The sequence below is a fragment of the Mytilus californianus genome, unplaced genomic scaffold, assembly GCF_021869535.1.
Source record: "Mytilus californianus isolate M0D057914Y unplaced genomic scaffold, xbMytCali1.0.p SCAF_4, whole genome shotgun sequence".
In the NCBI taxonomy this organism is placed as follows: Eukaryota; Metazoa; Mollusca; class Bivalvia; order Mytilida; family Mytilidae; genus Mytilus; species Mytilus californianus.
In genome coordinates, this window is record NW_026262690.1 from 32657337 (window position 1) to 32793527 (window position 136191).

The following is a 136191-nucleotide window of genomic DNA, read 5'->3' on the forward strand; positions in this document are numbered from 1 at the left end:
TAAACTTAATTTCAGCACTAAAAGGGAGATAATCAAAATCAAGACATATTATTCTGTGTCATTTGTTCTCTTGTGGAATGATGTCTCATTGGCAATCATACCACATCTTTTTTTTTATATCTCCCCTTAATTGTAGGATTGCAGAACATTTGTTTCAAACAGTATAGCAATTGTACATATGATTAATGTGACATTCTAGGTAGTATAGATTGAAACTTATAAAATGTGTTAGTTTTGTTTTGTTCAATATTTTGCAGTCCAATTTGTCATACTGAGGTTCTTTCAGTGTTTATTCTTATCATTTTGCTTATTTTTATTGTACAAATAAATTGGGCAAATACAAGTTTACCTTATATTTTCTCCTTTCCTCTATGTTTTACTATTTAGGTACTTCGAATTCACAGATCTAACATTGTTGAGATGTTATTTAGACGAATTATGTATACAGAATGTGTTTTCAGCCTTGGATAAAATCTGTCGTAGAGTTGTCACTGGTTTAGACGTACTTATAATATAATTATTTCTGTGACTACATCCCTTATTAATTTGTAAGATCCTCTAATATAGATAATTCAGCTGATCTGTAATATTCCATCTTCATGCCTTATATATACTGTACTGTGTTACGACACTAGATAAAAACTGACGAGAAAAGGTAACACCCGGTCACCGAAAGCTTGATTTTTGTCGAGCCTAGGTGGTCGAGTGGTCTAGCGGGTCAGGCATAGTGCAAGGCGATTTGGTGCCACGCTATATCAGTAGTATGAGTTTGAATCCCGGCCAGGGAAGAACAAAAAATGTGCTTCCGCAAATTTACAGATCTAACATTGTTGGGCTGTTATTTAGACGAATTATATATACAGAATGAATTTTCAGCCTTGTATCACCATCACTGCTGGTGATCCGATGGATAAAAATCTGTTGTAGATTCGTCACTGGTTCATACGTTCTTATATTTTAGACCCCTTTACAAAGAAATTGTTTTGCATGCACACGTATAAAAATTGCGGTTTTTATCCAACGCAATCATAGGTTTGAATGTTGTTTTCAATTTAGACTTGTTTATATTTTTTCGTTTGGGCTTGTATTATATTTGCCTTCGGTGTTATATGATCCGTTCCTCCTATTTCGACTCTTCAAAATTCAAGAGTCTATCCTAAATTGAGGTAAATTATATGGCCTTTCAAATACCGTTTCGATTTCTAACATCACTGAAGACAGTAATTGTCGAAATCCGGATATGGTGTACTAATTTTTGCACCTTTTGTTTGCGGTATACCATCTTTTCCGCAAGTTTATTGTTTTCTGTTTGATATTAAATTAATATTTAAGATCCATTTTGTTACATCTGGTGATCATTTTATTTGGCAGGGTTTAAGAACATCCGTTGTTCGACCTGCTAGTCAAATGCGTTTTGTTAAAATACACTTTGTCACTTTTTTGGTCTTTTGGAAAATGTTATTTGTGCTGTATTTAGACCCCTTTACCAATAAATTTGTTTTGCATGCACACGTAAACAAATTGCGGTTTTTATCCAACGCAATCATAGGTTTGAACGCTGTTTTCAATTTAGACTTGTTTATACTAGATATATACTATATACATATATATATAAGCAAACATGTCTCAACAGTAAAGCGTTCTAAGACTAAAGAAAATAAAATGACAATAAGGAATAAATACATCTTGGGGTTCTACCCAAAACTATCCTCTTTTAGTAATTTATCAATTAAACAGTAACATTTCAGCGTGTGAGAATATTACACTAAAATATTTATATATATATACATGTTTATACGGTAAGTTGACTACAAATCATGAACAACAATACACCATATCTAGGATTTAAAAAAAAAACCCACAATAACCATCTATTAAGTCTTTTTTATATTTTAAACATTCTTGGCTTTCAAATATTCAACTTTGAGCGTTCCTGATGAAGGTAAATCCAGAAAAGCGCTTCGGACGCATGTAATTTATAAAGAGTTGTTTTCATTTTTTTACATCACAGGGACGATATCGCTGCTGGTGGACTATCAGTGCCCGAGGGTATCATCAGCTCAGTAGTCAGTACTTCGGTACCACCATGATTTATAACAAACCTGTCTTAAATTGCCAGTTAATACATTTAAAAACTAGTAAGAAACTAAGATTTCAACTCTCTCAGGCAAAGTTGACCTTAAATCCATTTGGCTATCATTTTTAGGTCCTGTTTGGTCTTATAATTTTTCAACTGTTTCGGTTCTTATAAATCCTTGGTTTTCAAATATTCGGCTTTCAGCGTTCCTGATGAAGGTTAATCAAGAAAAGCGGTTCGGACGAATGCAATTTATAAAGTGTTGTTATGTTTTACAGCAATGGTCGATTCCGCTGCTGGTAGACTATCAGTCCACGAGGGTACCATCAGCTCAGTAGCTAGCACTTCGGTACTGACATGATTTATAACAAACCTTTCTTAAATTGTCCGTTTATGAATTAAAAAATATTAAGAAACTAAGGTTTCAACTCCCTCAAGCAAAGATGACCTTAGATGGATTTGGCTATCATTTGTAGGTCCTATTTGGTCATATATATAGCTCTCAAACTGTTTCGGTTCTAACATATCATTGGCTTTCAAATATTCAATGTTGAGCGTTCCTGGTGAAAGTAAATTAAAAAAAAAACGCGCTTAGGACGCATGCTATTTATAAAGTGCTGCATACAAGTAAGAGGTTTAGCTAGCTATAAAACAAGGTTTAAACCACCATTTTCTACATAAGGAAAGACCTGTAATAAGTCAGGAATATGACAGTTGTTTTCCATTCGTTTGATGTGTTTGAGCTTTTGTTTTTGCCATTTGATAATGAACTTTCCGTTTTGAATTCGGTGTTTTTGTTATTTTACTTTTTACATTTTTTTTCATTGTCTATACGTTCATGTATAAACCCCCTTTGTATATTCATGAATAACACAATGACTCAAGGTCATTCCCATTTTTTCCTTTTTTTATACTCATTCTTTACTATGGGAAATGACCATAACCAGCTGCAAATGTCACCCCTTTGTTTACCATGTACATGACGAATTTTACAAGATGATGTATAGTTGTTTAGGATGAGTATAATACAATGACATGAGGTCATCTCCTCTTGTAAACTATTGTAAAATGTAATGACCGGAGTTCATTTCCCTTTGTCTATGACAAATGAAACATAATGACCATATATCGTCTTTCGTTGTTAATGATCAGTTCATGTATAAACTCTCTTTGTGTTTAAATGAAAACACAACTCAAGGTCACCATACTTTGTATTATTTTTTATAATCATTCTTTACTAGAGAGACTGAGGGTCGTTTTATGAAATCCATCCTAAATTACCTCTGTATATGAATGTGCATCACTGACCAGAGGTCACCCCTTTGTTTACCATGGACAGGACGAAGTTTACAAAATAACTTTAGTTCATACATTTATGTAGTACTGTTGTATAGGATGTGTAAAACAAAATGATCTCTGGTCGTTTTGCCTTTTATAAAGTTTATAAACTAAAGAAAAAGACAATCCCCCGAGGTCATCCCTCTTTGTGTATGATAATTGACGCACAATGACCGTTGGTCGTCTTCGTTTGTATATGATAAGTTCATGTAAAAATGAAGAAAGTAGCTTTGGTAAAGTAATGAATAACATAACTCAAGGTCATCCTTCTTTGCCTTATTTTTATAACCATTCTTCACTAGAGGATATGGCCTTGGGTCATTCTATAAAATTTATCATATCTGACCTCTGTGTATGCATGTAGAACACACTGACCAGAGGAAGCTCCTTTGTTTATGAATAAAACCGCTAATTCATAGCCCAATTGCTTTCTATGACTTCTGTAGTTCCATGCACCCATAGTTATTTTGTCTTAAGTTTCAATAACGTGACAGTCATTGTATGTCAAAGATATACCTCATCTAGATTGAACATACCTTTAACTGCATAATAGAACGCACTGGTTCCCGAAACTTTCGTAGTACAAAACAATGTATTCTGATCTGAGCAATATGGCAAATATGCCCTACTATTTTAATTTCATTTTTTGTATTATCAAAAATAATCTTTCAATAAGGGTCCTAGAGTAATTTCAATTCCTAAAGCTTTTATTTTATACCGAAATCGCTCAAATAGTTTTCTTATTTACATACTACTTGTTACAGCTATTAATATGAACTACTAGTATTTTGTTCAAAATAAATTATGTCCTTTCTTGTATGTCTCTTCTGACCAGGCCCGAACTTTTACATTGTAGAGGACTAAATATTGAACAGTTGTATAGGATGAGAATAAAACAAGAAGCTGAAGTCGTCTCTCACTCCCGTTTTGAAACTAATGCAAAAGACAAAGACTTGAGGTCTTGTCCCTTTGTATATGATAAACAAAAACACATTAAATGTGACTCATCTTTTCGGGTCTTCATAAATCCTTGTACTATGCACAGGTTAATATATTGTCTGGTAGAGAGTTCCAATTAGACAGTTTTCGGAAAGAACACATTTTTGTAAATGTCAATACTATTTCTATATAGCTTATTGGTTTAGATGTTCTTAAAGAGCGTCCTTGATTGAATTCTATGTTTCAGCTGGAACGTTAACGCTTACCAGGTCATTTTGATCTTGAAGAGTAGAATAAGGCGTTGAAAACTCCTCCCTCTGTTTTGTTCCGATCCTTCCTGTAAACATGCCTGGAATCCATCTGGGAATATTGTAGTTTTGTGTTCTGGCGATAGCAATAATTCGAAATATATGATGAAACTTAGCCTTGTTTCTGATCCTTTGATAAATTACACCGTAAATTTTGCTATTTCTTGTTAGTAATTAAGGTCTTGAATTATACAAGTTCTAATATCTCTGGGGTTGATAAATATAGAAATGTTGGATTTAATGATCAGTCAATTAAAGGTTTTGATGTTAAGTATTACGGTATGGTGTTGCCCATGCAATTGGTAGGTGAAACAGTATACGTTATAGTCTTACATGTACAATGGATTCATCGGACATTGTGGGATAGTGTGTATTAATTTTTTTTAACAAAATTTTTTGGCTTCTACCACCAGTTAAGAGACACTAATGATTGAAGCTTGCATCCGGTGCAGTTAAATTGGCACCTTCAATGTCATTTCAATACAGAATGGCTGGTAAAAAAAATACTCCGTTGATGTTCCTTTGTAACAGCTCTTTCGTATTAACTATTATGGAAAGATTGATATAGTGTCAGCATTGGTGTGAAAATTTCTAAGTATATATATAATGTATACGTCTAAACATGTGACAACTTTATGACAGACGTTATCTATCGGATGAGGTTATAACAGGGCTAACACCCTATTATATATATATATAATTCGTCTCAAATTTAGCCCAATAAGTGTTATATCTGCAATTTTGCGAAGGCAATGTTTTTTTCTTCTCTTAGCGGGATTCGAACCCTTGCTTCTGTGATATCGTGGCAACACCGCCTGCACTGTGCCCAGCGCTCTAGACCACTCGACCAACTAGGCTATATAAAAATATAGCGTTCTTTAGTAAGAGTAATGATTGTTCACGCATCGTTGTCAATATAATGGAATTTGATGCAACTGTCGTACAAGTGAGAGGTTTAGCGCTATAAAACCAGGTTCAATCCACCATTTTCTACATTTGAAAATGCCTGTACCAAGTCAGGGATATGACAGTTGTTGTCCATTCGTTTGATGTGTTTTATCATTTGATTTTGCCATTTGATTAGGGACTTTCCGTTTTGAATTTTCCTCGGAGTTCAGTATTTTTGTGATTTTACTTTTTCCTTGTCGGCTTTATCTAGGGTTGTAACACATAACATGATGCATAGTGGCTAGCAGATAATGTTACTTTCAGATACGCTATGGTTTATATATATACGCCTAAAAAGTGTACAAAACAACACCAATATTAAAAACAGAAAACAGTAAATATAAGCATCAATAAATGTTTCGGATAACATATATACTTGTTCAGTATGATCACGATGTTGTAAAATGAATCATATCAATCTATTCTGATATTACTAAAGCAATCTTTAACGTATAATATAAGAAAAAAAGATTCATGCTTGTATAATTCTTGAATTTTAAAGTTATATATATACTTCGTCTCAAATTTAGCCCATTAATGTTTAATGTTAGCAAATTATTGTTGTTTCTTCAGCGGAATTGGAACCCCTGCTTATGTGAAATCTATGTTTTGTCTGTCGTAAAGGATGATAATTTTATTTACCATGCCGTCACATCAAATTATAAAAAATATATATGTTTGGTAAGTATCATAATGCATGTAGCTTTGAGCTATGGTATACAGGTATTCAACGTATCCATTGGATTTCAGTGAGTGACACCAAAGGTTTTAAGGCACCGAAATCTTTGGGAACGTTGCAATTCTCTTAAAATAAATTAGTGGCATCTAAATTTCTTGGAAAAAATATTTGTTGTAGAACGGAAGTAAACAAATGGTCTGTTTTTATTCTGTACAAACTTATGTCATCTGTCATCTTTAAAGACTCTGAATTAATATTGTCTTCGTGCTTTATTGGCCCGCTATGACATCGACCAGTGATACAGAAGATGCTTTCACACATAGAGTCTTTGTGAATTCGCAAAGCATATATCTTGTAAAGTCTTCAATGCAGCTTTCAACTGCAGAGTTAATCCGTCGGTTGGATAGCCCTGCAATGATTTACACTGACCTGGGGCAGTAGTTTAAGTCGGTGTTATTAATTACAGAAACATATTGTCTTTTAGTTGTTACTAAGTCACATGTTACTAGTACTTGATATCGACCCGAATCAGACAATATAGTTGAAATGTATAACCAGTTTTGATAATGTAAGCCACTGAATAAGTGGGCGAAAATGGCACTTATGGGATAATCAGTTCCCATACGTGACGATGGGTCACAAACAGCAGTTCAGGGAAGTAAAAGTAGCACCGTAAATAGAGTTATGCTAGGGTGTATTGTCTTATCTCTCTGCTGTTTGAAATTACCTAGACACCCCATGATGGTTGTATCCAGCTACCACTTTCTCGAACGGCATGATGTTAACTTACAGAAAAGTATATATTGCATCATAAACAATATGACCTTCATCGTCAGTTGTCCAAGATGCATAAGAATGCTGCATACATGTATAAACTTATTGCTATATTGTTATTATTTTTTCAGAAAAGGCTGGAGATGCCCCTGAACACGGACGTGTATGTCAACAAACTCAAATAACCTGTTTCAAAGAAGATGAGGCAAATCAAAAATTAGATTTCCAATTTGCTTCAAAGACAATATTTTACATTTTTGCAACAAGTTTGCGACCTGGTCAACTTTAAATGAAAAATATTTTGTTAATGGAATTGACATCTGCTAATAGACCATTCTATGAATGAATGGATGGATGGTCAACATTCTGAACACATGGACATTTTTTTGGGGGTGTATTTCGCTCATTTTGCGATTATGTAAATTGCCGAAAATATCCCACATGCAAACGGTTTTTACAGAAGAACAACTTTGGTGCCCAGGGTAAATGCTTAGTTGATGGGTGAATTTAACCCTGGCATGACTATTTAAAGTATTGAAATCGATAAAATATCTACGTTTACGGTATATAAATATATAAGATATTTACAGAAGTTATCTTTCAAACATGATATTATTCTCAATGAGAACAAATTGATATGATATGATAGCATTCAGATCTGATAATCATCCTTTCTGATTCACCATAAAAATTAATCAGCCTTCAAGTTTTTAAGTCTGGAGTAACATTAACGGTACCATTTTTATGCACCAGAAGCGAATTTCGACAATTAATGTCTCCAATATTGCTCGAGGCCGAAGAATCTGAAAATCCAAGACCTAACAAAAACGAATGAAGAGCTGATCAGAACAATAAACTGTTAACACAGAGATATGTCTCGCCTTTTTGTAATCTTGATAATACAAATGTTGAAATTAAAATAGTATTGACTTTAACATGTATGTTATGCATATATTCAAAGTATATGAACCATGACTGAAGGTACATGGCTTAACAATCTCCATGGAAATGAGATGTGCCAATGCTAAAACAACTGCATACCAAATACCATTGACTTATCACAAGTCGTTCCCTTTAAACAAACCTAAACACAAACATTAACATTAACTTGTAAACTAAGTAAAAGTTTCAAAGTCAATGAACCATGATGAGGGGGTGGGACTATATAATCTCCATGGAAACGAGACTTGCAAATGCCAATAAATTTGCATACCAAATATCATTGATTTAACATTAGCGGTTCATCTTAAACTGATCTAATCACAAACTAATACATGTAAACTAAGCAAAAGTTTCAAAGTCAATAGACCATGACTGAGGGCCGGAGCCAAATAATCTCTATGGAAATGAGATATACCAATGCTTATACAACTGCATACTAAATATCATTGACCTATCACTTGTTGTTCCCCATAGTCAATAGACCATGAATCTTGTTATCATCATTCCTGTAATGTTTTAAATATTTGGCCTCATTATTTTAGAAAACTTCATCAATCCAAATCAAGAACTGCTTAATTAGTCAATTCCACACCTTAATGAGAGGATTTCATAAATGACCTTCAAAGCCTAGCAGAGATAACCAAGAGAAAAGGGGAAACATTTTGTTCAACAAGGCTTAATGGGCATGTATGGGACAACATTGGTGAATGTTAAGAGTTAGTTGTTAGTTGCTTCATTGCCAATCATACAACATCTCTTTATTCCTAAATTAATACTTGTAAAACTTGGCGTGTACATGTACAGAAGTTTCAAAACATAAGAAATAAGGAAGTTTAAAAGTCAGAACTAAGAATTGCCTCTAATGGCATTTCGGTATTCTGATTGGAAGAAATTCAGATATTTACATAAAGCACCTTCCATTCATTATCTTTGCCTAATTTAGTTCCAAACTAATTTCTTTCATCCATCTATATACAAATAATAAATTATAAATTTTAAATAAGAAAAATAATATTTTTCTGTTCAACACATCTTTTTTAAATATACAAATAAAAGTGATTATCGCTTTTTTACGAATTTTTCCTTTGATCTTGCTGACTGATACCGTATAGCGGGTTATTTTCGCGGGGTGTTTATTTTCGCTTATATTGGCGGGTCAGGAGAAATCGCGAAAAATAAATTCCGCGAACAATATAAATGCCAAATGCCATTGTTCACTGGCTATCAGGTGTTAATTAGTTTTTTGGTTATATTATAAAATAAATAATAATATAAGAGTGTAAGGTACGATTGTCAGGTATTTTATCCTTATAAATTAGTGTCAAATTATATAAGAGTTGCAAGTCATTCATGCTAATTTTATAATCTAATTAGTACATCAAAGGTCCTGTCAATTTCGTAACTAATAAACCGTAACATTTACAAGAAGTTTGTACACCTGTGACAAATAACCATGTACCGGTATTCTAATTTTTTTTATCTTTATCAAAATATAATCAATAAATAAGACGACATGCAGGTAAAACAATCATTTAACCCGTGTTTGTCAATTTTTAAAACTTTTTAACTGCAACCATTTCAGTATCCGCCAAAATATTTAATTGGAATTAAAGAATCCACCAAAATAAAAACCGCCAAAATTTTTCGAATACTTTGTTGCCCCTAAATCGCGAAATTTTACACCCGCGAAAATAACCCGCTATACGGTAATTTCCGTTCTCAGCGGAGTCGAGTGATATGAAAGTTATTGCTAGAAACTAAGGGAACACGTGCCGTTGTCAAGGAAATTAACAACGTTTTCATAGGTAAAATAGCGATAAACAGATTATCATTAGTCATCTCAACTCGATTGCTTTTCTCTCTTTCGCCGTACCGGCTCAAGCGAGAAAATCAATCTCGTTGAGATAACCAACGATAATCTATAAATATCACATCAAAATATGCTAAAAATATTTCAAATTTCAACAAATGCTTTACCATACTGAACACATAACTATAACATATAAAAGTAAGGTAATTTTCTTGACAAGTATGGTTATACACAAAAATCATTTTTGTAACTTCATTATCTGAGCATATATTTCATTAATAAATTCTTGTAATGTTCATAGATAAATAAGTTTTCATTTTTTAATGAAATATTTGGATTTGGACAACTGCCATCTCTGTTGAAATGTTAGCAATTAATCTTATTGTCTTTAGCCATTCATAGGTTGCTAAATTGAATATTTATAGATTCTAAATCTTTGTTGACAATAAATGATGTTATCTTTACCCCAATTATGCTTCCTACAAAGTCTTGATATTTTTTTGGGTCCTCCTTTTTTAAGCCAGGGATTTTTTTTTTTCAGTATTATTGGATAAAAAAATTTAAAAAGAGGAGTGGTAAAAGGACGAAATCAGCTTTGCCTAGTACTAGTAGTGGAGTCATTTTGCAAAATCGTAAATTTTTAAGTTTTTCATTCATCACAGAAACTTAAATGATTACAATAGCAATTAACAATCGGGTTACCCCCTTTTATGTTCATATCATTAAAATATTAATGTTAACAGCAATAACATATGATTTTGAAACAAAAATCTATCCATAAATAGCACTGTAAAGTGAAAAAAAAGTATTTTGTTAGCTGCTTTTTATTAACATTTATGCATCTATATCATGAGTTTTTAATTGGTATATTTCTCTATCTCTTCAGATTGTGCATACAAAATTTTATAAAAATTACAATGACAAATGACAAAAACAAGTGTGCACTGGCTAAAATGTGTCACCAACTTTAATGATCATTTACTTTTACATTGAAAGTCCTAAAGTTAAAAGTTTTTTACTTAACAAAAGGCCAGGTTTTTTCTAATTTGTTGGTTTACAGATTCTTTATGTGAAAGATTCAGGTCGGTTGTTTGGGAAAAAAATGTGGATAGTGTCCACATGTGGACACAGATGATGCCCCCGCTTGCACATCATATAGTTATAAAGGGATATAACTGGAGAACGGCAAAAGTGACCCTACCCAAATTTGAACTTGATCTGATTTTTGTGGTAATTAGCATTGTGTGTAAGTCTCATAACATTTGGTTGAGGCTAACTTCAGTAGAGAACAGAAACTAAAAATTCAGCAATTTTTCTATTTGTAAACACGCATAACTTTAGAACGGTTGTGTATAAGTTTTATAACATTTGGTTGAGACAAACTAAAGTTAGAGAACGGAAACGAAAAATTCAGAATTTTTTATGTTTATAACGGGACATAACTCAAGAATGGTAAAAGGGTCGCCACCAAAATTTCGTGCTTAATCTGTATTATGTAGTAATAAGCATTGTGTATAACATTTGGTTGAGGCAAACTAAAGTTAAAAAACGGAAACAAATTAATTTATCAGTAGGAAGTAAAATTTAATATTGCATTGTATAAAGCATTAGTTGTAGTTGATTCAACTACCATTATGCACAAAGAAAGATAACTCCAATTTTCAAAGAAGACTCTAAAATATTTTTAGAAATGAAGGGTAAAAATTGCTTTAATTTATCAGTGGATGGCAAAATTAAACATTGCATTGTATAAAGCATTGATTGTAGTTGATTCAACTATAATGATGGACAAAGGAAGATAACTCCAATTTTAAAAATGACTTGATATTTAGAAAAAAAAAGAAATATTTAACAATTTTTCCATTTGTAAAGGCATAACTCTAGAACAGTAAAAGTGACGGCACCAAAATTCAAACTTGATCTGTATATTGTGGTAATAAACATTGTGCATAAGTTTCATAACATTTGGTTGAGGCAAACTTAAGTTAGAGAACGGAAACAAAAAAATTAGCAATTTTTCCATTTGTAAAGGAGCATAACTCTAGAACGGTAAAAGTGACGCCACCAAATTTCAAACTTGATCTGTATTTAGTGGTAATAAGCATAGTGTATAAGTTTCATAACATTTGGTTGAGGCAAACTTAAGTTAGAGAACGGAAACCAACTTTGGGACGTACGGAAGGACGGACGGACGGACGTACAGACGGACAAGGGTAAAACTTAATGCCCCCCTCCGCTACGGCGGGGGCATAAAAATAAAATTGATAAGACATAAATATGTATAGAATTACTGTGTAAAAATGAGGAGATGTGGTATGATAATGCCAATGAGACAACTATCCACCAGAGTTAAAATGAAGTGGTAGTAAGCAATTATAGCTAACCGTATGGCCTTCAACAATGAGAAAAATCCATACCATATAGTCGGCTATAGAAGGCCCCTACATATAAAATGTGAAACAAATCAAACTAGAAAAACGGCCTAATTTATAACAAAAATAATTTAAAAAAAACAAATATAACAGACGTGAACCAACGACAACCACTGTACTACAAGCTCCTGAATTGGGACATCATCATAAACAATGTGGCGTGTTGAAACACGTTTGTGAGCGCTCAAACCCTCCCATAACTTGGGACAGTGGTGCAACAGCACAACATAAGAACAAACTGTAACAAGATGCACATGCTGAAATGTCTCGCCTGAACTGAACATTATCAATGTTCTATGTAAATGAGGTCATGGTCTGATGAACCATGCCAGATAGACATGTACACCTTTCAAGCATTCCATACCTCAAATATAGTGGTCCTTTCGGTAATAGTAACTGAGAAACAGATCAAACCATAAAATCTTAACATTGACCAATGAATCATGAAAATTAGGTCAATGTCAAATGAACCCTGCCAGACAGACATGTACACCTGACAATCATTCCATGCACCAAATATAGTCGACATATTGCTTATAGTATCTGATAAACTAACAAAATAACAAAATCTATCGTTGACCAATGAACCATGAAAATGAGGTCAAGGTAATATGAACACTGCTAGACAGACATGTACACCCAACAATCATTCCCTACACCAAATATAACTGACCTATTGCTTATAATATCTGAGAAATAGACCAAACCACAAAAACAAAACACTGTCCAATGAACCATGAACATGAGGTCATGGTCAGTTGACACCTGCCAGTTGGACATGTACACCTTACAATCATTACATACATCAAATATAGTTGGCCTATTGCTTATAGTATCTGAGATATGACCTTGATCAGGGAAACTTAACCTTGTTCACTGATCCATGAATGTGTTGAGGTCAAGTGAAAACTGTCCGACAGGCATGAAGACCTTGCAAGGTATGCACATACCAAATATAGTTATCCTATTACTCATAATAAATTAACATTATAAAACATCTTAACTTTTTTTTCAAGTAGTCACTGAACCATGAAAATGAGGTCAAGGACAATGTACATATGACAGAATGAAACTTCATAACATAAGGCATCTATATACAAAGTATGAAGCATCCAGGTCTTGTACCTTTTAATATATTAAGCTTTTAAGAAATTAGTTTATACCGTTCCCACCAGATCATTATCCCTAAGGCCAGACAAAAACCAGTTGCAATTGACTTAACTCAAAATCAGTACGAGACACAAAAAACACTATCATATAAACAATGAACACAAAGCACCGAAATAAGAGAACTCACAATTACTGCAAGCAAGCCAATCACAACTAAAAAATAAATGGCACTGGCTACGATTACCCACAAAAAGTAACAATAAGATATAATTATTGTTACTTTAAAGACTTTTTCCAGACAGGGACACGATTTCATACAGAAATTGCAGGCAACAATAATATCAGTTTTTATTCTTACCTGCAGATTTTTCATTTTGAATTTATGTCTTTTGGAACTGTTTAGCGTGTGGTATAGACATGCATATATATGGATCTATAGCCTGTGATCGGTGTCTGAAATGGTACCACTTGAAATGTGTTGGCTTACAAATGCCACCTTATGCTACATACTGGATGTGCAGGAAGTGCCACCAAAATAAATAGCTTAAAGAATGCAATGTTCAAGGATTTATATAGTAAGACTTACTATATAAATCCTTGCTATGTTGAATAAATAATTTTCTATCCATATTAATTTGTTCAAATATGTAAAACAACATATACAGGGCAATGACACAAAGAAAGTACAAGTCATTGTCATATAAGATCGTAAAAAGGTTATATGCATTTACAAACGAGGCATAAATGGTCATTTCAACAAAAATTTTGGGACGTACGTACAGACAGACAAGGATAACACTCAATGCCCCCTCCAATGAAGGCGGGGGCATAGAAATAGCTATATTTTCTTTTCTGTCAATTTATGCATACATATCTCCCAATTGATACAATATTCCCGGGCTTGTATTTCCTATCATGATTTCCTTGATAGAGGATTGCTGCTCACGAGGAAGTTATTAAACCAAGAGTTCCAAATGGTGAAGTTGAAATCATCCCTTCGTAAATTTTACGGACGCCATCACGAGTTTGTTGACCGTTATGGAATAACTGTTTCACAGATGATATCGGATATGTTCCTTATGTCGTAACTACAATACCCTTCCTTTTTCACGAATATGACCTACCGAATTAGACTATTTATCGGATTTGTAATAACATCAGCAACACGATGGATGCCACATGTGGAGCAGGATCTGCTTACCCTTCCGGAGCACATGAGATCACCCCCAGTCTTTGGTGGGGTTCGTGTTGCTTAGTATTTAGTTTTCTATGTTGTGTCATCTGTACTATTATTTGTCTGTTTGTCTTTTAACTTTTGGCCATGGCGTTGTCAGTTTGTTTTCGATCTATGAATTTGACTGTCCCTCTGGTATCTTTCGTCCCTCTTTTATGATATTTGATTTGTTTTTTTGTGTTTTTTACGCCACTTTTAAGCACCGCTTTTGGGCTATTTCGTGGCGGCCAGTTTTTATTGGTGGAGGAAGCCGGAGTGCCCGGAGAAAACCACCGACCTTCGATAGGAAAACTGACAATCCTAGTCAATTAAGATTGGAGTCGAGAGCACCCGCAAGAGCGGGGTTCGAACTCACAAACTCAGTGTTGACTGGCTAGTGATTACAGTAGTAACTACTTAGACCACTCGGCCACCGAGGCCCCTCTTTTATGAGAAACACAGTGATTATCTAGCTGTAAGAAGGAAAGCATGTGAAAAAAATTGCAAACATGTAGCTTTAATATAACGGTTTATCACCAGCAAAGTAGACCTGACCAATGTTGAAGACGGGGATATTAGTTTCGTCCTTTTTGCCAGGTAACCCTGCTTTTGATATCCAAATGGACGAAAAAAAATTCTTACAACCTATGAAACAAGAAAATTCCAAATTGTTTGTGGTCATCTTCTGTTTCTTTTTTATTAATATCAGGTTACCAACGCGGAGTCACAAAGAATGAAACCAATATCCCCGTCTATCTCATTTGACTGGTTTATTTTGCGGGTGGTAATTAATCTGTAATTTTCGTGCAACGTGTGCATTTTTTTCCCATGTTTTCCTTCTTGAAGTTCATTAATCACTGTGTATCGTAAAAATTGACAAAAACAAAGTATAGGTATTTTTTATTTTTTGTTTATTGGGAAATGACCATTGGTGTCCCGTTTCATAAATACACATACCCCTCTTTTTACAAACTTACATAGAGATGACATGCATTGCATGTTTGAAACTGTTGAGAAGAAAGATTTGGCACTAATGTTTAAGAAATGATGAAAATGAAAAAAATAGAACACAAATATTGTAATATAACAGGAGTATACATATTTATGCCTTGTAAAATATCTTTATAATTTTGTTCTGACCGACCAACCGACTGACCCGAATCTTTCAGAAATCTGTAAACCAACAAATTATAAAGCCCTGGCCTAATAAAAAAAAGCATTGCTGCAAACTGTCAGGGGAGCTGATCCCATATACAGGTGTTGAGAGTTTATTTTGTAAATAATTTATGTTTGTTCAAATTTACTAATTAGAACATAATAGTATTTAAGAAAAACTCCTAAATACGAAAAGCTATTACTGACCAAATGAGCCATGAAAATGAAGATTGACATACATGTAGACCTTGCATTGGTTCTACAACAAATATATTTGTCATAAATTTCATGTCAGAAAATCAAGTGGTAAATGCTTTACAAAAATTTAAGCAGTCACTGATCCATGAAAAAAGAGTTCAAAGACAATATACATACGACAGACTATAAGGCATCTGTATACAAGATATGCAATGTCCTGGTCTTTTGCCTTCTGGAATATAGAGCTTTATATAAAAAAAAAATACACTATTATTGAATTCGCTGCTGAAAAACATCCTTATGTCTTGCATTCTTTGACATCCATGTGATGCATGTGAGACAAAAACCATAAAAAATACCTTCTTGTCTCCTTTTTGTTTTATTTCATAAATCTTTAACTAAGACCACTGACATATGTCTCCCTCTTCTCCAGACTTTGGTGATGAAAGTTTTCAAAATCATTTAAATACAAAAACAATCTGTTATGTTTCTTTCTACATTAATATATATTATTTTCAGGTTCCTGTCCTGTAAAGATGACTGACTATCTCCTTTATATCAATTTATATGATAATGTTCAAACTTATGTAACTATCTTCCTAACATAAGCTATATCATAATTAGTGCAGCAATGGAAATCATACAATTACAAAAATCCATCCAGCATGTATGGTGTTATCATTCTTTAAACGAGTACATGCTAACAGGAATAATTTATTAAATTCATACCATTACAAAGGTTTATATATAATGAAACTCATACAATTCCAAAATGTATAACTTTCACAGATTTTGGTTTATCTTCTTCTTCCTGCAAAATAAGACAAAAAAAAGTTTTTACCTTTCCTTCTTTTACCTCTGATATCACCTGAATTCTTACACATCAAATGTTTAAATATAAAAAAAGTAGATATGGTATTATTGCCAATGAGACAACTCTCCACAAGAGACCAAATAACACAGAAATTAACAGCTATAGGTCACCGTACGGCTCTCAACAATGAGCAAAGCCCATACCACAGACTGCTATAAAAGGTCCCGAAATTACAATGTAAAACAATTCAAACGAGAAAACTAACGGCCTAATTTATGTACAAAACTAGAGGCTCTAAAGAGCCTGTGTCGCTCACCTTGGTCTATGTGCATATTAAACAAAGGACACTGATGGATTCATGACAAAATTGTGTTTTGGTGATGGTGATGTGTTTGTAGATCTTACTTTACTGAACATTCTTGCTCCTTACTATTATCTCTATCTAAAATGAACTTGGCCCGGTAGTTACAGTGGAAAATACTTTGTAAAAATTTACAAATATTTACAAAATTTATGAAAATTGTAAAAAATTGACTATAAAGGGCAATAACTCCTTAATGGGGTCAATTGACAATTTTGGTCATGTTGCCTTATTTGTAGATCTAACTTTGCTGTACATTATTGCTGTTTACAGTTTATCTCTATCTATAATAATATTCAAGATAATAACCAAAAGCTGCAAAATTTTCTTAAAATTACCAATTCAGGGGCAGCAACCCAACAACGTGTTGCCTGATTGGTCTGAAAATTTCAGGGCAGATAGATCTTGACCTAATAAACAATTTTATACTCATCAGATTTGCTCTAAATGCTTTGGTTTCAGAGATATGAGCCAAAAACTGCATTTTACCCTATGTACTTTTTTTTAGCCATGTCGGCCATCTTGGTTCGCGGGCGGGGTCATCGGACACATTTTTTAAACTAGATACCCTAATGATGATTGTGGACAAGTTTGGATAAATTTGTCTTAGTAGTTTCAGAGGAGAAGATTTTTGTAAAAAATTACAAAAATTTACGAAAAATGGTTAAAAATTGACTATAAAGGGCAATAACTCCTTAAGGGGTCAACTGACCATTTTGGTCAAGTTGACTTATTTGTAGATCTTACTTTGCTGAACATTATTGCTGTTTACAGTTTATCTCTATCTATAATAATATTCAAGATAATAACCAAAAACGGCAAAATTTCCTTAAAATTACCAATTCAGGGGCAGCAACCCAACAACGGGTTGCCTGATTGGTCTGAAAATTTCAGGGCAGATAGATCTTGACCTAATGAACAATTTTATACCATCAGATTTGCTCTAAATGCTTTATTTTCAGAGATATGAGCCAAAAACTGCATTTTACCCTATGTACTTTTTTTTAGCCATGTCGGCCATCTTGGTTCGCGGGAGGGGTTATCGGACACATTTTTTAAACTAGATACCCTAATGGTGATTGCAGACAAGTTTGGTTAAATTTGTCTTAGTAGTTTCAGAGGAAAAGATTTTTGTAAAAGATTACAAAAATTTACGAAAAATTGTTAAAAATTGACTATAAAGGGCAATAACTCCTAAAGGGGTCGACTGACAAATTTGGTCATGACAACTTATTTGTAGATCTTACTTTGCTGAACATTATTACTGTTTACAGTTTATCTCTATCTATAATAATATTCAAGATAATAACCAAAAACTGCAAAATTTCCTTAACATTACCAATTCAGGGGCAGCAACCCAACAACGGGTTGTCTGATTCATCTGAAAATAGAGATAGATCTTGACCTGATAAACAATTTTACCCCATGTCAGATTTGCTCTAAATGCTTTGGTTTCAGAGATATAAGCCAAAATCTACATTTTACCCCTATGTTCTATTTTGAGCCATGGCGGCCATCTTGGTTGGTTGGCCGGGTCACCGGACACATTTTTTAAACTAGATACCCCAATGATGATTGTGACCCAGTTTGGTTAAATTTGGCCCAGTAGTTTCAGAGGAGAAGATTTTTGTAAAAGTTAACAGACGACGCCGGACGACGACGGACGCAAAGTGATGAGAAAAGCTCACTTGGCCCTTCGGGCCAGGTGAGCTAAAAATGAACGAAAAAAAAATATGTAACACATAAACAAACGACAACCACTGAATTACAGGCTTCTGACTAGGGACAGGCACATACATACAGAATGTGGCGGGGTTAAACATGTTAGCGGGATCCCAACCCTCCCCCTAACCTGGGACAGTTGTGTAACAGTATAACATAAGAACGAACTATAAAAATCAGTTGAAAGAGGCTTAACTCATCAGATGGATAAAAATACAAATACTACAAATACAAGTGGATGTGGCCGGGTACTTGTACATCCAAACAACAAAAAGACACTAAGTACAGATCTGAGAGTACTCGCAGTTACTGACAGCTAGTTCAAAGCAACTAATAAAAAAAAATCATGCATCTAAGACTAAATTATCAATCCGTACACATCCAACATCCAATGGATTTAGTGTAAAGACGTCATAAACAGTCAGAGAAAAACATGACCCTGTGCAATGCCAAGATACAGGTATTGACAGATTGTAGATCAATGAATGTGTATATGTATATAACAATAATATTTAGTTTCCTTTTAATTTACTGATAACAAAATCAATATTAGTACCAATAAAAACAATATTTAATGATATAATTACAGTGTTGAATTGGTAACCTTTCAGAATAAATTTATTTAAAGGATCGATAATTTTACCAGGATCGTTTCTAAATTTCCGGGCACGGTAAACAATATTGCCGTAAAAATGAAGATGTGCAATCCCGTTTGAAATAAGTTTTCTACAGGTACAACCAAACTTCAAAACCAAATCTTTATATCTGTGGAAGAATTTAATAAAGGTTTTAATTAATTTGTGGTAACGAAATCCCTGGATTAATAACTTACCAGTAATACATAGATTACGTTCGTTAAAAACAAAAACGTCACAACAGACATGGGCATAGCGAACGAGTTGTGAAATATAAACACCGTAAGATGGTGCCAAAGGAACATCACCATCCAAAAAGGGAAAATTAACAATAGGGAACGAAAAATCGTCCCTTTTGTCGTAAATTTTAGTGTGGAGTTTCCCGTGTAAAACCGAAATATCTAAATCTAGGAAAGGACAGTTGTTACCGTTTAAATTTGATTTATTTAAAGTAAGTTCCTTTGGGTAAATTTCTGAGTTTGGTCATAAACTGTGATTCATAACAGTACAAAAACAAGTCTGCCATTATAGGGGCGCAATTAGTGCCCATAGGAATACCTACAACCTGTCGATAAACTTTGCTGCCGAAACGTACATAAATATTATCAAGGAGAAAATTAACAGCTTCAATCATCTCATCACACCTCCTGTCAGTATATCTAGCATATTTACCTTTCTCATTAGAGAAGAAGGCTTTAAATGAGTTGCAGCAAATATATTTGCATTCAGATTTACCAAACGACCATTTAATTAAATAGTCAAATTTTTGTTTGATAAGATTGTGTGGAAGTGTAGTGTAAAGAGTAGAAAAGTCAAAACTGTCAACAGAATCAAAAGGACCATCAAAAGCACGTAATTTATCTAAAACATCCAAAGATTTTTTTACACTCCAAAAATAGTTAATGCAACTATTTTCATATATTTTATTACAATAGTTTATGATAAGCTCTTTGATAGTAATTAAGAAACTTGTTAAAAGCACTGAAAGATTAGTTGTAGAACACTTACTAGAGGCCGAGATGAAACGATATTTTACTGGTTTTTTGTGTAGTCTAGGTAACCAATACATAGTAGGGACCTTCAAATGTTCAGAAGAAGCCTTAAGCTGTGATGTGGTTATGATATGTTTGTTAACTATATGACTCTCTGTGGGGCGCATGGACTTGAATGTAGTTGAATTTAAAATTTCATTCTTAAGAACGTCCGTGTAGTATTTACGGCATACCACCACCACATTGTTGGCTGCTTTGTCGGCCGGTACAAACACAAACCGCTTTGAAAGTTCTTGAAGTTTATTTCTTATTCTGGAAATAGGCGTATTATGTACTCTATTATTTACTTCTAAATTATTTTCAAAATGTGATATTCTATTATCTACCACATTCATACATTTTTTTAAATAAGAATCAAGAGATTTTTTATCAGATTTTTCCCGTTTACACCAATTTTTACAAAACGACGAAAGAGCATCTTTGGTGACATGACGACACTGTTTCCAATCTATTTTAGATGGAGGACGATATTTTGGTCCTTTTTTCAAAAAGTGTTTAACATCTCTGTCCTGGACGATATTGAGGTCCCCCTTAATAACATGGCCATAGGGAACATATCTAAACTTCGACGATTCACAGTTTCAAGTTAAAGGAGTATTATTTTCTACATTGACGTCTGATGTTACCGGCGTATAATCAAAAATTAAACTTCTGCTGTTTTTTTTGTATGTGTATGAAATAATAGGTGTTTCTGTGTTATCAAAATAGGGAGGTATGATGTTTTGAACTGTAGAGTCATAAAATATACTAGATAAGTTGATAAAATCAATACCCCTGCTAATATATTTAAGTTTTAGAAAATGACGTTTATGATCTTCAGGTTTGTCGATTCGCGGGAACAGCCTATGGTGGCAAAAAGCTGTAATTATACGCAAATATTCATACAGCAGGCTGAAGAAAGATATGGTGTCATACTCCTTGAAAATATCATGTAATTTACTAATTGGTATTTGACCCAGTTTACATAATAATTGATGCCTACCATTGTTTTTAAATAAAGATAGGAGATTACCAAGTGTATAATTTATACGATTTTTAATTCGTTAATTTCGATTGATACGTTTGCCATGAGACCTATTATTTCGTTGTCTTTTATTCATAATATTCATGATATCAATAGAAGAAGTTGTCGATATGTTCCCTTGTCCAAGTATATTGTCATTCAGACCCAGGGGATAAGCTGTTTGAAGTCGTTTAATCCAAGACAGTTCGATAATTTTACGGGAATCTTCAAATTGTTTATGCGATTGCCCTTGTTGGATCGTTTTGAGCTGTTGAAATCTAATAAATTTAATATTGTGGTTGTGTTTACCTAAATGATGATAAATTATACTTTTGAATTTCTTAGGTTTTCGGAAGCGGTATAGATGTTCCTGTGTTCGTTTAAAAAACTCCCGTCCTGTTTGTCCTACATATTGTATAGCACACTTAAGCTTTGTTCATGTAACCAGATAAATGAGGCTTTGGGTTTTTTATGTAATGTCACAGGAAAAGGAAAGCGAAAAAGCTATCCCGTTCACTGTTGACCTTACAGCATTATCAGAAGATAATCTAGAACAGGTTTGTCATTTTCTGGCATTGCACGGAAATATTTGTGGATATCCACGTGCATTTTTATTGAATAATGTGGCTGCAGCAGCATTGCCACCTTTGACACAATTATAAAAAGTGCTAAATTTACATGGGGAATTTCGATTGACGGCGGTTGAATTAATATTTGGAATGAGGTTTTTACAGCTCGTGAATATCCTTGAAGGATTATTGTATAATGTTTTCTTTCCATTTCGTAAAATCATGATTAATTAAAGTGTAATGAGAAGAATAAATGAGACCGAAAGTCATAACATTGAATAAGAGTTACAATAACAGAATATATAAACAATTTATAAACCAGTCGAAGAATTCTTATAAAAACTATATTGAACAGCCCGACAAAATGACGTCAGTAAAACAAGACAGACATATAACAAACATTGGTCCGAGAAAACAGTTATGACGTAGTGAATTTATCTAAAACAGAAAACAACAAAAATATTTTAACAAAAATTAGCACCTGCTCTATCCAAAATATATTTTTACAGTGTAGTGTATTAATTTTGGGACACATTATATATCAAAATTATAGAAAAGTAAAAAAGCTGTCACTCAATTTAAGGACAATTTTAGGTTATATAGTCTACCAGATTCAGATCTAGACATACTAATTTTTGACCTTTTCAAACTGAATCAGATCACTAATTTACCTACACGTACAAATTATTATAAACTGTTTATCCGTGTAATTTAAACTCCATATTACTATATTATAAATATTACTATAAAATATAAGGAAATCAAATTGAAATGTGTATGAACAAAATGTAAAACACTGTCCGCATTAGGGACTATATTGTTCAGTTGTAAAAAGAAATCAAAAACCTGATTGCTCTGAGGTGGAAGAAGATGCATAAAAGGTAACTTGAATTACAATAAAAGCAGCCCCCACCAACCCAGCCTGCTTTGTCCCATTATTGCTTTCGACGTATTTTTTTTCTTCCAAAAATAATAATACTCATAACTCAACCAAATCTCACTAAACTTAACATAAAAATCTGCAAATACTGTTGATTCAAATTGAATTTTCTATAACTAAATTCCATACATTCGTCTCAGCATGGTCAACTTGATGCAATACAATTTCGCCAAGCAATTATAACAGTAATTGATTTGGTTTCACTTGAAAGTTTTCTGTCAAAGGCAGATAGTTAACTTTAAAAAAAACTGGCCACCAAGATTTTAGTCAACTTTGCTTAAACTAAGGTTTTTCATTATAAACATATATTGAAGAAATCTAAATATATCCAATGTAGATATGTGTCAGGCCAAGGATTGACTGGTCGTGTCAGGTGGTGACCTTGCTATGTTATAGCATAATTTAGAGTCAAGCGAACACGTGAATCTGCTGGTGTTTTACACATCAAACGATGCACCGTCAGTTGACAGAATCACGTATGCGCTTGACTCTTTAAGCATTTCAAACCCGTTCATTTAAAGTGCTTGACCCATATATATCATGTTTGTTTTTCGTCTAATATTTTTACACAAAAGTATGAGGGTAGGAATGGCATTTTCCGTCAGGAGTCACACGGCCCTTTTCTGAAATTTTTCATGAAAATAAAACTATTGACAGCAACGAATTACTGGTTCCGTACTCGAGCCTCGATAATGTGTGTACCTTAATGACGAATAACGGTAAAGAGCTGGACTATTCAGTTGTTAAATCCCGTTTTTATCACTTCTAAAACTTTGAAACGTATTTAGGCAATAAAGGCAATCATTGGGGACATTCCGACAATGACCGACATGAAAACTACGTACTTTCGAAATGGAATCCGTCAACAGACATTACTTTGTTCATTGATATTTCTTTCAACAGACGGTGTAGCCTGGCATCCCGGCCCGATCTAGCTGCGCGTCGCAAGGGCCAGGTGGGGAACAAATACCACGTGATCAATTCAGTGCCAGTTGACTCTGAATCTAAAGTGAGGCTGAATAAATATATGCAAACATTTTTATGTTTGATGTAAACCAGCGATTTCAAACCAATGTTTAAGAAGCATTGCTTCTGATTCAATAAATTTTGCACTCAGGTTGACTAGTCCCCATTGTCAGTAATTTAATAAAATAAATATAAATTAAACAGTATAAATAACTACTAGTACGTGTAATCAAAAACAACTTAATATACTTTGAAAAATGTTGTACATTAAAATGATTTTATCAGGAAGGATTATATGGGATAAGAGTCAACGAAACAACTCTTGAATAATAATAAAAAAAAAACTTAATAAATATTGTAATTGTCTAATGTAATTATAAATGAAATATATGTATAGGTGTACTTGTATCTTTGCACCTGCACACATCGTTTGAAATGTTAAACGTATTAACCAAAAAAAAAATATAACGGCAATTTTTGTTGTCCTTTACTTTTTATGGTTTTCCTTATGTGTTACCATCTTTTCGGTCCTTTTAGATCCATGTGTACATGTAAATTAAGTTGTAAAATTGAAATCCAATTCACACCTTGGCCATGTGAAATCTTCAAGTTTTAACTTTCTCAACAGGTGATTGCTGATAAGACTTAACCCTTTTCTGCTTACTAATTATAATCAGACTGATAATTAGATATGGTAATACTGTACATCAATTTATAAAGAACTAGAGGCTCTCAAGAGCCTGTGTCGCTCACCTGTATTTACTGATGCTTTGGAAATCATGTAAAATAAGTTTAAAATCATAATTAATAGTATTAGATATTAGATATTATAATGATATCTAAGATAATAACAAAAAACTGCAAAATTTCTGTGAAATTACTAACTCAGGAGCAGCAACCCAAAAACGCGTTGTCGGATTCGTCTGAAAATTTCAGGGCAGATAAATCTAAATCTGATGAACATTTTTGCCACCTGTTAGATTTGCTCTAAATGCTTTAGTTTCAGAGATATAAACCAAAAACTGCATTTTACCCCTATGTACTATTTTTAACCATGTCGGCCATGATGGTTGGAAGGCGGGGTCATCGGACAAATTTTTAAAACTAGATACCCTTATAACGATTATGGCCAAGTATGGTTAAATTTGTCTCCGTAGTTTCAGAGAAGAAGATTTTTGTAAAAGATTACAAAAATTTACGAAAAATTGTTAAAAGTTGACTATAAAGGGCAATAACTCCTAAAGGGGTCGACTGACAAATTTGGTCATGACAACTTATTTGTAGATCTTACTTTGCTGAACATTATTACTGTTTACAGTTCATCTCTATCTATAATAATATTCAAGATAATAACCAAAAACTGCAAAATTTCCTTAACATTACCAATTCAGGGGCAGCAACCCAACAACGGGTTGTCAGATTTGTCTGAAAATTGTACAAGCAGATAGATCTTGACCTGATAATCAGTTTTACCCTATGTCAGATTTACTCTAAATGCTTTGGTTTCAGAGATATGAGCCAAAATCTACATTTTACCCCTATGTTCTATTTTTAGTCATGGCGGCCATCTTGGTTGGTTGGCGGGGTCATCGGACACATTTTTTAAACTAGATACCCTAATGATAATTGTGGCCAAGTTTGGTTAAATTTGGCCCAGTGGTTTCAGAGGAAAAGATTTTTGTAAAAGCTAACGACGACGGACGACGACGATGACGACGGACGCCAAGTGATGAGAAAAGCTCACTTGGCCCTTCGGGCCAGACGAGCTAAAAATAAATACAGTCTAATTTTTACTTATTGATGTTAAACAAAAATTGGATGCAGATGTAAAACAAACTAAAAAGACACATATTTAAGCTAAAAATAATCATAATAACTTAAAATTTATAACATATATGTTTGAAAAGTTTTGATGTATAATTGTTTCCCTTTGTATCTGAAAATTTAATTTGGCAAAAATTAATTAATTTTTAATTCATTGACAAGAACTTTATTTTATATTTACAATAGAATCTGTTGAAAAGAGAAAACTTTTTGTAGTTGTCATATTTAGCTTTCCCAGTGTTCATTGCGCGACAAAAATAGCAATAACCAATCATTGACAGGCAGTATATTGATACTCGCCTGGCTATACTGACAAGATTAGCCAGGACCCCAGGCTACAGACGGTGCATCGTTTGATGTGTAAAACACCAGCAGATTCACGTGTGGGCTTGACTCTTTATTATCGCAATAACATACTTAAAAATTCTAACTTTCGTTTTAAAAAACACATTTTGTCTAAAACTGGAAATTGACTTAATTGATTGCATTAAAGATCTGAACGCAGACGGAACAACTAAATCCGTGTATTTTTTCAAGCATCATTGATTTGAAGTCGTACTCTTCGCGTATATACTTGACTTTAACTCAAGATGGATTGTATGAATATATGACAGTTCTGTTTATCATTATTTTGAAACTTTCAGATGCACAATTAAATTTCCCATTTGTGCACATGCGCAGAAACGTAACCAACGTGGTTCTGAATTTCGAGAATTTATACCCATAATATTATTATTTTTTAATAATTGCAAGGACGTATAAAACGTCCTTGATAAAAGTAGTCAATAAAATACTTTCACGATAAAAGGAGAAGGAACCCAGGGTGAATATACTCTATGGGGACGAACTTAGGGCGAACGGACCAATGGCGAACATGTAATCAGGGCGAACCGACCCGATACCAAATTCACGCATGCATACTACAAACTCTGAGATGAAATCTAATAATTTACATAAATAAAAGGGTTGGTATTAATACATTAAAACATGAGAAATTATAACACTAACGATAGTGATAGTTTTTCAAGCCTAACTCAAAAATTAAATGATGCAGATTAGATCATGTTTAAACATCGGTGTTAAGATATGGCACGGAAGTTGTTATGAAATTGTAAAGCACAGAATGGGATACGGCAAACGTCCTGGTGACGGTTCAATGATTTTACAGCCGGCAGTAAAGGCTTTCAGACTACTTGAAGTCTTCTTCCACCAAAAAATGTCAACACTGAAAAGTAAAACAAGTGAGCCACCAGGAAGAACTATTTTATTTACCCATTAATTCATTAAAAAATTATGTTCATACAGGTAAATACAATCGTATTTCAGGGATGGCAAAAAGCCGGGCTTTATGAGTATTGCCCAGCCCAGTGGGAAATACTGGGAAAACCCGGGTTTTACTGGGTTTTACTGGGCAATACTGGGTAATATGAAATACTGGCTTGAAGTTTAAAGATATTTATAAAAATAAGACATAAGAATTAGATTTATAATTTTAAATTTTAAGTTTACTTGTTTGAGACTCTTATATTACAAGAGTATAAATCGGAGAAACTATTGTTCTAGCAACTCTGAGACAAGTGTACATGAAAACACATAAGACAAATGGGAAAAAGCTTTTCTCAATCATCCACCTAAAAATCTATTATATCACCATTCTTTCTAGATTGGTCAAACTGCATGAACTGTTAAAACAAAGCCTAAGAATTCAATTTGTATTTTTTTTCAAATATATATAGCTAATACTAATTAAAATAACAATTATATGCAAGTGAGGAAAATTACTTTTAAACTATTTCTGTTCATTGATTAAAAGATTACTAAGTTTCAGCATATTTATGTGTAAATCACTAATTAATAAGTAATTCTTCAGATAAGAACACAGATTTGTTTATATAACAATAATCAGTCTTTTCATTACTATAAGTGTTCATGACATTTCCCCTTAGGATGTTTTTTTAGCAACAAACTCATTTTTTACACCAGGCCAGCCTCAACCCCAGCAGATACAAAGAACTGAACTTGTAAATAGTGAGAGAGATGTAAATACGTGTACATATGAGACTCTGAATATTTTAGATTTTAACTGTAAAAACGTCTTAACCTGTGGTCCTTTTTTTAAAGAAACAGAAAGTGATGTTGACATTTTTCTTTTACAAGAACATTGGTAATTTGATAGTCAATTACCTTTACTAAATGAAATCAATGATAGTATTACTTTTACTGGAGTTGGCAAAGCTGTTGATACACTGGACCCAATTCCACCTATTCAAATGCCTAGGGGCTATGGCGGCACTGCTATTTTATGGAAAAAAGATTTAGACACTCTTATAACACCTTTAACCATAGGAAATGAGAGGATACAAGGAATTGAAATATGTGCTGAACCTAATCTCATCATCCTTTCTGTTTATTTGCCTTGTAAAGGTACTTCTGACCACATAAATGAATTTCAAGACTGTATAGCTCTTCTACATGAAATAGTCTGCACCTACAAACTTACTTATCAAATTATTATAGGTGGTGATCCTAATGAAGATATTATATATGGTCAATCTTCACAAAGAAAGGCCTCTTTCAATGAATTTATGGAAGATCATTCTTTAGAAACGAAATATACTGGCAGCACATTTATACCCTCTAATGGCTATGATACCACCGCCATTGATCATTTTTTTTTATACCAGAATACATATAAACATTCTGTTCTTGAAATCAAGAAACTAGACATAGGTGCAAATGTCTCAGACTATTATCCAATTAAAATGGTCCTTCAACACCGTCATTATTTAAAGCAGCAAAAATCAATCAATGGCATCTTCAAAACAAAGATTAAATGGGATAAAATAGATAAGGAAAAATATGAAAACAACATCAACTACAAACTTTCAAATGTGAACTCAGAAATAAAATCTGTTGGAGACATAACCAATGCATTTACTCAACTTAATGAAATCATTACTCAGTCTACTCAAGCTCTGGTCCCAACTAGAAAACTTGGCAGAAAAAGACCGAAACTGCAAGTTATGAATGAAGAAATTAAAGACGCTCTCAAAAACAAGAAGATTGCATTTTATAAATAGAAAACTAATGGTAGACCAAAAGAGACCGATAACATAATAACATTTGAAAAATAAAAAACATACAACACATGCTTTAAGAAAAGAATATAGATTGGAAGTTGCTAAAAGGAGGATATGTGAACGCCAAAAATTGATTGATGCTAGAACATCCGATCGAAAAATGTTTCACAAGATCATTAAAAATCAAAGAGGAAAATTATCAAAATTTATCGACTAATTAAATGTTGATAATAAGATACTTTATAATGAAGATATAATAGATGGCTGGAGTACACATTTTCATCAACTTGCAAAGAAAATACCAAATCCAAATTATGACACTGAATACCTTGATTTAATTGAAAATGAAGCTAAAATTATAATAGACATATGCAAAGAGCGTTTCAACAATAGCCCAATTACAAATAAAGAAATGGAAAAGGCAATATCTGGTCTAAATAGAAATAAAGCAGTTGATTACTTTGGCATTAATGCAGAAAACATCATATATGGTGGAAAACAACTACAACAATATTTGCAATTACTTTTTGATAAATCATTTGAATTTGGCTGCATATCTGACATTCTCAAAATTGGAACATTATTCCCAGTATACAAGAATAAAGGTGATATTAAAAGTGCTAAAAACTTCAGTGGTATTACCGTAACTCCAACATACTCTAAGCTGATAGAGAAGATAATAAAAATAAGGGAAAATCCAGTTATCTTGAAAATCAGAATCCGCTCCAAAGAGGATTTACAGAAAACACACAACAAAGATCTGAAACTTCCAACGTACATAGCGCTTTTAGATGGTAAATTTGCATTTGATGTTGTTGTTTATTCTAATTTGATACGAAGATTATATCAAGCAGGAATATCAGACCAATCTATAAAATTAATAGATAGCTTATATAAAAATGCAACTTCATGTATAAAATGGAGACACAACACTTCACAGATGTTTGAGATTGAACAAGGTGTACGACAGGGTGGAGCCATTAGTGCAGATTTATAAAACTGTATGTTAATCCGCTATTAAATATCCTCTGTAAAACAGGACTGGGTGGACATATAGGTGACATTGGATGCTGTGCCCCAACGTGTGCTGATGACGTAGCCATCATTTCTAACAAACCTGTGGAACTCCAAATGTTGATAAACATTGCTGCCAACTTCAGTAAGAGAGAGGGATACACGTTGCAACCAACAAAAAGTGTGGTCCTACCAATTAGTACCTCAACTAAATCTATTGAAATCGAAGAAGACTTCTGGAACATCAATAATAATCCGACGTCAGTTGTAGAACATTCCACACACATTGGAATGCAAAAATGTCAAAAAAATTTTATAAACCTTACTGCTGAGGAGAACATGAAAAAAGCCAGAAAATCACTTTATAGTCTTATGGGTACAGGTCTACATGGAAAGAATGGTTTGGATCCTGAAACTGCTATTACAATCCTATATACATATGTCATGCCTATCTTAACCTATGGCCTTGAAATTTTACTTCCAACTGGCCGTATTTTGGATTCTATACATCAATTCCATAAGAAAATGATAAAACAAATAATATCACTAGCCAAAAATACAGCTGATCCTGCTGTATATATACTGAGTGGATACCTACCTATAGAGTCTGAACTACATCTAAAAGCGTTATCTTTATTTGGGAATATTACAAGAGCAGATATATCTACCATTGAGAGAGACTAGCAGAAAGACAACTACAATTAAAAACAAACCAAAGTAATAGCTGGTTCATCGAAATCAAGAAAATATGTTTGAAATATGATATTATGGACTGCCAGGATTTTTTAAACAACCCTTTAGGAAAGTCGCAATCGACAAGTTTAATCACAAAAAAATACATACTTACTGGACTGACAAAATTAATAAAGACTCTGAGAGATAGTTTAAAATACATATCTGGTGAATACAAAACAAGGAGAACACATCCAATCCTAACAACAAATACCTCAAACTGTAGAGACATCATCAAATTACCAATCAGGACCAGATTTGCAACTGGCAACTACATCTTACAGACAAATAGAGCGAAATTTAACAAAAATTCGCAAGGGTTCCACGGAACCCAGTGTCTCGCCTACTTTTGCTGTTAATCGCAGGCTCAACAAAAACGAGATGAGGAAAGAATTTGATAAACATATTCCTCTCGATACAATTTTTTTATTGTAAGAAGCTTCTGTCCATGTTTGGTAAAAATCCAGGATAGTTTATGAATCTAATAAATGTTTTAAAAAATTTAACTGCAGACTGTATGTAATGTTAACTGGAAGAAAAACTAAGTCCATTTATAAGTAAAATATGGATAAACAAGTACAAAATTCGAAGGCTCGACAAAAATGAGGTATCCGCCACCTGCAGAGTCTGCGGCAAAGAGGATGAAACTATTTCACATTTTCTGATTTCATGTACAGCATTAGAAACTGAAAGAGTGTCTCCTTTGAAATCTCTACGAGAACAATATATCAAAGTGCTAGCACTACTAAACATTAATATATATGATATAGATGTAGACTTCATCCATGTTATTATCAATCCATATCAATAAGTGAACTACTGTGATACCTCTCTAACCAGTGAACTATATGCTTTTATTAACACCCATATAGAGCCTGCTTGTAGAACATTAATATATAAGCTCCATGCACATAGATACAAACTCTTAAATTAAGGTCAGAAAAAATCTAGAAAAAATAATTTAAGTTCATAGTTTTACTTAAGAAAAAGGTTGTGTGTGGACTGCAAATCTCATGCTATCTAAGGACTCATTTTTTAGATTTTATAGACAAGAACGTGTGTGATATTGGTGTAGAGATATACCGACAATTGTATATAGTGTACATCGTTGTACATATTCTATTGGTGATTGGATACTTTTAACTTATAACATTCTACTGGTGAAAGGAAATTGTTGACTTCATACTGAAGGTGTGCCTATATTGGCAGAAAATATCAAGATACAGATACAGATGGTACAATGTATAACAATTAAAAATTTCCAATTCACTTAAACATTGCAATAAAGGTTGGATTATTGAAACAAAGCTTGGCAATTAACAAGGTGTCATAAAGTGTGCAAATCTTGTATTCTGCCTACATTGAATTGAGGAGAAAAAGAAGAAAATTTAATTTTCAATCCTCTAGAAATGACTCTCAATGGTTATCTGTATGAAATGTGTATATTTAGCTATTATACTATTAAACTACAACAAGTCTTTACTATTTTGTATAAAATTAAGGTTAAAAAATTATATTGCCCAGTAATGCCCAGTATTACCTGTTTCAGGGAGTATTGCCCAGCACGGGAATTCCCAGGTTTCCCCACAGGGTTTTCCAGCCCGGGTAATACTTTGCCAACCCTGTCGTATTTGACAAAACCTTTCAGAGTTTAGGGACCTAAATGCTCTTCAACTTCGAACTTGATATGCCCTTTTTAACTTTTTTTATTCGAGTGTCACTGATGAGTGTCTTGTAGATGAAATGCGCGTCTGGCATAACAAATTTTAATCCTTGTATCTATGATGAGTTTATTTACATATTTTTGGAATCTATGACATGAAATCAAACAGAACTATAACAAGCATTCTGAGAGTATTGCATGGCAATACATAGTCCCCTACCGGTTAAAAATTCATTGTACTGGAACAAAATGCTAACTTGATCTATAACTTGTCAAGGTGTAAACTATACAACAAATATCTTCAAGCATGACGAAAAAAGTGTGGAAAACTGATTATTTTTCTGGTCCAAGTACCATAACTCTGCACAAAATAATCAGACCAAAACAAAATTCGAACTTGATCTGTAACTTGTCATGATAAAACTATATACCAATTATCAATCAATATCTTCAAGCATGACAGAAAAAGTGAGGAAAACTGAGTATTTGAGCGAATTTTCCAAGTCCAAGGACCATAACTCTGCACAAAATCATCAGACCGGAACAAAATTCGAAATAGATCTGTAACTTGTCAAGATAAAACTTTATACCAATTATCAAATCAATATCTTCAAGCTTGACGAAAAAAGTGTGGAAAACTGATTTGCCAAACTGACGGATGGACAGACAGACAGACAGACAGACAGACAGACAGACAAACAGACAGACAGACGGACGGAGTGCAAATCTAAAGTCCCCTTCGACTTTGTCGGTAGGGGACTAAAAATCATCACTATACAATTGTACCTGCTTGTCTGTGGATCTATATCTATATTTATGTTTATATTGGGTTATAGACCATCAGCATTCTTCAGGGGTCATTTTGGTTATAATGGTTTATTAGATGGTGTCTAGTCTAAAATACACAATAAACTCTGATACATTATAACGAGTCCATTGTTGATTGTTTCTTTGGACCTTTTTGTATTTTGGATGTATGTTTTAGTATTTTATAAATCAAATATGAGAATTTGAGTCAAAACTGTGAACATGAATTTGACACCCAATGCCCTTTTATTCCTTAAACTATACTAATGATAGCTGGTCACAGTATAACAACAAATCATCTTGCAAGTACATTTATGATACTGTTAACAATCAAAAAGATATAAAGAGCTAGTATCTTTTATTTGGAAATATATTCCCACTGTCAATAATGGTCATGATCCAACCCTTTATTTCAGATGCAATTTTCTGGATCTAAGCTGACTTCTATACAAGATTTCTGTTTTTTTTTTTATTTATTAGAACTAAGAATATCTGTCGCTTGTGGTGATCGTGTTTTGTTTTCCAGCTGACTGGAACAAATTATGGTATGTATCATAAATCTTATATTTGATCCAATATTTATCCAGCAGATGGTCTTTAATACGATTTTTCAGAATTTTTCATTGACATTTTTTTCTGAAATGAACTATTTCAAGTAAGGTGAGTGGTATGTTTGAAGGAAAATGGGATTACTAACCATAATTTTGAAAGAAAATCATTTACATTTTATTTATCCAGTGAACTATTTTAATAACTTTTAGTAAAAGAGAGGAACATTCAAACTCACAAGTCAAAAACAAACTGACAACGCCATGGCCAAAAAAGAAACAGACAAACAACAGCACACAAAACAACATAAAAAACCAAAGGCTGAGCAACACAAACCCCACCAAAAACTGTTTTTTTTTAGTAATGGTGTAATTGTTTCAAAAACATATTCAAAAAGAGGATCATAAATGTGTAATTTGAAAAGTTTGGTAGTAATTGGTCCTTAATTTGACCTTCTAACAGGTCTAAAATTTTCATTTTTTAGGTAAATTTTTTTATTTTTAGTTATGGTGATGAACACCTTTGATGGTGGATAGGCTCATAAACCATTAACCTAAAATGTGGTCTTATATATGTATCATGTAACAAAAGTTTGGTGATTATTGGTTTTTCAGATATTTCATTGCGAACCAAATGAAACTTTTCCACAGAGTCATCTCCTATATATTGGTCAATCTATTTAAACTTTTGTCAGTTCTATTGTCCCATTGAATAGATACAACAGCCATTGTTCTCTGTGTAGTTTATTCACTGGGACCTTTAAATTTCCTCTAAGAGAAATCCATCACTCATTGATAAATTTACCTGAGTAAAAAATCATCTTCTAAAAAGATGAAAATACATGCTTCCACTCACAATACTGCATGTGATGTTATATTTATTCAATGGGACAATAGAATTGACAAAAGTTTAAATAGATTGACCAAAAGGAGACGAATCTGTGGAAAAGTTTCATTTGGTTCGCAATAAATTGTAATTTTGTTAAACTTCAGTAACAGAAAGGGCTTTGTTTGTATGGTTTGTAGGTAGGTGGGGTCACCAACCAAATTTCTTAAAGACAGTCATAAAGTTATCCTACTAAAGTTTAGCTTCAATTGTTGCTGTAAAAGACTTTTCTGAATACTCACATCGAACTATTTGCCAATTTTTCATTAAATAATAGTGGAGTTAGAGTTATCAACCATAAAAAAAGTCATCTCAAAATTATCATTTCCTCAAAGATTGGTAACACTTTGTTCATTAAATGAATTTTTAGAAACGGTATCAATTTGACAATGGTAGATGCATTAGTATGTAGCCACATCCAGTAGGAATGGCAATTCTAATCATATGCCTCTTTTTGGGAGAGTGCCACACGTGCACTCTTTACTGGTTAAAAATATCTGCAACAACTCTTTAAGGGGTCCCTAGGAGGCCTAATTCTAAGCAAACTTTCTGCCCAATCAAAAATATCTTTAATTTTCTGTGGCAGTCCAAATTTCTAAACCTTCATCCTTGTTGCCCTATTTTGCTGAATCTACCAATCTATCAATTTGTTCTTGTCCTGCTTATGCATGTGCATTTTCTATGGACGCTAAGAAAACCACATTCAATCAATAACCTGTACATATATTTTGAACAATACTGAATATGGGGTTTAAACATTATATTGAATTCTGACAAAAGTTAGAACATAAAAATTGAATTGTACTTACTGAGGAGTTATTCCCATCTACTGTACTCCGATCTGTCAAAATAAATAGAATCACTACACCACCACAAAACAATGCAGAGAATTTCTTTTATCTTTGAAGTTATCACTACTAATATCAAGGCTTCCAAATGGTTTAGTTGAAGTCATCCCTTTGAAAGTTTTATCAATGCCATCAGAATTTGGTTGACTGATAATGAATATCTTTGTGTGATAGAAGACCACAGATACATATATGTTCCAAATGTCCTAACCAGGATCTACTTTCCCTTCCAGAGCAACTGAGTTAAACCTTTTTTGGTGTAGTTGGTGTTGCTCAATCTTTAGCTTTCTGTGTAGTGTTTTCCTATAGTTGTTTGTCTTTTTGAGGTTTTTCTTTTTGGCCATGGTATTGTCTGTTTTTATTGGACTTATTTTTTTTTATTGCAGCATGGTATCTTCTCTTGTGTTAAGACTGTTCATGAAAGCTGTAGAACAGAAACCTATAAAAAGCATTTAGAACTGTAAAATTGTATTCTTCTTTCATCCATATTGACATATTTGTGCCTAGATGCATAGATGTATAACAATATTTATCTTTGATTCAACATCTAGTTTCCTTAAATTACAAATAATGAACATGTATTTGAATTTTTTTGAATTTATATATTTTAAATCAACCTTACCATGATTGGTCCACTGAGGTTCTAGTTGTAAAGCTGTTGTATAATCAGATATCAAATCTGCTTCTATGTCTGATAATACTGAATTTCTGAAAAATTTTAAATATTTACATGCATTTAACAGTGGGATATCCAGTGAACGAAAACAAAAGAAAATTCACTCTTCTTATGATAGAGTCGAGCAAGTCAATTATAAAACAATACCATGAATACCAGTGACGATACTGATCAAAAGTTATTTCTAAATGATAATTGTACATTTTACAGATATTATTTGTTAAACTGTGTTATTAGAAATATACATGCAAATACACGATGTTTTATGTTCAGTATTTAAAGAGATAATTTCTTCAGAAGCTTGTGAAAATGAAATTTAAATAAACTGTTAACACAGAGATATATCTCGCTTATTTGTTATTTTGAAAATGCAAATGTTGAAATTAAAATAACAATACTTTAACATGTAAGTTATGCAAATATTCAAAGTCAATGAACCATGACTAAAGGTACAGGGCAAAACAATCTCCATGGAAATGAGATGTGCCAATGCTAATACAACTGCATACCAAATACCATTGACTTTTCATAAGTTGTTCCCTTTAAAGAAACCTAAACACAAACATTAACTTGTATAAACTAAGCAAAAGTTTCAAAGTCAATAGACCATGACTTAAGGGGCGGGGCCAAATAATCTCCAAGAAAATAAGATATGCCAATGCTTATACAACTGCATACCAAATATCATTGACCTACCACAAGTGGTTCCCCATATACTGACCTAATCACAAACTAATACATGAAAACTAAGCAAAAGTTTCAAAGTCAATAGACAATGACTGAAGGGGCAGGCCAAATAATCTTCATGGAAATATTTGCCAATGCTTATACAACTGCATACCAAATATCATTGACCTACCACTAGTGGTTCCCTATAAACTGACCAAATCACAAACTAATACATGAAAACTAAGCAAAGTTTCAAAGTCAATAAACCATGACTGAGGGGGGTGGGGCCAAATAATCTCCATGGTAATGAGATGTGCCAATGCTAATTCAACTGCATAACAAATATCATTGACCTACCACTAGTGGTTCACCATAAACTAGACCTAATCACAAACTATTACATTATTGACGACGCCGACGCTGCCACCGACGCCGGAAACAGCATACCTATGTCCCGCTTTTTGACTCTGTCAGGTGAGACGAAAAAGGCCAATCTTTGCTGCATATTGATAAAAAAATTGGAAAAATAATGTACATACAAAATCAATAGATCTTTCGGATCACCAATTTTCATGTGTTCCAAAAAGTCCTTAGCATGTAACAATTTCCCAAAGTATGCTTATTTTTTACACCTAAGTTATCAAGCACACCGGTCTGCTCTTGTCATATGTACATTGAATACAGAAATATTGTCTTTACGTGAATATAAAAATTTAAAAGTCTGTCTGTGCAGGTCAAAAAATTTAAAGATAAGTATTTTTATAAAGCAGGATTCGTTCTACTATTTTGTATACAATTTAAAGAAAAGGTCTTCTCAAGTTTTGTACAAGTATTTGCGGTCTTCTCGATCTATTCACATTCAATATTTACATCGAGATAAGGTCTGTTTGAATTTGCTTAGTAACTTAATTTCAAAAGTGCCAATCTTTGCTGCATATCAATCGATTCCTTTGGAATTGTTTCCCCGACTTTCTCTGATCTAGCTGTATATATATATATGGATAATCAGCATGTGCCAGAGAGGTATACAGACAGTAAAAAATTTAATTGAAGTTGATATTCAAGGAATTATTCGCATATCAACATTTTAAACCAATTTTACTCTAAGCTTATGTAGCCTGCTGTACTTGTCGTTTGCTACTTAAGGAGGAAAATGGTAACATTGAGTGGAAGTTTTGTTTTTATTTCAACTTATTTCAATTTTTACTATTTACCAGAACGTTTTCCGTGAATCCAAAATTGATAGCGTTCTTGCTAAAATGGGACAAACATTGAGAAGATCTAGTTTTCAGTATTTACAGGGGAGGTAATATTTTGTCACTAGATTTCACACTGTAAATATTAAAGTTAATCAAACAGAAACAAATTTCTGCATTGTCTACTACTGTGGATTCAGTATTATTCGTTGAATACCAATTTTCATGGATTTCGTGGGTACAGGTGAACCACGAATTTAAATGCTCAACAATTTACAAATTTTCTATAAGGTTGTATGCAGACTTTTGCAAAACCATAAAATTAATTATCCACAAAAAAATGCAAGGCTTCCTCAATCCACAAAAATTGTTACCTGGGAAAGTGAATGAATCCACAGTATAAAGCATTCTATTATTAAAACAAGGACATCATAACTCTTTCTTATATGTTAATTATGAGTATAAAAAATCTCCTCAAAGATACCAGGCTTATAATATTGTACAGCAGACATGCTTTTTCATCTACAAAAGACTCATCAGTGACGCTCAAATCAAAAAGTTAATTGACCAAATAAAGTACAAAGATGAAGGGTATTGAGAACCAAAAATTTCCTAAAGGTTTTGCCAAATACAGTTAAGATAATCTATTCCTGGGGTAGAAAATCCTCAGTGTTTCTAATAATTTAAAGCTTTGTAAACAGTTAATTTATCAATATGACCATATCAATATTATGTCATGTAAACACAGAAGTGTGACTACTGGACTGGTGAAACCCTCCGGGAGGAATATAAACAGAGCAGTATAGACTTTATTTTATAATTCATATCTACTGTGGATTCATTTATTTTCGTGGGTATCAATTTTCGTGGATTGAGTAAAACTTGCATTTTCGTGGATATTTGATTTCGTGGTTTTGCCAATCTCTGCATACAAAGCCTATTGAAAAATTGTAATTCGTTCAACATTTGAATTCGTTGTTCACCTGTTTCCACGAAACCCACGAAAATTGGTATCCAACGAATAATAATGAATCCACAGTATAACATCTGAGATGTCTTTTCAGTATTATTAAGGGAATGCCTGTGTTTCTCAAAAAAGTCATCATAAACATTCTTATTTTTGTTTTCCATTTTTACACTGTTACAAAAGATTTAAATCTAGCAATGCCATTTATTCTAAGGTTGTTATACAGACAAAAGGATTAAAAAAAAAACGTCTTGTGTCTAAAATTTATTCAACAAGAGGCTCCTTAGAGCCTGGATTTCTCACCTGGAAAAAAAGGTTGTAATTTGATATCTTTTCCTTTATTTTACAATCATTAAATGTTCTTATGAAACAAATAGTTTCTTTTCAAACTTAAACTTTTTGAAGATCATTCAATTTAAATCAAGGGAAAAAATTATATCCTTGATTAAATGGCCCTCCATAAAGTCATCACAATATCAAAGACAAATGAAATGATTTGTTGATCTCAATTTACTTACGTACTAAAAGTTACAAGTTCATTTTTTACAGTTTCTCTCTATCCTTTACTGTTTTCAAGACAATATAAAACACATATAGAATTCATAAAAATTTGAAAGGGGTTCTGTGGAATCCAGAGTCTCGCCTGCGATTACTGCTGTCAGTGTAAGAGTGTAATGTTGACTTAAAAAGTGAGTCCATTTATCAGCAAAATACAGAATTTAAAACTTTTTCTTTAGATGTTATTTCCTTTTCTTGAAGATTAGCTTCTGTCCAAGTTTCATAACAATCCATGAAGGTTTACAAATTTATCACGTCAAAAAAAATTTAATCCCAGATTGTCTGTTATTGTTTAATGTAACTAGAGGCTCTAAAGAGCCTGTGTCGCTCACCTTGGTCTATGTGCATATCTTACAAAGGACACTCTCCAACATTGTAGACGAGAATAGACTTCATGACAAAAATCTCTATTTTGTTAATCTTGTATTACTGATCTTTTAATCTGTTTAGTTTCTCTATCTTCTTTAATTTTTGCTCAAAACACAAAAGAGGGTAAAAAAATCCTTTGCCTGACAGTTTTGATGTAAATGGACAATTGGTAGAGCTCATCATTCTGAATATTTTTGCTCCTTTCAGATTTTCTCTATTTATAATGGTTCACAAAATAATAGACAAAACTTGCATTTTACCCCTATGTTCTATTTTTAGCCATGTCGGCCATGTTGGTTGATGGGCTGAGTCATCGGATACATTTTTTTAAAATAAATTCCATATGGATGATTCAGGCAAAGTTTGGTTTAATTTGGCCCAGTAGTTTAAGAGGAGAAGATATTTGTAAAAGATCACAAAAATTTACGAAAAATTGCGAAAAATTGACTTTAAAGGGCAATAACTCCTTATGGGCTCAATTGACAATTTTGATCATGTGATTTATTTGTAGATCTTACTTTGCTGAGCAATTTTGCTGTTTACAGTTTATATCTATCTATTATAATATTTAAGATAATAACCAAAAACTGCAAAATTTCCTTAATATTACCAATTCAGGGGCAGCATCCCAACAACAGGTTGTCTGATGCATCTTAAAATTTAAAAACAGATAGATCTAGACCTGATGAACATTTTTACTACTCTCAGATTTGCTCTAAATGCTTTAGTTTCAGATATATAAGCCAAAAACTGCATTTTACCCCCATGTTCTATTTTTAGCCATGGCAGCCATCTTGGTTGATGGGCAGGGTCATCGGATATATTTTTCAAACTAGATACCTTAAGGATGATTTAGGCCAAGTTTGGTTTTATTTGGCCCAGTAGTTTCAAAGGAGAAGATTTTTGTAAAAGTTAAAGGACAACGACGACGGACGACGGACGCCAAGTGATGAGAAAAGCTCACTTGGCCCTTTTGGGCAGGTGAGCTAAAAAAAGTAAATCCATCCATCAGAAAAATAATGAGAATTAAATTATATATTTTCAAAAGTTTGCTTCAGACATTATCTCTTTATCATAAAAAAGCTTCTGCCAAAGCTTCATAAAATTCTATGACGGTTTGAGAAAGTAATTGATGTGTAACAAACTTTAACCCCAGACTGTATCTACTTGTTAACTGTAAAAAAAAACAAAGTCCATTTATCAGTAAAATACATAAAAATTAACATAAATATTTTCAAAATTTTGCTCTGGTTAGTGTATTTTGGTCATATACAAACTTCTGTCCAAATTTCATAAAATTCCATGAAGGTTTGACCAAGCTATTGATTTCTAAACAAGAGTGCACACACTGAAATGTCTCGCCTTCTTTACTAACCATTGATTTTATGTTGATAGTCCTAAATATAAAGCATTACTACAAGTAACACATAAACTTAACATGATCCAAGAAAATGAGGTCAAGGTCAGATAAACCAAACAAGAAATACATGTACACCTTACAATCATTCAATAAACCAAACAAAAACCCCTAACAGGAGGGATTGTGCCTGATATTCATATGATGAAGACATAATCTTTCAATCAGTTTAATTGAGGTCTGGAGCTGGCATGTCAGTAACTGCTAGTAGTCTGTTGTTATTTATGTATTATTGTCATTTTGTTTATTTTCTTTTGTTTCCTATTCTGACATTGGACTTGGACTTCTCTTGAACTGAGTTTTACTGTGCGTACTGTTGTACGTTTGTTTTTTCTACATTGGCTAGAGGTATAGGGGGAGGGTTGAGATCTCAAAAAACATGTTTAACCCTGCCACATTTTTGCGCCTGTCCCAAGTCAGGAGCCTCTGGCTTTTGTTAGTCTTGTATCATTTTTAATTTTAGTTTCTTGTGTATAATTTGGAGTTTAGTATGGCGTCCATTATCACTGAACTAGTATACATATTTGTTTAGGGGCCAGCTGAAGGACGCCTCGGGGTGCGGGAGTTTCTCGCTGCATTGAAGACCCATTGGTGGCCTTCGGCTGTTGTCTGATCTATGGTCGGGTTGTTGTCTCTTTGACACATTCCCCATTTCCATTCTCAATTTTATAGTTGACCTATTGCTTATAGTTTCTAAGAAACAGTCTTAACCAAGAAAACTTAACATTGACCAATGAACCATGAAAATGAGGTCAAGGTCAGATGAACCATGCCAGGCAGACATGTACACCTTACAATCAATTTATGCATTAAATATAGTTGACCTATTACTTATAGTATCTAAGAAACAAACTTAACCATGAAAACTTAACATTGACCAATGAACCATAAAAATGAGGTCAAGGTCACATGATACCTGCCAGACAGACATATACACCTTACAATCCTTCCATACAACAAATATAGTTGATCTATTGCTTATAGTTGAAGAAAAACAGACCAAAACACAAACACTTAACACTGAGAAATGAACCGTGAAAATTAGGTCAAGGTCAAATAAAACCTGCGAGACTGACATGTACATCATAAAATATTTCCATACACCAAATAGAGTTGACCTATTGCATAAAGTATTAGAAAAAAAGACCAAAACTTAAAAACTTAACTTTGACCACTGAACCATGAAAATGAGGTCAAGGTCAGATGACACCTACCAGTTGGACATGTACACCTTACAATTATTCCATATACCAAATATAGTAGACCTACTGCTTATAGTATCTGATATATGAACTTGACCACGAAAACTTAACCTTGTTCACTGATCCATGAAATGAGGTCGAGGTCAAATGAAAATTGTCTGACAGGCATGAGGACCTTGCAAGGTACGCACATACTAAATAGAGTTATCCTATTACTCATAATAAGAAAGAAATTAACATTACAAAAAATGTTGACTTTTTTTCAAGTTGTCACTGAACCATATCATGAAAATGAGGTCAAGGACAATGGACATATGACAGACGGAAACTTCATAACATAAGGCATCTATATACAAAGTATGAAGCATCCAGGTCTTCTAGCTTCTAAAATATAAAGCTTTTAAGAAGTTAGCTAATGCCGCCGCCACCGCCGGATCACTATCCCTATGTCGAGCTTTCCGCGACAAAAGTCGCAGGCTCGACAAAAAACTTTAACCACTGACAAAACTAAATGTTGACACTGCTGACGCGACGTCAACGCTGGAATCTATGAAAGCTTTGTCTCACTTTTGCCATGCACGACAAAAATCATCATTAAAGGGCAAAAACTCTTATGTAGTTTATTGATGATTTTAGTCATTCCAGAATTTTTATAGATCTTGTATCACTTTTCTTGTTTAGTATTATTTAGTCTATTATACATTTCAAGAAAATAGGCTAATAAATGTCAAAACAATTCATCGCGTAAGGGAAATAACTCCTATAAGAAGTCATCCCATGGTTTTGGTCATATTGGTATGTCTGTTACAGTCTGTAGATCTTGTATTGCTGATCATTTTTGCTTTTTGCAGTTTCACTTATCTATAATAGTCTTCCAGATTATAGGCAAAAGTTTAAAAACTACTCAAAATTGTCATTCAAGGGCAATTATTACTACTGTTGTAAGAAGTCATCCAATGGTTTCGGTCATATTAGCATTTAAATAGTCGATCTCGTATTGCTCATCATTTTATAGCTTAATACAGTTTTTACCCATATATAAATCTACTGTTGTTTTCCAGATAATAGAAAAAAATCTAAATGAGTCAAAAACTATCATTTAAGAGCAATAACTCATATAAAGTGTCGTGAAATGATTTCAGTCATCATGCTAATTAGTCGATCTTGTATTGGTGATCATGTTTTAAGTTAAAGTTACTAGTTACTACTACCCATCTATTACAGTATTTGAGATAAAAGACAAATAATTTAAAATAAGTCAAAAAACGTCTTTTAAGGGCAATTACTTCTTTAAGGTGTCAACCAATGGTTTTAGTCATTTTAGAATTTTTGTAGAATGTAAATCTTGTATTGCTGATCGTTTTTGCTGGGTACAGTTATTGAGAGAATAGGCATAAACATGAAAGGAGTAAGGCCTGTAACCATCATAAACGGCCCTGTGAAGGTGCATTTTTCAAGCTGGTTACAATTGTTTATGTAAATTATCTAATGTGTATGTTTTGCTAAATGTATTATTTTTGAAATTATACATGTTATAAGAATAAACTGCTTTGCTGAGCGCAGATGGATACGCCTGCAGAGGTCCAAGCCTGAACAGTTGGGTAAAAAATGGACACAATATTCAAGCTTGATACAGGTCTGAATTTTGATTGTAATTAAATATTTGACATATTACAGGTTTCTGAATAAATGTAGTCAAAGAACTTGAAATTGGTTAATGAATTGAATTTATATTCAATTAAAGATTTCTTGCTGTTGTGCAATACACTGAGCTGTTGCGCAATACTAAGAAAATCTGTTGTCAGACTATAAAACAAATAAAGTTCAATTAATTCTCAATATCATATTAGAAATTTATGAAAATCAAAAGGGAGCTTACATCAATAGATATAAACAATTCACCAAAGTTTCATGAGAATTGCTGACAGCATTTTTGAGTTATTGTCCTAAAACTGGAAAATCCCTCCTTTTTTAATGAATAAAACCCCATAACTCAGAAATGTAAAATGTAAAATCTATAAAATTCTAAAGGGAGCTTACATCAATAGATATAAACAATTCACCAAAGTTTCATAAGAACTGCTGAAAGCATTTTTGAGTTTTTGTCCGAAAACTAAAAAATCCCCCTTTTTTTTAATACAAGAGTGCACACGCTGAAATGTCTCGCCTTCTTTACTAATCATTGATATTATGTTGATAGTCCTAAATATAAAGCTTTATTACAACTGTCACATAAACTTAACATTAACCAAGAAAACTAAACATTGACCAATGAACCATGAAAATGAGGTCAAGGTCAGATGAACCATGCTAGGCAGGCATGTACAGCTAACAATTCTTCCATACAACAAATATAGTTGACCTATTGCTTATAGTTTAAGAAAAACAGACGAAAACACAAAAACTTAACACTGAGCAATGAACCTTGAAAATGAGGTCAAGGTCAAATAAATCCTGCGTAACTGACATATAGATCATAAAATATTTCCATACACCAAATATAGTTGAACTATTGCATATAGTATTAGAAAAAAAGACCAAAACTCAAAAACTTAACTTTGACCACTGAACCATGAAAATGAGGTCAAGGTAAGACGACACCTGCCAGCTAGACATGTACACCTTACAATCATTCCATACACCAAATATAGCTGACCTATTGCATGCAGTATTAGAAAGAAAGACCAAAACTCAAAAACTTAACTTTGACCACTGAACCATGAAAATGAGGTCAAGGTCAGATGACACCTGCCAGCTAGACATGTACACCTTACAATCATTCCATACACCAAATATAGTAGACCTATTGCATACAGTATAAGAAAAACAGACCAAAACACAAAAACTTAACTATAACCACTGAACCATGAAAATGAGGTCAAGGTCAGATGACACCTGCCAGTTGGACATGTACACCTTACAGTCCTTCCATACACCGAATATACTAGACCTATTGCTTATAGTATCTGAGATATGGACTTGACCACGAAAACTTAACCTTGTTCACTGATCCATGAAATGAGGTCGAGGTCAAGTGAAAACTGTCTGACAGGCATGAGGACCTTGCAAGGTACGCACATACCCAATATAGTTATCCTATTACTTATAATAAGAGAGAATTTAACATTACAAAAAATCTGAACTTTTTTTTCAAGTAGTCACTGAACCATGAAAATGAGGTCAAGGACATTGGACATGTGACTGACGGAAACTTCGTAACATGAGGCATCCATATACAAAGTATGAAGCATCCAGGTCTTCCATCTTCTAAAATATAAAGCTTTTAAGAAGTTAGCTAACGCCGCCGCCGCCGCCGCCGCCGTAGCCGCCGCCGCCGTAGCCGCCGCCGCCGCCGCCGGATCGCTATCCCTATGTCGAGCTTTCTGCGACAAAAGTCGCAGGCTCGACAAAAACCCTGTAACTCAGAAACGTAAAATCTAAAATTTATAAAAATCGAAAGGGAGCTCATGTCAATAGATATAAACAATTCACCACAATTTCTTGCAAGTTGGTGAAAGCATTCTTGAGTTATTGTCCGAAAACTGGAAAATCCCCCTTTTATTAATAAATAAAACCCCATAACTCGGAAACGTAAAATCTAAAATTTATAAAAAAACGAAAGGAAGCTCACGTCAATAGATATAAACAATTCACCAAAGTTTTATGCAAATTGGTTAAAGCGTTTTTGAGTTAATGTCCGACATGTTGACGACGGACAGACAGACGGACGGATGGACGGACAGAGGTATACCATAATACGTCCCGTAAACGGGCGTATAAAAACTGTATTTCTGCTTTGAAATAGGAATAGATTTCACTTCAGTCCATTTTCTAGAAGTTTGTCACCTGTTTTACCTTTTTTCATGATTTCATATGTGGTGCTACACCTCATCTATTGAAATTTTGATTTAAAAGTAATAAATATGGTATATTTCAGCAAAAATATTCATGGGCTAGTGGTGGCCCCACTGTTTATTAAAAAAAAACCTGTCTGTAAAGAAATTCACCAACATTTATGACATTACAAATTCATCACTAATGACACTATTGGTGAAAATCTTCTTTAACTGAAACAACTAGACATTTTAACATATGTTTTCATCACATTTTCACACCAATATGTAGTTAAAATTTTCAGATTTTAAAGGCCAAGTTATATTTTTATGAGTTAGTGAACCAGCTCTTTTGTCAAAAAATTGTCATTTAAGGGCAATATTTCATAAGAAGTCATCCAAAGGTTGTGGTCATATTGCCATTCTTGCAGATCTTGTATGCTGATTATTTTTGTTATTTATAGTTTCTACATATCTTTTATATTTTAAGATATGGGCAAAAATTTGAAAACTAGTCAAAAGTCGTCATTTAAAAGGGAAATAACTCATTTAAAGAGTCCCCCAATGGTTTTAGTCTAATTGGTATGTTTGTGGATTTGTATTGCTGATAATGATTGCTGTTTACAGATGCTACCTACCAACTGTAGTTTTGGAATGTAATAGGCAAACATTGGAAAATTAGTCATGAATCCTCATTTAAGAGCAATTGCTCCAATACCAAGTCCACCAATGGTTACAGACATAATGGTATATTAGTAGATCTTTCTATAGCTGAACCTTTTTGCTGTTTACAGTTTCCACTTATGTATTATAGTTTTTGAGATAATAGACAAACCTCGAAAAGTAGTAAAAAATAGTCTTTTAATGGCAGTACCTCCTATAAAGATTCATCTGACCTTTTTTCAAGAAATGGGTAGATCATATTATTTTGAGACTTTTTGTCCTTTCTGTTTTTCTATTTTTATTATGGTTTTTAAGTTATAATCAAATTAATGCATTTTCCCTTTGTGCTCTATTTTTAGTCATGGGGCCCTGTTGGTTGATTGGCAGGAACCAAAACCAAAATACTTAATACTTGATACTCTGTGGATCATCCCTCTTTAATTTGGTTGAAATTGATACAGTAAAGAATATTTTTTAAAACATTTATGATGACAGCAACATAGGATGCCAAGTGATGGCAAAGGGTCATGTGGCCCACAGGGCCAGGTGATCTAAAAAGAGCATTCTTTGAGAGTACACTTATATTAAATCTGTTTAAATGAGACAAAGTGTAAGCATGAAAAATGATTTTAATATGCTAAAGTGTATCGTTTTATATAAATAAAAGAAAAGAATTAACATATGTTTTAATTTTCATTGTAATTTTGAGCAATACTTACACATGACTAGATCTGTTTTCTCCATTTGCTATATTACCTCCCCTGTTGGCATTACTGTGATGTGAATTGAAGCCATTATGTACACCACCATTCCTTAAATCTCCATTAGACAAGTGTCCCTTTAAATGAAAAAAAAAATGGTTATATTTTATCTATTTGATCAAATCTTATCAAAACAAAGAAAATTCTAAACAGACTTGAAATTGAATAGAGATTTGTTATGTGCATTGCACAAGATGATGTCCTCCTGTACTGTGTATGACCTTGCTGTATGCAATCTACTGTTAAGTAAGCCCCAATATTTATAGATTGTAGGACAACATGATTTCATATCAGCAGGCTAAGTACTGTATGCTTGCTTTCAATAACCACAAGCATTATTGGACAAGGTATAGTTTAGTATTATTGCTTTTAAACGGTTTTGGTAATCTTTTATATTGTTATTATGGACAAAAGTACTATTCTTGAACTTATTTTTATTGTTGGTTCTTTGATGTATCTTAAAATTAGTCCACCGAGCAAGATTGAAAATGGTAAGGTTGAGATCTCATATAACTATTTTAACCCTGCCATATATTCCTGTTCCTATCCCAATTAAGGAACCTTGTCATTGGCTGGTTGACTTATGTCTTATCTTAATATCATTTTTTATTTGGAAAATTTGGTGTTGATGGCAGATCTTTGAAAGTTTCTGACCATTTTATGTAAGACTCTTGGTGATTAAGAGATTGGCATATTGTATAGACATATTATTAACAGTATCAATTGATGATTTGAACTTAACTGAGATTTTCATAAAATTGAACACTTGCAGTTATAAGTTAAAGCTGCTCTTGAAAACATTAAATTTTAAACCATCAGTTCCCCAACAATTTTAAAGTGCCTTCTTTTAAAAAAAACTTAACAATCTAATCTATATAAAATACCTCATTTTGATGTTGCTGGTTTAACTGGTGAAATCCATTATCCACAAAATCATCATCATAGTCATCAAATGAATCTGTGCAATATAAAACAATGTGGTATCCATCACCAACAACACTCAGTGCATATATAATTCATTTGATAATTGTGTAGTCTGTGAATCCAAAAACCATGTATGCAGATATAAAACCAATGCACTAGTTTGTGCTTTTTTCATTTTTTTCATGTGATGTCATTCAAATAAAAAGAAAAAATTACTTTGATCAAATACTTTAAATAAAGTAATCCATTTGTCTGAAAAGTAATATCAAATTACCCAATGATTCTGATTCAATCTGTTCTGCCTTCCTCTTCGCCACTTCTGCCAATGCTGTTTCTCCTTTATCTAATGCCATGTAATGTATATCCTATCAATAAGACAAATTTGAGTAAGGAACTGTATATCATTCGAGACATAAATAACTATATATGTTATTCAGCTTTGCTAAAGCATAAGTTGTCTCCATGGTGCACTTATACATACAATCTGTATTTAGAATAGAAACTTTAAGTCACTACTGTTTGTCCAATCTAAAGTAGATATAACTTATTATGTAGACAAGAATATAGATAAACAGTAATATTTTTCTCTTTTCTTGCTTCTTTGTTAGTACTCATTTTCACATTGTATAATAAGACACACAATTTTCATTCAAGGATAAGCTGTGAAGTTTTAATCCACACGAGAATGACCAACCCCTGAAGTCTTTTCTAAACACTTCTCAGTCAATAAACTCATCATAGATACAAGGATTTAAATTTTGTACTCCAGATGCATGTTTCGTCTACAAAGACTCATCAGTGACGCTTGAATCAAAAAAAGTTAAAAAGGCAAGTTAAAGTACAAAATTGAAGAGCATTGAGGACTTGCAATTCTGAAAGGTTTTGCCAAATACAGCTGAGTTAATCTATTCCTACGGTAGAAAATCCTTAGTATTTCGAAAAAATTATCTTACTCACAAACTCATGTAGTCAAAGACAACCAAATGTTTTTATTTTCATGTTCTTACATAGAAAATAAGAGCCAATTATTTATGCTTAAAGGAAAAGGGTAAATGGTCAAGGAGAGCTTATAATTTTTATAAATAATCAAGCAGATTTGAGTGATTGTCAATTATAGTGGGAAAATATCATATAAAACAAATGTATTATTAAAACTGTTTTGTTCTAATCATGCTCTGAAAGTATAAAACTGTTGTGTATGGAAACATGACTTGTTTTCAATATGTGTATCAGATCCATCATTTGTACCGTATTATCTTGATTTACTTGCTTGGAAATGTTCAACAATTCACTATTCATATTTTCTAACTGTTATTTTTTTATAAGAACCTTTTTGTATCATATTGACCTTTCCCTACCATTCTGTACCAATGCTTACCATAAATAAATCCCTTGAACCAATATCTACAGCCAATAAAAATGCCTTGTCAAATCTTGAGTACCTGTATAAGACATGAATATTAATTTTTGTTTTGTTTTGCATATCGCACTAACAGCAAACTGCATGTAGTGGAACTATTTTTTGAAGTCTTACAGTTTAATGTGACATCTTCGGATAAAAAACCTTGTCAAAATGTTTGTACTACATTACAATTAATTGTTTGCCAGATATAATTCATAATTAGTTGATGTTAACTCACAGCTATGCTCTTCAATGTACTGATGTAGTGCAACCAACATCAAGTAAATAATTCTGCTCAAACTAGTGTTAGGAACGGTCTTAAACTTAAAATTACAGTGAGGTCAGAGTTATGCTCCATGTTGAAGGCCTCACTGCAACTTTTAGATGAGAAAGTGTTTCTTTGCTTTCAGATTTTTTCATTTGCTTGAAGTGATTATGTGTCATTAATTGGTAAAAAACATCTTTTCTTTTCTATTATAGTATGGCTTATGCTACACATATTTCAGACAACCGCTAGGGTGAAATAACAGTAGACATTAGACATGCCCAAATTCCTGACCATAATATTTCTTGTGTTAGGTCGCATATCAGATCATTGACAAATTGAAATTTAGGAAAGAAGGTGATGTGTGCAAGTGGAACACATAGATGGTTAATAAGCTACATATAAGGATATTTTTCGTGCAAAATGTTTAAGAAATTTTTTATAGGAAACACTGAAAAGACTAGTTGTATCATGTCATTATTGCTTTGCATCACAGTGCGAAGCTATAAGTTTCATACAATATTCACGCCATCTTGGAATTATTACGTAACAAAGATCGGTTCTCATTGGTTGCCTTATGATTTTTGAAAAATTCTATTGGATAGAATGGGATATAAAATTGGGAACATGTACCAGACAGGAGAAGATATTAAATACAGAAAAATTCAATATGGGTATTCAAGATCTGATTCGATACCTGATTTATGAATAATTTTGCCTTTACTGGTTTACCTTGGTATATTGATTGATTGGTTGATTGGTGTTTATCGCCACTTTCAACACTATTGTGCTATTTTGTGGCAGTCAGTTTTTATTGGTGGAGGAAGCCGGAGTGCCCGGAGAGAACCACCCACCTTAGGTAGGAAAACTGACTAGGCGCGTCAAATTCATATACACTGTGTGAAGCTATAAGTTTCATTCGATATTCTGCCATCTTGAAATTATTTCTTATATATATAACAAATATCGGTTCTGATTGGCTGCATCACAATTTGGCTAAGGTTCCTTTGGCTACATTGAAATATAGACATATGTACCGGTACCACACAGGAGGAAATATCAAATGCGGCAGATAAGGAATATAATTACAGTATGTTTATTCAAGACACATTTTGACGTAATTTATGATAATGCAAAGCACTCCATACCTTTTTAGAAAGGTTAAACTTGGTTTACTTAGGTACATAAGAAAAAGATATTTTGCAAATATTGCTTAACACAGCTTAAACCTTTATGAACCCTTCAACTAAATATCAAAATATATATGTCAAATCATATCATATAAAGTTGTGATCGAGAAAAATACCAGTCCCAACCGATGCCTTTTTTTGTTCAAAAGACGCAACCCAAATTCAAACTTGATCTGTGTTTGTTGGTAATAAGCATTGTGTATAAGTTTTATAACATTTGGTTGAGGCAAACTAAAGACTAAAGTTAGAGTGTGAAAACGACAAATTTAGCAATTTTTCCATTTATAAAGGGACATAACTCGAGAACAGTGAAAGTGACGCCACCCAAATTCAAACTTGATCTGCATTTGGTGGTAATAAGCATTGAGTATAAGTTTTATAACATTTGGTTGAGGTAATCCAAATTCAAACTTGATTGAGGCAAAGTAAATTTACAGTGTGGAAACGGACGTACAGACGGACAAAGGTAAAACCTTAATACCCCCTCCGCCACGGCAGGACAGGGGCATAAAAAAGAAATGCAGGATAGTCACATTTTGAATAATAACAGTAATCTCCCTTTACACATAATTTTTCTTAAGGAAAAGCAACTGGTATTATGTTACAGATACAACTTCTATGTATTATATTATTTTATTAAAATAGAGATTTCTGCTTAATAGTAAGTCAATATCTTTATAACATTTATGTAGTAAATCAATCTTATAACCAAATATGGCAATTTCCTTTCGTATTTCAAATTGATATGTCTACATACTACGATGTTAGACAACAAACATTATTCCACTCACACACTGAAGAAGTTAAGAAATGATTCATTCAGTTAACAATCTATATAAACAAATGCCTAAGATGTTTTAAATCTTACTATTCTATATAAATTTTGAATGATGCTCAAAATAAATTGCAGATCTATTGAAATAATGCACTGAACTTCATAATTTTTACAAACATAAGCTATATCTCATAAAAAGTGTGTTGATATACCTGAGTAATTGGTGAAAGAACCGCCTAGCTAATCGACTGATAGGATCTCTATAGTCCATGATTGTTACTTCTGATAAAGGTCGCTTTGGTGCATAAAATGTCCCTAATGTTGACTCTAGCTGAGCTATGAAAATTAAATAAAACTTAATATAATTACACATTAACGTTGAAGCAGTAACATTTGATTTTAAGACATTAACATGAGGGTCTGTCTATTTTTTGTTTCGTGTTTGAAAAATATATTATTGTGGTAAACTAGGGTCATGATATATGAATATGAATCTAAGGTGAAACTTTTTAAACTGCTTGTGGCATGAACTCACCAAATATCATAAGTTATCATATACTCCAGAGAGAAGTACAGTGGAAACAGTTTCTTGGATTCAATAACAGACAGATAGACGGATCACTATATATATAGCTACTAGACTACCACCATATATAGATGGCAGGGTCCTAATTCAACTATATGCTAAAAAACACTTACAGAGCTACATCAATTGTTTATTCAGAACTTGGATATCGCATTAACCTTTCATTGAAGAAAATATTTTTTCCATATAAATAATTAATATTAATATTATAATTATTATACTTAATGCCACTGGCTACATAAAATTATGTCTTAATATAAATCTAATCAATCAATTAATCAATTAATCAATTAATCAATCATTCAATCAATCAACATAGTCCTAAAAAGTAAGACCGAATATAATTGATACAAGATTAATGGTCTTTTTTTTAATGAATGTATTGAGGCATCAGAAGGTGACATATCTCGGCACAACAAATGGCCTTCATCAGTGTCAGTCCCTTCCTTTTCAAAAAGGGTCATAAAACAATGAGTTCTTTGACTTGATATTTATTAAATTTGCTGGTTGACTGTTATTATATGTATATATAAATAACATTTTCCTCACAAAGATTTTTGAAACCACTACCTACCCTCTCTCTCTGCATTGAGTGGTTGTCTTAGTAAATGGTTTACAATAGCAGACAAACTTGAGTAACATACAGGACCTTCCATGTCCCAGTTCATAGCTTTTAGTAACTGTACTGCCTGTTTAAAATAAAGATAAAACATGAACTATGTAAGTCTGTTCACAGATTTATGTTAAACTAATTCATATTAAAGAATTAAATTGGTCAATACTGATCCATTAATTCCTTGAACCTTTTACAATCAAGTTACACTTCATCAACATGATCAATTAAAGTTTGTATGCAACAGTCTGTTACATGCCTTTTATTGACTTAGCATCATGTATCATTCATCTGAAAATACACTATGCTTATCATGCATAAGATGAGTTGCAACTTGAGAAGTGTGATGATGATTTTTTGTTTGTACACAGCCTCTGTGCATTAGTAAACTGATTATGAACTGAAACACCCATTTTGATCTGTACAGCACTCGAAAGACTGAACAATGAATATCAAGTCATGTACAGTCATTCAGTCAATTTTCAGTACTGTTCAGCCAATTCCCTTGCAGTCAACTAAAATCATTTCAGTATATAGCTATGTTCAGACTGTATAGTAGCTGTACAAAACAACAAAAAACTTGTCATCATCTCCCATTCAAAAGGGTTCCCTAAAGTTTGGAATGATTGATGTATCCATAAACCAAACATTTCTCAAAATTTTAGTATATTTACAACTTATGCATGTTGATCTTTGATTTATGACCGCAAAAAACTGACACTGAAATGTTGATCCTCAATCAGACAGACACTATTCCTCAGTGATATAACATTTTCTGGGAAAATCGCAACTCACTAAAAAAAGTGACGGTTTCTGAATATAAACTGATCATTGTTAATTTAAATGTTCCTACAACAAAATATAATAGTTTTACGTTATTGGTCAAATATTATTGTTTCAAACATTTTCCATCACATGTTAATGTATGATTTTGATAATATTTCCCAGAATGCATTAGATTATGAAATGGTGAATTCAAGCTATGAAAGACATACATTATTAAAAATTTCTTTCAATATTCAAACATTCCTCACCTCTTCTTCTTGCCTGTGTTTTAGGTACTCTTTGACTAATTCTAGTCCAGACAGTCTCTCTCTACTAATAACTCCTAGATGTAATATAAACACAACTGGAGGACCTCTACAATATAAAAAGTTAAGTTTAATGAAGATTAATATATATATACTGTAGAAAATGGCCAGGTTGCAATGTTACGATATTCTCCAATAAAGCAAAACTGAGGGAAATTAGAACCTCCCTTGAGATATAGGCCAAAACAGACAAAATCATTAAACTAGAGGCTCTAAAGAGCCTGTGTTCCTCACCTGCATCTTCAACAATAACCATTGTTTGATAAAAATCATCATGAAACGGCAATAATTCTATAAAGAGTAAACTGATAATTTCAGTCATGTTGACATATTTGTAGATCTTGTTTTGCTGATAATTTTTGCTATATAAAATTCGAGCTATTTATTATAGTTTTCAAAATAATAGGCAAAAACACAAAAATAGGTAAATATCATCATTTAAGAGCAATAAGGAGTCATCTGATGATTTCAGCCAGTGAGAACTCTTTGTTGAAAACTTATAATAGTTGATTACACAAAACAAGTACCTTTTTTAGACCCTGTCCATTGATCCCTGTGATACTATACATACTTTCAGTCTGATTTTCAGGCCATGCATCCAGCCAAAAAACTTGATTAAACATGATAAAGATTTCATAAAATTGATACAGATGAAAGAAGAATTTAATAAGGGAATTCTAATTTGATTTTTTACTACCTTGAGAAATTGTGAAGTAAATATTTATTTAAAATTTGTATATAAAATACTGTGAACCAATTTATTTTTGCGGATACTTCATTTCGCTTTAAGCCCATTCTTGCAATTTCAAATTAATTTGATTTAGTTAAATAAAGAAAGATCCAAGTTTTACATAATCGAGATGATTTATATTCACATTATTTTTCTACTCACGAAAGTTGCAAAAAATAAAGGCTTGCAAAAATTAGTTGGTTTACAGTAAACGTGGATACGGTGTGAAGGTAACATAGATGTCTGAAAGCACACATTCACCAAAAAGAACATCAAGTGCTGATCACAGAGCATATAAACTTCAACTTCCTCATTTACCTGGCTATATATTAAAATGACATGGAGAAACCATGACAGTCAAGAGTTTCCAGAATATTGACTATCTATAAACTAAATAATATTAAAATTTCCATATCTCAGTATATTGCTATACCTGTCAAAATGCATGTACATAGCATCAGTGTAGTCACCATTCCATTCTACAGACTTTGGATCATATAAACACCATTTAATATCCTTTAATGTGTAGGGAACCCTGCAAAATATGTAAATGACTTTAAAATTTGCATGCAGGATAAGTGACAAAAAAAAACCTTTGACACCAAATTTCACAATTTATTTTATCTTATTTTTTTGTTGTAAATTTTAAAAATTAAATGTTATAAAGTAAATAATATGGTTGAGAAAATGAATGCCCCTCCAAAATATCCTCAACAATCTTCGAAGAAGTGTAAAAGTATGATCTTAAAGGGAGGATATCAAAATCTTCACAGCAAGGAAACAAATAAAGTAAGAAGATATTTCCTCAGTAAAAGTAGTAATTCAAAAGGTTTATCAAACTGCATGTCAGTAAGACTGACAAGACTTTTTTCCACACGGGAAAGGTCAGTGCAAACATCTGTTATATGTCATCTCCCACTTTTCATAGACTTAAAGCTGCTTCTCTTTAAAATAACGTATAATATGTGTACTATTACATTCACAAATCTTAAAGCTAATATAAATCTATAATCATATCTTACTTAAAATATTTGCCTATAGGTAGAATTCTATGTGTACATGGATCTTCTGACACCAACTGTATTTTCAGGGGAGATAATGCCATATCAAAAACCTGTAACAAGCAAGTTATAATAGCTTTCTGAATTGAATTTACATGCTGCAGTATCTTCTGCTATATAACTGTTATGAGATTGTACATATTGACTGAGAGCAAATTTGTAGAATAAAAATGCTGAATGTACAAACCAATGTGAAACGTACAATAAACCAAACAAAATTATAGCAATTTTAATGTCTAAACTTTTGATTGAGTAAAATGCATACCTGTCAACCTATGAAAATGAAAATGCAGGTCATGACCTGCATTGAAGAAGAAAATCTCAGGTCATAATGCCTACGAACTTTTTTCAGCTGAATTTAAGTATTCAGGGGACATTTCTTTATATCTTAAATCAAACAGTTTCCAAAGCATGTCAACATGGTTAAGTATAAACTAAAAAATAATTAAAAACTTTAATTTAATTTTTTCACTATATTTATAAGCCATTGATACATTAATATATTATTTTGGTCAATTCCAGCCAAGCCATACCCCTTCTTCTTTTTTAGTTAATAGTTTTTTTATCAATACACCAGCCAATTCCTTCATATATAGTATGTATCAAGTTTTGTTGCTTTTAACAATAGTCCATTAAGGTAATTGATATTGATATATAATAAACAAAAAAATAAGCATTTAAAGAAGGTAGAGATAAAAAAAAAAAAATATATTAATTTTTTAATTGTTTTAAGGTATAAAAATAAAGAAATTAATATTCTGATTTGTATTTGCATTCAATTTGCCTTAGATTTAAACTTTTTACAAAAAAAAAAAAAACATAATTCTAAGGAGTATATTGTGAAAAAGAGATGCGAAAGATACCAGAGGGACATTCAAAATCATAAGTCGCAAATAAACTGACAACGCCATGGCTAAAAAAGAAAAAGACAAACAGACAAACAATAGTACACAAAACACAATACAGAAAAATAAAGACTAAGCAACACAAACCCCACCAAAAACTGAGGGTGATCTCAGGTGCTCCAGAAGGGTAAGCAGATCCTGCTCCACATGTGGCACCCGTTGTTTTGCTCATGTTAGTACAAACCCGGTAATAAGTCTAATTCGATAGGTCGCATTGGGGAAAAGGGGACAGGATTGTAGTTACGACATTAGGAACATATCTGCTATCATCTGTGAAACGGATATTCCATAACGGTTAACCAACTCGTGATTACGTCTGTAAAAACTTACGAAGGGATGATTTCAACTTCACCACTTGGAACTCTTGGTTTAATAGCTTCCTTGTGAGCAGCAACCCTCTATCAAGGAAATCATGATAGGAAATACAAGCCCTGGAACATCGTAGCAACTGGGAGATATATACTCTATATGCTGGAATGCTGTTACATAATAAACTGTTATCACAGAGATATGTCTCGCCTTTTTGTAATTTTGATAATGCAAATGTTGAAATTAAAATTGCAATACTTTAACATGTAAGTAATGCAAATATTCAAAGTCGATGAACCATGACTGAAGGTACATGGCTAAACAATCTCCATGGAATGAGATGTGCCAATGCTAATACAACTGCATACCAAATACCATTGACTTATTATAAGTCGTTCCCTTTAAACAAACCTAAACACAAACATTAACTTGTAAACTATGTAAAATTTTCAAAGTCAATGAACCATGATCAGGGTGGGGCTATATAATCTCCACGGAAACGATACTTGCAAATGCCAATAAATTTGCATACCAAATATCAATGACTTAACATAAGCAGTTCGTCTTAAACTGATCTAATCACGAACTAATACATGTAAACTAAGCAAACGTTTCAAAGTAAATAGACCATGACTGAGGGGGCGGGGCCAAATATTCTCCATGGAAATGAGATGTGCTAATGCTTATACAACTGAACACCAATTATCATTGGCCTACCACTAATGGTTCCCCTTGAACTGACCTAATCACAAACTAATACATGTAAATTTAGCAAAATTTTCAAAGTCTATAGACCATGACTAAAGGGGGGGGAGCCAAATAATCTCCATGGAAATGAGATATGACCATGCTTATACAACTGCATACCAAATATCATTGACCTACCACTAGTGATTCCCCATAAATTGAACTAATCACAAACTAATACATGCTAACTATGAAAAGTTTCAAAGTCAATAGACCTTGACTGAGGGGGCGGGGCCAAATAATCTCCATGGTAATGAGATGTGCCAATGCTAATACAACTGCATACCAAATATCATTGACCTATCACTATTGGTTCACCATCAACTAGACCTAATCACAAACTAATACATTGTTGACGCCGCCGCTGCCGGAAACAGCATACCTATGTCTCGCTTTTTGACTTCGTCAAGGCGAGACAAAAATGGAAAGTTCACAATTGGGAAGCTGAAATCATCTCTTTTGTCGTAAAGTTTTGTTTTCAACCGACCCTCATTGTCAATTTCTAGATGTAAGTCAAGATATGAGGCAGACTTAACTGTATCTGTTGTATCCTTTATCTCAAGTTCTAGATGTAAGTCAAGATATGAGGCAGACTTAACTGTATCTGTTGTATCCTTTATCTCAAGTTCGAAAGGTGAAAAAAAAGGGAAGTAACTCAAATTTATTGTCAAACAACTTTGAAATCCACAAATTATTCATGACCTTAAGCTAAGGTAATTGGTGTTAATCAACAGTGTGTTTGACACCAAAGCTGTCATTTGAAGCCATGCACTTAATGGGTCATTTAATTTGACAGTTAACACAGCTAGTTAAGCTTCCTGTCCAGGAAGAATTACAAATTTGCTGGTATTCTAAAGGAAAATCACGTATGAAATCAGTCTAAAGGCTCAAGAATCCCGGTGAAAACGGATCATTTTCAGAATTCCTGGGTTATTTAATGACACAGCGGGTATTTAAAACATCTTCCCAATCTTCATTCAAATTCTTCATCTATTTACACCAATTGAGCTTTATCCTTTCTGGGTTTTTTTATACAGTTAATCTTGCTTGCTACAATTAAGACGTAGACATAAGCCTTAACCATTAAGAGGTCAGATAGTGGGAAATTCCATCTTTCTTTAATGTGGTTTAAACTGATTCATTTAAGTTCTTTTAGAATAAGCAATTCTTCTTAAACATTAATTTTTTTCTAAAAGACATTAAATTAATTTAAATATTAAAATATTTTGTATTGAAAACAGTTTCTTCATTGTATGAAAACAAAGACTTCAGTTCAAAAACACTTTGTGCAATTCATAAAATAATTTAAACATGTTAAAGGCAAACTATAATTGTTAATGCAATGAAAATTAATAAAATCTATAAAATCATGACAATTTTATTTTTCTATAGGACTGATTGATCTACATTTTGCTGCCATTGCTATCTCACTTTACCTGAATATCTCCTCTAGCACCCACTACAAAAAATACTGTTCCTGTAGGATGCCACGATATGGAGGCTGGTATCTGTAAACAAATAATGTATTATTCCGATGTTTATACACCATTTATTTCTATTTCACAGGCACATGTACTTGACATTAAATTTATAAACAAAATATAAACATGGTTTTTTTATATGTATTCTATATACACAATTAGACATTGATGTTTAGATACCCCACATACTTTTGTACTTGTATATCTGAAAAGCGATATTTCTCATTTGAAGATTTGTATAACAATATGTGAAATGTAATTTCTGTATCTAGATGTTTTGATTATACACAACTCACCAATGCAGCCCTGACAAAAAATGTAGACTTCCTCCCTTCATCATATAGTACCTAAAATAAAATAAAAATATTTTACTTAGACACTGAACCTTCATATTCAAGATAGATTAATTCTAGAAAGACTGGAGAGTCTGTGGAGTGCAAAAGACATAGATTCAACACAAACTCACTGTACTTGAAGGTTTTAATAGTGATGTCAATAAAGTATTAACTATTATATAAACTGACAATGGTTTTAAATATTTACACATTGAAGATTACCCTATGTTGCCTCAACTTCTATATAATGAAATAGTATGAAAGAAAGGCATTCTGAATTTACATCCTTAAACATAAATACAAATATTCTATAGCCAAATTTGCCATGAAAGCTACTTCAGTCTGTTTTCTCACCATATTATATCAATGTACATACTTCTGAACTAATATTTCTACAAAAAGATCTCTGAAAGCTCTGAATGTGCTGATACAGCAAATGTTGTTACCTTTAACTATACAATTCACAATTCTCTATATCTGAGTAAAATCATACATACAATAGAACCATCAGCACAGCCAAGAACCAATTTATCTTCTAAATGATTTCTACTTAAACAAGTTACATGACCTGAAATTTGAAAAAAAAAAATATGTCTGTAAATCATTTACTAGTATCAAGATTGGATGCCTTGAATTAGGCAAGTTTTTCTTTATTAAAAAAAGAAAACAAAATATAACAAGTTCATGGCTTTCAACATTTGATTCCAGAAAATACAATATCTTTTCAGTCATTCAACCTGATAACTTTTTTCTTTCTTTAGTATAGTTTGAGTGAATCATTCAGTAAACATTTAGACATAAATAGTACCTTTATAGTACTCATTTCATAAGGTAACTGAAAAGAATTAAAAGATATGAAACATTTGCAATGGATGTTTGCTTCTATAAAGCAATATTATTTTATTATTGGTATTAAAGCCTGAAGTTTAACAGCAGTCTTTGAAAGTGGGTCAGACTAATTAAGCCCTTACTATTAAAGTTATGTTCGACTGTTGTTTAATTATAGGTCTGACTGAGTTAAGGCCTTATTAAGCATATATTTTAAAACAATATGAATGTACACATATTGTGCTAAGAATAACCCACTCTTATTTCAAAGTATAAGGAAACAGTATGTATGTGTCTGACAAGCACTAACACATTATAACTAATCACTGTCAAGCTGCTGACCAAATATGAAATCATTCTGTTCAGAGGTACTAGAGAAATGTGAGATGAAATATTTTAACTTCTTTCAACAAGTGAAAATTCAAAGTATTGGTAAATAGGAAGAAAGCATCAGACAGATCCTCATAGTGCTAACATATTACACATCAGACAGATCCTAATAGTGCTAACATATTACTTATCAGAGAGATCCTCATAGTGCTAACATATTACTTATCAGACAGATCCTCATAGTGCTAACATATTACACATCAGACAGATCCTCATAGTGCTAACATATTACACATCAGATGGATCCTAATAGTGCTAACATATTACTTATCAGACAGATCCTCATAGTGCTAACATATTACTTATCAGACAGATCCTCATAGTGCTAACATATTACACATCAGACAGATCCTCATAGTGCTAACATATTACACATCATCACTTTTAAGCTACTAAGTTGTTGACCAAACATGAAGTCATTCTGTTCAGTAGAACCTGAGAAAAGTGTGACAGAAACATTTGCTAGAAAAGCAGAAGAAAGTACGGAAGGACTGACAAGCTAAATGCAATATAGGATTATAATTTTCCACATTACAGTTCAGACTGAATTAAGTCCTTGTTCGGCTCAGTTTAATTGTTGTAGACATTTTGGGTCTGATTGAATAAGTCCTTGTTAAGCTCAATAATATACAATATATATATATGTGTTTGTTAAAATATATTTGCTCTTATGTAATTGTTCCAAATCAGAAAGGAAGAATGTTGAGTTTTAAGTACTTCAAAACTAAGTTAACCCTACTGCATTTATACCAGACCCAATACAGGACCCTTAACATATTCTGTTTCTCATTGGAGATAATCTTCCTTTTAAAAGATTTATGGTGGGTACAGTTTCAATCACTTCATGATTCACTACCCTTTTACCATGAAATAATCATTTTGCATATGTTTAAACTTACTTTTAAGTGGAATGGCAATATTTGAAATTCTCTGAATCTGCAATAATAATAATCATTACTTTATTTTTCAACAACACAATTCATATGATTTACTTTAAGCAAATAAATCAATGTGGCAAAAAGGCATCAGTGAACGACTTCATGCCCATGTAGATATATCTATAAATCATTTGTAAGTCATAATTATTTTTTCAGCTATATATAAATACTTTCTCAAAAGCTTTAGAATCTTTTATTTCAAAACTGACAAATCCTAAAAGAGAGGCGAAAGATACCAAAGGGACATGCAAAAGAAGAAAAAGACCATAAAAGCTGTATATGTTTAAAAAATCTTTTTTTTTTGGAGTAAAGATTGATATATATATATATATACTTATTTCTTATTGTAGCATATTTCTCACCTACTAAAAATTATACTTGTTCTTCATATAAATATTTCTAATGTTACAAAAATAGCATGGTGAACTAATATTCAGAAAAATATTTTCAAGGTTTATAGGTGAACCCTGTTATGGAGACATGTACATCTATAAATGATCCTATAGACCAAATCTTTTTGATTTATTACTCATAGTACAGTAGAACCTGACATAATCACAACTACAGGCTCCATAGAGCCTGAATAGCTTATCTGGTGAAAAATATTGCCATATTGATATTTATGTTCCAAGCAGGAAAAAATTAATTACCTTTCCTTGAATTATCTCATAGGTAGAAGTGTGAGCTGTTGTCTCACCACCACCACTATGAGACTTACCTTTCCTTGAATTATCTCATAGGTAGAAGTATGAGCTGTTGTCTCACCACCACCACTCTAAGAATTACCTTTCCTTGAATTATCTCATAGGTAGAAGTATGAGCTGTTGTCTCACCACCACCACTCTAAGACTTACCTCTTACCTTGAATAATCTCATATGTAGAAGTATGAGCTGTTGTCTCACCACCATCACCACTCTGAAACTTACCTTTCCTTGAATTATCTCATAGGTAGAAGTATGAGCTGTTGTCTCACCACCACCACTCTAAGACTTACCTCTTTCCTTGAATAATCTCATATGTAGAAGTATGACCTGTTGTCTCACCGCCACCACTCTGAGACTTACCTTTCCTTGAATAATCTCATAGGTAGAAGTATGAGCTGTTGTCTCACTGCCACCACTCTGAGACTTACCTTTCCTTGAATTATCTCATATGTAGAAGTATGAGCTGTTGTCTCACCACCACCACTCTGAGACTGCTCTAAAGTGAAAAATCTGTGTGGTTGTAAACAGCTGTAAAATACGCATCATAAGTCATAAAATGAAATTCTGTTTCTCAAGTAAAACATTCAAACTGGGTCACTACTGCCTACCAAATAGTTCACTAGTTTTGCTTAATCATAATGAAATTTTCAAATATATAATTTACATCCAGTTTCCAATAGCTATTTTATGCTAAAAAATTTGTCTTGCTGTTAACATTCAAGATACAAAAAATATTTGGTAAAATCTATGGTTTTTTAAAAGAGTAATAGAAATGGTGTTTTCATTCTTCGAAGGAGTATTATTTATCAAACTAGATAAAATTGATGTCATCTTTGCAACTTAATATTAGTGAATCATTATTTCTATACTAATTCTGAACTAGATGAGAAAAACTTAAATATTCCTTCTTGTTCCTATTAAAGAATATATAGTTAACACAATTGAAACTGAACTTGAATAATAAAATCTAAGAAATAATGACCTACCTAAAGCTTGCATGAAATGGATCACACTCTGTCCTATTGTAAGCCAATAAGTCTATATTTGGCCTGAAAATACAATTTAATAGTTGTAACTTTTGTTATTTTTCAAAAATGCTAAGCAAATAATTAGTTTTCTATTTATCATTTTCATAACTGCAAAAATATCTACACATAAACAAGCAATTTTTAGATGCTGTGTTAATCAATATTAAATCACTAAACATTAAGAACTTGTTAAATCAAGGACCTGAATATCTCAGATTGATTTATTTAGAGGTCTTATTTTCAGTCTTACAAAAATATTTTTGCTTGATGAAAATTATTTTATTTAACCTCATATATTGAAGAGAATGATTTCATATTTGGATGACTACACTCAATTTCTTTTGTTAATAAAAAGATTTATTAAACCCACCAATGTATTGATGGAACTATCAGATCTTTTGTTAATAAAAAGATTTATTAAACCTACCCATGTATTGATAGAACTATCAGATATTTTGTCAATAAAAGATTTATTAAACCTACCCATGTATTGATAGAACTATCAGATCTTTTGTCAATAAAAGATTTATTGAACCTACCCATGTATTGATAGAACTATCAGATTTTTTGTCAATAAAAGATTTATTAAACCTACCCATGTATTGATAGAACTATCAGATCTTTTGTCAATAAAAGATTTATTACACCTACCCATGTATTGATAGAACTATCAGATATTTTGTCAATAAAAGATTTATTAAACCTACCCATATATTGATAGAACTATCAGATCTTTTGTCAATAAAAGATTTATTAAACCTACTCATGTATTGATAGAACTATCAGATATTTTGTCAATAAAAGATTTATTAAACCTACCCATGTATTGATAGAACTATCAGATCTTTTGTCAATAAAAGATTTATTAAACCTACCCATGTATTGATAGAACTATCAGATATTTTGTCAATAAAAGATTTATTAAACCCACCAATGTATTGATAGAACTATCAGATATTTTGTCAATAAAAGATTTATTAAACCTACCCATGTATTGATAGAACTATCAGATCTTTTGTCAATAAAAGATTTATTAAACCTACCCATGTATTGATAGAACTATCAGATCTTTTGTCAATAAAAGATTTATTAAACCTACCCATGTATTGATAGAACTATCAGATATTTTGTCAATAAAAGATTTATTAAACCTACCCATGTATTGATAGAACTATCAGATATTTTGTCAATAAAAGATTTATTAAACCTACCCATGTATTGATAGAACTATCAGATCTTTTGTCAATAAAAGATTTATTAAACCTACCCATGTATTGATAGAACTATCAGATATTTTGTCAATAAAAGATTTATTAAACCCACCAATGTATTGATAGAACTATCAGATATTTTGTCAATAAAAGATTTATTAAACCTACCCATGTATTGATAGAACTATCAGATCTTTTGTCAATAAAAGATTTATTAAACCTACCCATGTATTGATAGAACTATCAGATCTTTTGTCAATAAAAGATTTATTAAACCTACCCATGTATTGATACAACTATCAGATATTTTGTCAATAAAAGATTTATTAAACCTACCCATGTATTGATAGAACTATCAGATCTTTTGTCACCCATGTATTGATAGAACTATCAGATATTTTGTCAATAAAAGATTTATTAAACCTACCCATGTATTGATAGAACTATCAGATATTTTGTCAATAAAAGATTTATTAAACCTACCCATGTATTGATAGAACTATCAGATCTTTTGTCAATAAAAGATTTATTAAACCTACCCATGTATTGATAGAACTATCAGATCTTTTGTCAATAAAAGATTTATTAAACCTACCCATGTATTGATAGAACTATCAGATCGTTTGTCAATAAAAGATTTATTACACCTACCCATGTATTGATAGAACTATCAGATTTGCTCTGTCTCTATCAGTAGACATAGGACTCCATGGCCATGCTTCAATACTGGAGGTTGGCCACCAAACTAAAACCTAAAATCATCAACTGTTCATTAACAATTTAAAACCAATATCTTAACAATATGTTGAATTGTTATCATCCTCAAAATGCATGTTATTTTATCACTGGATATTGAGCAGCCATCAATCAATCAATTATACATATATTCTATTAAATGTAACTTCATAAATCACATAAGATGTTTAATTTTTAATTTTGATTATATACTCTACGTTGTGATAGTTTGCCATTGTAAAAATAGAGAGGGAAAACTTTTGAAAAATATAAAACTTAGCAATCAATCACTTTTAAGAAGAAATAATCCATAGGATAATGTTCCCAATGTGTTTCTAATTGAGAAACATGTATTTCACTTATTTAAGGCAAAGTATACATAATTGGGGGTATTTAAAATTTTATGAATTGTTGTATGTATTGAGAACTCTAGATCTTTAAACTGCATCTGAATACCGATAGAAAATAGAGATATGGTATTGCTGAGAACACCACATTCATTTTTAATGTTTAAATCATTTAAGTTTGAGTAATGTATGAAAAAAATGAAAGTTTACAATTTAGCAGTACTACATGTAGTCACCCTTATTTTGTCATTTTTATTCTTTTTTCACTCTATATACAGAGACTATTTCAATTCTTCTGCAAAATGAATACTTTGACCTCTTAATATTATATTTAAAAAACAGAAATGTTCACAGCAAAATCATATCATTTTTAAACCAAAGTCTGTGGTCATAAATTTGAGAAATTGCAATTTAAAGTAAAACACTGCATTTTTTGGCAGCATTTTACATATATTTTTAAATCTAATAATATTTTTAAATCTAATAATATTTTTAAATCTAATAATATTTTCTTATTGTTTCTTTATTTGAATTTATAACTGCTACAATATTTTTTTTTTTATGCATTTGCAATTCAATGAGTTTTTTTTTATATTCAGAATTTCAGATGCAGTTCAATGAATTCTCAATGTATACAAAACTTCATAAAAATCAGAAATACAATGCAATAATGTATACGTTGCATTTAAGTGTAAGTTCTCTGATTTAGCATTAAGTGCCAGTTTTTGTAAGAATCAGGCAATTTAGAAGAATTTCAAAACATGGCAGAAAAAAAACCCACTGACCTAACCATCCTATTTTGAAGTTACCCTCATCCTGAGTTAAATATAGTAGGTCCTTCGTTTCTGTGTGTCTGGTAATTCGATAAATCTCTATATAAATTTTGGTTTAAATGATAGCAAATTACAGAGTTAGCTCCCCATAATTAGTAATTTCTAGTGCATTTCAACCAAATCATATCTTGAAATACCAGAACGGGAAACCAAACGAAGGTATATTCAAGCACCATTATACATTATGAACTAAAATTAATGTAACCTTTAGTGGGTTTTTTTGTCATGTTTTCACCACTGCCTGATTCTTAGGCAGATTGGCACTTAATAGCTCATTGCTTTCCACTTTTTGCTTCTGTTACTGTTTTCAAGTTTTATAGGTAAATCAATAGATCAAGTTTTTTTATTTTATTTTTAGAATTCAATTATCTCCCTTAAAATCTGATTGACATATGGTCTGATAATTTGATTAGAAAACATTATTGATTTCTATATTTCTTGTATTTTATTTGTTTCTATAGGTATACTGTTACTTCTCTAAAATCAATTGTCTTAATCAATTATGTATTAACCCACAATCTGTTTCTAGAAATGCATCACAAGAAACTTATTTTACTCACTGATGAAGGGTGACATTCGGTCTATGGCAGATTGTTGTCACATTGGCAATCATTCCTCGTCACCATATTTTTATTTTACTAAATATTAGGCGATTATACATAACAATACAAGGTAAGATATATATATATAAATCTATCTACATTTGTAACTCATTTAAATCTTTCCATTTTAATATTGTCAAGTTAGTGTACAGTGTGATATAATAAATAAATCTGCATAATGAAGATGGTATCATTATTTTAGACTTCACAATGACCTTAAAATATGATCGCATTTTGAATTAGTTTGACACCATTTTATGTAAGGGGAAATGGGAAAAACATCAATGACATGATATACAAAGATATTTTGTGAAATAAGCTGTCTAATAGCTATTATATGACTCTAAATAAGCTGTCTAATAGCTATTATATGACTCTAAATAAGCTGTCTAATAGCTATTATATGACTCTAAAAGCATGGCTAAACATGGATAGTCATGTTCTCTGGAACTATATGTCCACAGGAACAAAACACTAACTTCTCATCAGGAAAGAACGTGATCAAATGGAAAGATATGACAGAAACATCAGGTTCATGAGCAACTTTTTTGCCATTGTTCATATCTTTAAAGGTTTCTTGATGGTCTTGAACAATACATTCAAGAGTCCACAAACTACAGAAAGGTCCAGTCTTTATGGTACACTTGGAAGTGATACACTTTGAAATTCATCTACCAACGTTTTCTGGGAAACCAAAAATATAGTGTGAGCTGTGAATACTTTCCAGCAATTGTCAAGATAAAGAACAGCAATAAAATAACTGTTCCTTCTATATATTGGTTATATAGTACACATGGTACAGTTTCATAGGATATTTCTTTCCATGTTAATCCATCACATATCTTTTCAATCTCCTAATGATAAATAAAACCGATGATGTGTACACCTACTCATGGCATGATTTAAGAGTTAGGTTCATTCTTCGCTTATTTGGTCAAGTAAATTCAACAAAATTGAAAACTTTTATGATACCATTATTGATAACAAATCTTCATTGTCTGAAAGGTCTCAGGGAAATTTAGCTATATAATTCATCATGTTAAGAGGAAGATTTGTACTATTTTCAGAAAAAAAAGGCTAATTTCAAAGTTCAGTTGGCAAAAATAGCATAGTGCAACTCAAAAAAATTGTGTGCCAGCAAGTAGAAGATTAAACAAGCTAATTTCTTTCAGCAAAACTGTATTACATAGTATTTATGTCCTTTGCCATTCAGAGGTTGCTTACTTGAATAACTATAGGTTCTAAATCTTTGTGGACAAAAATGATGTTATTTTTAGACCCTGATTATTGTTGAATTGGTGTTTTATTAGCATTACCCCACAAACTAGGTTTAAAACTATGCATAGTAAACATTGTGTTTAACCATTGCCATAGCTCAAATATTTATTGTTCTTTTAAGGGTGTAAAATATTCAATTTGAAAGATACATTATGCTTAAAAACTCATTACTATAAAAAGAAAAACATGTTCATAATTGAAAAATATTTTACAGAATGGAGATAAAAGAAGATCTAAAGAAAGTAGAGGAATTTAAATTCGATGATATTCTTCCAAAGAATTCTTGCATCTCAGACTTTCGCCAAATGTATTTGAAGAAACAATCAAACACTGTCATTGATAGCTCAACTGAAATACATAAAGAGCTCATCTGTAAATATAACCTCTGTAATGATCTTTTGAATATGTATCTGAAGAGAGAAATAATTACTAAACAGCTAAGGGTCAGATATAAAGCTGGCAATGACTTGTGGGAAGTTAGAGTTAAATCAGAAGAAATGAAACTTACAACTAGAATGAAAGCATTCTTACAAGTTATGAGTGAGAGAGGACTGGAATTTTTACAAAAAGAGGATATTTTTCAGGATTTTGTTGAGATAGATAATTCCACAGAAACTTTTGTTACATATAAAGGTAAAACTGTAAATCTTAAAATCAATCTGGATGCTATTTGTCCACAAGAAAGCAGTGAAGACTTTCAATTGAAAGACAATCTAAGCTTGACAACAAAAGCTATGCATGAAGGGAATTCAGTAACAGATTATCCTCACCATGAATTAAACAGTAATACAGGAATAAAAATTGATATTATTGGTCAAAATGAAGTCTCATGTGGTCCTACAAGACCAAGAAAAGGTATTTTAAAGACAACAAAACATATGGATTCATTAGAGACTCTTACTCAGCCAATTGTTGAACTTGATGACACAGATAGTGAAGATGATTCAACCAATCAAAACCAGGATACAGAAACAGATGCAAAATGTCATTCAATTATTCTAAATTTTGTTTTGAGCTTAAGAAGGTCAATTCCAGCAGACATTGTGCTTAAACAACACTTCTCAAGACTTCTTTTAAATAGACAAAGAAATATGCTAATGGTTTTTCACCTTGGTCCTCTGATTAGGGACCAAGAAATTGTTCTTTATCAATACATTAGCAGCAAAGATTCTCTCAACCGTAACATCACATCTGAGGAAAATAAAGGTGAAGAACATCCAAACCTTGATTCCTATATCAACATATGGATGGAAAATGAAAATAAACTTGTCCATCAGTTTTCAGAAACAAAAGATAGTATAAAAGATTCTATCTATGAATATCAAGGCCTTGAAAAATTACAAATTAAATCTGAGAAGATAAAAAAACAAAAGTCTAAAACTGACAAGAAAAAGGATAAACTAAATATTGATAAACTAGACTATGTTTCATCATAAAAACACTGTTTCTCTAAAAAAAAAACCATTGATTGAGTACATGGAAGATAGCTTTTTGGTGCTGTTATAAAAGAAATAATCCTTTTGATTATTTTTTTTTTTAGGATTTATAGTATATTTAATGAAAGTGAAAATAAACAGATAAGTGATCATGAGCATAAGAAAGGCCTTTTTTAAGGTAACTACATTGCAAGTCTGACTATGATCTATGGCTCAGAAGTTTATTTCAGAAATAAATAATGTAGTGAATATTTCTTTTACTCACCATATCTTGACGAGTATTGACTGATACCCTTCTCTCCAAACGTCTACCTAACGGTCCTGGAATGTCCATCTGTACTGTCTGTTACAAAATAGTAGTAAAATATAATGTAAAATTTAGCATGGTGATACATTGTAAATATTGGTTTTTTTTAAGTTAAAATTGAATATCTTGTGAATGACAAATATTATGATGAGAAAATTTGAATTAATTTCTATTAGTAGTCATTAAAGAGCATTATATGGCAGTTTACAGGACTCTACAAAGTATTTTCAAATAACTCCATGGGATTTTTCATTGAGATTTAAGCTTTGTAATGCTGTTGCTGTTACACCACTGTCTCAGGTTTATGAAGGGTTGACCGTTTACAAATATGTTTAACATGTCACATTCTATATGTGCCTGTCAGATCCTGTAAGTGGTTGTGGTTGGTTGCTGTCTGTCATATTTGCTTTTCATTCATTGTTATGTCATAAATCAGGCTATTGGTTTTTTTGTTTGAATGGTTTTTCATTTTGTCATGTCTAGGTGTTTTGCATAAAATATTGACACGAAAATTACCTTGGGTTCCCAAGCTGATATTTTTTCTAATCTCTTTATAGCCTCCCCTATAGGAGGCCTCTTGATGAAGAATCCATAGTCAACTTTAGGTTTGTCAGGATATGTTGTGATGAAAAATTGGTCAGAAACAAAAGCTGGAAGTAATCAAATATTTAGAATAACATTAGCAAAATACTGTAGTGTAAAATTTAATACTCCTTCTTTTTGGTGAATGGACCAGTCAAGACCCATTTTACCAATTTATGGTATAAGGGGGTGGGACATGACTGAAGGGACAAAAGCTTTGATGTACTGTTAAGGTTAGTCAGAATAATTATTAATATATAAATTTCAGGGGAAGGGATATGAAAACATAAGATGTTTATCAATCAATGATATGACAGGGATGGGCATCCCCCTGGGAACAAACCCTACCGTGAACTCAAAAGTTCTTACCAAGGCAATTATGAATATAAATAGTTTAGGTTTAGGAATCTAAATCATTTTTTAAATATATTCAATGATTTATTATATGAGGAGGTTGGGCAGGGCTTGCAGATGTAAACCCTTAAATGCATTGAAAAAGTCTAGCCATGGCAAGAATGAATATATATGGTTTTAAGGTTGATATACAAAAAATCAATAATTTTACCCTGAAGGACAAAGGTCAAGGTCAGACAGGTAATCTTCATTGGTATGCAGCATATGGTCTTGAGGTGCTACACCAATGTGCCAAATATCAAAGCTTGTGTAAAAGGACAAAAGAGTTATGTTCATGACATGAAAATGTCCAAAAAACAAAGATTTATTTTGACCTTGAAGTCAAAGTTCAAGGTCACAGGAGGTCAATCATGATATGTGATTACATGATATGGAAATACATTTTCACATGTCAATAGCAAACATTAGACCATACTTTATACTTACCATCTGACACTGTTTCTCCGATACCTTTACCAACCAATGATTTGTCAATAAAAATTTTCTCAGCATCACCACTAAAACAGCTGAATACAAATGTTACTATGGCCATATTACTCAAGGCAACCTAAAAACAAAGATCAAAATGGCCATATCATTTAATGCAACCTTAACCATAATGTGCATGTGACAATGGTCATATTACTCAAGGCAACCTGAAAAAAAAAGATTACAGTAGCCATATTATTTAAGGCAACCTGAACACAAATAGTAAAATTGCCATACTAAACCAATCAACCAAGCAGAAGTTGGCATGTAGAAATATTTGGTTTCAAAGTTCATACCAGTAATACATTGGAGCTGAGCACTTCAACATACCAACAATAATAGAATTAAATAAAAGAAATATTTGATTTACCTGTAATACTTTTCTACTTCTCCATCTTATATGAACAACTTTGTGTTGAGACAGTAGCTCCTGTTGATGAAATAAAAGTGCTTATTAGGAATACTTAATTAGTATTTAGACAGTAACTCCTATTAGTAGAATAAGTATATTTAGTATAAATACTTAATTTGTATATATAAAGTTGGTTGAGTATGTGTTACAATAAAAAATAATTTTGTGTTGACAGTAACTCGTTTTGATTTTCATTAATACTTTTTAAAATTTAAGTTGGTATATATTTTTTTCCAATTTATAGTGGTCTAAATGTTTTAATCAAATCAACAGTATACAGCAGTAAGCCAAAGAACATGTCCATAATATATAAACTTCAATAGCCAGCTGATGCAATGTAGTGGTCTTGAGGTAACAGGTTCACCCTGAGTGCAGGATTTTGTTGGTTTGATATACAGCTGGGTCAAGCTAAAGTCTTTAAAAATGTTACTTCTCCAACAAGCATGCAGCATTTTGGAGTAAGAGCAAAGACTGGTTGGCTCTGAGTCAGAATGAATGGATGATTTACTGCAGACTTATACCTTGCAAGCCAGGACATTTCAAAAATCAGACCTGGTATGAAAGTCTATGGTCTTGAACTAAACATGGTATATGCATATCTCATTACCCTGTTATCTTCCTGAATATACATGTAATATTTGGCCTTGGACATACCACTACACAGTCATAAACAAGAATGCATGGGTTGTAATGCTAAGCATACTGTCATATGTCAGTTTGGTATGGTCAAAACGTTTGGTAACGTTGGCATATTTTTAAGAGAGTGCTCTCTCCTTAACCAGTTATTGGGTTTTGCGTATTGCGGCACAAGACCATATTTGGTTTATATAATAGTTTTACAGTTGTTTGTTCTATTAATTTATTGTGACCATACATGTACATGTGTTTGTGAAATAGAAATTGTTAATTGAAAAGCAGTAATTTTATTCATGCCAAAGTAAAGCATAAAAATACCCCACTTGTAATTTAAAGTATCGGCAAACAGGAAATAGGTTTCTGACAGATCTGAAAAGTTCTTACACAATACAAATCATCACTGTCAAGCCACACACCAAATTTGAAGTCATTTGGTTTATTAGTTTCCGAGAAAAGAGTAATAGACAATGTGATTGCAATTTAGCCCCGACTTAAAGTGGGGATATTATAAATAAATTATTGTGCCAGTTGTCTTTATGAAACTTTATGTTGAACTTTTTATTATTCTCAAAACAGGAGATTCATTTCTATGGTTTTGATCAAATGTGAAGGGAGATATTTTATCTTGTAATTTAATTTACCTCTACTTCCTTCAAACCATCCTTTAACTTTTCTGGTCTTTTATTCTTTGGTGACCATATCATATCCTGGGCTTTAAAAATTCAATATTTCATATGTATTCAAAATGCAATTTATACATCTATATAAAATGTTATCTATGTTTTCTATGTAAAAGATTAAATGTTATTCAATCAGGTTGAAATGATATAGTTAGTAAAAAGAAATCTTCAAATAGTTTATCAAATAAACATCAGATCTGATATATCCAACATTTTGCAATCATACTGAGATAAATTTAAGTAATAAGCATTTATAGGTCATAACATTCAGGAGAAATTTATTTCTCTGACTAAGGTGGTCACTCTTTTCTTTTTTTTGGTGAAAATTTATACATTTCTAAAATCTATATCATTATAAGATAATTTCAAAATAATTTTACACTAGGATAAAATTGAGAATGGAAATGGAGAAGTGTCAAAGAGACAACAACCCGACCAAAGAGCAGAAAACTTTTTTTTCAATTTTTATGAATTTTTTATCATTCAATTAATAACTATTTTGCCTTTAAAAAAAACTAGACGCTCTCAAGAGCCTGTGTCGCTCACCTGATTCTACTTTGGTTTTGGAAATCATGTAAAAATAAATTAAAATCATAACAGATACCCTAATAATGATTGAGGCCAAATTTGGTTTAATATTGGCCCCGTAATTTAATCAAAAACAGAAGACTTTTGTAAAGTTTACAGAAATTACCAATAAATTCATTGAAATTGTAGAAAATGGCTTCATAAGGACAATAACTCCAACAAGATGTCAATTGACAATTTTGCTTATGTTGACTTATGTGTAGACCTTCTTTTCTTGATATTTTTGCAGTTTACAGTAGATCTCCATCTATAAAGATACATGTATTAGGGTCTTCATCAGCACCTCATAAGGAACATTTATGCCACGTTTGGTTTCATTCCATTCAGTGCTCCTCTAGAAGAAGCATTTGTATGTATTTCCCATAGGGTCTTATGTTAAACTAAGTCCCCTGCTGACGACCATCTTGGATGATGGTTCGGCTACAAAGTAACAACACTTGGTCAGCACCTCATTAGGAACATTCATGCCATGTTTGGTATCATTCTATTCAGTGGTTCTCTAGAAGAAAACATTTGTATGTATTTCCCATAGGGTCTTATGTTAAACTTACTCCCCCTGTTGGCAGCCATCTTGGATGACAAATCAGCTACAAAGTAACAACACTTGGTCAGCACCTCAAAAGAAACATTCATACCATGTTTGGTTTCAATCCATTAAGCGGTTTTCTAGAAGAAGACATTTGCATATATTTCCCATAGGGTCCTTTGTTAAACTAAGTCCCCAGTTGGCAGCCATCTTGGTTGATTGATTGGCTACAAAGTAGCAACACTTGGCCAGCAAATCATTAGGAACATTCATGCCATGTTTGGTTTCATTCCATTCAGTGGTTCTCTAAAAGAGAACATTTGTATGTATTTCCCAGGAGTCCTATGTTAAACGAAGTCCCAACTGGCGGCCATCTTGGATGATGGATCACCAACAAAGTAACAACACTTGGTCAGCACCTCATAAGGAACATTCATGTCATGTTTTATTCCATTCCATTTAGTGGTTCTCTAAAAGAAGATATTTGTATGCATTTCCCATAGGGTCCTATGTTAAATTAAGTCCCTCTCTGGCGGCCATCTTGGATGATGGATTTGCTACAAAGTAACAACACTTGGTCAGCACCTCATAAGGAACATTCATGCCATGTTTCGTTTCATTCCATTCAATGGTTCTCTAAAAGAAGACATTTGTATGTATTGTCCATAGGGTCCTATGTTATTCTAACTCCTCCGCTGGAGGCCATCTTGGATAATGGATCGGCTTCAAAGTAACAACACTTGGTCAGCACCTCATAAGGAACATTCATGCCATGTTTCGTTTCATTCCATTCAGTGGTTCTCTAAAAGAAGACATTTGTATGTATTGTCCATAGGGTCCTATGTTAAACGAAGTCCCCCGCTGGCGGCCATCTTGGATGATGAATCGGCTACAAAGTACCAACACTTGGTCAGCACCTCATAAGGAACATTCATGCCATGTTTAGTTTCATTCCACTCAGTGGTTCTCTAGAAGAAGTTCAAAATGTAAAAAGTTAACGACGACGAACGACGACGGAAGACGACAGACGTCAAGTGATGAGAAAAGCTCACTTGGCCCTTCAGGACCTCATAAGGAACATTCATGCCATGTTTGGTTTCATTCCATTCAGTGATTCTCTAGAAGTTCAAAATGTAAAAAGTTAACGACGACAGAGAACAACTACGACGGACGCCAAGTGATGAGAAAAGCTCACTTGGCCCTTCAGGCCAGGTGAGCTAAAAATCTATCTTAAAATTGAAAGTTGATTTTCAATGATAGACAACACCTGAGGGCTAAACAGGTTACATGACACCTACCTTCAGTGAATGCTTTCTTCTCTTCATTATATAGTAATTCTGTTGTTCCTTTTTATGACAATAAAATAAAGATATCATTATTATTTTACTTTTTTAACTTCCTAACAAACAGTTGCATGCCTTTTTTCATACTAAGCTTACACCTATACATAAATAATAGTATCTGAAAATAAGAAGTACTTAGGTGTCTGACAGATCTGAAAAGTGTCTTAAATATTTGAAGTCAACACTGTCAAGCTGCATACCCTATACATTAATAAAGTCATAATGTTCAGTAGTGACACAAATATTTAGTTCATTGCACATATTATAAAACGGAGAATGTGTCCAAGGGACATAGATGAAGCCCTTGCTTGCATATAAAGATATAAAGGGGCATAACTCCAGAACAGTAAAAGTGACGTCACCCAAATTAGAAATTAATCTGAGTTTGTGGTAATAAGCATTGTGTATAACATCATAACATTTGGTTGAGGAAAACTAAAGTTAGAGAACAGAAACCTATTTCCAGACGGACATACAGACGGACAAGAGTAAACCTTAATGCCCAATCCGCCACGACAGGGGCATTAAAATTCCAAATATTGACAAACTTGAAGTAAGTTCTGACAGATTTGAAAAGTGATCACATGAGGTCACCACTGTCCATCTGCTGACCAAATATATAGTCATTCTGTTCAACAGTTCAAAAGTGTGGGAGAAAAGTGTCACAAAAATATATGTTATATGAACTGACGACTTGACAAACAAAGATCATTGCAATACAGCTACCAATATTAAGAGTTGGAGTATTAAATGTACAGGACGTTAACAAACTGCAGTCTTACTACAAGCAACTGAACCATGAAAAATGTTATGTGACTTAAATCTGGCAAGAATTTTTAAACACATCTGCATAACAATTGATATAGCTTGATGGTAATTGGCTGTGAACATTACTATACAAGTTTACTTGGAAGCTGGGAGCACTCTTTGTTTTTGTTTATTTGTCACTGTGAAGTGTCTGTGAACAACCTAACTATTGATATGAGATCTACCATAGATAATCTGTAAGCATGTGAATTTTGATAGCAAAACTCTTAACTTTAACAAGTATATATTTATACCCGACTGTGATTTATCATGATAACTGTGACAGCCAATTACATCATCTACAAAACAAAGATAATATATTATTATCAATTTGCATATTACAAGAAGCTTTCTGAAAAAGTTTTGACCGTTTCGCCAATTGTATCTTATTGTTTATTAACATATTTTGCTATGACAGGTGTACATTTTGGCAAATATATACAGGTATAAGAAAACTGCATATTCTTTCTAATCAATATAAATGCAATGAAAACTAAATTTGCTGAACCGAATCAAAACAGCTTTGTATGGAAATCCTTTTAATTGATGAAATCTTAAAATGTTTATAATTAAATGCAGACAATAATAATTATTTGGTTCAATTCATAATTTGATACTAGAAAAAAATTCTGATTTAGACTTATGTACAAGATTTTCATTACATTTGCGAGTATTCATTTTACAGCTCTCACTCCAGTATAGTACCACAAATATTTAGTATATAAGAAAAGTAATAATAGAAATATTTAAAAATTGGAAATATTGTTCAATATCTTCATATTATTTGATCAATAATATTAAATAATCCAAAGAAATTCTTAAGAACTTAAGTTCTAGATGTCTTATCATGCTTGTAATCATCTGAAGGATGAAAATCGATAATTTATAATGTATAACATTATATGATTCAAAGGACATTTGCTTATACATATTCTATTTCATTATTACTGATCTCAAAGAAAGTAGGGAATTGAGTCTGTTACATTAAATATGTCTATTCAGTGGTTGTCTTTGTATTTTATTGTTTTTTGTCCTTTAAAATTATTTGTGTTCATGGTAATCTTTTATAATCTCTGTGAAATTCATTCACACCTTGTCAATACTGTTGTGATTTTAGAGCATAACAAATGTTATAGCAACTTTTCCATTGCTGAAAGCTGATTGTTGACCTCTTCATGACTTTTGTAGTTTTTATGTCATCGGGTCACTGTCTTGTTGCCATTCAATTGCATTTTGTACATTTCATATATTACATATACAATGTACTTACATGACTTATCTAATTTCTAATGACTATATCCAACTTACCTGGAATATTATATTGATCTTTGAGGGACAGAATAAATATTTCTCCCATGCAGCTTGCCATCTTCAATCAGAAATGGAAATGATAATACTCATAAAAATGAATACCCAATAGATTCACTTGCAACTTACTGCTGGCTAAAAAAAATTGAAGTAGATGGCAGTTGGATCAGAGAAGCAGAACTGTTCTTATCTACAATAGATAACAAGTTTTCTTCATATATAGATATAAGAAGATGTGGTATGAGTGCCAATGAGACAACTCTCCATCCTAGTCAAAATTTGTAAAAGTAAATCAATATTTATTTGTACAACAATGTACAAAATTTTGCTTGTCCGTTTTTAAAGGACACATGAACCAAAATAAGGAATTTAATAATAATCATAACTGGTTTCTGATACCATCTAATTCTATATAGAAAATTTCAAGATATAAACAATGAGTAGTGTCAAAATATAACAGGTGGATTGATCGCATAGGTAATAATCTGGCTAATCCGATTTTGTAGTCGCACCTTGTTGATTTTTATTACTTCAAATGAGCAACAAATTAATTATCATACAAGCATAATCTCCCTAGCTTGGTGTACTGTACTATAACTAATTAAACACAAAAAAGAAATTAGTAGGGCAATGCACTTTTAATGAAAAATAAGACAGCTTAGGTGACTGTTCCTTTCCTTACTATCCTACCTTCTACAATCTTATAGGGTGGAAATTTTTTATATCTCAGTAATTATAATATTCTTAATAGAGCAAACATTACCTTAACGAGTCAAATAACAATGGTGGTCACTATACATTTTTGTAGATCAAAATATGCTGATTTTTTGCTTACTTTACAGTAACAATCTATTTTATTTATATCATATCTATCATATCTTTCTATTTACTTCTATTTCATCTAATTTTTTTATTATGCATCAGGTCTTCAAACTGATATCATAAGTAGTTCCTATCAAACTGACTTCAGCTGAAAACTAAACAATTCTGATGCCAATATCTCGCCTTCCGCTACTTTCCATTCTTGGATTGACAAACCCTGAATTTAAGACTTGACATCTTTTGTTTCCATTTTTCTTTTTAAAACTGTGGTATATTTCTTGGATAAAAGTATACAGTGGCTAATTGCTTCTTGGCAAGACTTACTTCAACCAAGATGTTTATGAGAGCATTGAGAGTATGCATTTGATAATTTTATGTTTGATCATAAAATTTTTGTCTAAATAAAATGTGTTTATTTATCAATGCTGGAAAGACATTCAGGCCTGAAAAGTGCTGACTGGCTGATGGAACAATAAAAAAATTGATGATGGTGAAATGTAATGGTAAAATGGTAAAATAAGTAATATGTCAAAATACAAAAATGTACACTTACATACTACTACATTTACTAGTATAAGTTGAACACTGTTATATATACTTCAGAAACATCATTCTATTTTCTAATTGTTATTACTATATAAAGCAATGTATCAGTGTTTTCAATAAGAGCCAGCAACCAGTAAAATCCGTCACCTATTGCGTGTTTTGTGCCAGCTATTAATTTATTGACAAAAATATTTCATTCAAATAAAAAGTGCTTTTCTCTTCCCATCCAATCAATTCTGGAATAGCCCTTAGTGATAAAGACTTGCAATAAGAAGAACATTGAACATGGAAAGGGGTGAAGCAAGCCATGTCATATAAAATCTGCAAAAAAATCACATTAACTTTCAATTTTTGAGGAAAAATTTAAATGAGCTACCAAAAATGGACAAATTAAGAATAATAGGTCAAAATCTACTCAGTACAGCCTAGATACCACCTCCTGCAATCTAGATTTTCAAAATTTTCTCTGGGGAATTCCCCCCGAACCCCCAGCTTAACAAGGAGGAGGGATACCCCTCTGTCGCGCCTGCGACGCTCGGTTCGACCTTGCGGCCCTCATGATTTGCCTGCTAGTTACATTTTTCTTCCTCTTATTCAAAAAATTATTGAGAACACAATGTATGATACTTATGTACATATTATAGAATAAATGCATGTTTTCAATATTTTATCTAAGTTTTATTTTTTAAGTAATTAATTACATGAATTAATTAATCATTTGGTAAAAAAAAGTCAAATGTAATGTGTAATTTAATTGAAGATTTTGTAATTGTATGATTAGTTTAAGCCCTTAAAGGGTTGGGGTATATTTAGTATAGCTGCAGAAAAGAAGCTCTTATGATCCTTAGGATGTAATTTTTTTAAGACAAATAAATCAAAAATTATCCCAAAAGTATATGAAATCTTCAACTGTTCATGATCAGAATACATATTAAGGTTCATCATAACAAATGGACAAAAATGGCTGTGTTTAGACCTCAAAAACTACTCTGAGTACAGACTAATATGTGCAGTTTGAAGAGTTTTAAGGCCTGGCATCCACTAGATATATAAAAGTTAAATGCATTTTTTGTTTCAGAAAGATAAAATCTTTTTTGGTTTTCATGAGCATTTTTTTTTTCATTCCTGCAGAAGGTGCAAAAATAAACTAAGTTGGGATACAACTTTGAGATGCTCCCTCTCAGACTCAGGTAAAAACTGTATTGTATTGATTGTCCTTGATTGGCATGGACAATAGATATCTACACAACTATAGGTGAGTTAAAGGGTGTAACTGAGTGGACAGTATCAAAAGCAATTCAGGTGTTTGTTTATTTTTACACCTTCTGCAGGCACGAAAAAAATTGCCCATCAAAATCCAAAAAAGATTTTATCTTTCTGAAACACAAAATGCATTTAACTTTTATATATCAAGTGGATGCCAGGCCTTAAAACTTTTCCAACTGCACAGGTGAGTCTGTACTCCGAGTAGTTTTTGAGGTGTAAATACAGCCATTTTTGACCGCGAGAAGCTCTACTGTGATAGTCGAGTTTGGCCTATTTATACACCTTTATTGCTAGGATTTCAAACTCCTGTGATGAACCTTAAGCCATAACGATTGGATATTACATAAAGGTTCCCAACCAACAAACAGCAATCATTCTTAGATTTTAAAGACACTACTTTTTAACAAACAGTATAATATAGTAACTTATCCTTCTAAATATTTGAATGCTGCATGAAAGTAACTGTTTTATGTTTTAACTATTCTCCACATTCATAACGTACTTGTGAGGAAACCAAATAGTGCTTTTGAAATATAATTTTATTTTATGGTGAACCGCATGAAATAAGAATAACGTTTTAACTGTACAAAATCTTATCCGAAGGAAAGAAGAATATTGCTAGCTTTGAACATGAGCTATCTTTTAGACAATGTGCTTACTCTTATAAACATTTTAACCTTCCTGTAGCATAACCCAAGGATATGGATGTATATATGTTGCACATGCTTTGCACGATAGAGTTGTATATATATATTAGTGGATGACACTTTTTATCTTGTACATGGGGGTTGGAGTTGTTCAACAAATTTTTACATTTTCAAACTATCCGATGTATATAGTACTGTAAAAATAATCTTAAATAATATGTAATGTTCTTACCATAACAAGAAAACGTAAGCATATTATAAAAGAATATGTACTGCATGGCCACACCCTCGAATCTCTAAATTCTGCAAAGTACCTTGGCTGCACCATCAGCTCCGACTTAAAATGGAATGAACACATTAAAAACATATGTGTTAAAGCAAACAAGACCATAGGCTTCCTCAAACGTAACTTGAACATCAATAACAACACAATAAAAGAAACTGCATACAAGTCACTTGTAAGACCGACTCTAGAATATGCATGTACAGTCTGGGATCCTTATCAACAAAACAACAAAAACCGACTGGAAATGGTACAGAGGAGAGCAGCCAGATATGTCACTAACAGATATCATAACACATCATCTGTTAGTGACATGCTTAACATACTAGAATGGAAAACCCTCGAAGACCGTAGGAGAACATCAAGGCTTACAATGATGTATAAACTTGCCAACGGGATGGTCAAAGTTGACACCAGTAATACTCTCATTCCACCAGATAGGCTATCCAGAAACATCAATACAAATGGATATCAAGTACCATCTTGTAGGACCGAAGTGCGGAAGGAATCTTTTTACCCAAGGACGATACGAGACTGGAATGCCCTACCACATACTGCCACCAATACAGGTAGTCTTGAATGCTTCAAGACTTACCTGCATGAGATGAACTAGATCAAGCCAAGATGTTTTTAAATTCACTGTATATATGATGTATAGCACAAATTCAAATCAATTCAATATTTATTTTTTCGTCTAAATTTTAAATGCGCATCCAAAAAGTGGCAAAATAATCAACTTATTGATGGTGGCCGCGTATTGGTAGAAGTAGAAGTAGAAGTAATACAAGTGAAAACAACTCCGTTTCTACTTGGTGTTCCTAATTCAGTAATTGGAAGGAAATACGAAGAAGAAGAAGACGGTCAGATAAAAACTTATAAGGTACTACTACTTAGTACCTTATCAGTTTTATCCGACTGTCTTAAATCTAATCATTATGGCATTTATAAGTCGAACCTACATGTATGTAAAAGTAATTATTCATTCTTTTCATCTTTGTTTTCCTTTGCTACAAGGGAGATAACTATGTGATGATGCTAAAACACAGTTGAATAAAACCGGGACCGGTCGGAACAGCCCATGGATATATATAAACAAGTCTAAATTGAAAACAACGTTCAAACCTATGATTGTGTTAGATCATGGAAGAAGCCAAATCAAACCAAAATAGATTATAGACTGTATTTACTTTTACAATTGGTGACTTGGATGGAGAGTTGTCAGGCTCATTGGCCACTCATACCACATCTTCTTATATCTATGCATGATCATCAGAGTATACCATATGCACATATCAAACGGGTAAGCGAAAATGAGGATAAGATATATCCTCAACATTACACAATAGTAATAGAAGTCTCAGTCTTAGGCAAGAGATTTGCCAATGCAAGGTGACATTTTTTTTATCCTGAGAATTTCCTGCAAAAACATATTTCTTAACATTGGAAATCAGGTATTTCTTGTCGTTATTTACCAATACATGTAACTGGGAAAAATTTCGTAAATGTTATTTTATCAGCAAATGTTTCTAACTACAGCGCCAAATTAGCTTAACATTTGGCATAACAAAGGGTATGGGTCAATCAATATCGTGTACCATTTTTAATTTCATATTATCAAGGATTCTCATCATACAAATCATTGATATAACCATTAAGGATGAAAAAGTACAACAAATGTAAAAGATAACATTTATATCCTGATTTTAACCTGAAAAAATCGTTCATGAATATATACACTTGTTTTAGTCATATAATTGTTTTGAAATAAGAAAAAAATGTTTCAGTTAAAAATAGTTTGTATTTATTGAAATTTAAAAGTAAAAACATAAAATCAACATTGTTTGTTTTAATGTTGTTCCTGTATGTTTTGGGAAAAAAAAACAATTTGTTGCTGATTGATAATAGAAAAGAATATTTGTTCAAAGAAAAAAACCTACCCCCCCCCCCCCCCCCAAAAAAAAATGGTTGGTGGCTGTGTTTGGATTTTTTTTCTCCCTGTGCTGATTTAATATTCCAATGGTTATCACTGAGTTACATTTTTAAGCAGTATCTTATCAATGTTAAAGTAGATCGATCTTTTTGTGTGTTGGAGTTTTTTTTTATAAAGGTTTGAATGGTTTGGAAAACAATAATGTACGTGAGTTTAAGGCTACTCAATATAATATGCTGTGGAATACGCCTGTCCTATCTTGATGGCCATATCAGGCGTAACATCAGTACAATTTCAAAGGGATAAAGATATTAGTATTTGGCTTTGTTCTCTTACATAATTTTAAAACGATTAAAATACTTGAATGCAATTACAACATAAGACACATTTCTAGTCTTTATCTTATGTCAGTATAACTTATCGTCACCACCCATCATCTAAATTGTTAACGTTTATATCCCACACACTTCCCTCCTATCACAATAAACATTTCCGTTTTATGAAGTTGGATTATTTAATGCATAACTACTAATTTGCATAAGATAATTAGACAAATATATTGCTATTGAAATGACTCGCAACAAGAAAGAAGATGAGAGTTATGGATATGGAAAGCTAAAACCAAGGTATGTAAATCTCCTGATTAGTAAAGTTAGACTTTCACCTAGGGTATGAATTACTGCTGCATTCATTTTATAAGAATATTAGACAAAAGAATGTGCAATAAGAATAGTAAACAAAAGAATGTGCAATAAGAATAGTAAACAAAAGAATGTGCAATAAGAATAGTAAACAAAAGAATGTGCAATAGAATATATTGTTCCATCAACAGTTCATGTCAACTGATATGGTACACATATCCTGCTTTGCGTGCCCCACCTGTCATGTGGAGGCTATAGTAAGGCTTTTACCTAGGATAAGAATTACTGCTAAATTCATGTGCAGTAGGAATAGTAAACACATATTTTTAAGGCCACATAGGAAGCATGTGTCCTAAATTAACTCTTCCCAATCGATACGTGGTTAAATTATTCATTCTGCTTTGCATGCCTAAAGAACAATGTGAATGTTATAGTAAAGCTTTCACCTATGATAAGAATTGCTGAACTCATGTGCAATAGAAATAGTAAACAAATGAAGAAAATGTTATATATACTGAATCATTAAACAACACATGTCAATCGATACGGTAAACACATCCTGCTTTGATAGATACTTTATTCACTAAAACCAATTGGAAAAGGTACAGACTGAGAAGAAAATATTATACATTTAACATATAATGTTTAAGGTGCATGACCACTCGTTATGTAACTTTCAACTAATATCGAAATAACTGCTGAATTCATGTGTAAAAGGAATAGTAAACAAATGCAATGTTATATAATGAGTCCGATGATTAATTTAAGAAACTCATGTCAATCGGAATGGTAATACATCTCGTGATTTGAATGATCCACCTATCATGTGATTTTCAAAGGAGATATTCAGCCCATTTCGATGAAAGGCAGGCAAAATACGCATATGATTCTTCTCTTAAACTGTTTATGAGTCTTTACACTAAATCCGCTGGATTGATATTTATGACTGGGAAAACATGTTTTATCTATTAATTGAAACTTGATTTGTACTAACTTTTTTCAGAAGCCGTGAGTACTGTTAGATCGGTACCGTATGTTTATTTGTCTTTTTGTTATGATCATTTCTGTGTTTTGTGTCGATCTGATGAGTTTAGCCTTTTCCAATTGATTTTAATAGTTTGTTCTTATGTGGTGCTGTTACACCGATATTCTAGATTAGAGAAGGATGACCACTCCGCAAACATGTTTTACCCGTCACATTGTTTATATGCCTGTCTCAAGTCAAGTTGTCGTTTATTGTCAAAAACATAAATATGTCCGTTACCGGAACCTTTTTATAACTTACTGTATTATATGGGTTTTGCTTATTGTTGAATGCTGTACGGTGACTTAAGTTGTTCATACCCTCGTCCTTTTGGTCTCAGGGATACAAGTGTCTTATAGGCAATCACAACTACTATTAGTCCTTTGTTAATTTATGTATCATTGTCATTTTGCTTAGTTTCTTTTGTTACCTATTCTGACATCGGACTCGGACTTCTTTTAAACTGAGTTTCACTGTGCGTATCGCTGTGTGTTTCTTTATTCTACATTGACTAGAGGTATAAGGGGAGGGTTGATATCTCACAAAACATGTTTAACCCCGCCGCATTTTTGCGCCTGTCCCAAGTCAGGAGCCTCTGGCCTTTGTTAGTCTTGTAAGTTTTTTAATTTTAGCTCATTTATATGTTTCGGAGTTTAGTATGACGTCCATTTTCACTGAACTAGTACACATTTTTATTTAGGGGCCAGCTGAGGACTTTGAAAGGAACATTATATTCCTAACTCTTAGAAACTGAGCAGCCATGAATTATAGAAAAAATGTTCTTAACTCTTAGAAACGGTACATGAATACTGATTTCGTTATCAGTAAATTAAAACCATACTAAATATTATTGTTATACTCATATGCACATTCACGATACTACAATTTGTCGAGACAAATATTTTGGCATTGCACAACGTCATGTTTTTCTCTGACCTGACTGTTTATGACGTCTTTAAACTAAATCCATTAGATGTTGAATGTGTACTGATTGATTTTTAAGTCTTATATACATTAATTTTTTATGAGTTGTTATTGGCTTTGAACTAGCTGTCAGTGACTGCGAGTACTTTAAGATCTGTACTTTGTGTCTTTTTGTTGTGGGATATGTATAGAAACTCTGCCACGTCCGGTCTGTGTTTTCGTTTGATGTTTTGTGCTTTGTACCGCTCTCATGAGTTAATCCCTTTTCAACTGAAGTTTGTAGTTTGTTCTTATGTTGTACTGTTACACCATTATCCAAGCTAACTAGTTTAACCCCGCCAGATTCTACATGTGCCTGTCCCAAGTCAGGAGCCTGTAGTTCAGTGGTTGTCGTTGGTTCATGTCCGTCATATTTGTTTTTCATAAATTGTTTTGACATAAATTAGGCGGTCGTTCTCAATTGAATTGTTGCATATTTTTCATGCCGGGGCCTTTTATAGCCGACTATACGGTATGGGGTTTTCTACTTGTTGAAGTCCGCACGGTTGTCTATAATTGCTTACATCCACTTGATTTGAACTTTGTGGATAGTTATCTCATTGGAAATCATACCACATTCCTTATTTTTATATATACAACGTTGTTCCTCATTCAAGGGAATGGTACAGCCATAAATAAGTCATAACGTTGTTCCTAACGCTTAGAAACGGTACAGCCATGAATAGAACAGGGTTCATCTAACTATTAGAAACGATACAGCCATAAATGAACATTTTCCTAACTCTAAAAGAGAGGTGGAAGATACCATTGGGATAGTCAAACGTATAAGTCGACAACAAACTGACAATGCCATGGCAAAAAGCGAAAAACAACCAAAAGACAAACAATAGTCAACAAAACACAACACAGAAAAATAAAGACTGAGAAACATGAACTCAGTCAAAACCGGACGTGATGTCAGGTGCTCCGGAAAGGTAAGCAGATCGTGCTTTACATGTTGCACCTGTGAACGGTGAAACGATACAGCCATGAATAGAACATGGTTTCTAGATATCAGAAACGATACAGCCATGAATTAAAGAACATTGCTCCTAACTGTAAGATACTTTTATGTAACGCATGTCATGTTTTTGCTGTATTATATATGATTCCTCGGTTTAAATGATTCCTCGGTTTAAATGATTCCTCGGTTTAAATGATTACGGTTATTTCAAACTTTTTAAATGTTTATGTTTGTATTACTTTTTTTATCGTCTTATTTTTATTGGAAATACAAAATTCAAAACCGCAATCCCAAAATACCTGACAGAAATTAATTTGTGGGAATAACAGGAAATGTGAAATGTAACTATTACATTGTACTGTCTTCTTCTAGCTGTATGCAGTGGATGAATTCTATACGATGGTTCGTCTTTTGGCAGTGTGTTATCAATTTCGTCGATGGATTCATGGTGTATGGTGTGATAAGTGTTATAATTCCTGCTTTGGAGAAACGGTACGATCTCTCAAGTTCTAAATCGGGTCTTATTTCAAGTGCTAACGATTTTGGAGCTTTCGTGATTTTGATTTTTGTTGGTTATTTTGGAGAGAGACGACACAAACCGAGAATAATGGGAGTTGGAATTTCCTTGTTGGCATTTGGAAGTCTCTTGTTTTCTCTGCCACAATTCATAGGAGGACGGTATGCTTACACAGTATCAGGTAGACTATTCGAATATTTTAGAATATCAACACAAATAGGATATTTCAAGACATATAGTGTTTAAAAAAAGTGGAACTGAACAAAAACGCATGTCTTCCCTTCATGTTTAGAAGTCATCACAGTAAAGAAATACCCAACAAACATATTCTAATACTGAAAATGTATTGTCGTGGCATCTACGAATATATATGTGTAATGGGTGGGAACCTTAACTAATTTTAATATATTTTAACAATCTATTATACGAGGAGGCGGGGTATGCTTATCCCCAAAACTACACAAAAATTAATGTGCACTTACAATGTCTTGTCATGGCAGTTTAGAATATATATGATTCAGTGGTCGGGTCCTGAACAGAGTTTGATATGTTTAACAATTAACGATATAAGTGGACGGTGTTTGAACACCAGCGAAAAAAATCAATATGGTGTACTAAACGTTCTTGTCGGAACATTAAGGATACTTATTGTTAATGGTGGGAATATGGACAGTTTTCTAGCTATTAAACAATTAATGATACGAGGGGCAAACCGTTAACGACACACAGGAGCAAAATCTATAATGAACGTAAAGGGTAATTAAGAATATATCTAGTTTAAGAGTGGGATCGGAACCATTTTTGAGATATTTAATGGTATACTATATGAGGGGCGAAGCATTACCCCGAGTGACCACCCTTAAGTTTCATTGAAAAGGACTTTCTATGGCAAGCACACATATATATGTGGTTGTGGGGTTGAATAAGGTCAGAGGTCATCATCATGGAACGCAACACGTTGATTTTGGGTGCTGCAACCATGTCCCAAAGGACAAAAAAAAAAAATCCAGACACTAAATGCCACATAAAATCAAGTATGTTTACCATGAGGTAAAAGGTCATAGTCGCTATGATATGCGGCACACCGTATTATCGCTATTATACCTTCATGCCAAATATCATAACCAGTGTTAAAAGATAAAAAAATATATATATACCTAGACAATGCAAGGTTGTATGAAAAGGAGAACACCCAAGAGTAAAAGAAGAAACACTATACTTTAAAAAAATAATGTCTTCCTTCCCCGAAGGCGAGGCATAATGAAAACTCAAACGAAATGGTTTAAGCACCCATTACATTTTCGTTTATGGAACAAAAACAAAACCAAATGACTACGAATATTAAAGAGAACATTTGGTATATACGCCAACAAGTACACAACGACACAAAAGAAATTAAGAAGTCAACAAACAGTTTATACCTATTGCTTTTATCATCTACTGTCATTTGCCTTAAACCCATTTTAAATTTTAAGTATAACAACCCTCAAAATTAGCTTGAGAGAGCTAGCTTAATGTCTCCAAAAACGTTACGATATCTGGGAGTGAAATACAAACGTTTAAAAAGTACTCGATGGAATATAATACACATACCACTCAGTCGAAACTCTACATTTATAAGAACACCATCTACAAATCAATTTCATGAATTTTCATGAATTTCATACAATTAACAAAATTAAAAAGATCAAATTATAAAGGCTCATTTAAGGTGGATGTTCAACAAATACTGCTTACCTATGGACTAAGGAGAAAGAATGTCTTTTACAATCATGAATCGAAATAAAGGCGTTGTTTCCTGATTGCCGTGTGTCAATTTGCAAAAAATACATGTGTATTCTCATACACACTTAAATGACTTAAATGGAAAGGAAGGTACAGATCTATACTCTGGATTAGTATTGGAGATATGGAAAGAGTAGATGGTATCTACATGAGGACATGTTAGCTAAAGACATTTCCAGAAGAGTTTTTGAAGTGGTTCTTTTCCGTTCAAATATTTCGACACTTAATGCAAGATCTCAGATGTAACCCTCAAACAAAACATTAGTAATGTGAACACATGTTAAAAAGGACAAATGATGTACCTATAAGAATACAAACAAATGTAACAAACAATTAAATGATGACGTCATACACCATATTGATACATAATAAAATGTGCTTCTCTTTTGTTAGATTCATCTAACAACACAGACAATGTTTGTAATCAGAAAAATACAACTACAATATCATGTTCTACAACTATGGATATCAAAGATAATTACAAAACTTATTACGCCATGTTTATCGTGGGACAAATGTTTCTTGGTATTGGGGCTGTTCCTGTATATACCATAGGCCTTACTTACTTAGACGAAAACTGTAAACAAAAATTATCTTCATTTTATACCGGTAAGTTCACATAAAACATAGAAGTTTGTGCATGTAGCATCGTCATTTCAAAATGATCTTGTACGCTTCTCGTCTAAATGTTCAAATTCAGGATATTCAAAAACTCGTAAAACACCAATAGCTTGAAATAATTTGATGTGATGTGTTATTGACTTGTTGTAGAACATTTATATCGCTGCATTATAACATAGAGAATTAACAGCTAGGTAAGAACTGTAGCAAATTACTTGCTAATTAGAATGGGATAAAATTGCAGCATGAACGTATGTTTGATAAAGGTGCAAGTACAATCAAGTTTTAAGGTTAGTTCCGTCAGCTGAATTATTGTAGGTGTTATCCCCTTATTGATCTATGTTATAAATAAATGAACAAATGACACTTTAAGCGCTTTGCCAACATCATTTCTTATAAAGTATGGTAGGAGTAAAGTTCCTTGATTGTTTTTCTCTACCGGCTTTATTCTATTTCCGTCCAAAAGACGGTTATAACATAATCGTTAGCTTCATAAAATCCCCTATAAGATTGTAGCAACGACAGACATCGTTTTATTTTTGGCGAAACAGATTTTGTTTCAAAGAAACGCCTTTTATCATGTACACATATCTAAACAACTATTTCATAAATATATACATTGTGATTAAGTTAAGAATCGAATTAACCGCGTTGACTTGATGATATTTATAAGTTTTCTTTTTTCAATTTCATTTTTCTATTTAAGGATGTTTGCTCCTCTTCTTTTTGAATTTTTGCCAGATTTTCGGAATCCTCTGGTTTTATCCATGTATTGCCATTAAAAAATTTTGCCCGCTAACCCCTTCTTTTATTTTCATAATCTTATTACATATAGTTTAAAAAGCCATATTTGAAAATCTTATAAAATCCTTGTTATTTTTTCATAGTTTTTGAAGCAAAAAAGCGGCCAATGTTAAAAGTAAGAAAAATCTAGAGAGAATCATTTCCCGCCAAATTTTCAATGGCTTATATCTCGAAAACAAGCACACGGACCCTTCATTTTTTTCAGCTTTTTTAGTTCCTTTATTTATATACTACCATTTTAGAACAGTCTTTTAAAAAGCTTGTTATTTTGAAACAGAGTAGCGAACATCCTTAAAACTCTAGACTGGTTATAATCATATATTTGTAAGGCATACCTCATCACACTATGTAAACGGTGTCCATTATGAAATGTGCCTTCGCGTTCTCGGTGTACTGTGACTTCCAATTTCCAGCACCAAATGATAATAGTACATTCAGTTTGGTATGTTTATTCTGTTTGCTATATTTATTCTTCCCTTTTTAAATAGCATGATGTATTAAATAATGAATTTTGCATATATCAATTGGATATTTACATGAAAATAATAATACAATTTAGAAGTATTTGGGTGTATTTTCTGAACGTTCTATGGCGTTCCAAGACTTTTGACAATTTAGTCAGAAAATATTGTTACAAATGCCAAACCATGATTTAAATCCCTCTTCCAATTCATTTCATCGTTGAGATGTAACAAGCATGGACTTTAATATTGCTGTATACTTATACATGAAATGAATATACATTGTAGCATTTATTATACCTTTTAAGTTTGAAATGTTCATTTTTTTAAATGTTTGTTTTGTGGAATCCACTGTGCGATGACCCCAATTCAGTTGTTATTACTGCGATGAAAGGTACAGAAAGACATACTGAAACATACCATAGCTCATCATAGAAATAAAGTCATTTTGGAAATCGAATTTAAGTTATGTGAAGTTGAAACAAATGGGAAACAGATTTTCATAAATGTCAATAGAAGAGAGGTGAAATATAATAAAGGGAAATTCATACTCATAAGTCGAAAGTAAATGACAGCCCCATGGCTAAAAAAGAAAAAGACGAACAGACGAACAACAATATACACAAAACACAAAAAACTAAAGACTGAGAAACACGAACCCCACCTAAAACTAGGGTTGATCTCATGTGCTCCGGAAGGGTAAGCAGATCCTGGTTCACATGCGATACCCGTAGAGCAGGAAAAGTATTAACAAATGCATCAATTTTGAAATCGCCGTCAACAATTAGTCCAGCTCATAAAAAGTTAATAAAATAACATATCATCAGCACCATCAAAACATAAAATGTTCGAAAGTTTATCCGATTTCGACTGTATTCTAAAATATATTGATAAACTTGATGTCTATACATTTAATAATGATAGTGATAACGAGGATGATATGCAAAGCATTATCAAACAGAATTGTCTAGAAGGAAAACGAACAACTTAAAATTATAACACAGTTTCTTTAAATGATCCAAGGCAAACTTTTCCATCAAACCAATATTCGTATCTTCTGTTTTATGAAGTAGTTAAATTACTAAGTTCAGATAATGTAAGCCAAATGAGATATTCTGATGCAATTAAACAATTCTGGCAAATTTGGGGTTAATTGTTCCATGGGTTTTCTTTGATTAATGTCTTCAGAAAAATCCACTTTCAAATTTTTAAATGGAGGTTCAACACACAGTTCAACTTTGCCGTACTGTCAAGGTCAAATTTACAACCCACCATTTATTCTTAAAATGTCCTGTACCAAGTAATATGGCAGTTGTTATCAAATAAAATTGAGAATGGAAATGGGGAATATGTCAAAGAGACAACAACCCGATCAAAGAGCAGATAACAGCCGAAGGCCACCAACGCAGCGAGAAAATCCCACACCCGGAGGTGGTCCTCAGCTGGCCCCTAAATAAAATTGTGTACTGGTTCAGTGTAAATGGACGTCACACTAACCTCCAAAACATATAAAGGAACTTAAATAAAAAAAAAAACATACAAGACTAACAAAGGCCAGAGGCTCCTGACTTGGGACAGGCGCAAAAATGCGGCGGGGTTAAACATGTTTTGTGAGATCTCAACCCTCCCCCTATACCTCTAGCTAATGTAAAATAAAGAAACACATAGCAATACGCATAGTAAAACTCAGTTTAAAAGAAGTCCGAGTCCGATGTCAGAGTAGGTAATAAAAGAAACTAAGCAAAATGACAATGATACATAAATTAACAAAGGACTACTAGCAGTTACTGACATGCCAGCTCCAGACCCTAATTAAACTGATTGAAAGATTATGTCTTCGTCATATGAAAATCAGGTACAATCCCTCCCGTTAGGGGTTTAGTATCATACCATCATAAAATATATGAGAAGAACATAACATAATAGTACGTTTCTATGTATGTTGGCGTTTGTTTTTGTTGCACTTCAGTGTTCCTGTTGTTCCTTTGTTTTCCTTTGTGAAGACCATACAAACCGAACATGTCCTCTAGATCAAATTGCGACGGTAATGATCTGTTTGGTTTTGAAGACAAGCGAATTTCGTATTTACGAAAAATAAAAGTAAAGCATCTTTAGCCTTAAGAGAACTAAAAGAGACAAGCGGTTTCAACTCGAGATATTCTATATATGCCTTAGTGATAAATAGTGTCCATATTAAATGGGTGAGACTTGGATGACTTGCTGATGAGATAAGATTAGTCCTCAACCTGTTACAAAAGTTCGATAAGTAGTTTGCAAGAGGAGATACTTGCATATGCAAACCCATTACAACCATGTGTGTTTATCCGGAGTTCGTGGTATTTTTTTCAGAGGATGTCAATCTTCAAGAATATTCGACTGTTATATGTTTAAGGACAGACAAAACGAAAACACCGATAGCTGAGATTGCAATATGTTACTACAACACGAAGTCACGGTACATAAAAAACGTGAAGTCACAGATTGCGAATGCGAAGTCACAGTACACTTGCACACTAAACCAACTATGTATATTCGTTCCATGTAAAAGTATCCAGCAATATTAAGGATCATGCTGGTTTTATATCAAAGATAAATGATTTTGAAGAGGGGTTTAATTCATATTTTAGCATCTGAAACAATATTTTCTCACTAAATTGTCAAAACTCAGACACTTTGCTCAAATTCTTTTAAATTGTTTTATTATTTATGTGTAAATATGCAATTAATGTATGCAAAATTCATTCTGTAATACATAATGTTATCATAAAGTGAAGAATTGATATAGAAAAAAAACCATACCAAACTGAATGTACTGTTGTTATTTAGTGTTGCAGAATGGAAGTCACAGTATACCGATAACGCGAATGCACATAGAAGACACCATTAACATAGTGTGCTAAATGACTAGGGTTTATATTTTAGGTATAATCTTCGCATCAGGATCAATCGGTGCAGCAGTAGGTTTTGTGGTTGGTGGAAACCTTCTGAATATATTTGTTGACGCTGATACTTTGGATGTTACCGCGTAAGTTCATGTATGACTAGCTTTTATTAATGACCAATCTTATATCGCTATATCTATTTTTAAATTGAGTCTTGACAAAGGTCTTGACAAAGTTAAACTCTCTATCCACTATGTAATGCAACTACTTAATCGCCCCTTTTGTTGACTCTCATTAACAAATTCCTCATTTTTGCCTTTGTCTATTAGAGAACGGAACAAACTTGATAATAACAAAGTTTAAACGAAATCTATTGAATAGCATGCACGATAAAATATTTTTACATACGCTTTCCATTCCGCACACGTTGAATATACAATGTAATCTCAAAACAGCTACGCTGTTCATCTTCACTTCTCAATCCAGAGTCCAACTTGTGTATGAAGAGCTCATCGTGAGGATGCATTCCAATTATCCGTAAATACAATAAATACACCGAAATCAGGAACGAGTTTTTATATTCCGTTCGTCGTTTTCATTGCATTGCTTAAAGAGGGTAACTCAAAAACTTTACATACATAGAAAACAGAAAACGTTGTGTCTGATCCTGTTGCCTGGTCTCTTTGAACAAATAAAATAGTTATAAAATTATTTCAAATGCAGTTTGAGAATATGAAATCAACTACTTATAAGAAAGGAAAAGCACTTCTAGTATCACAACAATGACATACACATTTAAAAGGAAACATTTTTTTCAAAGCTTTTCGGATAATCTTGACCCTGTTACACAATTATATACTGAGTATATATTCATTGTCACATTTTACTTTGTCAGGCATCTCTGGTATTTCATTAAAAGAAAGATTCTTCTGATATTTTATCGTTAGTTTTACAAGCTATCGGTACCCAGCGTATTTAGGTAGGAGCCTGTTATACGGTAAATTTTTACTTTATAATCTGTGTATTTCCTTACTTTCAATTTTTCATCCGAAAGACCTTTTTATTTACAAAATCGTTTTATATATAAATGTATTAATCGTTGTGAAGAAATCAGACTATTTGCTTTGGTAGTAGTAAGTCTTTCAATATCACCTTCTGTCTTTTTAAAATTCATACGTTGTGTAACTGAGGCAAAGCTGACATTAGACGGTTTAGGCTGTTCTGCTTATGCCCTTTTGGATTGTAATGTATCAAATGCTTTTGTTTTATTTTTCCGAACTTTTGGTTTCGATTGTACCTGGTGGAAGTTATTCTATCTTGTAACGCACATGCAAAATTCATCGTTTAGATTTAGACGTTTTTTTATCACATCCTTGTGATTTTCATTTTAGTATACCTCTTACATCATCAGATCCACAATGGGTAGGAGCGTGGTGGATTGGAATTGTTATCGCTGTACCGGCCTTTATCTTGCTTTCATTTCCCATTCATGGATATCCTCGCCGACTTCCAGGTAATTAGTGGAATAAATATATATCAAAAAGTAAAATAACAAAAATACCGAACTCCGAGGAAAATTCTAAACGGAAAGTCCTTAAGCAAATAGCAAACTCATCAAAGGAATGGATAACAACTGTCATATTCCTGACTTGGTACAGGCATTTTCTTATGTAGAAAATGGTGGATTAAACCTGGTTTTATAGCTATCTAAACCTCTCACTTAATATGCAGTCAGTGCAGTTCAGAAAGAAGTGGATCGTAAAGTTCTAAACATTCCGTAACATCCGTCATTCTTGGATCTCAGTTGTTGTTGTTTTGTGTTGATGGCTGTGCAAAATAGTCATCGACGCGCTTTAAATTGCGTTATTAGATACTTTTCGAGCATGCCGATAAGAGCGGACGTGAAAATTTTTGCAGAGAGAATCCTTTAACATCATTGAAATTGTTTTGTCAAATTTGTTTCATGGATAAATATTACTATCCTTACATCGTACATTTTATGTTTTGGATTATATATTTTTTTTTAAAGTTCCTGCAGATATTTTCAGGTTTGTTTGAGACATGTGGTCAGATGGGATACATTAGCAGTTTCCATGTGGGAAACTATCAGACCAATCTTTTTGATGTCTGAGGGTTTTAGCTGTTCCCCTTATCAATCGGAAGTTTCTTTCCGAGATCCTTTATCGTAGGATTTTCGGCTTTCCTCTACTAGGAAAACAGCTGGGCATTTAGCGGTATCGGTAAGGAATCCACGTATGTCCTTAATGGGTTCCAGTTCGTTGCCTTGGCACTTGTGCGCCATCCGGGGTGACCTTATCTTTTATTTTGTATATAATTGATTTTATATTTTATATTTTGCATTTTTCATATTTTTGAGGACGAGCGAATCAGGTAAGTGGATGTGTTCGTATATTGTCTTGTATTGTACCAGAAGTCCATTCCTAGACAGTAATGGACTTCTGATTGTACTGATTATTTTGGGGGAAGGTTAACTTTCTGGTAGCAAGTCCAGTCACGGCCAGGCTGGGAAACTGGGTAGGCAAATGCTCACATTAAATCTGTACCGTTAAAGTGTGTTAATGTCCTCCTTTACACCATAACGCATGGTGGTGTTCCTACTAAAGGAGGAAGATACAGAACATACATAGATGATTAGCGAACAAGACTTTAAATGAAATTATTTCCACTCCCGGCATGCAATAGTTTAAAAGTACGTCACAATAGACAGGAAATTCTCATAGATAAAATTAATAATTTCCAATTTTCTTCTTTATTAGTGTCCATATCTAAATAAAACTTGGTGGAATATTTTTTTTTTTTTTATGATTTTATAAACATAATAAGATGATAAGTAAAAAATCACGAATTTTTTGCTTCTTTTTTAGGAATAGAGAGTAGAGGGGCATGACATTGTATGTCTTTTCTTGATTTTTGGGAACGTGTATTACCATTTTGAAATATTTCACACGTTATTCTCAATTGATATGAAGCATTTTATATGTAGGATTTTGATAAGACTGGAATTATATTTCGGTGACTGATCAATATGTTGATAAAATACTATACAAGACCAAATCGACCCAAAATGAAAAAAAAAAACAAAACAAACTGTGTAATGAATTAATCACAAGTACATGCACACACAATAATCAACGCTTAACACTAAAGCTAAGGCACATTAACAATGAGAGTAGTATCATATATTACCAAAGAGTGAGCATATATATAGGTAAGTAAAAAAATAAATTTTATTTAGAGTCCGACAAGATATGTACAAATTAACATGAGCTCCGTATCACAATGTGGATTGCATGCGACAACCGTTGTTCTGTTTTGAAGTCAAAGTCAGTTTGTAGTATCTGATAATAATAATTAAGCGAACAGATTACAATTATCAAAGGAAATGCATTTCCGGATATAGTTTAGATACTCGTTGTGCAAATGTCAGGAGCATACGTTAATTAGAAAGCAACACAACGACGAAAATAACCCGAGACATCTAGATGGCAACATATACAGGTGTCCATACAATATGTCAAGCTCTAAATTGTCCAGGTTCTATTTAGGTTTATCTCTTGATGGTGATCATGATACATCATTACTTATAGTCCAGTCTCAGTATGGTATCAATAAGAATTTAGACAACTAACTACCACAGGAAATGATATACATTTAATAAAAGCAAATAAGAACATGGGTTAAGGTTGATTGTCAATTAGACAACTATCCACCGTAGGAACTTATATAAACAATTTTGAAATTTGAAGTTCTCAGTATATGTTCACTTTTTTCCAGATTTTTTTTATCTATATGCCATTGCTATACTAATGTCGATTATACAGGAGGATTTCCAAGGATTACTTGTAAAAACTTGTGCATGTATTGTCATCATAAGACACAGAAAACGACTTAGAACTTGCTGTATCTGATAGTAGTTCATGTTTACGAACTAGCGGTTAATTGTATTGTGTCTTACGTTGATATTGTTTTCTGGAAAGATTTGTTTTTTTTATCACGCAGTCGTTGATTCTCGAGGTATGGTGTTTATGTTGTTATCTAACTTCCCTCTTAAACTGTCTTTTTAAGGTTACAAGGAACTTCAAAAAGAAAGAAAGTCCGAAGCTTATGACAATAATTCAGAAGAAATAACTGCACAACCGTCATTTGGGAAAAAGTTCAAAGATTTTCCCAAATCGATTCAACTTTTGGTAAGGATGCTCCATATATGCCGATATAAATAAAAATATTAAGATAGTTTTTATTACGTGTTATATGGTGGAAATAAAAAAAAATCGAGGTAGGAAAGAACGTGGAAAAGGCTTAGAGAATTTTACAGTTAATTATTGGAATTTCAGGGGTTAAATGTGGACTCCTTTCAATCATCTTTTTGTGGTTGAGATAACTTCTAAATACTCCCTCTCTGTCGAAAATTAGTTGTACATTGATTAAGGTATGAAAGTCTTTACTGTAGCTGTAGACCTTCTCTAATCAAAACCCTAAAAGTCGCACACATCACACAAACAAATTAGTTCATTCAATCCCTCCGCAAGTGAATACTGGGGATACTTGTTTAAAGGATTTTAATACTATTGCAAAAGGATGAGGACTTTTAAAGTAAAAGTGTGCAATTGTGCTAAAGTTCAAAATGAAACTCTCTCAGGCAAGATGACCTTAAACAGTTTCATATGTTCCTTTTAGGTCCTTTTAGTGTTTGTCCTCTCCAAAGTTTTATATGTTGTGTTTTCTAAATCTTTAGAATCGGGGTTTGATGCGCTTAAACGGCTTTATGTAGTAATAGTAGCTAAAGATTCACTTTGTTACATTAAAAAAAAAACATACAAATTTGATTTTTAAACTAAATATTAGTACACTAAATACACTTTTTTAAAATGCTCTTTCTGTATCATTAGTTTTGCTCTGATAATTTACAACTTAATTTTTAGTTTGTCAGAGCGGGTACTTGTTTAGACTATGTTTAACTCAATAACTTATTCATTTAATTATGTATTCTAGGCAAAGAATCCAACGTTCATTCTCATCACTCTCAGTAGTGTGTGTGAAACTTTGTTGGTTAGTGGTGTAACAACCTTCGGATCGAAAATTGCACAACAACTTTTTAATATTGACCTGGCTACAGCTGGAACGGTCATCGGTAATATCATTTTAATCATTTGTGATTATAGTAGTTATTAAAGGAAATATCGTAAATGTAACTATAGAAAGAGTTATGCCTTTATTTTCAAAAAGTAAACAAAAGTAAAATTCGATAAGTTAATCTTTATAGTCACTCAAAGGTAGAAGAACCAACCAAATACAAAATTTAGAATAGCAAAGTTTAAGCTCGCCGATGCTTATCTTTTTTGTTTAACTTCCCGGACATTAAGAAATTTTGGTTTCTAACTTTAATGATGAAGGTTATCCCCAAAACAGGTGTTATAGTCAGGATTAATCGTATAATAAGTTGTGGTAACGGTGTATCCTGAACACTTAGAAAACTGTTTAAATTCGCTCGTAAGTACACCTCTTAGCATTACTTTACGACACTTCATAACACTGCAATGAGGATCAAGATAATCAAACAAAAACAAGAAGTGATCTCCAATGTACATCGTGTTAATTATACAGGTGCAATAAGCATTCCTGGAGCCGGCGGTGGAATGGTGTTTGGTGGATACATGGTAAAGAAACTTAAACTACGACTACAAGGAATAATTTACTTTTGTTGTGTTTGTATGTGTTTTGCTGCCGTACTTGCTCCCTCGTTTCTGATGACATGTCCGAGCCAGCCAGTCGCTGGAATATCTACTAGCTATAGACTGCAAGTATACACATCATAAAATGTAAAAGAGGCAAATATTAAACTTAATATGTTAACGGTCTTAAGATTGCTATGAATATTAACACAGACCAGTCCAATTGTTATTACGATAGATATACAATATATGGCAAATCAAAACCCCCAATACAATTATAATTTTGTTCAAAGCAGAACCATTGACAGGCGTTATTTAATGTTAATAAAAAGAATAGTGCTACTGTAAAACCATGTGGTCTAAAGAACAACCCATAAGAAAAAAATATTACTTAAGTATTAATACGATGAACATTTTAGACAATGTGCTTGTTTGTGCTTTTAAGAGAAGTATTCCGAAAACAGATGCCGTCTTAATTGTTATGCACAATAAACAAAGATATGCAACCACAAGTTATGCAGAATAATATGCGTCTTACTTGCAAATTGAAAAGTCTTTAATACCATAAAATCATCCCCTTTCATCCAAATGTAAAATGTACAAATGTAGCCGGTCATTAATTTAACCAAATGCTAATTATGATTACATTAATGTTTCAGTGGCGATAAGATCGACCTTGTTTCTAGCTGTAATATACACTGTCATTGCACAACAGCTGGGTATGAACCAATCTGTGACCTCAACAAGACTGTTTACTTCTCACCCTGTCATGCTGGTTGTACAGAGACTATGCTACTGAATGGTACCAAGGTATGCTTCTTACTTTGATATGGAGACCTCAATCCTCAGCTTCCTGGATCTGTCATAAATTATACCAAGTCTCAGTAACTGAACATATATCTATAGTATAACGAGAATCGAGATTACAAAAACTGACATTTAAAAATATATGCAATGCATTGAAAACAATCACTTTACAGGAGTGTTACATCTAATAATGTCTGGTATTTTAGTACTGTATCACATGTTTATTGTTTTTTTTTCATTATTTTTGGGGGAGGAGGGGGATTGAAAATGGCTAAATGTTTTGTTCAGAGTCAAAAGATTTTAGTGGTGTTTTTGTTTAAGATAGAAATAGATTATCTCTGAAGTCTGAAGTAAGGCTCTCTTAAAACTTCAACAAAAATTTTGTTATAAAATAACAAAACTATAGCACGGTTTTATATGAAGTTTTTTAATATATTATACAGTAATTTAAATGCTTTATAAAATTTGGAAAAAAGGCTGAGTTTTGATTTGATAGTAATTTATCCCATGATTCTTTTTAGTATGGTAAAAATTTCAGGTTTGATAAACATTACATATTATTACAATCTGACATATTGCATGACTACTAGAATTCAATAGTATAAAACTTACAGTGCGAACGGACGAAAAAAAAACCGAAGGAACGAATGGACAAAGTGATCCCTATACACTATGCACGTTAATGACATATGGTCTAGATGGAGAAAGGAAGAGGGAGGGTTGTGCACAAGTAAAACTGGTTTTACTCCACCGCATTTTCTGCCTGTACCAAGTCACATTATCTGAACATGTTGTTAGTCCTTATTTGTAACTTTATTTTTCGGAGGAGTTGGGTGTTTGATGGTGAGAGTAATCTGTTGTACTGTCCAATATTTTTGGTAATGGCAGTTATTCTTTTTTATGTACATGTTTATTATAAAAGAGAGACAGATGATACCAAAGGTATATTCTAACTCACAAGTCAGGGACAAATTGACGACTTCATGATAAATACGAAAAAAGACGAACAACAGTCTACAAAACATAACATAGAAAACTTAAGACTGAGAAACACGAACACCAAAAACCAGCAGTGATCTCATGTGCCCTAGAAGGGTAAGCAGATCTTCATCCAAATGTGGCACACGTCGTGTTGCTCATACAATTACACAGTCGGTGAAAGCTATCATTTGGTGATGCCATTCAAGGAAAAGAGGACGGAAGGGTGGGTACGACAATTGGAACATATCCGTCGTCATCTGTGAAATAGATATTCCATAACGGTCAACCAACCTGTAATAGCGTTTATTAAACTAGTCCACTTCCAAAGGGTGTCTTTATAAGTTTAAACTGATGTTTATATTTCAGAGCTATGCTGATTGTAGCTGTATCAGTGCAGATAAGAACGTAGTTGTGGCAGTATCTGGGAACTGTTCTGAGGACTGTAACTGGTTTTATGTGTTTTGTGGGTTACTGTTCTTTCTGTTATGGTTTACCTTTGCCACGATGTCACCAATAGTAACAGCGACATTCAGGTATTACCATATGAATAGAAAGGTATATTGCCTGAACAAAAAGTAAACAAACAACAATTCAGACATCTTACAGTAAATCTCTGCAGGAGGATTACCACCATAATTCTATGCACGCTGATTATATTTTAATTTCTTTAATTGTATTACCTTGACCTTTAACCTGTTGAGTCTAAAATCAACAAGCTTCTTTCCTTTTCCTATATCTTTCAATCTGTATACGTTGTATTCCAATGAATCAAGGGAAACTCGGGTTACCATTCAGAAACCACTTTTCCCCAACAACAAAAAATAGTAACACCAATAGTCTTCTTTCTCCTCTTCCATATGAATATAAGTTTCATTTCAATTAAGCAAACGTTTTAAGAAAACTCAAGTTACCATCCGGAAACCATATTCCAAAACTTTTCTATATTTATTAACAGTTACCTTGGCCTTTTACATAGTGACCCAAAATCAATAGCTTTCTTCCCTTCTTCCTAAATTTTACAGCTATATAAGTTAATTACCAATCAAGTAAAGATATCTCAAGTTATCATCCGGAAACCATTTCTTTCGGACACACAGAAGGACGGACGGACGGATGGAAAAGCTATACTATAAGCTCTCGAATTTATTTTCCGGGGGGGATAATAAATCTAACAGAGACTATCAAAGATCTGCCATCAAAACTTAATTTCCTATGGAAATACATGAAGATTTTTAAACTAAAGTCAACAAGTAACGAAGTCCTTGGCCTCAATCCTCTTTTACTCCTTTGACCCTTATCGCGGTCAGTGGAATGAGAAAAATACAACTAAAGTCCTTTGGTCTATTATAACTGTATAATAGAAAATATATAGTAAATACACAGATAAAACAATACCAATAAATACCATGTTCATCCATCTCGTACTTACTGATACCAAACTCAAAGTACCTTACATTCTGCCGACCTTATCTCTTATATCGGCGACTCGGCAGAAAAATTCATACAGGAAAATTAAGAAAATTTCTGAAAAAAAAAAGGATTTAAACGAACCCCCAAAGGAAAGTATTTTATCAAAACTTATAAAACTCAACAGAGATAGCTAATACCGCATTTAAAATTGTCACAAAATTTGATAACGAGTGTTTTTATAGGTTGTAAGAGCGATAGTCAGAAGAACGAAATATTTGTAAATCAGTCGTAAGTTACCTAATGCAAATGTATAAAGTGAAAGTTTTACGGAATATTTTGTAATTCCGGAAGCCAATACTTATTTGGAACCTTGTGGTGTTCAGTATGGGCTTTCGTCTCAGTATTTGTGCTTACTTATTAATCTACAATCTTTTACTTATTTAATTTTTATTCAATTCGTTAAATTTACTTTAAATAGAAATAAGAAGATGTGATATGAATGCCAATGAGGCAACTCTCCATCCAAGTCACAATGTGTAAAAAGTAAACAATTAAAGGTCAAAGTACGGTCTTCAACACGGAGCATTGGCTCACACCGAACAGCAAGCTATAAAGGGCCTCGAAATGACTAGTGTAAAAAACAATTCAAACAGGAAAACCAACGGTCTAATCTATATAAAAAAACGAGAAACGAGAAACACTTAAAAACCACATCAACAAACGACAACCACTGAACAACTTAAAGTCTAGATATCGTTTTTGTAGAACGATTTTGTTTATAGAGTTGATTTAAATGCATAATAATAACTATTATCATCAAGATTCATATTTTTATGATTTTGGAATAAACACTTAAGGTTAAGCAATTAAAACACGACGAAAAACCTAAGAACTTTATATTTGGAAAGATAAATTAGCTTGCAAAATATGCAATGTTTTCAAACTGGAGGTATTGCAAGATTCTTAAAGAATTCAAAGCCCGTTTTCATCATTTCGATTATGATTCTTCATATAACCATACGAATAGTTATTATTGTTATATAAAAATGCACATTCATGGCTCTACAATCTGTCGATACCTGTATCTTGGCATTGCACAATGTCATGTTTTTCTCTGAATGTTTATGACGTCTTTACACTAAATCCATTGGATGTTGGATGTGTACTGATTGAGGATTTATTCTTAGATGCGTGATTTTTTTTATTAGTTGTTATTGGCTTTGAACTAGCTGTCAGTAACTGCGAGTACTCTCAGATCTGTGCTAAGTGTCTTTTTGTTGTTGTACAAGTACCCGTCCACCTCCACTTTGTGTTTTTGTTGGATGTATTTCTATTTGTATCCATCTGAGTTAAGCCTTTTTCAACTGATTTTTATAGTTTTTTCTTATGCTGTGCTGTTTCACTACTGTCCCAGGTTAGGGGGAGGGTTTGGCGCCATCTAACTAGTTCAACCCCGCCACATTCTGTATGTGCCTGTCCAAAGTCAGGAACCTGTAATTCAGTGTTTGTCGTTTGTTGCTGTGTTTCATATTTTTTTTTCGTCCATTATTTTGTACATAAATTAGGCCTTTATTTTCTCGTTTGAATTGTTTTACATTTTCTTTTCGGGGCCTTTTATAGCGGACTACTAGTATGCGGTATGTGCTAATTGTTGAAGGCCGTACAGTGACCTATAGTTGTTAATTTCTGTGTCATTTGGTCTATTGCGGAGAGTTGTCTCATTGGCAATCAAACCACATCTTCTTTTTATATTTGTATTCATTTATACTAGCGTCACCGAATGATGAAGCAGGTCTCATAACCGCTCGACTCCGTCCTTCCGTCTGTTCGTCCGTCCGTCCGAAAGAAAGAAAGAAAGAAAACTTTCGTTAAAAGTTTTCTTGGCTTCTATGTTGGGGAATAATTTAATGTTTGGTCTGAGCTTGATAATGTTGAGTTGTAGCGAGTAAGCAATTTTTACGTCTCCCGTGTAGCCACTTCCTGTTTGTCGATAGTTGTTTGAAATTGTACAACACTCATTGTACAAGGGAAATTTTTGTCAAAGTTTTCTTCGCTTCTAGTAAGGGAATTATAAAATATTTGTTCTGCAGCTTGATACTGACAAGTTGTAGCGAGTAAGCAATTTAAACATCTGCCACTTTCTGTTTGCCAATAATTTGAAATTTCATAACACTTATTATACAAGGAAAATGTTTCTGGGGTCCTATTAAAGTGAAGGATTTTAATATTTGGTCTGGGAATGATCCATTTTGATCCGCTGTACGTGTTATCTCAATCAATTGCATGCAGCGAAGCAGGTCCAGACCCAGTATTAGTTTTGTTATTATTAGAGTCATAGGCTAAGAAGAGTATCGAAGTATTATTTTCACAAGAAACTAAACCAAAATATTCACAGGACATAATACAAGTTGACAAAACTCTAAAATCCACCAGTATTCAACTAATCCTGGGATATAATGATGATATTGACATAGTATACTATTCCCAGATAAATCATAGTTAAAGTCGCACTAGTCAACAACAGAAATCTAAAGCTTGTGCAATATCAACTCATGAAAAAATAAAAATCGAGACACGGTTTTCCTGTTGTTATAAAAAAGTGAAATTTTTAAGGCGCAAAATAATTTTTACCTTTAAACTACCTTTTTCCTAGTATTTAACCTGTGTTCTAAAACAACACACAATCACTAAAACCACATCTATTCAATTTATTTTGTTGACAGTCGAGGAATAGATATTTTATAAAATGTAGGCTTTCCAGGAAGACACTGCTGTCTCGCATCTCCTTTTCTTCATATGGAATCAGATCACTCGAGAAAGAAACACATGTGTCTTTGATCATTCTTTTAAAAGATTTTTTTTTATATGAAATTCATTTTTGTAGATAGTTTTTATTTTCCAGATGTGTCTCACAAAAACAACGATCGTTTGCATTTGCTATACAGTGTTTAGCAGCTCGTTTATTAGGTTTGTATTTTTGATTTAAAAGCATACAAAAATTTTAACTTATCGGTCCATTAATATTATAACTAATATGTTCGTAGTTTTGACTTCCTAACCAGAATAACCAGATTTCACTACAAACACGTAACTCTAATCCCACGTTAGTCGTTCTCTTCTCTTATTGTCATAATATTATAATGTCATCTAGAGTACGACTACCTTTTCCTTGAATTGATTAATGAAAAATGATATCTTAAATGTAACAAATGCTAACGAAGTTCAAATCTGACTGACAGTTGTTGATTTTCAGTGTTTTACCGTACTCAAATTGAACACCTCCTGCTACAGATTTAAATAGATTGTAAAGAAACTAAGTTTTGTCGTGTCTGATACACCGCTTGTCAGGTTGGGTTTTTTTTAGGGGAAAGGGAGTGAACGCTCAAAAACATGTTCAATTCCACCACTTGCTTTATGTGTCTGTCCAAATCAGGAGCTCGATTTCAGTGGCAGCGTTATTTGTTGTCTTCCATATTTGGGTTCCTTTATTTTTTAGCTAAAATTATACCGTTACTTTTCTCTTTTGAAATGTTTCATAATTTGTCATGGAGGTGACTTTTAAAACTTACTATATGGCATTAGTTTTGCTCATTGTCGAAGGCCGTACAGTAATCTATTATATAGTTATTAGCATCCGCGTCATTTGGTCTCTGGTGGATACTTGTCTCATTGGCAATCATACCACATTTCTTAATTTCAACTTTCCTTGTTGTTCTTGTCTTGCACCAATATTTACATAGATTTTGAGAAGGAAAGCGTGAGAAGATCCAACAACCTCATATTTAATTAAAATGTGTATCTATGAAAAAAAATATCCTCTAAAAAAATATTCTATTTTTTTTTTTCAAAAGTGCTCGATGTTGTTTCAAAAGTAAATATGCCAGCATGTTCTGTGAAAATTAGAAATATAGTCCTTAGTGTGGACAGTGTATAACTTGCAAATTTTTTTCATACACTTTTCAAATTTCTTTCTTTATATTCTATGCATGAAATATTAAGTAGGGGATGAAATTACATGTTAAAAAAAATTTTGGTGAAATATTTTTATGCAAAGTAGTGATTTAGTCCAGTTAAAAAAGGTAAAAAATTAGTATGTCTGAAGCTGTCAAACTGAATTATAGACCCCCTTAACATACAATTGTCCATATTTTGAGTTAGAGCTGGTAGACTTTTCTATAATTTTGATATTATTTGTCCCAAAAGTAGTACACTACTCTGTAAAAATCTTTTTGGGATAGAGCTGGGGTGATTTTTTTAATTTGAATTTATTGTCTAAAAGAAATGCAGTACGAAATAACTGTGTTCTCGGGCCAAAAGCTTAAAAATTATGCCGAGTCTAAATATTTTCTTAATCACTGTATACTTCTGTATTTTTTGTCTCTTCTGTGTATTTGTAAATTTAATTTTGAAACTTCATTTGTGGACGAGATTAAGCAGTTTAAATGCCCTTCTCCCTACTTTTGGTCGGCTTATATTTATTGAAATACCATGGCTTGCAATACGTTCACTGTGTTCAAGTTGTGTCTTCTGCGCTAGCTGATCTTTTCTTCTCATGGAATTTTAAACACTACGTTTATATTCTAGTAACACGGGAATGATAAGTGCATTTTAAACAAGACGGAGTGTTGCAATGAAAGCCTCCGAAACGTGTATTTCGTTTCTGTACTTTAGTTGATGACTGGTAAAAACAAGACTTAAGCTTGCAACTATTCTGGCGTTTATTTATAATACCAGTTTTATTCTGATAAAATGATAAAAGACTTAAATGATCAAGTAAAACATGTTTATTTTGTTTCACTTTGTAAATCGCTTAATTAAATGTTTTCATTTAAAACTTCACTTATTTCAGGTACTACGCCTGGTCCTATATTTTTGGGTGCCATAATTGATAGTTCGTGTGATTTGTGGCAAGATACCTGTGGTAAAAAAGGTTCTAGTTGGATTTATAGAAAATATGACCTTGTTACCCGTCTAATGACTTGGTGGATATGTGTTAAAATCATTGGAATAGTATTTTTATTATTTGCTGCAAAATTATACAAACCTTGTACAGAGAGTATAGAGGTAAAACCTGCAAAGTCAACAATGAATGAAAAGCAGTAAGAAAATATCTTTTAAATGAGAAACAATGTTTATCGAGACTGTATAATATATGCCCCGATCTGCATAAAATGAATACACGCTAATTGCATAAACTGGAAAACAAATATCAGGTATTCGACAGGAAAGCACCAACAACAGCAAAACTCTGTCTATCGTATTTTGGTTTGTATAAGGCAAGTCTTGATAAAGAATGCAGTAACAATTGTTTTTTTTTGCAAAATCTGAAATAATTTTTAAATTCATTAAACTTAAAAATCCTTTTAGTGCTTCCTAACAGTATTATGTTTGTGTAGGTCAATATAAACTACGCTTTATGACCTCGGATGTTTCTTATAAATTGTAGCCGCTGCATCGTTCTATATCATGGTTCATGGGAGGTCACTGGACTCTGACTTACTTTCTCATTGACATTATCAATTGGTGAAACTTTGAAACTTTGAAAATTTACGGACGCCATCATGAGTTGGTTGACCGTTATGGAATATCTGTTTTACAGATGACGATGGATATGTTCTAATTGTCAAAACCACAATCCTGTCCTCTTTTCCTCGAACGTGACCTAACGAATTAGTCTTATCACCGGGTTTGTACTTACATGAGCGACACGACGGGTACCATAGTGGTGCAGGATCTGCTTACCCTTCCGAAGCACATCAAATCAACCCCGGTTTTTGGTTGGGTTCTTGTTGCTCAGTTGTTAGTTTTTTATGTTGTGTTTTGTATGCTGTTGTTTGTCTTTTGATCTTTTGCCATGGCGTTTTCAGTTCATTTCGGTAGGTCACATTTGGGGAAAAGAGGACGGGATTGTGGTTACGACAACGGTCAACCAACTCGTGATATTGTATATTGAGTACTAGATAACTCCTGACTATTATCTCGGTCTTTTTCTGAAATTAGTTCTATCAAAACTTTTGATTTTTCAACCTTGTATACCACCATTCCCCATGTGAAATTGAAAAATCGTCTAAAAAAAATAATCCACAATGCTTTTCAACATAAAAATGGTAACATACGCTATAAATTTATTGCTTTGGGATTCCATAAGGCATATTTTGTTAATAGTGAACAAAAGGGTAAAACATGCTACACAGAGGAACAAGTGATCAGTATTGACAACATATTTGTTGAATTTGGAGGTAGACTTTTCAACAAATTGTCGGCATTCCTATGAGAACGAACTGTGGGCCTCTCCTTGCCGACCTCTTCTTATTTTCATATGAATCGGAATTCCTTCAGACACTTGTCAAAAACAAGAAGATCAAAGAAGCCAGGTTCTTTAATTTCATTTTCAGATATATTGATGATGTACTTTCCATTAACAATCCGACCTTTTCTGATTGGGTTCCATTAATATATCCCCCAGAACTAGAAATTGAAGAAACAACAGACACGGCTTCCTCCGCCAGGGGTATGTCAAAGAACGTCTCGTCCTTTTTCTAAAAAAGTTCATAATAAGAAGGTACCAAGACCTTGTCACAGTGATAAATTTTCCGTATCAACTTCACAAATAATACACGATGGTCTTGAAGTATAGATTCTGCGTACTGACGTTGTTTATCATCTTATTAACGTGTTATAGTATTCTTTTATTTGTCTTTATTAATATTACTTTTACTGTTAAGTCCGGGTGTTAAGTCTGTTTTTGTGATATCCATTTGAAGTGGCTCTGTACTTATGTATCCCGTCATACTTTGAACGACAAAATTATTTTATATCTACCTGTGTGACGTCAAACGCGATTCTACGCCAGTACTTAAAATCTTTCAATCCTTTATGAGTGGATTTTACATAGATAAATAAAATCGTATAATAAAAAAGCTTAATGAGGATGTTTAATTTGATGTATGCCTTTTTGTGCTTCTTTGTTACATTTGTTTGTTTTTATAGTGATTAAGATGATAACACAATGTTGACTGCTGTACCCCTATTTTTGACATTTTTACCTATTGTGTCTGTTTGTTTTGTTCACGCATCGTTGTCAATATAATGGAATTTGATGCGATTGTCATACAAGTGAGAGGTTTTGCTAGCTATAAAACCAGGTTCAATCCACCATTTTCTACATAAGAAAATGCCTGTACCAAGTCAGGAATATGACAGTTGTTATCCATTCGTTTGATCAATGTGTTTGAGCTTTTGATTTTGCCATTTGATTAGGGACTTTCCTTTTTGAATTTTCCTCGGAGTTCAGTATTTTTGTGATTTTACTTTTTACGATAAAACTAAAATTGACTTGCATGTATCCTAGGCTTTTTACTTGTCATGAGCAGCACGACATGCAGATGCTACACGTGAAGCAGAAATTGTTTTGTGGAGTTTTTTCCTTCTTCTTATCCAAAGGAATATATAAATGAACAATAAAATGAAATAAAATTCCAAAGAGTATTTAAATCCCAAGTCAATCCTATTCGGGAAATATAATCATAAGTCTATTTCAAATATTTGATAGTGTCCAATTAATTATTTCTATTTTAAGTTTTAACATTAAGAAATCTTTTTGAAATATCACGTTGGTTGGCTTATATGGGCCTTTAATTACCGAAACATATATCCATATCATGTACTGTTGTGTGAAAAAAAAACCCTCATCAAATATACCAGGCTTATAATCTACTGAGTACACCAGAAGCGTTTCGTCTATATGAGACTCATAAGTGGTGCTCGAATTACAACACTCGGAAAGTTAAGGGGTCCGTAGGTGACCAGCGTTGAAATTTTGTTGTGATAACTGGCTGTCTTAGTGAGCAGGATGTTAAAGAAGGAAGTCACGCCCGATTTAAAAGGAGACTAGAAATCTGATGTGCCGTGTACACTGCCACGCCCTCTACACGTTCAGAACACTTACAACAACTCTTTTGGGGGTCCAAATATGATCTTTTGTATCTGGACGTGAGGACTGTTGCTTTGGTTGTGCAATAAGTATAAATACGTCCGTCTGACATTATCTCCGAAAGTATGAGAGTAAACTTGCATGAAAACTGGGCTATCATGGGTGATGCATAGATAAAAGGAGAAGATTATTCTATGGACATGCATGCAGATGATGTATGGATAGAAGGAGAAGCTTATTACATGACCATGCATGATGGGTGATGTATAGATAAAAGGAGAAAATTATTCTATGGCCATGCATGACGGATGATGTATTTATGGAAGGAGATGTTCATTCTATGGACGTGTATGGGTTATTGGGTTTTGTAATTCTAACTAATTTCACTTCAAAAGTTGTCTTTTTATACCTCAATTTGTTTCATTTGAACAAACACTTACTATAATTTTACCTGAACTTTATGTATGATGCTTGTACATTGACTAACGATATTTGCATCGGGACGTAGATCTACGATGTTATAACATGAACTTACGATATTTGTACTTGAACTTAAGATATCTGAACATTTAATCACGATATGTGTACGATATTTTTATTAACTTCTTTAATTTTTCACATAGTACATTAATAATTTGAGGCATCGTATCAACAATCCGGTCAGGTATATAATTTATTTCAGTTGACATACAGCCGATTTTATCCAGTCCAATATTTCTGAATAAAGCGGTGAAATTTCATTGTTAAGGGTTTTTTAATGTAACTATTATTCGCTCCACTACCACCAAGTAATAAAGAGTCATAATTAACATGACTGAAATACAATATCAATCTGATCACATAAAACGTACTTTAATAGTTGGATATCTATCATAGAGGTATCATAGAATGTACTCACAAAGAATTACAATACATTTATGCATTATTAAGATTTTAATTAACCTGACAATTTATGATTTAAATATACAAGACAGTTCTTATTGTTTGATTTTAAATGTAAATAAATGGTTTTCATATCATCCTAAACTGTACACATAAGGATAATTAAAAACAGAATCAACAGTGTGTTCTATAACCAGGTAAATAATATAAAAAAAAAGCTTAAATTTGGAGGATAACTAAATATGCCTCGACTTTTTTAATTTATCTAGATCTTATAACAGAAATTGTACAAATACACCAGAAATATTTTTTACAAAGGGTATTTGTGTATGAACAGAAGTAAGTTTGTGATATATGATCAATGAGACAGCAACCCAATACAAATACCCCCAAAGACACATGGAGCTCCAGATATAGTATTCAACAAATGAATATGATCTATCTATTCTTAGCAGTTAAGATTAAAAAATATAAATATATAAAAGTAAGCTATTATTTCACTTTAACTTTCGACATGAAAAATTATGCATTACTCTTCATTACCTTTATCTTTATGGCAATCTATTTCAATGTCTGACAATGTTCCCGTGTGTCTTACTAAGGCACTTCATTGAGATTTATATTTAGATACATTGAACATAAACATAAATAGTATTCGTACAGTAAATAATATACCTCTAGATGTCTATTTGGTTTAATTTTTGTCCGGTTTATTTAAATTTCTCATTTAATCTCGTTTGATTCATATTATTATTTGCGAATTTGCGAATTTGGAAAATCGGCTTTCAAAAGTGTGAGCCTGACAAAATGCGTCACATCAGATGAGTCAGTCATTGATTCAAAAATCCATTTTTCTGCTTATTGGTCAACACAATGAAGAAGAAATATCCTTTATTATATTTTTCTATAAGTTTCTCCCGGAAAAGATTCAAAATATACAGAAGTGGTTTCCAATGGGTTTGCGAACGATCAATAATACACGTATATGGCTCATTATCTTACCTCCTATACATTTCTAGGAATATGATTGGTTAAAACAACCGCGTGGAGACCGTGCATATTTCAATTGGGGTTAGTAGGCGGGGCTTATTTCAATACACGGTTGTTACGTCCCTTTATAAAAACAACACGGTGTTGAGGGAAAATCTGAAAGGTTTCAACAGACGAAGAAATTGATGATGAACGATCAAAATAAATTCATAAAACACATTTAAAGCTAACACCACTACAAAAGTCTAAAAGTCTGAAAAGACCAGTTTTTGTCTTAATTTGCATGAACTTTTACTCGACATTCTCCAAAAGTATGACTTGTGTCTTAATTTTTCTTGACAAATTCTCATTTATATTAAATTTGTATGAAATTTACTCGACATATTCTCGACATTCTGAATATGGTCTTAAAATTTCTTGACAAATTCTTGACATTTGAATACTGTCTTGAAATTTCTCGACATATTCTCGACATTCTTATTTTTTCTCAGTATGGCTTGACATATCAGTCTGAACATTTTGAATCGTGTCTTAAATTTACTTGACAGTTCTGAGTTTTACAAATCATGACCAATATTCATGATATAACTTTAATATCTTTATTTCTCTTTATATGATATACTGTTGTTTCAAGTTACACTTCTTTACAACAAAAATAAAAGTTGGGCATGTAAAATAATTGAAAATTTGGGTATATAAATATTTTTACAAATGCAAATATGGCTATGAAATCTAAAGTATAAAACAATTTCAGTGTGGGTTTTTAAATAATTACAAATTTTGATTCCTAAATCTTATAAATTAAATGATTCAAACCAATCATACTGTAGACATATTTCATTCTACATTCATAATATTCAATGTTGATATGGTAAATAATTATTATACCAAAATGTGGTTTATATAAATAGCAAATTATGATGATATACAAATCATTCATTTAACAGAAGAAAAATTTGTGTAATGTCATCTGTTGGAATATATTAAGTATTACACATGGACAGGATGTTCCCCATAAAATTAAGGTATTCCACACCCCAGAGTACACGCAACTGTCAAATAGAAGTTATTGCTTTACCTGTAATCAGCCATACAACTTATCAGTTGACCGACCATGCCACTACAATTTAAAAAGTTTGTTGATAGATGAAAATGAAAATCATCATTTTGATGAAAAAAAATTGAATTGAAATGGATTTTCTTCATCAAAATTATGAAGTTAATTATTTTAACATAAAAACAAATTGAATAATTCCCAAAGATTAAAAGAAAATTATTATCTACTCCAGGAATAATAAAAAAAGATGTATTTATAATGGGTCCCATCAATGATTTCTATAGAAATCATCGGTCTTATGAAATGGTTCTCAAACAGACATGCATAATATAGATCTAAACATTTTTTTCTTTTCAGGAAGGAGTTATCACAAATATTTATTTTTGATAAAAAATTATAAAATTCAACACTCAAATTTAAAAAAAAATGTTTTTGGGTTGTTCTAAAAAATGAATAAGGTTTTTGAATCAAGATGGGAACAAATTCTTTGACCTAAACGAAAGCCCCCCCCCCCCCCCCCCCCCTCTTTTTTTAGCCACACAAACCCAAAAGATGAATTGTGGGGTCCAAAAGAGATACAAGACACCTATTTTAGTAAAGCAAATTTGACTGGCAGTTTTGCTAACGGCAAAAATCTAAATGCTGTTTGTCAATACCTTCGACTTATATTCCAAGTGAAAACAATTACTTAAATGTTTAATAAAAATAAATCAAAATTAAACTACATGGGGGATTATTCAGGGTATTCCAACTTAGTTGCACCAAAAAGGTATCTTACTATACCAAATTAATCCTTGATTCTTCAAAGTTTACTTTAGCCATAATAAAAAGGAGTATATAATAGCAATAGAATGTCATAAACAGTGCAGAATAAGTCTGTTTACATTTCAGGCGAAATTTATACTGTTGAGATAGTGTCAAGACATATTTAAGACTGTCAAGAATGTGTCGAGACATATTCGGACATTATTTAATATGTCAAGAATATGTCGAGACATATTCAGACATTATTAAGAATGTCAAGAATATGTCAAGACAGATCGAGACAAATTTAAGACAGTCAAGAATTGGTCGAGACTAATCCAGACTCTTATCAGATGATACAGGAAGTGTCGAGAAATTTTAAGACAATGTTCATACTGTCAAGACACTTGTCAAGAAAAATCAAGAACCTTATTAGACAAATTCATACTATGTCAAGAATTTTTAAAAATTATTCAGACAAATTAAGAATGTCGAGTAAAAATTCATGCAAATTCAGACAAAAACTGGTCTTTTCAGACTTTTTGACTTTTGTAGTGCACGTTGTTATTTTTGGCATTTGTTTTTGAATAGACCAATGGAAGTAGGTTCTTGATACTAAGTATTGAAGACTTAATCACTTTGATAGACCACTAGTCTAAATACCACAATTTAAGGTAGTCAGTAAGATAAATGCGTTACACAGTGTGCTAGTGACCTAATACGATATATATGGGGTCATGGAATTTACTGACCCCATATTTATCGTATTAGGTCACTAGCACACTATGTAAACAATAATGTATGCGAGACAGTATTCCATAATAAGGATAAAAAACTAGTTAAAATGTAGACTATTTAATTTGTGTCTTTTGACCCGCTGACTTGTTGACCTGTCGAATTGCTGAACAAAATATATGTTGGTTTATGTGTTGTTAACCCGAAGATCTGTCGAACCTGTTCTCCATAGTTAATTAAGCGTTTATTTTTGAATAAAGGAAAATTTGGAATGCGCTGTAATTTGTGCTGACACGGCATATCAATATAAACAAAATTTGCCGGAACTACATAAAAGTATACTAAATTTGGGCCCATAATTATACCATATTCCGCAAGGGGGGTATATAGGCTACCTTATATCTGCCTGACTACCTTACCTCCTAAGACTTCGTCACACAATTCCAACTACCAACCAGAACCTTTAGTTGTTATTGTGCAGGGTAAGCTATCAATCATTGATGTTCAAATCTCTTGTATTTAGTTTGCCAACGTCACTGCTATTACAATGAAATGAACAAGGTTTTTTTAACCAATTTTGATCACATTGATATATTTTCTAAACCTGTTTCTATTAATACATAGAGTTATTAACCTATAAATTCTAGAAAAATGTTGTCGAGTATAGTAATCGGAGTATGTTTATTTCATATATCTACGACTCTCGGAAACTGACACTCAAAAAGATAATGATACTCAGTACCAATTTCATTATGACGTAAGTTTCTATATGTCTTTCTTCATTGGGAATGTTTATACTTCTTGTTTTATGGATGTTTTCACATTACAACACCTTATATAGTTTTGTTAATATTTCTCGTTTTGTTAAGATAAGGAAGCATTGTTATGGGAATTATCTTGTGTAATGTTAAAACATTTCATTACTCCACAACTGTACACTGCCAGCTGGTGTAGTTGGCCAACGTCGCTATGTTTCAGATTCATTTGTAACATTTAAAAATACATATGTCTATCAGTATTACAAAATAAGAAGTTGTAAGCAGGAGTTTCTTGTGTTATTGAATTAGACCATAGTTGGTAAAACAAGCGAGTTCAGCAAAACAAAATATGAGCTATCTAGCACTTTCTATAGTGTTTCTGTTCATTTTCAGGAATACATTTCTTAAACATGGACAGCATCTTAGAAAATTCAAAAGAGAAAGAAAAGGTGAGTCAGATTGAAATGGAACTGGTGTTATCAATCGTCTATGTGTTAATATTTAAATTGTCTTAGTACACTAGTCATAACAAGCCAATGTTTGCAGTTGCTGTTACTTTTAATAGACACTGCAATGATACTAGCTCGTTCGGGGCAGTAAATCTTGCCAAACAGAAAATTTCCTTTACTCAGCAATAAAGTTTAGAAGAACTTATTAACATTCGTTTGATGTTTTTGAGCTTTTGATTTTGCCATTTGTTAAGGGACTTTCCGTTTTTGAAGTTTCCTTGGAGATCGGTATTTTTGTTATCTTACTTTTTCGATAACAATAGGATTATTGTTCCTTTCCAAAGATTCTTCTGTAGCAACCTTGGACTTACGAGTGGCACTGAGAAACATATTTTGCCTGATAACCTATAACGTCTGATCTGACCTATTGAAAACACATTACGAAATTAATTTTCTAAGCGTTATCACGTTTTTTTAATATAGGGGAGAGTTGAGATCTCACAAAACATGTTTAACCCCGCGGCATTTATGCGCCTGTCGCAAGTCAGGAACCTTTGGCCTTTGTTAATCTTGTATGTTTTTTTTTTATTTTGGTGCATTTATATGTTTCGGAGTTTAGTGTGACGGTCATTTTCGCTGAAATAACACACATTTTTGTTTAGGGGCCAGCTGAAGCCCGCCTCCGGGTGCGGGATTTTCTCGCTGTGTTGAAGACCTATTGGTGGCCTTGGACTGTTTTCTGCTCTTTAGTCGGGTTGTTGTCTCTTTGACACATTTCCCGTTTCCATTCTCAATTTTATCTTAAAAATACAGATTTTTAAAATCCGATTTTTGTTCTGTAAACGAGACCTTGCATACAACTGTACTCAATTAAGACAGACTGTGTAATGAAAGAGACATTTCTTCTTAGTGCTAAAGGAAAGCTCTTTCCAAATTATTAACTTCTATTTTCATTAAAACTGGGCTAAAGAGTTATACTAAAATTATATACTCTAGGAACGGTGTGAACCAATGAATAGATATGTGCAATCTAAAAATAGCTTCTCTTCACACAAGTATACCACATTCTACACTTAGAGCCAAACCAAAAAAAATTATCCAGCTTTGTTTCATGGATCCGAATTGCTAACTTACACAGATACAAATATCATATATGTAAAATAAAAATCAATGTTCAAACAAAACTTACAATTAAACTTTAATCATGAAGATGGTGGAGTTTTTTTATTCACACTTATTCTTCACGTTCAGAGGACATGTTTTTCGACGGACTACCGGGATTCGTATAGGAATCAACTGTGCCCTTCTGCTTTCAGACCTTTTCCTTTATTCTTAGGAGGAAAACTTCATTCGGGAGCTCCCTAAGAAGAATAAAGAGTGTCACAGATGACCATGGCTTACATCAACTTCATTTGAATTTTGGTGGATAGTTGTCTCATTGGCAATCATACCACATCTCCTTATTTATTATATGGATATGTTCTTGAGAGACGGTGCTTCTTCCGGTGCACCTGTGTTAACCTACGTAGTGAGGGTCGTGGTGTTGTCTGTTTTTTATAGGAGTTTTGTTTTTTGTATTTCCTCCTTGGTATCTTCTTTCTCTCTTCCTAAATTGTTTGTTACTGAAAATGCAAAACGCCCAAAAGTAATCAGAATGTGCAAATACAAACATGACTGTCTCCTTTTCCCAAGCAGATTAAAAAAAAATTGATTCTTAAAAACGAAAATTTGCACTTGACCAAAGAAATATTAACAAAAAAAACGTACTCGAAAAAGGGGAAGGTCCATAAAAACATAAAATCAAACGCTCGACTATATCAACCAACGGAACGAATGGAAAACAACTGTCATATTTTTGACTTGGTACAGGCATTTTCTCAAGAAAATGGTATGCTTAACCTTGTTTCACAGCTAGCTAAATCTCCCACTTGTGTGACATTTGTTTTTAGTTCCGTTATATTAACAAAATTGGGTGAGCAAACCAAACAGGCATAATTGGTTAACGTGACAACAATTTGGACCCAGAGCCCAAAACTGTGTAAACATACCGGTATATTACAGACATAAAAACACAACTCACTTAAAAATTCAAACAAACATACAGATAAAGTTTGATAGTACATACAATACTATTATTAAATGATATCATCCAATCCAGTGGCGGATCCAGGGGGGGGCGGGGTAGGTTCCGGGGGTTGGAACCCCCCTTTTTTTGACGATCAATGCATTTGAATGGGGACATATAGTTGTAACCCCCCCCCTTTTATAAATGGTTGGATCAGCCCCTGAAATCAGCCCTAATACTGGTAAATAAGCTTGTGCAATACTAATGAAATCGCCCTGTTAATTTTAATACAGCTTTTCGGCCCGGTCCAATAGGGAAAAAAAAACGTATTAGCTCATCCATTTTGTATAATTGTTCTATGAACCTACTCGAAAATGCGGAGTAAACTTGAAAATAATAGTTTTAGATCAATAAACAATTGAGACATTTTACCAGAAAATGTTTTCCCTTCTTTTCCTCATGATTTTGACTGTTAGTTTCGCCTCCTCGTCAGTCAGAAGATTTTTTTTTAAAAGAAGTCCCTGTTTGCCTATATATATATAGATTAGAAAAAAAACTTTTTAAAAAATTTTGATTAATTGCAGAAATATGTTGGTGCTAAAGCAGGCCAATGGAGAGGTCATCGAGATTTATATGAAGGGAACAGTGAATTGTATGTTGACATTCTTTCACAACCAGATAACGGAGAAATCAAAGGAACCGGCAATGACAGCTATTATGGAAATTTCGTTTTCAGAGGATTTTGTGCAGGGAATAGTACAGTTGCAATAAAAGCCAATAGTTTTACTAGAAACAGAACTATCAGTATTCTATATAATGGACAGAGAGCAAACGATGAATGCATCAAAGGGAAATATGAAATAAGTTCAAACGATAGACATTTACCACTGCTTCACGCAGGAGAATTTACACTGCGATGGATTTCAAACAGTCACTTATTTGTACAGACAAATTAGATTTCAATATGAATAAATGCATGCACACTTTGCCTTGTGTATAATGCTTTGATTCAATAAACATGAATCGTTACATTACCTTTGTATTGAAAATAAGGCTAAACGTAATATCAGATTGTAGTAAATAATGGGTCAAAGATATGGATTTACTTGCTCAAAGTAACAATCCAAACAATCAAAATTGAAACTACACTAAGAATGCAAGTCACACTCCAACAAGACAGGATTATGCACAAGCAGGAGAGGACGACTCGTAACAATAATTTTTAAAGTAAATTTATTCAGCAATACGAATTTCCGCCAAAAACCAACATACTATTTGTGTTCTCCGTTAATTTCAATATAGAACATACACAAGAAAACTCTGAATGTATAAAAAAAATATAGCAAGTAGATAGTCGAATACCATTTAAATATTCGAATACTAAAATAAGAGTAAAAAAGATCTTCCGATAAAGCCAATTGATTGATTACATAAGTCGGAAGATTAAATCAAGTAATCGATAGCAAGTAGACTCTTTTACGTGTTCTGACATATTGTGGCATTGGGAAATCTATCATATAACTTTAAGACAAGTCACAATATGATAGTTAAAGTTGTTGAATAAGATGTCATAAAAATATTAAGAAACCCAATGGACGAAAATTAGCAAGAAGTACCAGCCCAGTAGCCATCACTTCTGTGTTGACATGAATTCTCATTGATATTGTCGTAATCATAAGTTAACTGATTACAAAACTTTGAAAATTACAGAAATACTAAGTATATTCTACCCAGGAATAGATTACCTTAACCTTTCGGAATTTTGGGACCTCAATGCTCTTCAACTTCGTACTTTATTCGACCTTTTTAACCTTTTTTGATTCGAGCGTCACTGATGAGACTTTTGTAGACGAAACGCGCGTTTGGCGTACACAATTTTAATTCTGGTATCTATAATGATATAAAAAAAAGATGATGGGGTATATGATTGCCAATGAGACAACTCTACCAGAGACCAAATGACATAGATGTTAACAACTATAGGTCATCGTACGGCCTTCAAAAATTAGCAAAACCCATACCGCATAGTCAGCTATAAAAGGCCCCGAAAATGACAAATGTAAAACATTTCAAACGAGAAAACTAACGGCCTGATTTATGAACAACATAATGAACGAAAAGAAAATATGATATACAGCAACAAACGACAACCACTGAATAACAGGCTACTGACATGGGACCAGCACATACAGAATGTGGCGGGGTTAGACATGTTTGCGAGCGCCCAACCCTCACCTAACCTGAGTTTATTTGTAAGGAAAATTGTGATAGACCTACAATACATTTGAAGCAACAGTAGTTTACCGATCTCATAAATCCACCCAGAACACAAATCAATGTAAAAACAAAACCCGATGGAATCGCATGAACTCCAAAGTAAGTAAATTGCTATTAAATTTCTTATCTTGATTACCCCAGAAAAAATGACAAAATATTATAAAAACATAAATAAATCAGCTGTCACAGTGTACAATTGCACTATGTATTAAATCACAGCATGAAAAATCATAAATATAACCATAGAAAGTCAAAGGTTAAAGCATAAATCAATAAAACCAGGAGCAGAAGGGTTTTAGTTAAATTCCAACTACCAATTATAGAAAATTATGGATGCAAATACCAGAGTGACTATGAAAAATCAAATTCTTTCCTGTATAGTTGTATAGACCCAGTCATCAGTTATATAATTTCTTAATTGCTAAATGGTCAAGCCGTCCGTTATACATAAGAAGGTACTTATATGTATTTGGAAGTATATGTAGAGCTGGCTGTACCTCAACAAATTGGGAAATATCATAGAGACAACTTGGAATTAATTGAAAACTTTTGGTTATTATGTGTTGTTATTCTGGTTTACAATTACCGCTGTCCCCAAATCTAGTTCTATATATACACTAACACCAGTCCTATTCAAAGCATAGGAAACATAAACACCAATAAAAACACTTCTTTTCTTAATGTGACACATGTCGTATTACATCATAGTCTGATCATATTGAATCAACCGTTTATGAGTGGACTTGGAAGGTAGCACATTATAAAATGTGTATCCAGCTTTTTATGAGTGAAGTCTTGTTTTGGAAGGGAACATATTATAAAATGTGTATCCAGCTACTTATGAGTGAAATCTTGTTTTGGAAGGGGGCACACTTTAAAATATGTATCCAGCTATTATGGAGACACTCGTTATGTAATGGTGAAACAAATCATAAAAGTGACCATATGATATTTTTCATTGATGATATCAACATTGATCACTGGTATAACCCAGACTGAGTATTTTATGACACAACGATTATGCTCTGGTAAAAGTAAAAATAGTATTTTACACAAACTACGGAACTCGAATAAATAAGCATAGTTATTAAAAGTGTTTTTTTCATATAGGAATTTATTTGGAAAGAAAATACTATGATCATGATGATTCCACTTGAAGGAAATCAATAATCATATTTTACACTCAGTTGGCGGTTATAACATTATCTTTACTAGTAACAAAGAATAAGAATAGAATAAGAATTGTATTAGTTTAAAATCCAAACATTAGGATTGTTACTAAAGAAAAACACATGAATAACAAAACGATAGACGCAAAACAATACAAACATGTAGCATTGAAAAAAATGTTAATTTATTACAATACTATTTTTGACAACATGTCACCTCTATAAAGTTATCACTTCAAATATCTTGATTATATATTATAGTATTAGTCATGAATCATACACAGTTCATGTATTGACATTATAGTTTTTTTCTCTAATTATACATTTCACTTATACTGTTAACAATGATAATTAATATATCACATTCTTCGCAAGAAAATATAAAATCAAATTTGTTTTCATTACTCATTGAATCAAAACAGAAAACAATATTAGAAATTTCATTAAACATTTTGATCCTAGGTTTATCAAGTTCTGTACATGTTATTATAAAATAGAATTCATCTTCCACCTCTATATGGCATAAGGGACATGTTCTATTTTCTAAGGCTGTTTTACTGTATCGACCACGTTCAATAGATAGCATACTATTACTTATTCTTATTTTTGCAACATTTTTATCTAACTTCAATAAAAGGAACTTTTCAAGTTCATACTTTACTTTAATTTTTCTTTAGGTTCTTAGTTTATTTCCTTTTATTGAATTATCATCATTAAAGAGACAATTTGTCCAAAATATATTGTAATTTTTATTGAACTTTTTCGTTAGGGCTGAAAGTCATTGTTTTTTAGAAAAGTTACATTGATTTTCCCAAACATGAGTGAAATTCAATTTAGATGGTAGCATTTTAATTTTTGAAGCAAATCCATCATTTAACTGGTTGTTAACTTGATAAACATTATATAATAAAGACTCTTCTTTCATTTGAGTTTAAAATATGCAACCAAAATCCTACAGAAGACTTTAGGGCCTGTATACAAATAGGGCACATTCCCAATTCAGCTAATACAGCTGTATTTGTAAGAGATAAATAAGTCCTGGTAAAATATGTTCGGGCAGACAAATATTACTAGTATAAAAAGTCCATGGTTACAAAATTTACAAGTATATTTAGTTCGATGTCAGTTATTTATGTCCCCAGACTAATTTTCCTAGTATATTTAGTCCGATGTCAGTAATGTATGTCCCAGACTAATTTTCCTAGGAATTCATTTCCATGTCATCAATATTCCTATGTAAAAACGTCCATGTCTTTTATTTCACTAGGAAAATGCATATTTAAAAGAAATCATTTACATGTAAACTATGACATTTTTAATTATTACTTTTAATGCTGTTCAACAGATGTGCATTAATTTTTTAATAAAATTTATGTGCCAAGACTAATTTTCCTAGGAATTCATGTCCAGGTCATTTATATTCCTAGGTAAAAACGTCGATGTCCTTTGTTTTAATAAGAAATGTAATAAAAGAAATCATTTACATGTAAACAATGGAATTTTTAATTGTTATGTTTTAATGTTGTTTTACAGTTATGCATTAATCTTATAATAAAATTTAGTTCAATGTCAGAAATTTATGTCCCCAGGCTATTTTTCCTAGGAATTCATGTCCATGTCATCAATATTTGTAGGTAAAAACGTCCATGTCATTTATTTTTATAGGAAAATCTGTAACTAAAAAAATAATTTACATGTAAACAATGTTTTTAAATTGTTTAAACGTTGTACATTAATATTTCACTATTTTATCAAAATATGGGTGTTTTTTATATAATTTTTCATAGGAAAATTGATATCACAGACTTTTATTATGTACATAATCACAAATGTTCCTTTCTTAATTTTAATATTGATTAATCTAAAAAGAAATGAAAAATTTAATGGACCCTTTTTCATAGAAAAAAATGAGAATACGGATAAATAAAAATTTTCCTAGGAAAATAAGTGCCAGACATAATTTACTAGCTATGGACTTATTTTTCTAGGAAAAATTATCCATGGACTTACATTCCTAGTAAAATTATGGTCACGGACTTGATTACCTAGGAAAACAAGTCCGGCGGACAAAGTTTACTGTTACATATTTACCGCCTTTGAATTTACTCCAAGTAGATTTTTTGCAAATTTGATTTGGAGTTTTACTGATTCCATTGATAAATATTGAGATTCAAGAGTTTTGTTGTTCTTCACAATATTTAGTGACTATATCTCACTACAATACAGTAATATTGGGCTAACACAAGAATTAAAATATTCATATATCATTATACTTGATATTTGATTAACATTCGCATTATTAAAAACACATATGTTTTGTCAAAAGGCAAATAGGTTCTAACATATAAATGATTATTTGACTGCAACCTAGTCTTTATTTTTTTACTATCAGATTTACAAATGAACTTTGATTGTTGAAAAATACAATGTCACGTGGTAGCCTCTCAATAGAGGGACCGTTTCAAAGACAGAAAACTACCTGCATAAATGATCGAAAATTTTCGAGATGTTCCGAGAATCTTGATTCCGGATATATCCGAATGGCCCATAGAAGCTAACAAAACTCACCAATTTATTGGCATGAATCCCTCAGGGAATCGAACTCAAGACCTTAAGCATATAAAGCCACGATTCATACCCCTACACCAGGACGACTGGATACAAACTCACTGTTAATTTAACATATTTAAACATTGTATCCGGGGCTCATAAAAACTATATACTAGTTACTATATATATATATAAAAATATTAATTTTCGCGAACCATTTAGGTCACGGAAATTCCATTTTTTGCCATCAGTAAGGAGAGTTGTACAAATAATGTGAATACACAGAACCCCGATCCAATTCATTTTTTGCTAAAAATATTTATCATTTTCTGCTTTACATCTCCTAACATCATTCCATTTTTCTCTAATTTCGATTAAAATATGCCAAAACCTGCAGTAAAAATAGATGTATGCCCAAATAAACATTCCCCGATTGGTTGAACTACTATGGCGTCGATGTAAAGCAACGCAAGCCTCGATGAAAAGCACACGCTTCCCAAGAGTAAGGAGAGTTGTACAAATAATGTGAATTCACAGACCCCCGATCAAATTTATCTTTTGCTAAAAGTGTTCATCATTTTCTGTTTTGTATCTATTTTTCTATAATCCCGATTTAAACATGTCGAAACCTGCAGTTAAAATAGATGTATGCCCCAAGTAAACATTCCCCGATTGGTTGAAAAGCTGTGGCCTCGATCTATAGCAACGCAAGCACACGCAAAAATTTCCGTTGATATGTTGAACTTCGACCCCGGGATTCAGCCGATTCACATAGAGATTGTCTTGCGCTCAAATGTAATTCTAAGTGAAGTATACTGGTAAAGTAAAATTATATTCTTTTACAGAAATATTTACACATTTTATCATTAATGTATTGTCATGCTTCTGCATATTTACGCTGAGCTTTAGTTAAATGTAATTCTATACAAATTTTGTGACGTCAAGCATTAAGAGTAAGAATATATTTCGCGCCAAAACAAGAAAATAATCTGTGTCACCAAATAAGTTTATCAGCATCTTTCTGAAATTTTCCAACAGAAAATAGCGTTAATTATAGAGAAATTTTGGTGAGTATTACTAATTAATGTTAAGGTTCTCCAGAGGTGGTTCTCTACACCTTCTTGGCGGTCAATTTAATCCCATTATTAAGGCATTTATCAATTATCCCCGATGGCGATGACACCCAGTCGATTTGTGTCATGAGTGAAAATCTTATCTATTTGATGAAATAACTTCTTCATTAACTGTACATGCAATATTTTTGTAGTTTTTGATAACCGTGCACATTCCCATTGCATGTCCGCAAGATAAATGGGTTATGCATTTGTGAATTGTGTAAGAACAGTAATATTGTGTAATAAGAATTGTAACCGGAGAGCATGATTCTACTTGCAAAATCGCATGTCTCCATCGGGACTCGAACCCGGGACCTCTGTGTTACAAGGCAGCGCGTTAACCAACTGAGCTAAAGAAGTACTTCCTTACGCTTACGGCTGACTAAGTATCTACTAAATTTCTAAGGGAAGCAATCCCGTCACACTTCCCCCACCTCAAGAGTAATTATACTCTATAATGATGATATCTTCATCTTTTTTATATTTATATTTTAACCTGGCTAGGTATTTCTTCTAACCGTGGGTTTTTTATTGTTGGGCGCCAATGTAACCGGAGAGCATGATTCTACTTGCAAAATCGCATGTCTCCACCGGGACTCGAATCCGGGACCTCTGTGTTACAAGACAGCGCGCTAACCGACTGAGCTAAAGAAGTACTTCCTTAGCTCAACCGCTTACGGCTGACTAAGTATCTACTAAATGTTCTAAGGGAAGCAATCCCGTCACACTTCCCCCACCTCAAGAGTCATTATACTCTATAATGATGATATCTTCATCTTTTTTATATTTATATTTTAACCTGGCTAGGTATTTCTTCTAACCGTGGGTTTTTATTGTTGGGCGCCAATGTAACCGGAGAGCATGATTCTACTTGCAAAATCGCATGTCTCCACCGGGACTCGAACCCGGGACCTCTGTGTTACAAGGCAGCGCGTTTACCGACTGAGCTAAAGAAGTACTTCCTTAGCTCAACTGCTTACGGCTGACTAAGTATGTACTAAATTTCTAAAGGAAGCAATCCCGTCACAGAATAATGGCGGAGGATAAAAATTTGTGACGGTCAGTGCGTGATCACGTGACATTATTATTTGTAAACAAATGGGCTCCCCATGTAACATGTGTCGGAACTATCCATACAAGGTGCAATCAATCTTATATTTCACTATTTGATGATATTTCTGTGTCTGTTTGTAGGTTTTGCAGATCAGATGTCATAGTGTAGTTTCATAGACAAAAAAGTACCATGATTGTTCCTGTTCAGTAGTTGTGAATTTTTTTTATAGAATTAGAAGGTAAGTCTACATTAGTCATCATTTAAATTAAGTCTGAAAAAAATGACTCAACTTTCTGTGTAATTTTTTCCCAATTTTTGAAACATGCATAATTTAAAGAGCATTTGCTTTGCTTTGCATTCATACCCTCTAAAATGTCAGTATTGATGGGTCAATGTGAAAACTGTCCAAATATGAGAAGATAACGGGTGTCAGGTTGATCAAACTTACTTAAATGAAGAGAAAAATGAATAAACTGAGGCTTGATTTATATGAATCCAGTCGCCTGCACTTTGGACGGGCAAATATCATCTATCTGATATGGGACCAGCTTAAGTCCCACTGCCCTAGCTGGTGTCGCAAAACAGTCGTTGGAGGTTAGAGTAATCTACGACTACAAAACTCAATTCCAATGACAAAAATGCCCTAATCTTAAATTGAAAGCATTGGAAAAGTAAACTGTAAACTATAATTTTGACAATGACCACAATTTGTTTTAGTTCAATGTACATGTAATAATATGCGGGATAATACATGAACTTAATACTGCTTCAAGGTTAAACAGGTTTGTCAATGTAAAAATAAAATAATTTGTTTGCTAACTTAGGGAGCTACCATTTGATTTTAAGGGGGGGGGGGGGGGGGGGGTGTCTAGGATGAAATTTGAAAAAAAGGCAGGATGAGACAATATGAAAAAAAGGCAGGATGACAATTTATGTAAAAACAAGTCGGGATAAACTAATAGAAAAAAAGGCAGGGCAAAAAAGAGTGAAAAATAAAAAGGCAGGATAGATTACATCTCGAATTAAAAAAAAATGCAGACAGATTACGTCTCGAACTAAAAAAAAAATGCAGGACAAAATTTTTCATCCTAGTCCCCCCACCCCTTTTTTCCCCATAAAAATGGAAAGGAAGCTCCCTTTGCGTTTCAGAGTTATATGGGATTGTATTTATGTATTGATGTGAGCTCCCTTTAGATTGTTTTGGAATTTTACAATTTACATTATCCAGTTACAATGTAAGGGGTTTTATTCATTCAAAAGGGGGGATTTCCATGTTTTCGGACATTAACTCGAAAATGCTTTAAGCAGTTGTTATTTGTCATGAAACTTTGGTTAATTGTTTATATATATCTATTGATGCAAGCTTCCTTTCAATTTAATAAATTGTGGGATTTTATTCGTAAAAAAGGATGGCTTTCCCAGTTTGCAGATTAAATTCAAAAGTTTGTACATGAACTTCTCTGGCATGTTTCAGTAAATGTGTAAATTATACCTGACATAACTAACTTTGCCAATGACCACATATTTTTAAGTTCAATGTACATGAAATATACAAGGTAATGCATGTAGACTCGATACTGCTGCAAGGTTATACAGGGTTGTCAATGAAAAAAAAAAAATTGTTTGCCAACTTAGTGTTTCCTTCAGAAGGTTTTGGTGTGGTATGACACCCTGTCATTTTTATACGCCCGTTTACGGGACGTACTATGGTATACCGTTGTCCGTCTGTCTGTCCGTCATCAACATGTCGGACATTAACTCAAAACCGCTTTAACCAATTTGCATAAAACTTTGGTGAATTGTTTATATCTATTGACATGAGCTCCCTTTCGTTTTTTATAAATTTTAGATTTTACGTTTCTGAGTTGTGGGGTTTTATTCATTAAAAAAAGGGTGATTTTCCAGTTTTCGGACAATAAAAGCTTTCACCAACCTGCAAGAAATTGTGGTGAATTGTTTATATCTATTGACATGAGTTCCCTTTCGATTTTTATATATTTTAGATTTTACATTTCTGAGTTACAGGGTTTTATTCATGAAAAAAGGGGGGATTTTCCAGTTTCGGACAAAAATCAAAAATGCTTTCAGCATTTCGTATGAAACTTTGGTGAATTGTTTATATCTATATTGATGTTAGATTTTACATTTTACATTTCTGAGTTATGGGGTTTTATTCATTAAAAAAGGGGTGATTTTCCAGTTTTCGGACAATAGCTCAAAAATGCTGTCAGCAATTCTCATGAAACTTTATTGATGCAAGCTCCCTTTACATTTTCATAAAATTCTAATATGACTGGGAATTAATTGAACTTTATTTGTTTATAGTTTGACGACAGATTTACTAAGTATTGCGCAACAGCACAGTGTATTGCACAACAGCAAGAAATCTTTAATTTCACCACGTTCTAATGAAGTAACAAGCTTATTTTGCCGAAAGTTTGAATGATTTGATCTACGATTGAGTAACAAGTACCAGAAGTGATAAAAAAATTGTCTTTATGAAAATAACGAATTTATCAATGATAATGTTTATGAGGAAAAGGCAAAGGACCAGAGCCTGGAAACCCTGAAATAGAAGGAACTCCCAATCGGAGTGATTTATAAAATCCTGGAAGTGGTAGAAGTAGATGGGAAGTTTGGGAGGAGTAAGATCCTCACTTTGAAAAACAGAGAAGGAGAAACGAATAAGGTGTGGGCCTGCAGTATACTGAACAGAGAGATGGAACCCTTGGAAGGAGCCTTTGTGAGAAGTACAGGCTTAGAAGTCAGCAAAAAGACCAAACAGGAGTACTTTTCTTGCAACCTTGTGAGAAAGTAAGTAAAAAAAAAAACAAAAAAAAAATAATGGGCCGGCTGGGGTACAAAATTTTTTTTCGATCCGACATTTTTGCCGGATTGGAAAAGTTTTTTTTTATGCTTGAAACGGAGCACATCATGAAGTGTAACGGAAAGATGTGTGACGTTTTTTACTGCGCATGCGTAGTAAGAAGAAAAATGAAATAACTTAAAGGAAAGCATCAGGAGAGGTAATAAGAAATATGGCATCATTACAAAAAACGAGTGCTGAGGAATTACCAAATGTCTGCGGGGACAAATTGAAGAGGAAAGATGGGCACTGTCAGAACAAACCAAGGGAAGATGGGAAATGTTGGAGGCACAGAAGGCAGTTCAACCATGATAATGATGATGGGTTTATTAGTAATGGTAAACTACAGATTAACAAAACCATCAAGGAATTGCGACAAATTGCTAGGGAAGGGGACTTAAAAGGTTATAGTAGATTGTCGAAAATCAATTTGGTAAACCTCATTGAGGACAAAACAGACCAAAGATTCAAGCGTGAAGAGTTTTTCACCATGAAACAGTTGAAAGCAATCGCCAAAAGGCGTGAGATTCATAACTATTCCAGACTAACAAAGAAAAATTTAAGTACCCTAATCATCAATAATATCGAGAATGCTTCCATTGATGAAGAACTAGAAATAACGGACGGACGTGATGCATTGAATGGTGTATTTGGCACAGTGAAAATTGGATCCAAAAAGAAAAATGATGTGAATACATTTTTGAAGCTGTGTCGAAGCACCATCATTAGCAAGATACAAGGGGCGTTGACCAAGAAAAAAGGGTTGAAAGTGGATTTGGTTTTAATAGTTGAAATGATGAAACCAAGCACATCACCTGATAATGAATCCATAATAACGGAACCCTCTTTTAGATCCTTGAAGATGACCATTCTCAAAGCAACAGACCTTGAGCAGGAAATTGATGACGCGGTCGAAAAGATCAAAGAAAGAATGTCTAAATATCAACGCGAGGGCAGTGGGTGGGTGTTTAGTCAAATCAAACGGTTAGATATTCATTTTAGTAAGTTCAAACCGCTAGCCGGAAGTTCATTCATAGCACTTCCAAAACATCTATTGCTAAAGAAGGCAATAATCAACGTAAAAAATATGGATCAGCAATGTTTTAAGTGGACTGTTCTTTCAGCACTTCATCATAATGAGGTAGATCAGAAACAGACCGATCGGGTCGAACAATATGAGAAATGGGTTGACGAACTCGACTTTGAAGGCATTGATTTTCCAGTATCACTTAAAGCAATTGATAAGTTTGAAAAGCTTAATCCAAACATCAATGTAAATGTGTTAGGATATGAGATGAACCAAGATCGTGAGTTGGAAGCGTATCCTTCAAAAATATCAAAGAACAAGGGTGCAATTATGATAGATCTCATGTTACTAACAAATAATGATAAAGGGGGTAAAAAACAGGAGCATTATTGCTGGGTGAAAAGTTTATCGCGACTTTTAGGATTACAAGTATCGTCAAATAGTCATGAGCTTTTTTTCTGTCGTAGGTGTTTGAATCATTTTACCAGACAAGACATTCAGTACAACACCACTAAGCATAATTCCATCAAGATGACACCCACCGCCGCAAGTCAAAAGCAGAACGAGGTCAAGGTGTTTTGGAACCTCTATGGAGACTTACCTCCCATGCAAACACCTCGATTTCGTGTTGGAGACAAAGTTAGAATTCGACAGTTACAACCGTGCAATGAGAGTCCCCTTTACCATTTATGCAGATTTTGAATGTTTTGTGGAGAAAATCGACACATGCCAGCCCAACTCATCAAAATCATACACCAAACAATATCAACATCATGAACCATCAGGATACTGTTATTACGTGAAATATGAACATGGACACTATAAATCACCGGTTTTGTACCAAGGACCTGATGTGGCTAAGAAATTCGTTAGAGAAATGGAGAAAGAAGTGTGGGACATTTACAATATTTACCGAAATAAAAAAAATATGGTGATGACTGAGGAAGATAAGAAAAGACATGAATCCAGCACCATCTGTCACATTTGTAGTAAAGATCTCGATGGGGACATAGTTCGAGATCATGATCATATTACAGGTAAGTATCGTGGTGCTGCACATAATAAATGTAATTAAGTATTTCAACTTCCAAAATTTATTCCTATTGTATTTCATAATTTAAGTGGGTATGACGCGCATTTGTTTGTTGAAGAGCTAGGATTTAACGGTGGACAAATTAACTAATACAGATGAGAAATACATTAGTTTTTCAAAGAAAGTGGGACCAATGGAGATGAGATTCATTGATTCATGTAAATTTATGCCAAACTCACTAGACACCTTGGTAAAGAATTTAACAAAGGACCAATTTAAGAACACTCGAGAGGTGTTTAGCACATGTTCAATAGATCCTGAATTATACCAAGTAAATCCTGCTAAGTCTGAGAATGAGCGAAAAATTACGTTGCGAGAAGTAATTGATGTGCGTAAACTGAATTATATTGTATCACATCCTGATGATTTGCAGCTGGGAAGTCGACACATTAATGGAAAAAAGATAGACAAAAACGGTCAGCTAACACTTTTGAAAAATTATTTGGGACAGGTCAATGGGAAAGGTGAAAGGCTAATGAACTATTATCAAATAAATAAGTTTGGAAGGTACTGGACTGAAGGCGACATAGGTATTCAAAACATGAGTAGAAAGATCAGACATACATTATGTCAAGACTTTATGTATGACATTGATATGAAGAATGATCACCCTACACTACTATCCTGGTACTGCCACGACAATGGCATCAACTGTACAGGACTTGATGCTTACATTGCGAATAGGGAAGAGTATATGGCAGATTGGATGATGCGCACAGGAGACGCACGAGATGAAGTTAGTGCACATTTACTGGCAATTATTAATGGAAGAAAGGTTAAGCTAGAGTCTAAGGATCCAAAATGGTACAAAGAATTTTATAATGGAATGAGATATATTAGTGACTCGATTGTTAAGTTGAGACCTGATCTTTATGAGCTGGCAAAAAAGTCAAAGAAACGTAAAGGTACTGATTTCAACATTGAAGGAACCACAGTGAATTATGTAATGTGTAGTTTGGAAAACAAAGCTCTTATGACTACGTTTGATTATTTGACAGAGCAAGGTATTGAAGTTGGATCACTTGTGTTTGATGGTCTTATGATATACAAGAACAATGTGTCATCAGAACGACTTTTAGAAATACTTGCTGGGTGTTCACAGAAGGTTAAGGAGGTTATTGGATGTGATATCACCTTTACTAACAAAGTTATGGATGAAGGTTATGATATACCAAAGGATAAGTTGTTTAATTCAGTGAAAGGAGATTTTCAAGAACACTATGAACTACTCTTGCGAAAAGGGGTATATCCTTATGAATACATGGACAGTCCAGAGAAATTAAGGGAGACTAAACTACCTTCCAAAGAGGAATTTTACAGTAGACTTACTGGCGAGGATATTGAAGATGACGACTATGAATACGCTCAGAAAATATGGAAAACGTTTGAGTGTAAGACAATGGGAGACTTTCACAATTTGTACCTACTGACCGATGTGATGTTATTAACAGATCTTATGGAAAATTTTAGGAATGTATGTATGAAAAATTACCAACTAGATCCTATGTGGTATTACACATCACCAGGATTGGCCTATGATGCAGCACTTAAAATGACAGGTGTTAAATTGGAATTGCTGTCTGACCCCGACATGTTACTTATGTTTGAGAGAGCTACTAGAGGAGGAGTGGCTATGATAACCCACCGACATGGCAAGGCCAACAATCCTTACATGAGTGATTATGACAAAATGCAAGCAACTAAATATTTAACGTATTTGGATGCTAATAATCTTTATGGGTATGCTATGTCACAACCTTTGCCTACAGGGAAGTTTGAGTGGATTGATCCCAAAGAAATTGAAAAGATTTTAAACCATGCGGATGAACATGAGAACGGTTACATGATTGAATGTGACCTTGAGTATCCTCAAGAATTACACGACGAGCATAATGATTATCCATTAGCACCTGAAATTATGGTGATCAACAAGGTACCTAAATTAATTCCATCCTTGAATAATCGAACTAAATATGTACTTCATTATAGAAATCTTAAACAAAATCTATCGTTGGGAATGAAATTAACCAAAGTTCATCGCATTATTGGATTTGAACAATCTCCATGGCTCAAACAATATATAGATCTTAACACCAACCTTCGCGCCAAAGCTAATAATGATTCTGAGAAGGATTTTTTCAAACTGATGAACAATTCAGTATTTGGCAAAACCATGGAAAATATCCGCAAGAGGGTTAATGTCAAACTTGTGACATCGGAAAAACAAGCATTGAAACTTGTAGCCAAACCTAATTTTGATCGTAGGGTTATTTTCAGTGAAAATTTAGTTGCAATACATATGAAAAAGACCAAGCTTAAGTTTAACAAACCAGTATATTTAGGAAGTTGCATCTTAGATTTGTCAAAAACTTTGATGTATGACTTTCACTACAATTTTATGCGAAAGAAATACGGTGATAATGCCAGACTCTTGTTTACCGATACCGACAGTTTGGCTTATGAAATTCAAACAGAGGATTTTTACAAGGATATTACCCCCTATGTCCAGGACAAATTCGACACATCCAATTTTCCAGCAGAACATCCTTCGGGAATTCCAACAGGTGTCAACAAAAAAATCGTTGGCATGTTTAAAGATGAATGTGGTGGAAAAATAATGACGGAATTTGTAGGTCTTCGAGCAAAAATGTATGCATTTAAGATTGGTGAGGAAGTGACTAAGAGGGCTAAAGGAGTTAAAAAGAATGTCATTAAGAATGGTATCAACTTTGATGAATACAAGCGATGTCTCGACACACAAGAAGAGGCATATAAATCGATGAACATCATTAGAAGTCGCCATCACAATATTTTCACTGAAGAATTCAACAAGGTTGCTCTCTCAGCTAAGGATGACAAGCGACATATATTGCAGGATGGAATTAGCACACTATCCCATGGACACTACAAAATAAATGGATAAAATTAGTATTCATGGCATAATTCTTCCAAACAAACCCCTGTCCAACATTGAACTCGAAAAGGCTGCTCGAAATTTAGGAATTTCAAACTTCAGAGGGGTGTTTATGCGAGATACCCTACCACCCAGCCCGCGCCGCATCGAATGTGGAATCTTGAATCACGATAGCTGGGAAGGTTCTGGAACGCATTGGACCTGTTGGAATAAACGTGGGCCGGTAAGGTATTACTTTGACTCCTATGGATTACCACCACCTGACGAAATGGTGAACTACTTACAGCCTGAAATTCGATATAGCACCGATGAATTACAGCAGCGAGACTCGGTGGTGTGTGGCCAATTTTGCCTATTCGTGTTGAAAGTGTTGGCGATTGGAAAATCGCTGGAAGATACAATCTTTTTACTATATAAATAAATGGATAAGTTTGGATCTCATGCAAGAAAGCGCGAATCTGTCTGGTGGATGCTACAGGATTTGGATATGAACGACAATCGCATTACTAGCCTAGGACAACCCAAGGACAGCTCGGATGCTGTGACAAAACGGTGGGTGACCCAACAGTTAAAAGATGGTATGAAAGATCTTGACGAGCTAGAATCGGTGTGCAAACAGATTCAGATGACCATCAAGCGACTGGAAAGGGACTTTGAATCATCGAGCAAAGAACTCACCAAAAAGCTTATGGCCGTAGAAAATGGTAAAGTCGACAAGTCAGAATGCGTCTCAACCAACGGTGGTAAGATGAAAATAGACTTGGACATGCGAAAGTTTCACGTGCTGAATCTCCCACTCCCACGAACTGACAACGAACCCATCACCAAAGCACTTTACGATCGTCTACAGTCGGATTTGGATGCATTGAGGGTTTTTGTCGAATTGAAGCATGCTTAGTTTTCCAAATCTTTCCAGTCTCGGGCTAGAAGGATCCCTGAATTTCCTCGCCGC

The 136191-nt window shown here is 32.9% G+C and overlaps 2 protein-coding genes and 1 long non-coding RNA gene across 5 annotated transcripts; 2 read left to right on the forward strand and 1 right to left on the reverse strand.

Annotated features, from left to right (window-relative positions):
* Positions 1–48564: 48564 nt before the first annotated feature.
* LOC127736905 (WD repeat-containing and planar cell polarity effector protein fritz homolog) lies at positions 48565–83086 on the reverse strand. Its single transcript, XM_052247469.1, has 24 exons — positions 83038–83086; positions 78515–78575; positions 77461–77505; positions 76355–76402; positions 73904–73974; positions 72585–72644; positions 72173–72293; positions 71267–71400; positions 70709–70786; positions 65864–65964; positions 63960–64022; positions 63402–63501; positions 62230–62266; positions 60610–60680; positions 60074–60124; positions 59733–59804; positions 56297–56388; positions 55708–55809; positions 54488–54593; positions 53415–53529; positions 52467–52590; positions 50001–50064; positions 48897–48987; positions 48565–48656 (listed from the first exon to the last, which is right to left on the reverse strand). The coding sequence occupies exons 1-24, from the start codon at positions 83068–83070 to the stop codon at positions 48565–48567; spliced, it is 1932 nt and encodes a 643-aa protein (XP_052103429.1). The 5' UTR covers positions 83071–83086.
* Positions 83087–84510: 1424 nt separating this feature from the next.
* LOC127737920 (solute carrier organic anion transporter family member 4A1-like) lies at positions 84511–108922 on the forward strand. Of its 3 annotated transcripts, XR_007999886.1 has the most exons (13): positions 84511–84634; positions 87973–88298; positions 90296–90511; positions 94711–94813; positions 96062–96183; positions 98757–98878; positions 99684–99822; positions 100296–100488; positions 101023–101173; positions 102518–102684; positions 103804–103849; positions 106464–106528; positions 108411–108472. XR_007999886.1 is itself a non-coding variant. In XM_052248877.1 (12 exons), the coding sequence occupies exons 1-12, from the start codon at positions 84579–84581 to the stop codon at positions 108662–108664; spliced, it is 1914 nt and encodes a 637-aa protein (XP_052104837.1). In that variant the 5' UTR covers positions 84511–84578; the 3' UTR covers positions 108665–108922. The 3 variants fall into 3 exon arrangements, 2 of the variants coding, with proteins under 2 accessions (XP_052104837.1, XP_052104838.1); XM_052248877.1 differs by lacking the exon at positions 103804–103849 and having other exon boundaries at positions 108411–108922; XM_052248878.1 differs by lacking the exon at positions 103804–103849 and having other exon boundaries at positions 106450–106528; positions 108411–108549.
* A 3554-nt stretch (positions 108923–112476) lies between these two features.
* Positions 112477–120160, forward strand: LOC127737921 (uncharacterized). Its single transcript, XR_007999887.1, has 3 exons — positions 112477–112573; positions 117054–117109; positions 119759–120160. It is a non-coding gene; the product is annotated as an uncharacterized LOC127737921 (long non-coding RNA).
* The last annotated feature ends 16031 nt before the right edge of the window (positions 120161–136191 follow it).

Bases quoted from the DNA above. Each gene is read 5' to 3' on its own strand.
- LOC127736905 (XM_052247469.1), bottom strand. From the start codon at position 83,070: ATGAAAAGAATGAATAATTACTTTTACATACAT. The intron at 72,294-72,584 runs GTAAATCAAATA...CTTTGTTTTTAG, and splicing joins GAAGTAGAAAAGTATTACAG to GTTGCCTTGAGTAATATGGC. The intron at 55,810-56,296 runs GTAAGATATGAT...CATATTTTGCAG, and splicing joins CCTATAGGCAAATATTTTAA to GGTTCCCTACACATTAAAGG.
- LOC127737920 (XM_052248877.1), top strand. From the start codon at position 84,579: ATGACTCGCAACAAGAAAGAAGATGAGAGTTATGGATATGGAAAGCTA. The intron at 100,489-101,022 runs GCAAGTATACAC...TTAATGTTTCAG, and splicing joins ATATCTACTAGCTATAGACT to TGGCGATAAGATCGACCTTG. The intron at 101,174-102,517 runs GTATGCTTCTTA...TTTATATTTCAG, and splicing joins TGCTACTGAATGGTACCAAG to AGCTATGCTGATTGTAGCTG.